Source organism: Dromaius novaehollandiae, chromosome 1 (genome assembly GCF_036370855.1).
Source record: "Dromaius novaehollandiae isolate bDroNov1 chromosome 1, bDroNov1.hap1, whole genome shotgun sequence".
NCBI classification, from domain to species: Eukaryota; Metazoa; Chordata; class Aves; order Casuariiformes; family Dromaiidae; genus Dromaius; species Dromaius novaehollandiae.
In genome coordinates this window covers 25,952,966-26,097,144 of record NC_088098.1, presented here as the reverse complement: position 1 = coordinate 26,097,144, position 144,179 = coordinate 25,952,966, and the positions used below count along the sequence as shown (strand labels likewise).

General features: G+C 38.5%; 2 long non-coding RNA genes across 3 annotated transcripts; both read right to left on the bottom strand.

Annotated features, from left to right (window-relative positions):
• Nucleotides 1–35,578: 35,578 nt before the first annotated feature.
• Nucleotides 35,579–37,441, bottom strand: LOC135328429 (uncharacterized). Of its 2 annotated transcripts, XR_010389274.1 has the most exons (3): nt 37,392–37,441; nt 36,139–36,241; nt 35,579–35,662 (listed from the first exon to the last, which is right to left on the bottom strand). It is a non-coding gene; the product is annotated as an uncharacterized LOC135328429 (long non-coding RNA). The 2 variants fall into 2 exon arrangements; XR_010389270.1 differs by lacking the exon at nt 36,139–36,241.
• Nucleotides 37,442–38,379: 938 nt separating this feature from the next.
• LOC135328420 (uncharacterized) lies at nt 38,380–87,599 on the bottom strand. The gene is made up of 4 exons (XR_010389258.1): nt 87,320–87,599; nt 40,306–40,455; nt 39,354–39,429; nt 38,380–38,431 (listed from the first exon to the last, which is right to left on the bottom strand). It is a non-coding gene; the product is annotated as an uncharacterized LOC135328420 (long non-coding RNA).
• Between the last annotated feature and the right edge of the window lie 56,580 nt (nt 87,600–144,179).

Below are 144,179 nucleotides of genomic sequence, written 5' to 3'. Positions count from 1 at the left end.
TGAGCATGGTAGTCTTTATGTTTGGGCAACAAACCTACACATGCACCACACTAACGGAAACAAAAGGAAATGTATCCACATTTCTAGTTGGCTAGAACCTACATTTTCTACCTCTGGTTGCTACAAATGTCACTAACATAGAGCTACACCTAATTTTAAGGTAAGATTTAACTTAGCTAGTTTGGGCTGCACAAAATGGACTGAACTCTCAGAGAGCTGGTTGGCACTTTTGAATGGATTTCAGTGCTTTGAGATAGTCACTTAAAAACTGAGCCACTTGAGTACACTTCTCTGAATATAAGTCTAGATTAATGAGGGAGAAAGAGTGCCTTTTTCATAGCTTGATTCAGGTAAGTGCAAATACTCTGAGGACACAGGCACAGGAGACCTATGTGCACATTTATGGGGATTGTAAGATCTTCCATAATTTAACAAAGTTATCAGCAAGACTGCTGCAGAAAAAAAGGTTATTTTTATGGAAAAATTTTTTTTTGCTGTTTCAGCACTCTGTTGTTGATCCATGAACATTTTTAAACAGGAAAAGATAGTGTTATAATTGATCCTTATGCTGATAGCTCAGGGCTGAAACATGAAAATAATAAGATATAACGAGGCAGCCCTGAGTGAAAATATTCAAACAAACAAATGCAATGTTAAACAGCTCTCCATTAACTCCAGATTTCCATGGAACCAGCATGCAAACACCTAATAGCTTCTGAGCCATAAACATCCTCACAGCAACCAAAAGTCAAAAGAACTTTCTCATTGTATTGTAACTTTTTTCTGCTGAATTTTTTTTCAGCAGCTCAATTTGTTTCCCAGAAAATAAAAAACATGTGAACCAGATTTTATTTCAGTTTAAATGAAAAGAGCTCTTTGCCATCCTTTCTGACTAAATTTATGTGTTTCCATGTGAACTACTCGTTTAGACTCTAGCTGAAGTGAATGAAGATCTAGGATGGATTTGTGATATTTGCAACATCCTTAGGTACCTGAGACATCTGTACAAGGCTGGCAAATACAGCACAGTGCCAATGGAAGATCTGTTTGTCTCTGGAGTGGTGGACAGAGGCCAGGAGAGACATTCCAGTCCGCTTCTGTTGGCACAGGACACACCGGCTGGACATCTGAATGTAGTCTGTGGTGTCAGCTCTGGGTAAACACGTGTTCTAGGCTCTGGTGACAAAGCCCCCCAAATGGCATTGCCTCAACAAAGGTGTCTAGCTTTGTCTGAGACATCCTAGGGTATCCCACCTACTTCCAGATGCCACTACAGAAAGTGCAGGTCTGCTGTAGGTCTTTGGGTCTTATTTGCCCAACCCGTGTGGATGTGCGCCTCATATGGCATTAATGACTTGTGTTCAGGCACATTGATATGGCTCTTGATCCTCTTGACCATACCGCTATGGGAACCTACATATCTTGCTATCTCACATATAGACACTAATATAGAGATATGTATCCTCGTATGTCTTAACCACAAATTGAACCCCATTCCTTGGGCTTGATTCATTTGTCTGCAAATGCGAGTTCCGGAGACACCCAAGAGTCTCCCACCCAGCTCCCAGAAGCTGTTCCAAAAGGGCATGAGTCTCTCTTAAGTCTTTTGTCCTATCTGCCATTCTTGTGTGTGTAATAAAGTATCTCAGATATCAGCAAATGCCTAGGTATGGGCAACTGAATTGAGCCATGTTAGTCTGGGCTGCACATGAGTCAGAAAGTCTTGTAGGCTTTTTGCAGTGCTCTTTTCAAAATGATTGAGACTATATCTACACATGTACTCTTTACCTCAACAAATTACCAGAGATTCCTGAGTGACATTGCAACAAGTAGTTGAGAAAATCTGTTTTTCTTTGAGCCAGACACACCATGCTTTATCTCAGAAAATTTATAGCCAAGTCTCAAGGTAATTGTAATGAAGAGAGAAGACAACATCCAACATAAGGGCACCTGAGTATCCAGCTAGACCAGCCCAGACACATTTTGTATTAGAGCAGCAGCAGTAATCTTTACCCTAGCTGTTGCTATGTATTTAGGGTAGTACACACAACTTGAGTTATTTATTACACTGTATCTAGCAACTTCACATTCTTCTTTGTGTTAATACACAAAGCCTATCTGAAGCAGTGGAATTTTGCTTCCTCACTTATTAGAAAGGAAGTCCTTCTTTGAAGAGCATGCTCCGGATCAGGGAATTTAATCCAGAACCTGGATTAGTGCCATGGATATTACATGTGCTTCCTCTCTCCTTTCCTTAGTATAGGGAGTCAAGTCTCTTGCGTTTTAAGTAGATTGGAAAAAGCACAATCACAATATCTCTTCACCTCCTCAAATTCCTCTCCTCCCCTCCCCTCCCCTCCCCTCCCCTCCCCTCTCCTCTCCTCTCCTCTCCTCTCCTCTCCTCTCCTCTCCTCTCCTCATAATAGAAGTTTCAGGGCAATGTGATTCCCTCAACTGTTCTTCGACTAAGTATCACAGTAGTCTATATCTTGGTGTGTAATTAAGTGGTTAGATATATTAATACCAAATGCTTGTTAAAAGCTGTACAGTAAGTGCACACTATTGAATTGTTCTATAGTTAAAGTTACACAGTATTACTGATTAGAAGGGAAATTACAGGATTAAGTCCCTTAGTACTTTTTAACAGCTTAGTGATTTATACTACTTAGAGGTCCAAAAAAAATAAAAATAATAATAAAAAAAAAAAGAAGTCTTCACCCGGTGAACAAGGGGTAGGGGAAGACCTATTATGAACCGTGCTTGAAACAAAAGTATGGCATTCAACTGCCAGACTTCATAATGAACAATAAAAAATTCTCCTGTTTTGTCCTGTTATTGCAAAGATGCCCACTACTTTTCTGCACTTAAATTTATATAATGGTTAAATTGGGATTTTTCCCTCTGCTTCCTGGGGCAGAGCATCATATATATACATGTACACTACATATATACACAATTCTGAAGTGCTAAGGAGTCCCTAAGGAGTCCCTGCTACTGACCATGACCCTGCTATTCAGCTCCAAATAGGGGATTCTGCTCCAAGAAATAGGAATCTCTCTTAATATAAGACAAGGGATGATAGGTGGATAAAGGGAGACAGATAGAAAGACGTGCTTTGTTATTTCAGCAATTGACTGTGGACCACAGAATAGGAGAAGAACAGGTGAAAAGAGGTGGATCTTCACTGGAATACTCTGGATTCCTTTGCTTGTGTAGAGGACAGGTCCATTCAACTATGAGACCCAGAAAAAGAAGCAAAAAGAGCATGACAGTCTTAAGTCATGCTTAGTAAGTTTTTCTGGTGCCATCTGAGGAAGATTATGGTTGATTATTCCCACAAGTCATACCTGCACACCCTCTAAAAGCTTTTCTAGTCAGGGTGCAGAAAGAAAGGTTATAAAAAAAAAGAGAGACTTGAACAGTGAAGGACCTAAATGAATTTGCTGCAAATTCTATTCTCCACCTTCACCACTTTGAATACTTATGATGGCTTCATATCTGTGCTTTGAGTGAGTTTTGATCTACCATAGCATTTTTTATGGACCCAGACAGAGTGCAGAGTGCAGAGTCAACTCTCTAGACTACATATTACACTTTGCTTTTCACTGCTTTTAAGCAGAGATTCTGCCTCTATCAAAAAGGGAATGGAGGCAGAGGCACACGAGGTGATGGTATGTTTGTACGGATATCTGTAATTTATTTGCTTGGATTTATCAGAAAAGGAAGCTGTTTAGTAGCCATAGGAACATACACATAGGCAACTGAAATGAGCCCTTCTAGAGTGAAAACCTGACAAAGAAACAGGGAAGAAAACTTGTACTTGCTGAGTCCAGTAGCTGCTCTATTTCTGTTTTAACTGTTCGCTGAAGGGCCATCTGTGATTAACCTACAAGCCAGAACACAGATGCACAGGAGTGCATTGACAGGACTGGGATGCTGCCTGTCTTCTCAGCTCTGGCACCCAGGTGACAAACACAGTGTATGAGGGACATCCTAGAGTGACTAAGAAATCACCTTTAAGAGACTCACAGAGATATGTTTGTATGGGCATTAAATTATTTTAGTGTTAATGCAAAATAAATGCTATGCATTTATTACATATTGCATATTTATTGGATATTGCAGCTGAAATCCTATTAATAGAGGTAGCAGAAGAGGCTATATATGTGCAGTATCCCTATTAGCTAATGCCATCCTTTTTTAGGTATGCAAAGCATTCCAGATAATATTTTAAACATTTTATGCATTTTATTAATATTTTCTCTGTGCATTTGATGTTTGCTTTTCTAAGATGCCTTTCTCTCTGAATACCGGCTGGCAATCATCAGTATCTGTTTATTGGTATTTTAGTTAAATTTCTCAGAAGTTCAATGTCATGTAATGCTTTCGAGCATTGGCTCATATGCCAGTGGAGAGTTAAGCTGAAAGGCAGGAAAAGGAGAGTTACACAGAAGATTGCTCATCAGCCCCCTTCTGCATCACAGGAGCCCAAGGAAACAGTCAGACAACACTAGCCAGCACAGTCAGCAGCTGACCCAGCATGCCATCTGTCTGACTGCTGTCAGGCTTTCTGTGACAGGAGAGGAGGGGTGTTCTCCTTTCATTGCCTTAGCATTGTTGAAAAGCAACCTTCACAATAAGGTGACTGTCCCTCAAAATGTATTTCAACCTCCCCACGTCTAATATTTTGCAAGTGCAGTCTTCAGTTAGGGATGAGATTGATTTGCCACAAAACAGTGGCAAAGGGCAGAGATGAACCCAGACTTATGTTCTGGATTCAGATCAAATTTTTTTTATTCCTCTGAGGAACTCATATTAAAAACTGGCTCCAAATGTTCTTGAATTTAAGGATGTGGGTGTTGAATTTTGAATCTAAATTCTTTCTTCACTTTGGGGCATTCATATTCAGCACATTAGAGCAAAAAAGGCTTGAGCTGTCAGTTCTCATCCTTCTTTGAATATTGCGCCAAGCTCATAGGCACATCTGCAGCGCTCACTGAGAGATACTCTCTCCCTTCTTGTTTCAACTGATTGAGGAGGTACAGAAAAACTGCAACTCACTCAGGAAAAAGGCCACATGTCTGACCAAGTTAAACTTGTTTAAGAATATTAGGTGTGACTGTGATTTTTAACGTTCGGATCACACAGGGGCAGTGGAAGAACTGGCATCCCAGGAGGCATTCCAGTCTGCTTAGTCTGAACTCTCCCTTCATCTGCATGGCACAGTGGCAGCTCCTTCTGCTCTTAAATGAGTATAACATGTGGTCTCGTCGGTGTATAGTGCAAACTCATTCCTGGGGGCCAGAAACACTGCACAACCCTTCCTGCATCTATCGTGAAACAAGCATTGCAGTAGGCACTAACTTATAACAGGGCTAAAGTGCATGTTTCTTACTTATCCAGCAAGGCTTTGCTGCTGCTTCGATTTGGCTACTCAGTGAGAAGATCTTTTAAACAAGGGATAAGGACAACTGCAACACAGTAAAATGATAGTGACTTGTTCTGAAAGGTATACATAAAATATATACGTGATAGCACAGCTTTAATCTAACTATCAGGATTTCCTTTCTCTTCTGGCCAGTGTACAGTGTAAACTAGACATCCAGCAAGGTTGTAATGCAAGCACTGAAAAGTTACAAAATGCCTGAATCAAGCTTTCTGTATAATTATCTGCATTTCTGTCTGTACAGCCTTCAGCTCTCTCCTTATTGTATAAGAATTATGGCAGTTTATCTAAGGATCACATGCTGCTTTTCTGAAAGACTTTGTCTCATTCAGTGCCCTGGGTGGACAGCACTCAGTGATCGAGTAGCTCCTCAATATTTTGTTTTACCCTCATATTTCAGTGCATGGCTCCTGGACATGTTTACTTCATGCTGTTCAAACTGTTCCATATGATAAAATCAGGAATGTCCTTGGGGGGTTTTCTATGATGTCACTCATAATAGTATTTACACAATACTTTTGGGGTTTAAGGGGTGATATTACCTTCATTTTATACATGGAAAAAGGCAGACATAATAAGATTAAAATTATCCTTTAATTTGGGTGGCTAGTTTGAGGCACCTAAGACCATATTCAAGATCATATATTTTTGGAGTATTTAGTGCTATGAATAATCTAGCATTAGGCAGGAATTTTCTGGCAGGAACAGGGATAGGACTGAGTTTTTCAGGGCATTGTTAAACTATATTAATCTCAGGACCGTTCTTTCTCTTATGGAAATCCCTGGTCTCCAGCACAAGCCTTTCAGCCTCTGTAATAGGTGCAATGAAGGAGCTTACATCAGAAACCTGAGTCATCCCAGGACATGGTCCACCTCATGCAACTTTTATTCTGGCATTTATGGTTTCAGTGTGTTTGATTCCTATGTTTGAGCTAACAGAGAAACTAGGGTGTGATAGCAGGTTGGCATCTTCCTTTTGCTTCACACAGTGGTCCAAGTAAAACACGAGCATTACACACAACTCAATACCGAAAAGTTCAACCTTTGGTCAGTGTTGGAAGTTCATCTTAAATTTGCATGGTTTTTAAAGTATCATTTGATAAACCCATAGCAATGTGGGCTCCAGCAAACAAAGTGGCACAGACAACAGCTGGAAGGAAGCAGACGGCATCAGGTGTCCGGTATATAGTCTTGATATGATCAGGAGTAAAAGTAATGAACAGTTATTGTCACTCACCCACACTCCTACATTTTCCTACATCCTCTTGGCTTTTCTTAGAAAAAATGTAGATGCCTCATGGCAGCTGTCACATTAGCCCTTCAACAGACAAGGAAATGGGAAACTAACTGCTGTGGCTTTAACTGGTTGAAGGGTTACATTTCTCCTGGCAACTTTTAACCTAAAAGCAGAGAGCTGCTTTAGATCTTGTCAATATATGTTCCCTTTAAAATAAAGATAATTAAAGTTTATATCAAGTTAACAGTTTTATTTAATCTTTCTTCCTGTGGCTTTGTGCCCTCCAAATATCATGTTCCTCATCACATACCTAAATCCTCCGACTCCTCACACAGCCTTCACAATGCCGGTGCTCACTGTCAAACCTCTTGTTCCCGATGGACCCTGTGTTGCAGCTTCCTCACTATCCCCCTACCGCACAGGGCTCTGTTGTGCTCAGAGCCTGGCTCCTTGCCCCAGTCTCTCTACCTCAGTGCTGTCTCCTTAGTGGGCCTCTCACAGTCACCCTTCTGCTGGGCCCTTCCCTGTCTCCATCCAAGGACCTCATTCAGCTCCTGTGTCTCTCCTCTATGAGCAGCCATGTAGCTGCCAGTCTCTCCTTTCCCATACTTCCCCAGGCCTCTCTGCTGTGCACTGGCTGCGTGCTGAGACCCCTTATTGTTCATCCCACTTGATTTTCCTCTTCCTTATCTCCATTCATGTCCACTTTAATTCTCCAGTATGCGTTGTGTCAGTGCTGTCCCTGTGTGGGTGGGAGAGACAGCCAACCTGCTTGAGATCCTGTGCTGCACAGCTTAGGACAGCAATTATGGGGACAGTCCTTCTCAGTCCTCCAGCCAAAGTCCATCAAAGTTATGAAAAACTGTAGACAGGGGCTTATCATGCAAAGTCACAGATGAATTTAACTTAGCGTCACTACTTTGCCAATGACAGTGCAGTCTGTATAAGTCAACAGAGAGCAGAAGACAGCTGATGTATGTCACTTGCATTACCTATCCTTACACAATGGAACCATTTGCTAAAAAAATATTTTTATCCATCCAAGAACTGGCTAAATTAGACAGTTCCTTCTGCTCATCTCTGTGTCTCTGACATACAGCTCATAGGAGCTAATCATCTGGTATAGACAGAAATAGTGGACAGTCTCTTGAATAAATGTTCAAATAAGGTGTAAAATACCCTTGTCTCCACCAACTAATCTGCAGTTCTTCACCAACATAGTTAAGAAAATTAAGGGTGTTGATGAACAGATATATCAAAATTCAAGTAGCCAACTGCCTACCTGGAGTTGTCCATCAGTCTATTCATCTGACAGCTTCACGAAATATCTAATCTTCAAAGCATTCACACCGCAAGGGGGCTTTTTGGTTTCTCGTGAACAGATATTGTAGTGATGTAGGATTGTGTGTGAAGATTTTGTTTTATTTTGTTATCAACTTAAAAACAATCATGTAGGCAAATAGAATTGCTGAATGAGCTGAGGCTTTGCCAAACATTCAGCTAAATGGGAACATCATGTGTAGGTAAAAAGATGTGAAGCTTGCCTGCAAGCAGTAGATTCTTTGACCCTATCCTTGCATTTTTTAGAAAATGGTCTGTGCCTTTCAAAAAACAAGATGCCTGTGGGGGAGTGATTCCAAACTAGCAAATATATAAAGGGAATGAACTAGCTGGCTATAGTAGTCTATATTCTAATAACTTATAACTTTGATGTATTTAAATTATGATTCTTGCACACTTCAGAAAGCTTGGAAAACTTTGAAGTACACAGTTGCAACATATAAACAAGAGGTTTGAAGCTCAAAGACAATAACCCAGCTAGTGCCACCCCCGTATCCTAGCCCAGGCCTGATTCTTCGGAGGAACATGCTCAGATTGTCAATTGTCATTGGTAATTACAGAGTCATCGGGGAATTTTTTTCCATATCTCCTTGTAGTTTGTAGGCGATTTATACATGTTACCCTTCTGTACCTGCTTATCCCTTTCAATATCCTGATAAGCTCTTAGATCCAGTGATAAACAGTGTGAATGTAAGCATGATATATTAAAAATAAACAAGAATTAAGATCTTCTTAAAATTTCCATTATCAGTTTTAAAAAGTTGCCTTTACATTTCACTGAATAGGCTAACTAAATTTAGCTCCTTATTGTTCATTCCATACATAAAGCCCAAGAAAATAACTTGCAAAAAAAAAAAAAAAAAAAAAAAAAAAAAAAAAAAAAAGGGGGGGGGGGGGAAGAAAGACTTTTCTTAAAATTTGAGGCCAGAAATGTTCATTATGCTCTATTCTGGTCATTTACGCAGTGCAAGCCAGATAATCTGAACCAATGGAGCTGTACTGGAGTAGGACTTGCCAATAGTGTGAGATGTGAATTTGATTCAAAGACTAACAGTTATTAGGATCTCCCCATAATCAGGTCTCCTAGTGGTTAATTACTGTCACTGTTAAATATCGGCACATTGCTTACAATCCGAATATTTTTAGTTTAAATTTCCAGCCATTCAGTATTGGCTTTACCTTTTTCTTCCAGGTTAAAGATTTCATAAACATTTTGATAAAGTGATTTTAAGTTTTCATTTCACTATTTAATGGAAAACAATTTTGGATACTTTCAATAATTCTTCCTTATTCTGGCAGCTGTTCTAAAGTTGAATAATACAAAAGATCATTCTACTGAAGGCTTAATAGATATTAGACAAAATCCTTTAAAAAGAAATCCAGGATTCTAGGACAACCAATGATGAACTGAGATAGAAACTGTCTGCCTGGAGCAATGCCACAGGATGCATACACAAGAATCTGTTTCTCAGTGGACACCAGGGTGCAAAGTATTCTGAATAAAAAGAAATGCAAACACAACTGACAACATCCAGGAGGACAAAACAGCCTGAAGAGCCTAAGCATGAGATCTGCCACGAATCTTCAGTACTACTGCAGAGCACTTCCCCAAAGGGACAGATGGTAGGAAATTCTGCAGTCATATCTGATTAACTTGAATCTATTTATAAAATCAGTGTTACATGTCCTTTTAGACTGGCTATCACCTTAATCTTTTAGAGACTGTGCTCAGATAAATTGGTAAATCAGATCTATACTACCTTTATCTGATGCTTTCCCAGATAAAGGGGCTGTTTAAAATGTCCACATAATCCCACTCTACAGACAGAATTTATTGTTTTCAGTACTGGAAGATGTAAATGAGCGAGAGGAAGATTACTTTTTCAGAATATACATTTTAAATCTTATTGTAAAATAGTTTTATTTTGAAAGGTGTTTTCTTCATTAGCAAGTTTAACTTGAATTTTGCATGATTTAAAAGGGATAAACCCCAAGCATTGTTAAAGGCAAGACATTTAGTTGTGTGTCTATAATAGTTGGAGGAAACACAAATGCTTCCACCTCCCAGGATTTAAAGAAGAATTCCCTTTGGCCAGGCTCGTAGCCCTCCTCTGGTCTCTGTTTGAGGGTGGTGAGTCTCACTGCCCTGGAAACTGCAGATCAGTTATTTTAACATCACATACAACACCACTCCTCATTTTTTAGTAGACAATGAGATTTTACTTGCTTCAGCAGAAGAGCAGCTTTCCAGACAATCACGTGAATTAGGTGCAGGTCATCTGCAGCATGACCCTGCTGTAGATTAGCAGCATTTTATATCATGCTAAGGTTTTTAGGAACGAGGACTCAATTGTGCAGTCCAGAAAAGACAAGCATTACCTGCTTATGATACCTGCACTACTACTATCTGAGCAATTTCCTCTCCCTAGTGAGGCATAGTCGTGTAAGCAGAAAACTGAGTCAATACTGTGACCTTAGTCACTAGTCACAGATACTACATGGATCTAACTTGGTTTATCTCAGGTTCACAGGGCAGAGTATTTAAAAAAAACAAACTGAAATAAAATGTGATTCACATATTGAACTGAATTCACATTCAGTTAAAATAATACTGATCCCAGGACCTGTAGTTCTCTAGCAGAAGGGTGATCCAGTTCATTACATCAGTCACTTTGCTCAGTTCTAGATCTGCAGAAGGACTCAGATGTCTCAGCAGTGACAACTGCAATACTTCAGGATTTCCAACACAAACAGAAAAGCACGAACCTCTCAGCTCTGTGAGCACTCCTTCAGGAAGGGACAACCAGGGTTTAGTCCTTGCTCAAACACTGTTTCTTTCTACTGAGCAGTCTTAATATGATATTCTTGTAAAACACCACTGGAAGCAGAAATTAGAAGTCTGATTCTTGCTCTCTGATTTCACGTTAAAGTCCTAATCCTTCCATTATTCACACCTTCCTTGGCCATCTGAGTACTTGATGGCCCTGCTTATGGAGAAAACCTGGTGACTAGAAATGTTTCCTAGGACAGCGGAAATGCGGGTTCCCGTGGCGTGCAAGGCACAGGATGCCAGCCCTGCCCTTTATGGGTCAGTACTCCAGCTGAGCAGAGCTGTTTGATAAAAGGGCACCAGCTGCCTTCCCTTCCCACATCTGCACCCATAGGTAGCCTGCTCCCCTGTGCTCTAAAAATACCATCTGGGCTGGGTCCTGCAGGCAGGATGGACAGAAGGACGCTTCATCTGCAGGCTCCAGGGAGTGTATGTCACTGTCTAGTAAGAACTGAGGAAGCTTATTCATTAAAAAAATTGGGTGCCTGCAGATATCAGGTATCACATACCGACAGAGTCAGGCACCATATAAGTCTTTGCCTTTTCTTCAGCAGGATAGTTAATGGGACTGGGAATTATGCAAAGCACAGACGCCAGATTTGTTTAATGCTGTGGCTTCAGTCATCTGACTTTCACATTACACTGGGAAGAGAATCCAGGTGCTCTGAGCTCTACCGAATTTTTCTTCTCATGCCATCCGTTCCTTGATACCACCCGCAAAGCTTTTCTCTCTTTCTACTTCCCCCCAGCCGACCGACACTTTAAGTATACAAGTACAGCTGAAACTTTCATTTAGATTCTTGACAACTTGCACCACAGTTGTTATATCCACAGACTGACAGTTCCTGCTGATTGGTGCCACTCAATTCAGAAAGCAATATCACTTTGATATATCAACCTGGCAACTGCCGGCAGGAAGCTATTCTAGTCCTTCTCTGAATTTCAGTCGAAGAAATATACTCCTTTCAACAGGACTTTTAAGGGAAAGACAGACAGAACATTTAAGAGAAGGGATGGGAAGCTCAGTATGCCGCCCATAGCCTTGAACAAGAGCATCTTTTTTCTTATTGAGGAGGTAGTAACTCTACAGGAGACAAAGACCTTAGCAAGAGCCTTTACTCCAGGTTTTCTTACACTTGAAAAATCCAGGTCTTATTCATGGAAAAGGGAAAGGGGTTTTAAAAATTTACCTCTGACCTATACATCCTTCATGAAGAATTCGACACGTTGGTGTTTTAAGACTTATGTTGCTTGATGTTTCAATGCAGGCTTTGTTGTGCAGCTTGAGGGTCAAATAATCAAAATGTTATGGAGCAAAAATAGTTGGGAGAGTTCTGCTCAGCAGCACTTCAGCTGGGAGGATTAGGAGAGAATTGCTTGGGATACTTACAGAACTCAGCCGCCAAGTCAGGGGACATTTCACTTGCTTGTGCAGGAATCTGTCTGTCAGATTCCTGAGTCAGGAAATGAATCAAAAGTCAAGAAAAAAGCATGATTTCTTAAGATGTTATTTCAAGAATGTGAGCTAACACAAGTGAGATGTAAGATACAAGTGAATAATTCTTATTTAAACGGACCAAAAGGAAAGAAATAGGAAATCAAGGAGTCTAGAACCAGAGTAAAATTAGATCAAAGTCACTGGATTATCCAGCATATATTCCCACTAATGACCTAGCACAAGGTTAATGATATTTTATTGCTTGTGAGTACCTTAGCGATTTCTATGTTCTCTGAAAGATCGCTCTACTCATGACCAGGCTCTTCCTACTCTGAATTCAAACAGTGGTCTCAGGACTGGAATTTTCCCTCTGTCCCATGCCAAAATCTAAAGGGACTTGAGTTCCTTACACAAACAGCTGGACTGACATACCAGGCTACACTGACAGACTTACTCACTCCAGACATAGGGATCTATTCCTCAGCTCTCCTGGGGTTCCTCCGCCTAGTTTTTCTAATAACTTTCTGGGGAAAAATTGTGTGGCTTCTATTTATTTCTAACAGTCTTTCCCAATTCTAAGTAACTGCTTTCCATGGACATAAGGTTTTCTCACAACAGCAATCCAAACCAGAATCTCTGGTACAATCTGAGAGCTTTGGGAACAGACCAGGGTGTCTCCCGTGAAGTGTTTTTGCTAGAATTGCCCATAGCAAGAGCCCAAGGACTTACAAGAAGTGCAGGTGGCTGTTTATGATTTCTTCATCTTCTCTGAATGTGATTGCATTCCCTTTAGCTATTGTGTGTATCATCTTTCCATTTAGAGTTATTTTCTCAAGTGTATCTGGAGGGCAGTGGAAGGCCTTTAGTGAAGCTATATTGCATGCTTCAGTAGGACTGTATGAGAATATTCATTCAATGGTTTATTTAAGAAGGAAGCAGATGTTTTTGACATGTCAGAAATGTAAGAACACTTTATCTTGGAGAACTGCTTCTATCAGTTCCAACAGATATTATTCACCTGTGCATCTCTCCAAAGAAAGAAAGACAGAGCATTTACAAAAAAAGCAGAGAACTCCAGAATTCTGCAAATGCTGCTGCAGCAGGGGTCAGAATATCTTTCTGCACTTTGTTATTAATACAGTTGTAGGTGGAGCAGGTGGCAACATCTATGATACTAAATCCAATTAATTGAATGCCTGGTTAAAAATATCGATTTTTTTAGGTTGCTGTATAGCTACGAGCTATGGTGATTTAAAGGTCAGTAATTCAGCATATTTTCCCAAAGAATTGTAATGATTCCCTTGCAACAACAAAACCACATTTTCTTCACGCTCTTCCTGTTTTCAACTATTGGCCCCTTTGTTAGTGTGTAGCATTTTAAACTTTACCTGTCTCTCTGCACACAGCTGGTGAAGTAATTAGCTCTCCTTTTTCAGGACACCTCTAATGGAGATGGCAAAAGTATCCTTGAAACACTAGTTCTGATCTGCAAGAATGAGGAAAATGGCCATAATGTGAAACAGGCTTTTATTTAGTATCCTCCAAACCTAATGTCCCCTACATGAAGCTGTATTTCTGCATGACTGTATTGCTAAAGAGAAATCAGAATATGATGTAATTGACAGATCTCTGCACATCTTCACATCCTCATTTACATGCATGAAAATGAGTGAGAAAGAAAAAAATATTATATCCCCAGGTGACTGTTTAAGCAGCTGAGTATAATATTAAAAATCTAGATTTCTAGTGTTTATGCTGGAGCTGGAAGAACATACAAGATGTTTCTGTCCAGTTGGCAGATAAGTTGATTAATGGATGACTAAGTGGAGCACCAAAGAATCAATGGGTTGTGGTCAGGCCACTTGGCTACGTAGTGCAGTATGTCACATTTGCTAGGCTATGCACATACACTGCATCTGAAAAGAACAGCACTAGCTGCCTTTCCTTGTACTCATCCTAAGCTCACTATGAGACAGCTTGTCTGGCACAGTTAAATGCATCTTACCCTCCACACTGTGAACCATTTCATAGATGTATTAAAGGAATATTGCAATGAACCTTCTGCCTCCTTTCTGAGCATTCAATTAAATGAAATTTACATTTTAAAAATTTTGCTCATTCAGCAATGTATAGAAAATCCCCTCTTGGACCATCTTTTTGCATGGTATCAAAAATGGCGTGATGGTGGTGGGGGGAGAAAAAATTTGGGACTATTCTTGTAGTTGGATTCTCTTTCTTTCCTAGACAAGACAAAAAATGCATCCACGGAAAATAAAAGAATGACAGAGGAAAATGCAGTCTGCTTCTGATGCTGATTCCTTTTTACACCCTATCTATTTCATAAATGCAGAAATGCAGAAATGTATCCTGGTCAGATGGGCTGCTTGTATAGATGGCTTCCTGGTGTCTGGCTGTTGAAGACACAGATTTATCTAGCCATATCAGTCATGGCTCATGACAGTTGCAAGACTTGCAAACTGCAGGCTTTTATCAGACTGACAAGGGAAGAGAGAGATTTTAAAAATAAGAGGAATAAATAAGTCAGATGTGGAAATGACCCCCTGAGAATGATGGTAGGAACTGCGTGCTTCTCTCCTAAGCATTCCTGGATATTTCATAGAAACAGACAGAGATGCTGAGGGTGCTAGTTTCTCGTTCTCCAGCTGGATGTCCTCAAGGTGTCTTCCAAGCATGAATGAGCTCCAGTAGTTTTAGATGCTGGGGGATGGTGATAATGGCAGCCATGAAGGTTCAGGTTGCTTCTGGTGCACCTCTGCATTCCTGATTGGTGACCTCTCCACTAGAAAGGGCTGGCAACCTTGTTTGAAAATTTAACCAATAAAAACATATGCTGATAAAACAGTGTCCATTTCTTCAACTTCTCTTTTTCAGCCTATTCTGACAGAAATCTCTGGCTTAAACTAGAACCTTTATGGGTTCCCATATGGGATATGGGCTTTAGCCCACATATCACAATTCATTTAATTTCAACCATCCAGTTTGTAGCATTACCTTCATTTTTAAACTTTCTTTTACTTCCATAAACAATTTATTCTAGTGTTTTTTCTTATTCTTTACTGTCTTCTTCTTCCTGACTTTCTTTTTTTTTCTTTTTTTATCTCTAGCTACTTTGCATTCAGACCTCAGCACAAGAAGAGTCATTCCTGGAACAGGACAACCTCGAAGATCTCAGTTAGCAACAAGTGATTGATTTTGTTGTTGCCATTACACAATTTGTGTCTACAGCAGTTTCATCATCCTTTTTGGCAGCTGTAATACAGTATCTATGAATTACTTGAAATGTGTCAAAGTTTATAGAACCTACCTAGGGCTGGCAGACTGAGGGATGTGGAGCTTTGAGTTTGTGATACACAGAGCATGCTATGAAGCAACCAAGTACCTAGAAGGGAGAGAGGTGGTCATGTTCTCAGAGTCACACCTGGAAGATCCAGTTAATATTTCGCCCTATGTGAGATAGTCTTAATATGTTCAGCTAAGCAGTGAGCATTTCTTTCAGTTTTCTGTAGGAGGAAAGAAGAAGGCTAAGACATCCCAAGGAATTCTCAAAACATCCAAAATACTTAGGTGAGCTAACAATCTGATTTATAGTGTGTATAATATTACCATGTTTCGGTGTGTAAGAGACAGAAATGCCATTGCAGAGGTGAGTGAAAGGAAGAGAGCAATGAATGGAAAGGAAAAGGACAAAAAAAAAAAGGCATTATTCCACTGATTTCACATAACTGATAATCTTCTGCAGAGAGTGACAAAATGGATATAAGGTTTTGACATGCTGGTTCCGTGCAACCTGGAATTCAGTCATGTCATACGCAAAATGTCTTCTCCACTGACTTGGAGGGACTAGTACCACAAGACCTAGTGTGTAAATACTCCAGTTATGTTTCTCCCACAGCAAAAAAGAAAGGTGACAGTATCATTAACACTGAATTCTCTATAAGTGCTTTGAGGAAAGAATAGCAAATTTATAAATTCTCAGCATTTTCCAGCTAATGATCTTCTAGCAAGAGTACCTTTATAGGCTCTACTCACAGCTATTTGCAAACTTAATTGCTAATGAGAAATATTATATCAGTTTTGTTGGATGCATTTGCAGAAGAGCTAAGTTTGCTGTTGTTTTCCTAGAGCTAATCTGCACATTTTTAAATGAAGTATTTCTTCGTAATAAGATATGTCAAACTCCATTTTGCAGTAAATCAAAGCGATTCTGCATCGAAGTGCCTAGGGAGAACTTTAGAAACTGAAGTGTGCCTAGAATTAAAACTTGAGGTTAGGCAGTTTGTCCTAAAACTCAGAGATTCCCAGCACATGATAAAGGATATCAGAAGATATTCCAGGATGATTAATGACATTTGATTACTTTCTTGTTTTGCCACATATCTCTATTCCAACATGGTAAAGTTCCACTGACACACTGGTCATGTGCATATATTTACTTCAGAATATATAATTCTGGAACCCATCAGAGGCACTACCTCAGGCTGATACCTGGTCTTGTTTCCTCCAGGCTCAAGGCTTGATATTATTGCTTAGAAGGATTCAAAAAAATTCAAATTCTAGAGGCAATGATGTTAGTGATTCAGAAGGTGGCAGTCTGCCTCTGGATCATAAGTGAAAGAATGCTGCAGAGTAGAGGGAGTCATCGAGGCAGCAGACGGTTCATAAATTTCAATATTGCCAAGTACTAAACATTCTGGTACTGCTCCAGTAAAGCACTTAAACATGTGACCCTTCCTGAAAATGGACCCATGCAAACACACTGGGCTGGATTGAGCCAAAGTCTTCTTGCTTTGCAGAGCTGAGCTCATGCCTCTTCCTGTGCTACAGGACACATAGCTGTGGTGTTTTGGTCAATTCTCGTAATAGTCTGCATAACTAAGTTTTCCCATAGTTGGGTTGGGTTACCCTTCTTTGTTTACCTGTTTCCAGAAACACACATTATATGGTGGACACTGCTCATCTCTAAGAGAAAACGTGGGCTGACTGAGAGGCTTGCACTATGAGAAAGACCAATAAAAGATGGCTAGAAAGAAAATGCAAGAAAACAAGTAAAGCATCCAGCCTTGATGAACTATGGACTTTTATTTGCAAAATAATCAGGTTTATGCAATGGCTTAGATTTTGTGTACCCAGATGAAGACCTGAGATTTTCAGTGATCAACATTTGCTTTATGAAAATCATCCCTCATCAGATACTTCAAGTTGTGTACTGATAAATGAAGACACTCAAAATCAACAGTTGCTTTGAACAATATAATTGCCCTAAGTACACAACAATCTTTGTGTGTACACATCTGCTGTACATAAATATATATGAACATATGTATATATTTTTACATATATATATATACATACACACATACACACACACACACACACACACACTGATTTCATGTCCATAAAAGAGGAACTTTATATACTATATGGATCATCTTGAGTGGATATTCAGCACCAATCCATTCTATTGAAATTACAAATGGATATTAAGAGAAAAAAAATACTCTAAGCACACTTTGAAAAGTATGCCATAGCTGTAAAAATAATTACATCCCAGGAAAAGGAAATCCGTGTCCTGAATTCTGCAGTCAGTTAGAGAGGAAGGATAAATGTACATAATGGCTTGCTATTATATAAACATTAACAAAAAGGGAGATCCTATCTAGTTTGCTTTATGAAATAATACTCAAAATGTGTTTAGAATGTCATTTCTATGATCATGATTATCCATTCATAGCTTCAATGCCTGTTTACTTTTTGCTTTGAACTTTTACTTTTTCTGTCTCTCTTGTGCACTAGAATCCATCACTTTCAGGATGTTCTCCTTGTCTCACAAAATAGCAGACAGGAAAAACTACCTAGTTCCACCTGAGACAGAGTGAGCTCCCCATCTCTGTTCTTTTTACAGCAAGACACTTCCTTCTTGATATATTTATAGAAACCATGTCTTTGCAACGGAGATTTCCCTCACCTCAGCTTTTCTTCTGTGTTGGATCTCAGGCCAGGCAGCATTCACTGTATTTCTGTCCATAGCATATGTTACTTCTTGGTGTCTTTAAAATAAGATAGATTTTGCAGCTAATTATTGTTTCAGTTCTGTTACATAGTTTCATAAAACTTTTATTTTTTATTAATATTAGAAATAATAAAATATATTAGAAACATTTAATTTTTTAAGGTGGGGAAAAAAACTATAAGAATGTAAGTTTTCTTTGGACAGCATTACCACATTAAAGTGCCATTGCATAAATAAAACAGCATCATATAAACCTTAGTCTTGTAGTGCAATAAAAATGATCAAATGCCCTAACAAAATGGAATTATCAGCACCTGACCACATCTGTGAAAAATTTCAAATATAGGGGAGGTATGTGATGTGCTTGTTTTGTTAACCTTAGAGCACAGAATAAAAAGCATTCACTTATGCATTTTCCTGATTGCATTTTTTATTTCTTTACAAAGGGAGCATCAGTGCATATGAACAAAACAGTTCCACTCAGTAGGGCACATAGCTCAGAGCATTCTGTCCCATTTTCAGTGACCTGGAAAGCACAAAGACTGCTGTGCTGAAAAAAAAAGAAAAAAGAAAGGAAAAGAGAGGAAAAAAGGGAGAAAAATGGTTTACCAAGATATCTGTAGACAAATAGTACCTTCATTATCAACATAAATTTGAAACCTATCAGTTTCCTTGGAGGAAGTGATTATCAGCAAAATGAAAGCATGGTGCTCAATCTCACCATCATTTCATTTGAGAAATGTTGAGAAAAAACACTGATAATGAATTTGAAAAGCAACATCTGTGTTAGTGTCATGACAAAATAGTAATAAATGAAAGACAAAAAAGCCAGACACTGAAGAAAATCATGGGACAATGCCTCTTACAGTAGAACTCTTATCATGTAAGACACCACTGCCTAAAGCACTATTTTATTGCACAGGCTTTCTTTGTGCAGTATTATACAACATAATGAGACATTATTCTGGTTTTATAAATCAATTGGAATAAAATTCAGAATTATCACACAGTCATTACAGCTGAACGCAGCCACATTGAAATAATGGAGACAATAGGGCTTCTTTCCACTGCTACATACATGACCTTTTCTTTAGTCATCTTTTAGCTGAGGGATGCAACTCACCTGTCAAGCATTTAGCCTTCAGGGCAAGATCTGGGCAAAAAAGGGGATAGGTGCAGTGGGTGTTAGTGGTATAAAGGGGAAGGAAATTTTTGGAGTTCTCACATTGGGTACAGCACCAGCGCATGGCTGGGACTACAGGACATGCGAGTGTGGTTAATCAAATAGAGGAGGAAAAGCCGGTTCTTTAGTAAAAGGTCCCTCTGCTTTAGGGCCATGATCATTATTTGTTGCTATCTGTTTTTAACTAGACATATTGCTGGTGATCAACAGAGAATTCTCATCACGTGCTGGCAGGACAAGCTTGACTCAGGACACTTTGTAGTGGGGGAAATGCAAATGAAGAAGTACATTTCCAAAAGGGTGAAGCTCACTTTTGAGGATATAGTTTGTCTGTAAAATTTCCATCTGTAGTTCCGTTATTGGTATATTGGTATAAATGTGAATAGTTGCACTTCTAGCTACCAGATGGCTAAAAGTTTAAATTATTTACCTGGAAATACAGATATGCAAACTGAACACACATTTCAAAACAGAAAGCATATTTTCCCAGCAAACTGGGAAAGGTGGCCTTGATCATGCTAAAAATGTCCATCAGAATGACTACTAGCTTCACTGTAAGTTATTATTCTTAATATGCTAAATCCAAATTTCTATAGAAATCCTTATCTATTTCTCCTTATATTATAGTCAATCTTTAGGTATTATGGTGCAGAAAAAAAATATTTTTGACACTGACATCCTGCATCTTCCATCTTTGTTCTAATCATACTATTAGTTGCTGGTCACTCCTGCAAAAATTACTGGCTTTAGAAATATGTGAATTACAATGGTACAAGCAAAGCATAAGAAGTAATAGAATCCAATGGAGATGAGAAGGATTACAGTATTTTATTATGTATAAACCTGCAATTAACCATGTTGTTTTAAAACTGATGAAATATATAATAGCATGATGAATGTCTACTTTAAAATTCCTTTTATGAAGACTATTCATAAATAGATTCCAATTTACATTTAAAATTATTAGCAACCATTCTTGCTTTCTAAATGGAGAATAAGTGGCAAATCTTTAATATAAAATTCAGAAAGAAGGTTAGTTTTAAATCCAAAAGACCTCAAAAATAAACAATGAAAAAATAAATGACTTCCACAGATAAAAGAGATGATTGTTTCAGTTAGAGCATTCCTACGAAAAATCTAAGACGCAATCACATCTCCACATACAAAAGTAGTCTTAAATAACACACATTTCTGTGATATTTAAGACTGTAATAATGAAATGTATCATGAGGCAAATTTTGAAAAACAAATATGTATTTAGCATCAAATTTGCCAAGATTCCTGATTGATTTTACTCGATATATCAGTTACTGATAAGGTATTAATTTTGTCAATTTGATCTGATTCAAGTCACACTAATACAGTACAACTTGTGTTGTCTTTGTCATGAATTCCCAAAGCAGTTCATAAGAGATGGTGCCTCACACTCTGCAAACAGCTCAACTCTGCAAAACTATTGCATGTCAGTTTATTTGCACATGGGAATCAGTCAATGAGTTAGCAGAAACAATAAGAAAGAAGGCCATTAAAAAAATAATGTCAGAAAAGAAACATCCTGGCAGATTCAAAAGATCAAGCATTAGTCGATATTACAATACTCCAACATAAATGTCCATCACACTCTCCAGATTGTGGGTTCTTCTCCACACTTCAGAAGAAGCTGTTCTGAGAACAAAAATTGCACTGCGGAAAACAATGAATCAGTCTAGATATATGTCATTGTGCAGGGACAGGACCTTTTATCTGAAAAAAACTTCGTCTTTCCTCTCCACTTTTCTGCCATTCTCTTCTCCTCCCTTCTCTTATTTTTTTAAATTCACATTAAATTATTTAGTGAGCTTTTCTTTCTGTTTCTTCTGTCCTACTGTTTATCCTCTTCCTTTGCCCTTTCTTTTCCCTTCTACAATTTTCCTTTTCTGAGTTTTTTCACTATTTCTTCATTTTTTCCTAATTAGTCTCTGCTTCTGGAGGGGGCAATGATATTCTCAACTCTCATTAGTTTTATACCATCAAGTCTTCTGCTGTAGCTTTGGAGAAATGGCAAGGTCTGCTGGAAAATGCATTGACTGAAGAGTACAGACTTCAGTTCTGTGCTCAGATCTGTTACTGATCAGCTATGTGATTCCACATTCATTGCTGAGCTTCATTCTGTTCCTACTCTTCATTTGCCTGGTGTCACAAACCTTTTTGCACACACATGTAATAAAGACACTAATTACATACAAGCTCAGCTAGTGGAAGGTAAGTCTTTCAGGGTTTTTTTGAAAAATCAGGTTGACTGATCAGGTATAGATAGGAAGCATATGATGTTCATGGGTGAAGCATATTGTAGCTGGCCAGGGTTGTCTCAGGTTCATAAGCGGTTGATTGGTTGTTGGACTGAATAGGAGCAGCTGAAGCCCTTGGGGCTCCCACTCCTATGGAAAGTGCTGGCTCTTGTTTTAGCTACACGCACCTACTTGGTAGTGAGAGTCATACATGGCATTTTCCAGTGCTAGCGGGTACCCCGATGGTGCCCTGGGTGCTGTTGCAGGAGGTTGGGTGCAGTAGCATCAGGGTGCTGAAATGAGTTTTGAGGGCAGCCTTTCACTATGTTACGGCATGACCAGGGTTTGCTCTTGGAGGGGTCCCTCGTGTGAGCTGCCCAGGCGGTTGGTGTTGGCAGAGGGAGAGACACACCGGAGGCAGTTATAAAGATCAATGTCCTTCAAAGTATTTTTCCCTGTCGTGCCAACCGGGCAGCTCAACATAGCCTGGAGTCACCTCATGAACAAGGCTGAATGAATGATGAGTTTGGCCTCAAGGATTCTGCCAAGGATGATCTAGAAAAGCATGGAATATTGTGAAGTTTGCTGTGAATGAGTAAATAGGTCCTTAAAATGTAAGTGTTGTTAACACTATGTGAACAATTACAGAAGGCAGTGCTGGGATTGCCTTAAGTCAGCTAAACATCTCATGGCACTTCACTAAGGTCATTCTTGTGTAAGCTGATCCGAACTATTTTTTATGGTCACTGCAATAGCTATGTGAATTTTTAACTGGACAAGTATGTTGACATTTGTCATGAAAAGGGCAACATGAATATCATCTCTGTTCCCATTTCTTTTTCTAGACCCTGCTCTCCTTAACTGTCATCTTTTCACCCTCCTTTTTCTATTTTCTCATACCCTTTTTGCTGTTTTTCTCTTCTTCCTCTCTCTCCATCTGTTCCTTTCAAGATGCCGAAACAACTCTTAATATGTGCTAATGAGTATTCCTTAGTACATTTAAAATTTACGTAAGGAGGAGCAAAAAGAGAAAAAGTGAGCTGAGGAGAAGAAAGAGCATAGCTCAGTGTTGCTTCCAGGTTTTAGCTCATTTCCATATTCAGCTGTGGAAAGTCCTGGAGCATTTGTTGCAGCAGGAAGGATAGAAGGCAGACAAACTTTATTTAAAATTTTTTCGCAAAGTAATTTTGAAATTCCATGGAAGATCTTTCAGGCTCTCAGCAAAACTGATTAGTCATTGTGATATTTTCCAAAACATAATCATTATCTGTACCTGAAGATTCATTTCCAGATTAGGGAAAAAACAACAGCGCTGTTTTCCATGACTCTAGCTGAGAGCAGAGCGATAGCAGTGATGTTCATTACGTGCAGCTCTAGTATTTTGACTCTCCTAAAATTCACAGCATGGTGTAAGTGTCTCAGTCCCTCAGCCAAGGGATAAATCTTCACTGTGCTCTGCTTCAGGTGGTGCTGGAAGAAGTGAGAGCCAGCTGTAGCGGAGGAATTCCCCGTCGTAGAAATGTCTGTGAACAGCATGGGAGCAAGAAAAGCCTGATGTGTAACAGCATGTTATAGTGCTTGTGCGTGTCGTGTGGCTTATAGATTTTGTACCTGTCTGGTATAGATTGACTGGCACAGTAGAAGGAGCCATCCTTAGGGCAGGGTGTACCGTGGGCCTCCAACAGAAAGGCTCCTGCAGGGCCCAGTGGCTGAGGGAGAGAGAAGGAGGGAGGGCTACTGCTCTGCTACCAAGGAAGGGGAAGAGCGACATCAGTGCCATGAAAACTGCTATTTTTCTATTTTGCGCTTCATCCTTTAATCTGTTAAATGAAGATAACACGTCTCAAGAGGGCTGTGAAGAGATGAAGAGAAATCCTTCAGTGATTAAGAGCTGCTCAGACACTCTAATAATAAAGGTCATATAAGTAAATATAGCTCCACCTCCTAGGTGAGAGGGAGACACAGTCCTGATGTGAATGAAGGAGACTGCCTGACTTCCCCTCTCCCCCACTATTATTTTTTTCTTCTTGCATGAGGACTTCCCTGGAAGGTCTTTGTTTCCTTCTTTTTCCTCTCACTGTGTAAGCATGTCTCTTTTTCCTTCTAATCTCCTGAACCCCAAGATGCCAGCTATTTTCCAGTGGAGGGGCAGAAGAAGCCCAATTTTTAAAGCTCAGATCAAACTATAAATGATCTGGCAGGTTACTTCTCTGGCTGAAATGATTTTGATACCTTCTGTACTGAAATGAAACCTCTGAGATTTATCGAATCAAAGCTCATCAGACCCAAATTCTATGCTTTATCTCCTTGGTCTCATGATAGTTTGACTGGCAGACTTCATGCAAACAGAGTCCAGGCATGTACGTGGGGCAGCTCCACCATATAGGCAACAGTTCTTGGCTCCCTGTTGAGGAGACAGGAATTAAATGTGGCAAAAGTTGAATTTCCCTCCAATTTTGTCTTCCAGCTGCATCAAAAGAGCCTCCAGCTTGAGTGAGCCCTAGCCCTCCTCTCAGGGGGATATCCTCAAACCACAGCACCTGGTGACCAGGACTCCCAGCAAGCTGGTGGGAATTCATGCTAGTTTTGAATAGAGTGTGCCTGATGGACTAAGTTCCTTGACTGACTGTGTTTTGGCTGAAATATACTGAATTAGAATCCTCCTCACAAAACATTTCCATTTCAAAAAATCAGCATTTTGATGAAAAAGCAGTTTTAGTCACAGAGGTGTCTGTCACTGAAATCCACAATCAGAAATATTCTGCTCTGTGGGCAGGAAGGGATCCGTATTGGTGTTTTATAGCACCTGTGCCCACAGACCATCCTTCTAAGAAGATCCAGAGACAGGCTGTGCCAAAATGTGAGAAGAGATTTAACCTCTTCTCACTCTTATACACTGGGATTGCTTCTACACCTGGATGGGTATAAGGATCTGGATCTGCATCTATATTTACTTATTTGGATTATTGTCACTGTATAGTGTCTGAGCTCTTAATAATCAATGGATCTTTCCTCACAGCTCTCCTGAGACTGCTATCTGTTTCACAAAAACCTGAAGCACAAAGTTGAGTTCCTTAAAAGTGAATAGGTGCTGAACAGAACACAAACCTCAGTGCACCGCCTGTTATTGAACCATCACCTTCATATTCCTGTTTTCATAGCTTCTACCAGCATATTTTCTACTTACAGTCTGTTTCCTACCCTGAGAGATCAAATGAAGAATTGCCAAGAGTGGAGGCTTGTGAAGATTTCCTTCCCCAAAGCTGTTTCCACTTATTTTACCATGAAATGGAAGGAAAAGACAGGGTCAATCCAATACATGTCTTGAATTTTGGAAGGACTGAGTACCACTACATGTGCACTGAAGTATCATTTTAACTATAGCTTTGATACATTGTCAGACAATACATTAAGGATTGCATCTCAAGGGGAGGTTCCAGTTATTCACCTGCTTCATGCACAGAGGAAGAATCTCACATGTAGCTTGTTCTTAATTATGAAGTTCATGAAAGTTTCCATATTAGTTCATAGCATAGTTGCCAAATTAGTCATTTCCAGATTTCTCCCATCTTTACATTTACACTCCAGAAATGTAGCAAACTGAATCTGGGCAGAGGCAGCTTCTCCTTTCCCTTTGATTTATCCTAGGCATGGAGACATATACAGAAATCTTGTACAGCTACCATTTGGAACACATATCTGTGTCCAAATCACAGTAGCTAGATTTTTTGTCAGAGAAGAAAGAATGAAACTACTAAGCAAGCTGAAATTGAAAACAAGCATCTTGGCAACAGATGCCCTCTGCTCATCCACACTTAGCCAGGAACCACACTGGTTCTTCTTGGCTTCTCTTTAATGAATAGGAGCAGTTTGCCTTTTATAGCAAAATCTTCCATCAAGTCAGACAACTTCTAACTTCTAATGACCCATTAAGTTAGCCAAAACTTCTATCTAGTTAGCCAGATTCTTGGCTAACTCTTTAAGTGTTTCCTTTTTCACCAGCATCTTTAGTCTTGCCCAGTTTTTTTCCGTCAACTTATTTCTGAAGACATTTTTATGTTCAGGAAGGATAGTGGTTGCAGTTGTTGAGAATGGGATAAGTCAGGTATCTGACTGTCAGGAGCAAATGGTTGGCAGCTGAGTCAAGCATATGTTACTTTCTCTTTCAATGGATTCATGTAGATATTGAAGAGCACTACAAATAGGAGCCTTTGGGGCCTTGGAACAGTTACACATCACCACTCTTCTTGTTTTTCCACTAGCTCACCCATTTTTGTTGAACCAAACACCGGCATCTTGTCTTTGCTTTTTAGATTTGTTTCAGCTTATCTCCCCTGCTAACTCTTCCTGAGAATTCACTCTTAAAAGTCAAATCTTATCTCAAACTGGTAATTATGACAAAATCCACCTTAAAGTTTTTAAGCAAGAAATACTGTTGCTCATGCTGCCCCCTAAGGCACTCCCAGTAATCATCTCAAAGCAACTCTGTTAATTCCCTCATAATCACCCCCAAAACTCATTTGCCAAGACACCCACAATAAACTCGACATCTGTTCGGCAGGAATATGTTCATTCCTATATAGTCTATCTCGAATTGCTTTGTAAAAAGCCTAATGCAGCGGAGTCACGGTCGGTGAGTATCCATGGTATTGTGGGTACCCGGATAGCTATACTACAAAGATAGATGTATAAAACTCAGTGCAGTTGCTTAAATAATCTAGTGATATCTGTAATGCTGAGGAATACCTGAGGTGTAAACATAGGGCTGCCATTATGACATAACCACAGGAGATCTGCACCTTTCTAGTGTTGGAGACCAGACAGTAAAACCAAAGGCATCTCAAGCAGCAAATCTGGCAACTGAGCTGAGCCCACAGTGTAAATAGTCTAGTACTGCTTCTCCCACCTCCTTTTACATCCTGATTGCTCTCCATGTGTCCAGGGTTCTCTCCACACCTTCTAACTGATGGTGCTACTATATTACTGGCTAGTGCAGCTTATTAAGAGTGCAAATCTTTTCAAAAGAGCTGATAGCTCAATCTGTGTAATATTCATTTTGGGTTCCTGCTGCAAGAAGGAATTTTCTATTTGCTTAATATGCAGTGCTCAGATATTCAGTCTAGCAACATAGCTAGCTGGCAGGCTACGTATTAATTTATGCAGTTCAGATAAGTGTGATATTTTGAGAGTTTTATTTAATTAGAACTAGAGGATTAGAGAATAATGTAGGTTGGAAGGGACCTCCAGAGCCCAGTGCAGCTCAAGCAGGTTGTCTTCTCCAGCTGAGTTTTGGCTATCTCCAAGGATAGAGATTCCACAGCTTTCTGGGTGACCTGTCCCAGTGTTTGACCACCTTTACAGCAAAAACTTTTTTCCAGCTTGTTTCTCACCTTGTCACTTGTGTGTTGCCTCTTATCCTTCCACTGTACACCGCTGAAGAGAGTTTACCTAATTCTTCTCTGCACCCTCACATTAAGTAGATTTAGATAAGATCCCCTCAAAACTTCTCCTCTCAAGGCTGAACAAACCTGGTTCTCCTGGCCTCCCCTACACATCATGTAGCCCCCTGACCATCTGGGCAAGCTTTCCCTGGACTTGCTCCAGTACACCCATGTCTTTCTTGTCATGAGGGGCCCAAAACTGGACATAGTACTCTAGATGTGGTCTCACAAGTGCTATATAGTGAGAGGTTAAGAATCACTTCCCTTGATCTGTGGCCACTCTCATGTTAGCACAGTCCAGGCCTGTTTTGTTATGGAGGCACAGTGCTGGCTCATGTTCAATTTGCTGTTGACTGGGTCCCCCAGTTATTTTTCCTCAAAGCTGCTTTCTAGCCAGCACTACTGCACTACTGTATGGGGATATTCCATCCCCAATTGCATTTGCTGCAGGACCTCAGATTTTATCTGTCAACCCTTTTTTCCTAATTTGGGACTACATTACCTCATGTGAATACAAAGTCCCTTACTGCCCCTTCAGTCTAAAAATGCAAATACCTGATTAAAGCAGTAGATGTACACCAAACTACAATAGTGCAAGCTTTGTAAAATATCAGCTGCTTACCTCAAATAACCGCTAAATATATTTTTGAGCTTGTAAGCACATTACCTCAAAATAAATATTTTCATTGGTTAACCAATTGGAAGAAATGCTTTTATGGAGGCCTAGGGACTGTGTTCTGTGCCTCCTTCCACCTTCATTTACCTTACTCTCTTATAAGTTTTTAGCTGAAAACTAAAACAGCCAGGAAAGAGAAGCTGATCATAGCAAACATTTTTTATAAAAACATACACATGCAGAAAGAAGAAAGAACAGAAACTTCAAAGTTCCATTGCAGGCATGTGTACATAGAACCTGATACAAATCTGATAATAGATGCTGCCAGATTTAATTGCATACAACATGGTAAATCCTATTCTTTTCTCTGCAGTTATGAGGCATTTGATCACAGCCAAGACACATGTATGTGCACTTCCAGTAGGAGAAAACTATAGTGTCTTTAGGGTGCAAACTAGTGGATCTGCCATAGAAAACAATCAGCGAGCACAACAAGTTTGTATGCCCTGTGTCCACCTTCCCTATTACTCATATCAAGGAACAGAAGACTTTCCAAGGTGCCTCTACAAAGACACAATCCAAATTTTGCTGAAGTCAAGAAGCATTTTGCTCTGATATCTGTAGGAGCTCTGGTGGAGCACTGATTCTAGGGAAAAATGACATCATTTAAAAACTAACACAGAAAAATAGACAGTAAGATTTTGACAGTCTGTTTAAACTTTTATCTATTTGGGGAGTGATGATAAATGGAAAAGAGGTGAAGGGGAGGAGGAGGAAGGGAAGACAAACAGAGATTTGACAGTTTGTCTTTAAGTAGTCAGAATTTTAAAGCACTTAGAACTAAGTTACTGCTACTTTAAAAATCAGAACTTCTTTTCAGCACTTAACTCTTGGATTAGAGAAAACTTACTCAGACACAGTATTTCCCTGATGCAGCAAACTGAAAATTATTGCAACCGCCCAAGCTCCAGGGAAAGGAAAGCAATGCAGAACCTAAGTGCTTCAGACCTGGCACTTTCAAACAATTCAGGTCTAATCGAATCTGAAACTGAACTCCGAGTCTGGGAGAGCTGGAGTGAGAGCCATTTGGGCGCTAGCTACAGTTTCCTGATTTTGTGGAAGAGTTTAAGCTGACCCTGCAAGTCACAAATTACTGTACCTTTGTCCCAACTTGCAGCAGCAGCAGATGAAATCTGTAAGCTCCCTGTCAGGTCGAACAATGATGCAGTGGGTGTCTACTTTGCTTAGATTAATGTTCTTCCAGCAGCAAGCACTCCACCACAGGAAATGAGAGAGCAGCTGCACTGAAAGGGCTCTACTCTTTTGATTTCCTAAGTTCACGGTCAAGGAACTGCAACTCTGTTCCTATGCCTCCTTTTTCTTTTGAGCAGTCTCTGCAGGATGATGCAGCAGTTCCAAACACATGAACGTATCTGACATGTCATCCAGCAGAAAACGTGCTATACGTGCATGCTAACTACTCACACTGCCTCAGGCACCTAACTGATTCAGAGTGGCCAAGAGGATGAATAGAGTTCCTAAACTGGGCTGAAGAGGGGCGTGTGTCTAAAACACTGTTATTCCCTCTTAGATATACTTATTGTCTGTGCAGCTCTCAAACAGGTACTTCTGCAGAGCTTGAAACCACTTCAAGCACACCGGCACCTGTTAATACTTTGGGTAGAAACAAAGAACTTTGGGTAGAAACAAAGAGGAAAAATAGACAGAAGAGGTGATATTATCCTCTCTCACTTGTGACTCACTGTCAAGGAATAAGGAATATGGTTTTGGGGATGATTTTAGGCCACAGAATAATCAGCAGAGGTAGCTGTTTTGAAGCCAGAGAATGAAATCAGAGGATCCACTTGATGCTTTGGTCACTACCTATACTACACTCTTTTTTTTTTATCAGTATAAGCTAGAGCATCCCCACGATTTTCTCAAACTAAGCCTGCAAATCAAGTCCCTGGGGCTGCAGTGCACATAGCTGAGCTGTAGGCCATCACTTACTGATTGGTCATGACATCTGGCAAAATTTCAGAATCTGTCCCAAACAGATCTGAAAACAAAAGTAATAAACTTGATGCAGTAGCCATTTCCACAACAAACTGCTGGCTTCCTGCTGATGAAGAGTTTCAGTTAATGTTCACACACGCATTTCACTGTAGCATTGTTCTGATGATTGACCTGTCTTAATGGACTGTAATTAGATTCATGAAACAGACTGAAACAGGGCTATAAGTGGCACCTGTGTGTAACAATAGCAAAAAGTCTGGCCACTTCAATGGGAGCAAACCTTCCCTAGGTGACACAGAAGATGGAGATAAAGAAAGACAGCAGTGCCACACTAAGGATAGGATTCAGCTCCAGATTAAGATTCAAATTTAGGAGCTCAGTTAGTGTCCTAAACTTAGTTTCCATCCAGTGCCATTTCAGCTAGCAGACATAATACAAGACCTAAAGGTTACCTATGTACCCCTGGACTACCAGCTGGAGGACAGGGAAGATATCCTATGTCATCTCAGATGTCACAAATGTCTACACTTAGCAACTGAGTGTCTGCAACTAGATGTCTTTATGTGAAGCTGGTGTCTCCACTTCTGTTATAGTCATTGGAAACCTAGTCAACATAGTCAGTGGAGCCTGGAGAGCGATTCAGGCTGCCCTGTAATAGAGATCTAATGATGCCACTGGTCAGCTGAGTAATTCCCTGGACTTCTTTGGCTGTACAGTCTCAGCGTGCAATTCTGTTGACTAAATATAGATGTTTAATACCATTTTACCCTATTGTAATTCAGTTACCTATTGAGGGCCAAAAGATATGGCAGAGGACCTTCAGGAGATACATACGCTTCTGGAGTGGAAGCTGGATAACGTGAAGGATGCCCACAGGGTCTCTAATGCCATCAGATGCCTATGTTTCAGATGAAACATACACTAATACATTTAAAACTAGGTGTCTAGATGTATATGTCTATGTGTGACCAGGGGCAAGGCTTGATAGCTAACTAGATAAGTTATATATTTTCATACCAGACGATGACAATGAACTGCGTCATTAGACACTTAAAGATGGGCTGATTAAATTTTACAGCCATTAACAATTCTATTAAAGATACTGTGGGAAATGAATATAGTATCAGAAGACCAGAAAAAGGAAAATCTTCCTTTAAAAAAGATAAAAAGGAAGAGCCAAGTACTACAGGCTATCTGGGTTAACTTCAGTTCTCCATCTACAGTTGGACAAATCATCATACTAACTCTTCATAAGCACCTGCAAGACAACAAGGAAAGGAGCATCAGCCAACATGGATTTGCCAATAATAAATCACGTCTAGGTAATCTAATTTCCTTCCACAGCAGGACAGCAGGGCTTATGGACAGAGAGGAAGCAATAGATGCCATATATCCTTCCTTTATAAAGACTTTTGGACATTTTGTCTCATGAAATTCTCATAAGCTAGTGAAAAAATGTCTAAATGATAATCATATAGGATAGAAAATGCACACAGATTGTAATTATTAATAGTTCACTGTTAGGACAGATGGAAGAATAGAGGAAATTTTACAGGAGTCCATTCTATTGTCTGATTACATATTTTCATTAAAGAGCTGGATGACAGAGCAGTGAGTTTACTTATTGCGTTTGCTGATGATACCATACTGGGAGGGACTCCCACTATGTTGGATAATAGAAACTGCATACAAAACAGTCCTAATAAATTTGATAAATGGCATAGGAAGAAAAAAGAATGAAATTCAGAGCAAACATATGTGAAGTGGTCCAGTTGGGCAGGAATATTCAAATGCATAAATAACAAACAGAGTAGAAACGGCTGAGGAGCACAAACTGAACCAGAGAGCTATGTCATGCTATTGTGAAATGGTGAGCACCATGAATAAATGCAGAAATGGCAGCATAACCTGTGACATAGGCGAAATAATCTACCTGCTTAGCTATGTATTGGAAAGATCTCAGCTGAAGTATTATGTTCAGTTTGGGACATCACCTTCAAGAGAAATATGAACCGGTTGGTTAGCCTGGAGGAAAAGAATGACAATTAGCAGACAACTAGTAAATATCCCCCACGAAGAATCAAAAGAAGTGTAGTTGGTTAATTTAGAGAAGAGAAGGTGGAGGGAGCACGTGTTAACATGAGTTCCTGGAACATGTATCAGGCTGCCTGCTGCAAGGAGAAAGTGAACAACCTGTTTTCCAAGTGGGGCAACCAAGGGGCTTAAACTGAAGGTTTGAATTGAAGGTTGGGAGGATTAGGAAAGCTTTCTAATGGTCAAATGTGAAACATAGCAACAGACTGCCTGGGAAAGCTAGAGAGTTTCCAGTATAAGCACTCTTTAATAACACTTCTCAAGAACCTCCTAGGTAGGTTTGATCCTGCTTTAGAGTCTCGTCAGGTCCCTTCTAGCGACTGAGGTTCTACAGAAAAAAGATTCCAATAGTTTCAAAATAATAAGATAGGCTTTATCTTTTTATCACTTCTCCATGAATATATAAGAAATAGCTTAAATAAAATGCATAAAAGAAAAAATCCTATGCCTATTTTTAACTGAAAATTCTTTTTCTATTCATTAGGAAGGAGGAAAAAAAACCCCAGGTGACATGCTAATGATGTATTATTATTCCTTACTCAATTAATATTCAACTTTTTAAGTTTAAGAGTTTATTCATGTCCTTAATAATTACTTACTGTGTTTACTTCATGTAAGAGTTTCTATTTCAAATGTATTTTAATACTATTGAGATGATTATGGACGAAGATGTTGAACAGATCCAAAAAAGCATCTTTCAGCACTCATGCAGGATTCAAGTATGCTTCAGTATTGCATGCCAATATTTCTTAGTTACTATGCTTGGCCTAAAGGACAAATGGCTTCAGGTCTCTACCTGAACTGAGGGAATCATAGATTTTCTTTAAAATGAAAGAATTTGAACACTATTGTTTAGACTGTCCATTCAATGTAGTTAAAAAATATAGCTACTTCATAGCTGATTATTTCAAATATTTTCTACAGTAAGTAAAGATGGCTTGGATTTCTTTTGTAAAGGCTTGATCCACAGCTCACCGAGCAGATGGAAGCATTTCCTACTAGCTGAAGTCTAGAGTTACTTTTCTGTGTATTATTATTATTTGTCACATTATAATAACAAACAGAGCTTCAGACTGGAATAGAATTAAGTGTGAAAATATCTACTATGCAAATAAAAAGAAGAAAAGAAAAAAGACATGATTCCTACACAGAGCTTTTTTTTTTTTAATCACAATACCAGTTATCTGTTTTATGCAAATTCATAACCAATAGCATTCCGAGCTAATTGACTGTTTGTAGATCAAAGATGATCAAAGCACATAGTATTGTAGGTAAAAAAAATTATCAAAAAATCCTTGAAATGCTAAAAACTCTCAAAGGTTGAAGTCTTTGAAACCAAATCAGTTCTTTTCCCACACTTCTAATGCATAGCTTAAGCTGTACTGAACATGATCCATACAAACTGTTCATTGCATACAGTTAGTCACAAGACCGAAGATTAGTAAATTAAATCACAATAAAATAATATCAAGAAGCAGCAGCGGCAGCAGCAAATAAGCCCATCTCCGCAGCAGGATACTGCGAATGTTTCAGAGAATAAAGAACATTTCAATTATAGGCCATATGCGTAATATTATCATGCTGTGCTAGCCACGTTGAAATTAGCCTCCCATTTTTCATTTCCTTCCTCAAAACCTACACAAACCACCCAATCCACTAGGATTTCTACAGGCAACTGCTCATTCAGAAAAGTTTGGATTTAAATCAGAAGGATAATTTATACAGTGGAATCTTCCTTCTCTGTTTGAAGAGTAGATATATTATGGCCAGAAATGAGTTTTGGGCAGTGATTCACACTCTCCATTGATGTTTCTGGTGGATAAAGCAAAATACCTTTTTATAAGCAGAAATTTCTCATAATTTGTGCTGGGTCTTTTATTCCTTTTTTTTTTTTTTTTTTTTTTTTTTTTTTTTTAATGTTTACTAAAGGTTGAGGAGGCAAGGTTAGGACCCTGGTTTCTCATGGAAGTTCTGTTTTGATGCAACCTGCAGCAGAACCTTACAGTCCGACTCTCTCCAAGATTGGTTCAAAGAATATAGTCAGCTTTCCTTGGGCTTTCTTATTGCATCCAAGGAATGGTTACATAGGGCTGAGAATACAGACAGTGATGTTTTGAAAGAACATACCTTGCTTTTATTATTATTTTTATTTATATACACATATACATATGCAAATATATAAACATGTACATGTACATGTACATATACATACATACTTATACCTATACATAGTTTGTTTGTTAAAAAATTTTTGTTTGGTTCCGCATATTCCAATGTCCTTGTGTGCAACCTGCAAGTTTTCTTTGATTGTTGTGTTTGCTGAGGAAAATAAATAAATACTCCTTAAGATTGCTGGAGGAAGAATATAAGAAGAAACTGGATCATGTTTTGGGCAGGAGCAATACAGAGAAAGGCGAGAGAGAGCATCTCCTTGATTATTTGTAGTTTCTCATTTACAGTTTGCGGAAAGCAGCTTTTGTGTTCTTTCTCCTTGTCTCATTGTTGAGTTGCATTGTCTTAGCTTGTAGAAATTACTGGGGGAGAAAACTGGCAAACTCTCATTATATTTATAAGTACTTCCCTTATAGTCAGTTTTTTTGCTGGCTAGCATGAGATGCCTACCTTGTGTATGCTTACTAATTTTGAAGACATACTTTTCTTTCATACCGTGGTTACCTGAGAGAGATAGCGATCCGTTTTGAAAATTTGGAGTGGGATCAGTTGAATAGGGAATGAAAACTGTACCATTAAATGAACTCTAAGCAAACAAGCTATTTTGAATTCTGAAATATTCTGAAGTATCCCTTGAATCACTTCACTGAAATTTTCATCATTAATGTAAGGAATTTCATATAGTTTTTTGATGTCAAAAAATTTCCTGCTAAAGGCATTTTGCAGAAACACTGTTTTAGCACTTAAACCTACACAATTTAGTACTAGCTTACTATCCTATTGAAATTAATTTTTACCTGTAATATCACTGGCTAAAATGTACAGATAGTTCAAATTTATAAGTGCCAATTAATAGCAGGTATTTTTTTGCTACTGTTATACTTGCTGCAAGTGATTTCCTGGCATTGCTATGCAGCACATATGCTTCTTCTAAGAATAACTAAGAAACAATCTGCCTAGAAATTATCTACCCTGGCTCTGTAAAGCACTGTACGTCTACACTATTAAAAATGACAGCTGGTTCTAGCCTATTTACCAAAAAAAAAAAAAAAAAAAAAAAAGAAAGAAAAAGAAAAACACCCGAGCACACTATTTGCATTACTGTTGCTGTCATCATGCAGACACTTAGAAGAATGCAAATATTATCAAAGAACTGGCTTAGCATAACCATTTCTGTAATGAAATGTTATAATCTTTTATAATTTTATGTAAACTATATGATGAAACTGCATAACAAAACCAGTACTTACGCCCATTGCTGACTTTATAAACAAGTACCTTGTACTTATCTCTTGCGTGCACACTTTACAACAAAAAAGCCACCTGCCATTTACCATAAAATACTGTCACGTATTTTTGGATCCATAATGATACCCAAGTACCCACCTGCCACTAAATTGGCTTCCACATTTTAGGCAAGATACTTGTTACAGATTTTCTACCTTATCTAAATCACTTAATTTTCCACCAGTTAAGTTCTTCTATAAGTAAAGTTCTGACTCTGTAGCTGCATACGCACCAATCATATCTTCACCGTACCAGCATGTTTCCTGTCAACAAGTCACAAAAAGTGCAGTTAGATCAGGCATGACATAAGCTGTGGACTCCAGTTTCTTGTCTGGCTGATCTTAAAAAAAAATTGAATTCCAGTTTTCTACTTTAAAAGGAATCTGCCCTAAAGAGGATGAGATACACGTCTATTAATTTCTGTTTTCAGCTCAGATAAATAGGCATTCATTAGACCATAAGGACAAATCAGGAATTTGACTCAATGGAGTATCCATGTCAGATTTAGGTATCTAATATTTGAGTTCTTACTCCAGTAAATAATTACTTATACAAAAAGAAACTACTTCTACAGTATATATACTTCACTGCTCAGGAAAATTTCCAAAGAGGCAGATTCTAGTCTTTTCTCCAAAGCAGACAAAGGAGAATATGAGCATGTGATTCTGCCATCTGCCTTTGTAAACCTATAGATGAGCAGACAACTGAGTAAAAGGCAAAAGAAGAGAGAAAATAATACCTTCTGACTGTGCTTGGCATGAAAAGGCTTAGGGGTTGTGTATGGTGTGGGTCAGATCACTTTGCTGAAGTGCCATGTTCGGAGGCTTGGTTCCCTTGGCTGCCTAGTGTCAAAGCAAAGACTTGGCTACTCAAGAAGGCAATTCAGGCACCTTAGTGAAGCACCTACTCTAAATTGCCCCCTTTTCTCTTGCTGTATAAACATGAATTAGGCATGTAAAGTATGTGCCTTGATAGGGCACTGTTAGGTAGTATGATCACCTTGGCTGACAAAGCAGCAAATCCAGAGGCAATGTTCAAAGAGAATAATCCCACCCATGGCGTCATCTTTTTTTGCTCAATCTAAAAATAGATGCCGCAACAGTCTAATGAACGACCATATTTAGCTTCTCCTCCCCTCAAATTAGTCTCTGCTATGGTATGTCTCACTTTGAAAAGCCACCTGAGGAAATTACTTTTGCGTAGATTCTTTTTATATAAATTATCTTGGAACTAACAAAATGAAGGCAAATATAAAGCAGAAGAGGATCTGTTTCTTTGTGTGTATGAAGAACTGTGTGGATTATTAGTAGGAAGAATTTTAGCACAAAAGGTGGGACTCAATTTAAATATCTAAAAGCTGGATATTTGCGTTTAACTGAACAACCTAGGCTCCCTTTATACCTAGCAGAATGGAACAAAGCCCTCCAGAGAGCGACTCCTGCAGTGATGCTCAGGAACAGACTTGGTTGTCATAACATAGGTGTCAAGGCTCACCTTAGGCACTGCAGGCTAGCAGGTTGCATGCCATAGGGGCATAGGTCAATCCTCCATCACATCTGCCACGCCCATGCAGATATTTGGATCTCGAGAGGCCCTAGATATCTATTTTTAGTTAACTGAATACTTCTTTTCACTGACAATGAGATGAACTGCCTGGTGAAGACACCTATTTCTCTCCATTGAGTATAAAGGAAACCTGTGGGTAGTCTGTTTTGAACTGGATGCCCAACTTTCAGATGGCTGAGGGAGGGCAGGTTCACGAATCTTTGGCAGGGAATAATGAAGTTGAGCACAAAGAAATGGCGCACGGTGTTTTTATAAACTTTACTAAAATAAATTATTCTGAATAATAACGTGGCTCTCCATTTCATTTAGTATGTGTCTATTTCATCTTGAAAGGGCATAATCACACCTTCTTCCAATACCTTCTACAGCTGTTTTCAGAACCCTAGTATGGTGTTATATAATGCATTTTGACATGACCTGGCATACCTGGTGGTGGATGTGAGTGAAGGTTTTCTTCTTTTTTTCCTTTTTTTTCCTAATTAAAATAGAGAAGACAGCGGTACTGTTATATCTTTTTCTATCTGAAAGTGACAGGATAACATGATAATTGATTCAACACCAATTGCAATCAACAACCTTAGATTTATGGATTTTTTCCATTTATTTCACTAGGTGGCAAAAATACTTTTCTACGTTAACTTAGCTTTTTTCATTTTCAAGGTTACACCTTTCTTAACCTTGGATTGTATCTCAACAGTATTGACTGCTTTAGTAAATATTTAATTGCCACTTGCATAGGTATTTTGTTCATTATAGCATACTCTCACACTATTGGCAGGTCAAAGAGACATATTATGTATGCACAGATACTGAAAAATGAAGTTGTCAGCATCATTCAGTATGTCACATAAATATTTCTCTTAAGAATTATCTTCTGCTTGGTGGAGTTTTGTATTTGTATTCACAAGTATGTCTTTCTTCTGATAAAAACGAGATTATACACATTCTTTTTTTTTCTCCCCCAGTGCCTGCAAAACATTCTAATACCATGGTGCTCTCTGCAGTTGCTCTATCATGCACTACCATTTCTGTTTTCTGACTCTCACCAATGTTTATTCCCTATTTTAAATTACTTTTTACCACTCTGATGCACAAACCTAGGCTTGCTGAATTTTTTCTGTAGTCTGATTCTGGTCTTTTAATCTCTGCAGAATTGCAACTTTAATTAAAATGAGATGCAAAAAAGTCAGTATTCACAAAAATGGTCTAGGTTATGGATAGGTTGATTTTAAGATTGATAGCATATTAATTATGTTAGAGGAAGCTAACGCTTTAGTGTACATACGAGGATATCTTTCCAGTCACCATAATCTCACTGGTGGTAATCTCACTCAATCAGTCTTCCTAAAAACACCTTAAAGAATCCTGTTCTCTGTTTAGATGGCCAAATGGACAGGATTTGGGATTTCCTTACCTGGTACAAATAATGCTGCTCCTGGTAGCATTCTGTGGTCTCCTCTGTTATGCTGGAAGAATGAGGACAATTTAGACTGATTTATTAAAACATTCCTGTATTTTTATCCTATTCAAAAAGCTATGGTAAGGCAAAACCAATTGGACAACCCCCTGCCACCAGCTCATAAAAAGAAAAGCACCCAAAAAGTAAAGCAAACAAGTTTATGTACAAGGTAGCAGCTATCTGCTCATGGATCCATTATTCTCGGCAATCTTTAATATATTTTTCACCCCACGTATTTTTTTAATTTGTAAATTAGGATGCTTAGTAAATGAGCCATGTCCTAACTACAGCCTCAGATAGCATGTTTGGATTTGCTAAAGTTTTGGTCCAGATGAACTCAGTGTGGCCCACATCATTCAGATCAGGAAATGTGAATCTATAACAACAATCTCTTTTGCTCTCCCTCTATTTTCTAGAGAATAAATGTTTCAAGAACAACTTTCTGCCCACATTAATCACAAACACCTCATGTTCAGATGGTAGGTATTTTGAATAGGGAAAGGGAATCACAAATCAAGTGTAAATTTTCTGGTGTAAATGCTTTTCTTTTCACACCAGTGAATTTTTTGGCCATTTCAGAACAAATAGGTAAATTTATTAGTAAAAATAAAGATATTTTCCCATTCTTTCTGTATGCCTCTTTTCTTGCTTGCTTGCTTGCTTGCTTTCTTCTACAATGGGAAGAAAGAATTACTTCTCACCAGTCTTTTAGGAATTTGATTGGACAAAAATTTTACGCAGCTGAGACAGCCTGTGAATGCAACGCTTCCATTCCTTGCTGATTTTTCAGCCTGCCATTTCAGGGAAGACTGATTTCTGCAGACGGCTGTGTCATGTGGTTCATGCATACTCTTTAGAAATGGAAAAAGAGGCAGATGGTTCCTGCATCAGGAATATTAATATAAAACTGAAGTTAAAACCCTACTCACATTGCTGCAGCCACAGGACTTTCTCCTGTGAGGGCTAAGCAGTTCCTGAGCCGTCCTGTGGTAGGATAAAACCTGTCTGTGAATTAGAACAGTTTAAAAAGACATACTCCATGGCTCAAATAAAGAAACAAAAACAAAAAAGCCTGACTGAGAAAAGATGTCAGGCAGGCTCTGGGAAGCTGTGCCTCATTGGCAGTGTCTACCCCACTCCAAGTGGACACACTGCCCCGTTGTGCATATGAAGAGGAATTCCTTAACTTCCATAAAACAGACTCCTAATTTGAAATAACTTTCTATTGATATCTGTGAAATATAGTGAGATTATGGTGACCAAAGTGATGTCCACAAAAGCTTACTCTACAGACTGTTTCAGAGTACTCTCATCAGACGAGATTGCATTGTTAAGGATATGCAGGTGGCACAGCTGAACATCTACCAGCTGTTGACTGAATGTTAATTATCATTACTTAGCAAATGACTGCTAGGTAATCTAGGTGGCATAACAGGCAATACTGGAACAATTTCTGTGTTGGAGGTGGATTTATTTTCATTCAGCTAATAATCACAGTAGTGTTTTCTTTGACTGGTGCTTGCTTAGAGGTATATGTTCCCTCTGAGAACCATGAGTTATGCTTCCACTAGGTAAATTTGGCAGCGTGATTTTTAGACCCTCAGAGTGAAATACTAAACTGTGTGCTGAGGCACTCAGCTTCCATTACAGAAGGGAATCAGACACTTCAAGAAAGGGTGCAAACATCCTTTGCTTCAGTTTGAGAGCCCCCAAAGCATGAATGATATTTGTAGTAGTGTGCTTGAAAAAACATTTCTCTCCTGAGCCTAAATTCTCTGGAGAGAAGCAAGGTCAAGGGAAGTTGGATTTGGGATCTAGAAGACAAAAAATATCATATTTCTTAATAGCACATTCATATCAATATTATTTCAGAAAACCTACCTGAGCAGGCTGCCTCTTTTGTTGAAGGACCGTACATATGATAACCTTGTGGTTGGACCCAGGAAAGCTGGGCTTGATTCTCCCCTTAAGCCTGATGTCATTTAAACACACTCCTTTCTTCTGAAATATTGCCATAGTCACCAGGGGTTCCTAGATATGTTCCAAAACAAGAGACAGGCATTTCTAGCATTAGAAATGTTAATGAATAAATGATTCCATGTGCATTGCTCTAGTAACCAAGCACTGCTTGGAGTCCAAGAAATCTCTGTGGTTGCAAGTATCTGACTTCATCTAGGACCAGGTAATCTGAACTCACTGACTTGAAAATTGTGATAATTCTTAATTTTATGGTGTGGCCTTTATTTTAGGAAGTAAAAATAGACCAAAAAATCTTAGGTTTACCGTACTAACCCACATCACATTAAAAAATCATGGGGCAGAAAAAGCTGTTTGTTTAACCCCTTGGCTCAGTCATACATGTGCTGTACTTCCTCCCACTCTTTGTCTATTTTGATGATAATTTTTATAAGTGGAGATCTTTTCTTTATTTTTTAAGTGTGAGGCAGCTAGCATGATGCTGGTGTCATAAGATAAATGATTAATAATCATCATCATGAGAGAGAGCAAAAGGGCAAACAATGGCCCCAGAGCAGTACTGAATCCTATTTTTGGCTGAAACAGCAAGGCTCAAGTCTGACAGGCTTGATAGACTTAGTATTGGTATTTACTAAATTATTTTTTTCAAGTTTGTTTCAGCTTGATACAAAAGGACATATATTTTCTCCAAAAAATGCAGTGATAGCCAAGAGAACTCGGTGCTAGGAGGCAGTATGCGAGTCTAGAGGTCTAGAAGGACTCAAAGCAGGATTAGACATTAAAATTGATAGTGACAGCAGGCAATATTGTACTACAAAAAGGTGGACCATAAGCCTCTATGTTCTGCAGCAGTTTTGAAGCATGTGTATTCAGCAAGAGCAGCCAACAAGAAGGTGTAGTTCTCAGAAATTTGTATTTTCCTTCTGCCTGAAGGCAGGATCATCATAGGCAGGATCATTCTCAGCCCTTGCCCTTTTGCTGGCTGCTCTTGCCATGCATTTTTTACTGATAATTTAGTCTCACAAAACCATGGTCTCTGAGCACTGTATCTCGTTAGTTGTAATACTGTTACACCTGGAAGCTCAGACTGCAAGCTGCTGTACAAAGAACAGGAGAAAGAAATAGTCCCTGCCTCAGAGGGAAAAGGCTGAATAGACAAAAGCTGAAAAAGATGCTGGGCACATCTTGGTTACTCGGCACCAAAGAATCACCCCAGCCCGAGTGCCCACAGTGGAATGCCTCACTAAAGTGACTCTACAGACCTGGAGGACTTATCCAGGGTGCTCCTCTTGAGTCTCCACAGTGTATCAACACATGTTGCACTGGTTAAATTTTAATTGCTATACCTGCCAGGACTGAAGGAACACATTCTTTGAAGACTTAGGATTTAATTGACAGCCTAGCTAACATCAATGAGCAAACAGTTGTGTGCAACTTTTCACACCCAACTGCTACTTTAAACAAGCTAACTCTACTCAGGACATTACATTAATCTTTACTGCAATAGTATAGAGTAGCAATATAGAGTTCAAGATACGTGATTACATGTTTATTGCCAATAGTGTCTGTCCAAACTTCTGGATTATGAGAAAATAAAAAAACAAAAATTAGAAAAGTGGTTGGCAATCAATAAACAATTGAAAAAACATTAACTGTTCTAATCAATCCTTTTTGTTCTGACATAATCTTCATTACTGAATATCAATAAGGACTTGGAGAAAAGGACCCAATGTGCTTCTTAGTTATAAATAAAGATTTACTTTTTATTAAAAGCCCCATAGATAGCTAGAATGTTCTTAAGCCAATTCTAAGAGTACTCTAATCATGAAAATTCATGCTGAGACACCCATTTTTTTAACCTAAATTGCTCACCTTCAATCACATGATCATTTAAATTACAATATATGGCAGCATAGCCACCTACATGGTTATATGTACATCTGTAAATGAATCCTCAGCTTGTACAAAATCAACAGAGCATCTCCTGTTATATCTCTAGCTGTGAGGCTGATGAAGAAGAGAGCAGTCAGAAGAAAAGACCATGGCTCAGGAAGTCCGGGATCCAGGAATCTTCAGAAGAGCATGAGGGGTCAAGCGGTGGGCCAAATTTAGAGCAGCCCTCATACTGCTTTGTATAATATTTTACTCCTTTTGGTCTAATGAGAGAAGCTTTTACTGATTACAGAGTCTTGTGGCTTTTTTAGTCTTGTCTCTTCTGGAATAATGTACACTTATGTAAGTCTCAGAATGATGGTGAATATATTCCCTTCTGTTATCAGAATTGGCTGACAAAAAGCATGTCTGATTAGCCTGCTGGGTTGGACAATGAAATCTCTGCTAGGGTCATTAGTGGTCAGGTGAGTGGAGACTTTTTTCTGAACAGTCTGTCAAGCAAAGAGAGTAAGCATTTTACCCTTCCAGATTGGAGCCTTTTTCATTAGAACTGATAAAACCAACAGTTTGGTTATTTTTTTCAAACACAACCTCTAAAGTAGAATGTGCTCTGCAGCTGCACTTTTAATGTATGGCATAGTTCAGAGCTGGATTGGAATCAAAGCAAAGGCCAGACTGTAGCTGGTCTCATATGGGTGAACAAAGGGAAGAGGAAGCCTCTGGGATTTGTCTGCCTTCATATCATAAATAGCACTCCGTAATATGGCTTGTCTTTGCTATAATTAACATGGTCTGCAGAATTCAACCAGCCAGAACGTTCCCTGGGACTCTTGCTGGAACTCAGCCCTTTCTTCACATTCTTGCCTCAGAGCAGTTTTGTGATTTTGAGGGACAATCTCAGCTTGTCCCTAGTGCCCACATGCATTTCTCTTGGCACAACGTGGAGAATCAAGGACTTGGAAACAACAAACCAAAGAGGAGCGCTAAAAAATTTGAATGCTACACTCTTCACACCATTTTGCTGTCTAGGAGATCCCAATACAAATTAGCAGTAGAAATGCCCCCCTCCAAAGTATGTTTTTACACCTCTAACATTTGAAGAAGTTCAGCAGGTGCTGCTAGCTGATAATAGTTTATAGAAACCTTACTAAAGGCAATACCTTATACCAACAAAATCCAGTTTAGATTAGCATAGCACAGATATAGGAAGAAAATATTACCATAAGAAGAATATGTGGGCTGACCAAGATATGATCATTATTTCTGACCTCTCCATTTCTCATCAGTCTCATAGAGGAAAAGATTATTGTATAATGACTGTTCAACAATTTGCGATAGCAATGAGAATCCTAAATTTACTTCTGAACATATATTTGTGTGTGATTGATTGATATATGTCGTTCTTACATCAAGCATGTGAACACTGATGATTAAATATGTTTAGTCCAAAGGGCTCATTGACACCTGAAGTTTGTGTTTCATGGTACACATATTAAAAATATGTTACTCCAGTGGTAATTTTGAAGCCATCATCATTTATCACTTCAACTGCTTGTGGTACAAGTGATAATGTTTTAGTGAATATCTAGCAACCCAGTTGCATCAATAATTCACATAGTAGCCAGCTGAAAACGTAGGCTTTGTGACTGCACTAACCATGTGTATAAAACTATTGGCTTTGGATCGATGATCAGTTCCACCATGTGTATTTTTTTTAGAGTGTCATCCTGGACTCTGTTTTCATTTGCTTCATTTTGTCTTTAGTTACATAGTCTGCTACAAGCTTGTATTCTGACATTCCCCTTGAAGCATTCCCCATGCTGCAAAAATATTTCCTTTAGAGAGGCTTTACACAGAACCAATCAGTTCTCTGTCACATGAAAACCTGGATTCCCTGGTGTGATGCTGGAACTAGACTGAAGCTAGGTCATGTTTTAATAGCTGAGTGAGTGCATGTGTGACTGGATGTGTGGGTGGGTAGGCCATTCCCTGCCTACATCACTGAAGGTCATTTCTCACTGCATAAAGAAAGGCAAATCTTGATATTAACCATTGTACAGGGGCAGTTTTTCATCTAGACAGCTAAAATCAATAGAGCTATGCCAATTTACTCCAACTAAGTATAATATCTTGTGAAATTAGGATTATTTTCTCCTTTTTTTTTTGTTTTGAGATTTTCAGGTTGGAAATAAGAAATAGAAAGAATTGCTTTTTTACTCAAATGCCCAGTGGTGATGCAGACAAAATAATAAAGGGAATACTTCCCAGAATTAGCATTTGATTTGTTAATTTTCCAATCTATTTGTTATGAAGCGTGCATGTATTTCAAGCATTTAAGACTCTTGTCTTAATATTACTTACTTCAATCAACATGAAGTTTTATCTATTACAAAAACCTGAGGAGGTGAAGCAGCAACTTAGATATATCTTCAAAGACGCTCTTTCTTGTAGCATAGATGCTGGGAAGATCTATTTTTGTATTCCACAGTAAAGAGGATTTCTGATTCTGATTCTTTTGGGGAAAAGTCTTCTTTTAACCACAAACATCAAAAGAATATTTTCGTTCGTGCACAGAGCCAAAGCAACTACCAGATGTGAGAAAAGTGACAATATTGCAGTGATGAGACTGAAGTTAGTGCAAAGAACAACACAATACTGCAAAATTACTGTCAGGAAGGAAAAAAATAGTATTTCCTAAGAACAGGAAGGAGCTATTTCCTCACCCTGTTTTGACCCATTCACCTCCTGTTTGTTCAAGTAATGTATAGTCTTATTCATCCTATTGGATTTAGGTCTGTTCATAGATACTCTCTTAACCAATAGGATTTATGTCTGAATAAAGACTTCTTGATGAACATGTCTTTTACTGTGTGGCATCTAATATATTTGGACTGTTTCTGTGACATTATAGAAAGTGCAATATATTACTGCACCCTGAAAACAGAGAGATGATTGTATTCTCTCTTTGCACTTCTTATCTCACTTTTAACATAGGTTTATCATCCAGATGATATCCACTGCGAAACCTTTCCCTCACATGCTCTTCACGTGCTCTCACGCTCTCTTTCTTTTGTAGTATTGATTTTTTTTCCTCTCCTGGAAGCACAGCTCGACAGGTCATTCTTCCAAATCCTGGTGCTGCAGCATTCAGGCTATTTTTTATCAATGGTCAGGGAACATAAGTTAGACAGAGCTCTGTTAAAGGTTATTTTGAAATACTGTACCATGCTCTTAAAATACACTAGATCCTGTACATTGATTTCTGAACAAACGCTTGCAACAAATTAATCATGAATGCCTTAGCCAGTACAGAGGTTTTCAGGTTAAAATTCTTACATCTGGGAGTGAGGTTTGAACACCCGTTTTACATGTTACCATCTACTTAACAATTTTTGCTTGCTTTTCAGATAGATTTGCCACTTGTGGCTTACCATGGTTTCAGTGACAGATCAATAGTCCTGAAAATCAGCCCTTTTATTTATCCACCTTCAAATATAATAAAGAGCCTACAGATGATCCATTCCTAATTGTTAATTGTTAGATTCTGAAGTTTAAAAGGCACTGAGATGGTGTGGGTCTGCTTGCTTTGCTACTTTTGGAGATTCTTGAGTTTTAATTTTCAAACAGAGAGGATCTTGGAATTGTCATCACCCTCCATGTAAACCACCTCCTGGAGGTCTTTCTGCTTCCGTAGTCCTTTAATAATTTAGTAAAACAAAAGGCCTCCCCATTTGTTTTTGAAGGACCCCCTACCAACAGCAGTGATCTTCTTCCCCAGAAGCTATGCTAAAATCTATGTACCTTCTATGGTTTTCACTTTCCAGAGAAATGGCATCTGAAGTGCGAAGTACTCCATCATGTACTGCTGAACTTGGGCAGGAGAGCAGGAACATGCCACCTTCCATTCCACCCTGTTCCCAGCCTGCCCAGAAGTCAGCTTATTATTTGCTGATTCTGTGTGCTTGACTGAAAATCGGTTTCTATAGCTTTCATGGGCTTGTGAAGACCCCAGCATTACACAAAAGGTTGAAGAATAATATATGAATGAAAGCTAAGAGAAAAAGCTCCAGAGCTGAGTAATGAGGATGCAGAACAGCAAACTTTATTAATCTCAAACTTGTCAGCAAATTTAGCTGCACATAGCAATAAATGATATGGTCTTGTTAAGCAGTGTGATTCATTGGATTATGAAGATCAGAGATTCAGAAAGAAATCAGTCCATTTTATAGCCATCAAACCAACTACAGACGCAACTGCAGTGTTTTAAAGGGCGTAAAGCTTGATTTATTTTGCCATTTTTGTACCTCAAATGGGATTGCTTGTATAGTCACATGCAATGCTGCTGAAAGTGTATACTTCACGACTGAAAGGAAACACTGTGTTTTCCACGTAGTTGTTCAAGCCTGCTGGAGTTATTAAAATGACAGTATTCCTTAGTGCGAGACTGCCAGCAGATTATTTTACCACTTCTTTCAATTTTGAACCAGGTAATTACTTTTCCTTAAGAAGAGAGAAAAGTTTATTTCTGGTCTTTAGAGCCATGATATACTCCTTAGTGGAATTCTGAGCTTAAAAGATTTGAACATACTCGTAGTTATATTTGATTCTTTTGTTAATTTGTGAAAAAGGTGATCTTGAAGTAGATTTCTGAATTGTCTTTAAGGCTTTGAAAGTATATCTTTGAGATAGCATATACAAGAGCTCAAAGAACTTAATATAAACAAATTATTGGCAAGACCTTACATAACAGAAGCTCGGTATGTAAATCCATTGAAGGATGAAATGGAACTAGTTAGATGGAAGTCAAAGCACTTTGATAAATCACAGCCAATTAGACTCAAATAAAAATAGGTTCTGAATTTTTAAACAAGATTCAGTTGATTAGATTGGGATCTTTCTATATTACTCAGGAGGAACATTTTTTTGCTGTATGGGCAAACAGCAGGAGCACTCATTGTGCTTTTGTCTTTTAAAAGTTTACTTGTGCATGGGTTGAAATTTGCATTTTTTCTTATTATTGCTGAATGAAAATGGTATAATATTACAAAGGGAAAACACTGATTTGATGCTTCAGAGACACATTAAAATAGATTTTAAATATAGTGTTGAAAATAAAAATGAAGACTTTTTATTAAATATCAGGCTGGAAGCAGCCATTAAGTACATGGAAAAGGACTGCAGAACAGAGTTTAGCCATTATTGACTTATGACTGGGTTATCACTAAGTTCCATCATGACTCCTTGCTAATCCATCATTTGATATCCCTCTTTTAGTGGAAGAAAAAAGCAGGAACAATTTGCTATATATAAGTTAGCCTCATTTTTGGACAACTTTTCCATCATGTGGCTTTGGACACTGTTCATAGAAGGAGCAATGGCGGCACTCTCCAGGACGTAAAAAGGTTCATTCTATGCCTATTAATTCTCTGCCAAGGATAGACAGTTTCAATTTTAATAGAGAACTGGCTGTACATTCTTTGGGATTAAAGTTAGTTCTTACTGTGTTTGTCTCACACCAGCACACCATTAGAAGCCAGTGATTTACATTAGTCTGTGAGTATGTGGACCTTGCAATTAATAGAACTTAATAAACCATCTCACTATCCAGCTGAAACAAAGTTTATGTGTTTCAAAGTATGTATGAAACCATTTGTAATTACTTTAGAATTCCAGTTGATTCTGTGTTATTCATAAAATAAAAATGTTGGACAATAAATGCCAAAAATAACAGTGGGGAGCAAGACCTATTCCTAGGAGACTTTGCAGTCAGATGGTGAATCAGACCTGCGTTCTTTTCCTACTTCCATTATTTCTGCAACTCATTCTACTTCATATATACTCACCTGTTAGACTCCTGTTTGGGCACGTGTCTTTTTTTTTTTCCTCATCCAAACTAAGATGTCAGAGGTGGCTGGCTCTAAGGCATGCCCTGATTTCATCCTGCTATGGAATTAGGGTGTGACTAGGGAGTGCTCTTGGACTTACGATGTCAGAGGTAATCCTAGATGCCATGGGATGCACACGTTGTTTTAGATAAGACAAACCCAGATATAAGAGTTGCAATATGGTTCATCCCTTAGAAATCAGGACCTAAAAGATGCATCACAATTGAAAGTGGAAAAGTTCTCTTCTTCAGTGAGGTGGCTTTTGAATAACTGTAATTAGTGCCTATGATGTGCTCAGCTACCACTGGGACAGATATTATAGAAATGCTTAGAACTATATATTTTGAAGCTTGCTAATGTGAGGCAAGAATACCATAGGTTATCCAGAGTCTCCAAGCTCGGTTTATAAAGCCGAGAGCAAGACTGGCCTTGGTACTTTGGCCTGACCGCTTAGGTCAGGCAAGTCAACTGTCAGCAGCAAAGAAAAGGCACTGGAGGTTCCTGGGACCACTGAATATTTCACACACCAACTTTAAATGTAATAGTAAAAACCTAGCCACTATGGAGGTGTCAATACTACGCAAGACACGATAGCTTTTTTCACCTTCCTACAGTCACTTACCTGCTTATCCAAAATTACCACTCAGAGGGTATCTAGATTACCTAGTACCTTCTGTAGTCCAAACAGTTGACAAATATCTTTGGTATGGGAAGTGTTCTATTATTATGCATTCATATGCCATTTATTGTAATGTACTGACACAAGGAATTCATTCTGTTTTCATGCAGCTGTCTTGTACTGCCATGGGTATTATGTTCTAATTTAGTTCTAGTCAAATGACATAATAAAGGTGTTACTCATCAAACCTTCAGCATGCTTTATTTGTGTATCCTATATTGCATCTAAAGCACAAGGTAAATGTAAGTAGCTTCACACTGGTTTTAATATGGTATAATTTCATGGCATCTTTAATGTTCATGCATCATGAAGATAAACTAGTAGAACACGATAATTAATTAAATTGCATTTTATTTTTAATAGAAACTGAAATTGGTATTACACTTTCACCTAAATTGAATCCACCTGATTATTATTATATGGGAAGCTGGAATTAAAACTCCTCTAAGAGGAAGCAATTTCATTTCTTCAGTTTCCTTATCTTCTAATCCTTAGGAATTGCAGTGTATTGCATCCTGCCATCTTTTCAAACACTGGTGCATACAAACAAAGCATGTTTAGCTCTTCTTTAATAAAATAGATAGACAATAAAAATGTAATAATAAAAGCTATGCTACACAAACTTCAGAGTTCTGTATTGTACTTCCACCACAAAAGATGGTCTTTGTGACATGGCAAAAAAAAAAAAAAAAAAAAAAAAAAAAAAAAAAAAAAACAGAAGTCAGGTAATCCCTGAAACATGCTGCCAGTGTTCTTAACCACTGGTTCAACTGTACCACCTGGTTGTGACTGATCATGAGCAGATGGCAAAAAAGTTATTCAAGAGCTGACAGTCTCTATGTGACTTGTAAGGTGGTATGGTGGTAAACTCATGAAACTGGGTTTCCAACACAGGCTGAATTCATGGTTAACACTGACTCATCAGCTCTAAAATGAATATTAAATAACATTCAGCATGGTTTATGCCTATTACGTTGTATTCTGTATGAACTCAATGGAGTTGGTTGTCATTAAAAGCAAATCCCAACATAAAACATCTATGGATCGTTAGTCTGAGATGTGGCTTGGCTCATGACAAAGAAAAGGTTGGACATTACTGGCATAAGAAAATGAAGTACCTCACATAAATTATTTTTGTTTGTTAATTTTGATGGAATAAATCCCTGAGGGAAAGGCATTAATGCAGTTATGCCACTGTGCAGCATTAAATATTTAAACATAGTTTGTATACAGACTGTATACCCAGCTAGTCCATAGGAAATATTTCCTAGCTCAGCCCAAAAGCAAAATACACCAGAAAATTAATACAAAAGTTCAGAAATGATTTGTTTAGACAGGACAAAAACGAATGAAAACAAAGCATAAAGTATTTTGAAGTGAAACTAAGTATTTATAAAAGCTTAATCAAATCCTAGCAACACCTTTGCTAAAGAAAGCATTCAGATAAAGACTTAAATTGTGTAAACCCCACCAAAGCTGGGTGGAGTTTAGGTTTCTACATCCATGAGACCAACCCAAAAAGCCTGTTCTCCAGAACTGTAACATACTGCACCAAACAATAAAGTACCCACAAAGTACCTATTGAAACTTATTAAGTACCTCCTTGAAAAACATGAAGGTTTCCTAGAGACCTCTGCCAGGAACCCATGTCAAAAGTGTCATTTCTGGGCAGCTACCTGTCCCATCGCAGGCCGGCATGCAGCCCACATGCATGGAAAAAAGCTTGTGCAGGGTGCTCAGAGCCGCCTAACGTACTGAGAACAGCACAAAGCACAGGAGTTAGGGCCTCTTTCACTAAAAGCCTAGCTGAAGATCAAGGTCTAGGCTTTTCAGTTCATGAATCAGAGCTAATAAATCAGAGCTAGAAGCTAAAGAGCTGGGTTTTATTTCCATTGCCTGCAGGTATGGTAAGAGGGGAGCACTTTCTAAACCAGGTCACAGATAAGTGCTTGAGCAACAAGGCTGCTGGCTAATCTATGTGGTGAGTACTTGCCTCTTGAAGCTGTGCTATTATAGAGCTAAAAATACAAGTATCATTGAGCCAAATGAAAGTAAGGAAATAGTAGTACAATGCTGTAACCTAACAGTTATTGAACTTGTGTGGGAGCATGACCATGTTCTTGTCATAGTTTGCCTGTGTAGAGCTCATGAAACCATAATTAGAAAAAATGTGGGAAAAAAATGAAAGAGGCTTCCCCCCCCAGCTATGGAGTCAGATTTATCTGCACTCTTTTTGGTGCTACATCTTTTTCCTTCATGACTACAGAGTGGCCCAGGCTCACAAAAGAGGTGAACAGTTACCCCTACTTCCCATCTTCCAGCAGTGAACTCCGGCACTTACACCAGCACAAGGGATGCCAATAGCAAACGGCAGCTACGGAGCAGAGCAGATTCCCTGCAAAGAATCTTCCTCATCTTCCTTTCTCCCATTGTGGTCACACAGAGGGAATTCCTACCCTCTAATTTGGTTTGCTCCTTGCTCTGCCCTGGGATGTGATGTCCTGATTACATGCATACATGTTAATTTTCTCTCAGACTGGAATGAATCAAATAGTTCCTTCTGAGAAGAAATGGCTGAAGAAGTTTGATCCCAATGAATTCCAGTCTCTGGAAACACTGTGGATGTGGACCATGCCAGGCATCATCTATTCAACCCTGGGCAAACCTTCAGGACCCTTCTACCAGATCTCCCTTGGACACATTGTCCATGTGCAGCGCCTTTGCACACACACAATATGTGTGTGTTGCATATTATCAGAACAAAATCTAGTGCAAAGTAACCTTCTCATTGTCTCCTCTTCAACTTGCTTTTCTGGTCCTGTTCTTTTTTTCTTTTTTTTCTTTTTTAAAAGTAATGTCAAGGCACAGAGAGCATCACTGGCCTTACTGAGACCAGGCTCCTCTAGGTATATGAAATTCTGAACCCTCTCCTGAGAAAAATGACGATATGTCAAACTTTTAACTTCAGACACTTCTAAACTTCTTTTCTGAAAGCGGTTATTTACAGTGATCTCTGAGATTGCAAAGAGACAGCTTCAGATAGTGCAGTCTGAAAGCAAAACAGACCAGTGCCCTCTGACCAGTGAAGATGGGAAAAAGCCAACCTAATTAATGTTGTCACTTGTTTGTCTAAAAGCAGCTGGGAATTTAATTAGTTCTGTAACTTGTTAGTTTTGATGGATATCTGCCCTCCGCCACACAGCAGCTGTTATTGCACCTCCAGCTGCTCCTTGCAGATCAGCAACTGGGTGCTTCACCTCTGCAGCCTCCCCATTACCCTGGCCCCAAACCCAACTGCTGCTGTCCTTGCCCTGCTCCATACCTCTGCCAGGGCTATGCTCATGTCCTCGGCTGGCTGTTCCTCCTTCCCTCTCCTCTCATATTTAGATGACATTTACACGGCGACTGTGCTACTAAGCCCAGCAGAGCTTATGAGACTGGGGTCAATTCTGTCACCATCCCTCACTGATCAGCAGCCCTAAACCTGTTGCTTCAAGAATGGACAGGGCTGAGCTAGAAAACTGGGTATTATGAGCTCAGGTGAAGTGATTTCCCCTTACGAAAGGAATTTAAAAATTGTGTATTTTTATGCATGTAAACTAAAATAATTTGAGAGACTGAATTTCTGCCCAATCTGAAATGGAAAATGTTAGCTTTATCTCACTGAAATGGAAATGAAAGGAAAAAAAGTTTCTATTAAGCGCTTAATTCAGTCCAAAGCAAAGTTTTCATTTCATTTTGCTGTATAATCCTTTTAAATGTACTTAGCTAAATTCAAAGCAAAATTAATTTAAACTGTCCTGTTTTTGTATTTTCAAAAGTTTTTGATCTTTCTTTTTTGGAGCTATCAAAGCTGTTCATATTCTAATTATTCTGATACTCTCTAAAGCACAGTTTTCAGAAAATGAACTCTAACAACTTTCACAACATTCGTGATAACAACTTTGCCCAAATCCATCATTAACCATTTTGTGTCCTTTTTCTTCCTTTGATGGACCTGTAAAACAAATGGTGTTCCAGACAAATGTTATAGTGTTAGAACTGAATGTCATGCTGAACTGGAGTGTTGCTTGAATTTTGGATAAGAAATGTCTTTTCTTTGTTTATGTCTGCATAACAAAGGGAAACAAACTATAACAAAAGGCTGTACTAGTTTTATATTTATATTTTGATAAAATTAAAAAAAAAGTGAGAGGTTTAACCTATTGTCAAACAAACCCGTACCTTCATCTAACTATTCAGAAAGAATATAAACCATTTGTCTCTGGTACAAAATTTAATGCTACTTAGGTCAATGTATTTCTATGAATCTGGCTACATATCTAATATTCAGTATTTCCCTACAACACTGTTGGGCATTGCAAAACTTTCTTACAAATAAAAGAGAACTTTGTCTTAGGACTATTTCTAATATGATCACAGCACTCTCTTTTTGCTCAACTGTTTTTCTTTTTTTCTTGATTTTTTTTTTAAAGATCAAGATTTGCCCTTGTCATTCCCTGCACAGAAGAAAGCATTTTAAGATGTTTTACTGGAGTGACTCTGTGCTCACAAAGTCATTTTTCACAGAGTATATCAGACCACATACTAATAACATATGCATACTCACTACCAGCTTGTCTGGGACAAATGATAATTTTGACACTCTCTAATGCATCACTTTCACTGTGTTTAAGAATTTATTATCCCGGAAATGTTCATGGGCACTGTAGGGGAATCAGATCCTACTGCCTTTTTGTAATTTTCTGAAATCTCTTCTTTAATCAACATTTCTGTTCTTTAGCTGTTAGAGGAGTTCTCAAAGTTAAATATAAAGCAGTACAAACTAGTTACATCTGGGAGTTTTGCTTATGTTTTTGCTGAATCTCTTTTTAGGCTTGAGTATACTTTCATATCTCGCTTTCCATAAGTAATTCTGTGAGGATCCAAATGTTGGTAATATTGGCACCTGTAATCCAAATATAGGACTTTTTTTGGCTGATGAGATGCCTGAATTTGGGTGGCAAAGATGTCGCTATCAGCCATCTGAACATTTTCCAGTTAACTTGAGCAAATTTTTACAGTGCCCCCACTACTTGCTACTCACACTAATTTATTAGTCTTACTAAGTCTGATGCTGAAGAAATGTAAAAGATGTTCTATCACATTGTTCCAAACTACATAAGTAGAAATACAACAGTAATTTTTCCCTATATTATAGGTGCTTTCATTAAAATGTATGATTTAATGTTAGAGTCTGTATCAAACCTCTCTGAAAATGGTAGGTAGCACATTTCTATACAAAACAAAGCTCTTCAGTGCTCTTGTCAAAATAGCTGTGTGTGGGTACCTTTTGGGAAGGGCAGTGCATACAGTGCAATCAGAGGTGATTAAAAGTGTTAAGACAGTATACAGAAACTAAGGGTTATGTCTACAAAGCCCAATGCAACGTCACGTAAAGACACCACAGCTATTCATTTCCAGAAAAGTTGTTGTGCCAAACTGCTTTTGGTATCTAGATGTCTTGTTTAAGAAGCAGTTTTTTAGTGCTTTACCTGGCATTGAATTATGCCTTGATGACCTACTATGAAAGAACAGGAAATCTCAACATAGTCTGGCCACACGCTAACATATGACTCAGAGGGAAATCTAGGCAGAGGGCCCTCAGCCTGAGTGCTGGTTGAAAATGTGGGTTGTAAATAGAGCAATTGCCTTTGTTTGTTTGATTACCCAGAAGTTCAAGAACATAGAAACATAGATTTTTCCCCCTCATTCTCATAAATGAATAGAATTGTGTCAGAGGTACCTGAATGAGTCTTTTTCTTCTTCTTTTTTTAATTTGAAAACCCATTGAAATAACCTTCAGAGCCCTAAATTTTAACTTTTCACTAGCCTGAAATGGGCCAGGAATATATTTTCCTACATCTATCAAAATAAGATTTCATCACTTAAAAAATGGTCTGAACACTGAAAACAGGGCTTGGATCTGAAATTTGTACTCAAATAAAATGTCCAGCTTAGTCAAGGATCAGAAATTTCTCTTTAAATGTCACAGACTACAAAAGCTTCTGAACATGCTTAACCTTTTTCACAGAAATAGTCACACAGGAGTCAAGCTTTGCAAGTGTCAGAATCTTATGATTAATTTTATGTGTATACTAGGAGTTAAAAAAAATTCCTGTGAAATCTGACATAAGCCAGTGCAACAACGTAGGAAAGCAGTTACATACATGTGTCAAGGTTTCAAAAGACCCTGAAATGAACCAGCCTAAAACATTTCCGGCATTATTCCACAGTGTCTGCAATATACCTTTTCTCACTGTCAGCTAGTTCTATCTGTCTCTTCTAGTATTCAGTCCTGATTTCAAATGTAAGCCGCAATAAAAGGGAAGTAACTTTCTGCTTATAGGCAAAGTGAAAAAACCTGTGATGGCATTTTTACTTGTCCCATTTAAAGAGAAACCTTTGGGACATCTTTCACACTCTCCACACATCAATGCAAAATGACAGCAAAGAATCAGAAAACTCTTTAACAGTAATTGAAAACTGAAGTTCTCCCAGCTTTAAATTCCTTTAGGCATTTCATGGCTACCTCTACTGCATTAAACCATCTCATAATTTTATGTATTAAATATTTTTCTTTTACCTTCTGGACTCAAAATGTAACACAAGGCTCAGATACTTTTATAATTTAGAAAATTAAAAAGGTTACTAATGGGATTTTTTTGCAGTCAGATTCTTTCCACATTTCTACTGTAAATATGTTTAAAAACATTAAAAAAAATGTAGACTCATCATTGACAAAAATTGGTTCCAGGTAACAAAGTGAATATTTCATTTATAATAAAAATCAATCCTTTCAAACAACTGCTATCTGAAAAAAGAATAAGAGAAAAAAAATTCTGCAAAGGAGAATAAATCTTGATCTCAACACACCGATATTTTTTCAGAATGTATCTATATGCACATGTGCTCATATATGTTTTGTTTGTATTGTTTGTTCACTCATCCAATGCTTCTAATTAAAGAAACCTCATGCAAATTCACAGAAGTGGCTTGTTACTCTAACTAAAATTCTATTGAAATGTTGTAGCTTCTTTTGTTTATCTTTTTCTGTCATTGTTGACTTACTGAAATGGTCCTGATTCAAGAATACCTCTAGAAGAGAAGCATGAGCTCAGATGCTCTTCTGCTGCATTACAAATGGAGACATGCATATGCCATAAGAAGTCCACATTGTGCAGGCTACAGGCTGCTTTTGGCTTGTTAGAGGTTTCCATCCAGCTAGTCACCTTCTGTTGAGAAAAACTGGTCAAGCAGCAAAATTAGTCTGAACAGGTAAATGCCTTTTTGTACAGTCGTTTACAGCTCAATATGTAGAGCTCAATACAAAACTTTAGCCCAAGAGTTGATAAGAGATCTTTCTCAGCAACTGTTGTGCTTCCCCTTCTTTTCTTGAGCACAACCTGATCTCCTTTTCCCTGACTCCATCCATTCGTATTTGGCAGAAGTCGTAGTTTCCGCCTAACACAGGAGTTTGGGGAAAATAGAGGTCATGGAGGGTTTTCAAAATTGTATTTGGCCTTTGCAGTTATTAAAGTTGAATCATGGAGAATTACTAGGGCATGTATATGATACTGGTATAGTGGTGTAGTGATCTTAGAGAGTTTGATTAGTTTCTCAAAGAAACCTAGAAAATAGCATACCTGAAAAACTACAATGCAGAAATTCAGGAGAGATTTAGCCAATTATCACTCCTCATCTATTATCCTTTCACTGACCAAATACAACAATAAACAACCAAATACAACAACAATACAACAACTATCAAAAGAAAAAATCATATACAGCCAGCCCTGAAAAACAGAGAAAAGTTTCTAATGGAATTTAAGCAATGTCTATGGACAATAAGTTCATCTTTTCTTGGCATATGAGGATGGACTACATGACTCTTACTTTTTCTCCTCACTGTATTATCTATTATTCTCTTCTTAGCTTGCTGTAACTTGTACATCCTAGAATCTGTCTATATGTTAATCTCATTAATGTTCTTTTAAGCATAGCTGGATTTTTGTAACAGGACCTCTTGCATATTGTAATACTAAAATTGTGTGTGTGTGTGTGTGTGTGTATCTACCATAAAACTAGATAACCTAAAACATTTGATGATACTGAATTCAAGTGATTTTATAAAAATAAATATATTTATTTGAAAAGACATTTAGTCTCTCTATTCTGAGATATCAAATGTTACAGTTTATTTATAATAATCCGATTAGAGAATGAGCCCAGTGGCAGACAGAACTAAGAGTGTCTTTCATGCTTTAATGTTAACACATTTCCTACATTAATCTATCTAGGTATATGAGTAATCTCAGAGTTTCCTTAGTTTGCAAGGTTTCATTCACTGAAAGATGATAACGTCTTTGAAATGCTTCATACCTTTCCAATTTTAATGGGTGCTTCAAATATACACTACCAAACCCCCTCCAATTTAACGTAATATAATATTTATTTGAGGATTTAGGAAGATTGATGGTGGATATCTATTACATTTTCTCAGTTACTTTGTAGGTGAACTTCAAAACAATGTCCCTCTTTCCCATTAACAGCAGGAGACTTATTTCACCCTAAAAAACTTCCTTTTGTTTCCAGTGTATAGGAAAGGACATATAATAACCTAGTTTAACCTTAACAAGAATTATGACCTCATACATTAATAAAAAAAGCATGGCATACATTTAAGATGTGTATGCCAACACTTAATCTGTGCTGATGATGAAATCGTAATTACAGGTGCAATTTCTTGTGTTATACAGAAGCAGTTTTGAAAGCTGAGAAGTACAATAGTAAAGACTTTAAAACAAAATACTCACCTTCTTAAATAGAGAACATGGTCATCTTAACTGATGGCAAAACTTCAGTGAAATGACAGCAACTTCCCTGTAGGTAGCCTTCAGTTTCATTGGAAAGACTAGAAATTTATTACCATTTTTATTTGGACATATCATCAATTTCTTTCATATACTCAAGATAAGTAGTATTTCAATATTTACATGCTAGCCTCTCCGCTACAAAGTGCTGCAGTGTTTTGCTTTTTGTCTAGGGACAGTTTCTATAAGAGACTAGAAATACCTACCAGTGAGAACAACCTCTACTTGAAAAAGGTTGGACACAATGATCAGCAAAACGCTCCCAAAATCATCGTTCTGTGAAATTAGAAGCATTCTTTTTTTTTCCCTACATTAGTGTGTTAGCCTCAAATAAATTAGACAGAGACAGTTAGGTAATAGAAGGGGCTTCAAAGCCCCTAGGAGAAGAGCAATCAATTAGTGTCTGTCTAAGATTTGGAATACCTGGCTTATATTAAAGCCGGGAGAGAGAGTGTGAGAATCTCTCTCACTTTTTCCATTACCTTCTCTGCTCCCTAATCCTAACACAGACTCCTTCATGTCTGGCTGCAAATAAAGATGGCATGCCCATTACTTTCATTACAGTGGGACAGGAAGCCTTTCTTCTTTTCTTCTCTTTAATCAATGAGGTGGACCAAGGAATGCCTATTGTTAAACTGATTGTATCATGAATGTGTCTTTTTTGACATATGTATGCTGACTTTGTGCTCCAAATTTAAGGTAAGGAATGAAGTGAAAGGCAAACATTTAACAGCAGTCTCACCTAGTATTGTCTCATGATTCTGTGTTAGTTTTGAATTTTCATTTGTGACAATCACAACTAGGATTTAAAAGGCCACATGGATTTGACAGGATCCTTTTGACTGTAAAATATAAGCTATAACCCACTTCTGCCATGGTAATTTAAAAGACATTATATACATTGTAATCTGAGTTCTATGTTATTTAACATGTCAAAGAGCTAATAGAAGAATGTCAAGTTTGACATTGAAATGTGTACTTTTCCTGACGTAACAAATATTATCACTGTAAAGACAGAAACTGATTCATAATCAAATTTCAGAGAACTAGCTAATTTACTAGACTGGGCCTTCATGGAACTTTAACTTTGAAAGGAACTAAGTGAAGAAGATAAAACCTTTCACTGAAATGAAATGCACAGGAAAAGAATACATTTGTTAATTCCTTTACATATCAAGTATTCTAATACCTGATATTAATAACACTTGTGAGAGCTATAAAACATGAAAAGTTTAGATTTAGATTTGGCATTTATATTCAAGTTGCAAGAGATATTTATTGAATTTAATGGCATGTTTGACAGTCGGCATTTGTCAGTATTTGACAGTAAAATTCATACTATGCAAGACCGTAACGTGGTGTTAGTTCATACAGAATGAATACTGACTGCTCTGTAATAGTTAACAGGGAAAAGAAGACCATAACATGTTAGTATCAAAAAATATGATGTTAGAAAGTAGGAGACACTATTCTGATTATGAAAGTCATCCTGACAAAAAAATAGCTGGAAGGTATACAAAAAACATTAGACATTGTCGCATGTTATTGGGGCAAATTTAGACCTACTGTAATTCTATAGAAATACAGAGACTTGCCTGCTATTACAATACGATATTAATGCCCACTGACTTATACAATTTTTAATTATAATTTCTAAATTACTGCCAAAGTTTTCAGTTTTCTACACAACACAGAAAAGAAAAAGGAGGTATTACTACCACCTAACCTTAGGACAATGCTGAGGTTATAGTCCGAAGCAAGAGCCAGGCTCCTCCTAGGTTGGGATTCTGTCCTGAACTGATATCTACAAGAGCATTGCTCTCTGCATGGAGTATAGAAAGAGTCTATGAAGCTAAGCTTTTGGTTTAGGTACCTTAAACATCTAGCAAAAGGTATGCATTAATTATATCCTCTGCTTAGGATGTTACTTGATGTTACTGCAGTCTAAATGACAGAAAAATATTAATCAAATGTAGCCGTGCTCAGAAGCTGGAAATTAAACTCCATCCAGGAAGCAGTGAAGCACAGTAGCTTACCACAGTGATTTATATAGTATAACGGGTGCAACAAAGCAGTGTCATACAGGTTGTCTTACAGCAATGGATGCAATTCATATTGTCACAAAGGTGTGAGAGGAGATACAGGAGAGGGAAAGACTGTCTTGGCTGGTGCACACTCCATGTGCTTATATTTTATCTGTTTGAAGGATTAACCCAGTGCTTTCTGTTGACAAATGGTTCTGAAGGAAGATCATTAGCATAAAATCTAGAGGAATTTTTGCACTGACCAGTAGCTACAGATGGCCCAAGTAAGGCTAAGGCTAGTGCTAATAATTTACAGCATTTCCAGTTGTCTGGCTTTGCTACTCAAAGCTTCCTGTGATACCACTAGAGCTCACCATGCTCAGATCTGACACTATCCAACGTAGCTGTGACAAGCATCACTCCTAACAGGAAGACTGAGTGAATTTAAGAATGACTCCTGACGAGAAAGAACTGATGTCAAGTTTTAAAACAATGGAAATCCAGCCAATTGATTTTCTGAACCTTTAAAATTGTTTTCTGGCCAGCATCACCCAGATGTGGACATTTGAAAGAGAGCAATCCTCTTCATCAAACAAAACTGCAGAATTTATTTTAAATGGTTTCACTGTGATGACTAGAACTAGAATTTGGCAAGTATCAACATATTTGTTCTCCTTCAATCTAGTTATATTTAAATCTACTTTTGCCAGCTAAAGAAAACAAACCTAAACATTTATGTTAGTCTAAGGTATATCAATGCCCTTGCAGCCTTCTGAAGATTTTCAGTATTCTAGTTACAGTATATCACAGAAATGATCTTATTTTCATTGCTATATAAACAACAAGGAGAATCATTTCCGTATCAGGTCTCTCTCTTGTCTTTTAGTGGAGATTATCATTGCCTTCTACCAGTCCATCTCCCTAATTCTCATTGCCTGCTGTGCAATGTGCTGTCTCTTAACACTGAATTTTGCTGCACACTTGAGAAGCCAAGACTCTGGGATGGAGAGACACCCAATTTAGGCGGCGATCACTGTCTGGAAGTCTTTAGAAGTGACTACTTTTCTCTCAATTTTTTTCTAAGTAACTGAGGTCAATGCCTTCACAAGTACCGGACACCACCACAGTGTTGGATGCCCATAATATTGGTGATGCAGTGATTAACTTTGGTGCACTAGTTTGATTCAGTGATCCTTTCTCCATATCCTCAAAGGTAGGAAGCTGCCCAACTCACATGTAGAAAATAAATTCCCAGTCAGTTTGGTGTTGGTGTGTCAGCCCACCACTGAGCATGGGTGGGGCTGCTGGCTGCATTTCTTGTCAGCAGACTGTGCTTTCCAGACAGCAGCCTGCATCTTGCCTTCTGTCAAATAAATGTAGGAACAAACAGAAAAGGACAGGAGCAGATGCTCTTTTCCAGCTCATCCTGTAAAAAATCTAACCTTTCTTTCAAAAAAAAATCTCTCCAGTGTTTGGCAGCCTGTATGGAAAATCAAATACCATTTTAAACAGTGCTTACTGGTATGAAGAAAAGAATTTTAATACATATAAATCAAACGCTCTTCATCTTTAAATGAAAGGCGTTTAAAAGTAGGCGATGAATTTGACCTACTGCGGTCCACAGTATGTGATGGAATACACCCACACTCCTTTCTTATTTATTCCAGACTCTAATACAAGCCACTTCTGCAAAAGGAAATTGTTCAGTAATCTCAAGGACTAAGCTAAAAGGACTTTTTAAACTAAAGTATTAATAGTTTACATATATACCATTTAAGAAATTGTATTATGATATGAATTTTGAGCTGCTATGCTTCTTTTGGCTGTCACCTTTCTTTTAAGTCTTTCCTTTAATCAACAAGGTATTCAAAAAAGAAGAAAAAAATGATCTTTTTCTTTAAATCATACAATCACAGTGGGAGTTCTTAAGTGAATTGTAATAGTTCCTCTTAATATTTAAGATGACTTAGCAAGCATGTATGTTAATTCAGAATACACATATTACACAATTTTAACTCCAGAAAGTCCTTTATATAAAAACATTTTGTAACTGAAGATATTGACACAATGAAGTTGTCAGCAAAAAGCTGACGTGAATATCAGGTGTTTTTGTGGTGGCTCTCTCAACAGTGTGAAGAATTGAATATTAGGCCATCTAGAAAGACTAGGAAACTTTCACTGCAATGGAGTTCAAAATTTTTTCTGCACAGTAGTGTGCCCAAGATAGAGAGATAAGAACATGGTAAAAAAATTATTTTATTGAGTATACAACATAGGCATACATATGAAAAAATTTTGAAATGTCTACATTTATGTTTCTCCTTTGTTCTTTTATTAACTTGTCCTCTAAACATCTTTTTAAAGGATAAGTCCTACACTGCTGGAGATACCTATAGCTGTATTAAGTATTCTGGAGCTACACTTTTTTACCCAGATTAACCTCTGGGCTTATATACTGAGAAATATTATGCCCATTCTATGATAGCCAAAAGTGATACTTTATCTATGTTTTTGTGAAAACATCGTTAAAGTATTTATATGTATAACTTGAAGTGTTTGTTGTGTAAAGCTCTAGTTTTCAACTTACATGTAAAGTTCCAAATAATATAATTGGAGCTTTAATTAGGTATCTTCAATTCTTCAATAGAAAATTCAATAGAAACAAGGACAAAATGCATCCACCATGTATATATAAATTCATGTTTTAAAAAGTATGTACAAATAATACCTTTCAGGAAGGTGTCCTGGTCCAAGAAAAATAGGAGAATCATTTGAAATGACAAAAGAAGATAGGTTCAGTGATGAGCTAAAAAAATCAGAAATAAATATGCACAGGTTAAATATGACCAATAGTAAGCTCGCTGGCAGTTTGGGAACTTCTTACCTTGGTTAAATTTGAATCTCATAGCTACGCTTTCTGTGAGGAATGCAAAATAGAGCATCATGCAATGGCCTGAATAGTCAGTTAGGCGGATCCAATCCATCCTTTCAAGACTGAGGTCCTTCAGGTAGTTTTGTTATGCAAATATGAGACCAACAGGGATGAACATATTTCCCTGAGTAATTTAAAAATTCACAATGCAGCAGGTCATAAAAGTGGGTAAAGCATGGTATCAGCTGCCTGAGAATTGAGAAAAATAGAGAGTATCCACTTGAGTGTTTCATCCCTTCATCCATGTGAGGCCTATGTCCAGCAGTTCCAGCAGCGAGAGTAGATTAGTCTCCTGAAATCAATGGCAACTCTAATACTTTTTAGCTCGTTGGAATCTCAAGAGAAAATTCTGTAACATGGGTCTGTGTGGGGGCACACAGGGACACACGCATAATACAACAGTGTTTAAGGGACCAATATTATGCAAAATATGAAAAGTGTAGATTATGCATTATATCAAAATAATATTGACAAGATGAGAGTATTTAGCTGTTATATGTTGAAAAACAGAAAATAGCCATTACTTTTAAAGGACCTTGTAACTTTCTTCTGTGCCCCCACTTTGCCCCTAGCTTGAGTTCCCCTGTGCCCATCTCTGCAAGCTTGGGGATAGCCCGGGGAATCTCCAAGGGTGGCTACTGTGCAGGAGCGCAGATGTATGCATACTGTGTAACATGTACCAGCAGTAACAACCAAAAAAAAAAAAAAAAAAAAAAAAAGCCTATAGAAACTTGCTGAAAGTTGTAACAAGTGTCCTGAGACTGGAAACGTCTCCTTGCAAGACACCTGCCTGGAACAACTCTACTGGTCTTTCTGCCACCTGGACAGCAAGGTGTCTCCTCAGTCTACCTCTCCAAGGGTGCAACAGACCCACAGAGTTTCTCCTTGCATCCTCTTGCATTCTCCAGAATACATTTCTTAACAATAAAAATAACATCATCAAAGTTGCTTAAAAGATGCCACAGTCTAAATTCCTTTTCAGAAGTAATTCTCTTCAAGCCCCCAATAAAATACCATAAACTGATGAAAGTAAAGAATGCAGGACATTTTGACAAAGGTGACACCCTCTGACTTTGTCTTTTCAGCCTCTTGCCTTTTTCTTATGTTAAACTTGATCTATATCTTATCTACCTGTGTAAGCTTCTATCTTATTTGTAGAAATATATCAACTATGAACCATAATCATATCCATAGGCTTAATTTATGGGAAATGATCAAATTATGATTAATACCATTATTACTACCTGGCAAACCTGAGCAGTGTGATTAGTTCTGAATAAAATATCAAGAAAATTTTAGTATTACTTCGTGTACTCTGCCATCTTACTAGATCAAAATTTTTTCCCCCCAAATGTAAGAAGCTACCACAATAAAGTTTACTTGTTTTGCCTTAGCTTAAGCTATTGACCCTCTAATCTTCTACATCACATTATATTTCCTATATTTTCAAGGCAACTACTAAACTACTATTTGACAGTAAGCAGAATTGCACTTCTGCAAACTGCAAAATGTGTCTACAGAACAAATTCTTTAAACTTTAACAGAATTATTTTACAGGGAGTTACTTGAATTCACCCAAGAATTAGTTTGAGTCTGAAATCCTTGCAACATTTCTTGCTGCTGTTGAAAGAAAAAAAAATCCAATGATTTTAATGGTTCTCACTATTTTAATAGCTAAGAAACTTTCTACTTTCTAAAAACACACATTCTTGTGGCAACACTGTCCATTAGCTGTCTTGAATAAGCTAAGGGAAAAGAGAGGCTCATCTCTGTACTTATAGTTGTTTGTGAGGTATTTATACAAAACAATAATTTACCCTCTTAGCTTTCTTATACTTAGCTGTTGTTTAAAAAAAGAGTTAAAATTCTGTTTGGTACATGGTAACAACATTAGCTAAAATGGCATCTCTCACTTAAAGTTGCATTCCCTTTTCAACTCTGACTAGATAAATTTATCATACATATCCTATCCCTTGACCTAAACTATAAACAACTGGATGGAAGGAGCCTTAAATTGATCAAACTGTGGAAAAAAATATATTGGCATTTTACTGTTATTGATTGTGCTGCTGAGTTTAGAATTGTTGAATTCAGAATTTAAGCCTTCATTTATCAGGCAAAAAACTAGTAAGATGGAAAGGAACTAAGTAATTACCTCAGCAACTCATCTGTCAAACCTTTCACAATTCCTGAATTAGGGTTTCCTGAATGGAGATTCCAATGCACAGCAAAGAGTAATTGCAACATGAAAAAGTGAGGCTCATTTTGGTGGATCTGCATTTAACATGACTCTGTTTTTAAGCTGTTGTTCCATATTTAGTTTTCTCCTTTATCCTGTATTGTCCTAAAAGATCTAATCAAGACAGACTTAAGTACTGCATGAATTAGAAGTCATTATAAATCCAGTGAGATTTCACCAGTAACCAATGCTGCAATATAATGACAGCTTAACCAATTATTTTTTGATATGCCATTCTTTTAAGTAATTTGAAACTCTAACTGGAAAGGCAAAATCAAAAGAACCTGGACTAGTAGATATCTTAAAAAAACCCCTTCAAAGCAGTCTCAAATTTAACTAAGATGTTTTTTAAAATATTTAATATTTGGTTAAAAGGAATCAGAATTCATACCAATCACAAATTTACTTCTGAACTAACAAGATCGCTTGAGTAGAAGATCTTGAAAAGTTTATTTTACAGATTACAGGCTAAAGATTCAGTAAGAAACTTGGTCACTCAGAAGAGAAGTCAGAGGGAATCTGGCTGTAATCATAAATCCATCTGCTGCAATTAAAATTAATTCTACTTTACTTGCACCTCCCTCTTTAGCCCCCAGCCCTAGAATTCTTAATGGAGTTATTGTAACATTACTAGAAGATGCTCATGACACACTGCTGAGATCAGGCTTCTTATAAAGCAGGTATCTGGTTACTTTCTTTTTTAAAAGACTTCAATGCTGTTCTAAGCAAGATGGTAATGCATCCTACTCTCATAGAAATAGAAAATCCTTTCAAAAAATGGATAGTGACCCCTTCTTCAGAAAGGGATGCTCAAGGACCCCAGAGGAAGGACAGTTATAGGCATTCCCATAGTGCTTTGTCTCTTGCTGAAGAGATCCGAGACACATGAAGGTTTTGGATTGGGTCCCAAGGCTGCTTCTTTTCAGTGTGCACTTTACAGGAGGGAGCCTAGCACAGGTTTCTACTCCAGGTATCAGAGGTCTAATCAGCAGACATTGAAACTTTTAACTCATTGGCTTCAAAGTCCTTTACTGGATTTAGCTACAAATAGCTAAACATTAACATATAATTATTTTGATATTAGCATAAAATGATTAAAATTAAAGCAACAGAGATGTGTTATATGTTCTGGCCTTTTGAACCTGGCATCATCTTATTTACCACTATAAAAAATTCTCCTCAATGACACCCTAATTTGAAGCAACATTTAAACGGGAAGTAACCGTGCATAAACGCTTTGTCATTCTCCTGAATTAATATGAAGTGGGTCAAAGCATATGCCAGCAACCATATTCAAACAGTGGAATTTTTTAAACCAAAAAAAAAAAGATTCAAATACAGAAACTCACAATATCCTGAAGCAATGCCATGCTTTGAAGACAGAGGGTACAAATTTGGACAGAATTGTTTTCTGCCAATCTACAATTGAAGTTTAGCTCACTATCTGAAGTATTGGACACTTCTTCAAACTAGCATGTCTCATCAGTATGCAGTGCATCACCTGTTGGCCATTACTTACTATCAGCTAACTTTTCAACTAGGGGAAATAAAAGAGATTTTTAATATCCACCTTTACAATGATACCTGAACAATCCGGGGCACTTTGAAGTCTTTTTTTATATAAAGCAATGAAAGTGAAAGATGTAGTGCCCCCAGCAGATGGCCTGGATCTTGACTATACAGCTGTAGATCAGAAGAGCATTTAAGCTCTTGCAATTTCCAACATTTTTATTTTAACATTTCATAGAGGTCAGGCTTCGGGGATACTGATGTGTTTGTCTCTGAGGTCTCAGACAGGTTGCCTTTTGAAAATCAGACTTACCCTTCCTTCTTCTGCTGATTCCCAAACCATATGCTGACTACTGTCATACCACTCTCCATAATGTGAGCAGCAAAAAGCTACTGCTTGAGTTTACTTCTCTGTAGCCAATAAAGGCATAGATTGCATGACCTCCTTGTAGACCAAATAAAGTGCCAGAAGGTGAATTCTGGTTAAACTGGAACAAAGTAACAAAGTTTGAGGGGTTTTTTTTCCCTCTCTCTCTCCTTTCCCTGCCCTGTAACAGAGATGTATTTCACAGGGCTTTCTCTGTAATGTTAGAGGGCTGCATTGACTATTTGGCACAGCAGAGAAATACCTGTTAATGGTTTTGGACATTTAAGCCATGCATCTAGACAACTTAAAATATTTAATCTATATGTGCAGTAAGTCTGAAGACACCAAGTGTATATTAATTGTTCTGAAAAAAAGACTGAACCCCCACAATTGAGAGCCAAAGAAATTGCTCTCTTGAGCTTTGAATTACTTCAGATCAGTACCGTGAATTAAAAATGTCAATTCAGCTCATAGTTTCATATTTGTAATAGATACTATTTGTTAATTTTGTTTTAGCCATAAAACTGCTGCATGCTAGTTGCATAAAGCATATCCTTTAATTTTATGATAGAGACAGTTCCAGAGTCTTCATCATGGGTCAAAGATCTATTCTTGGACTTAGTTTTTCCTCTAAGCATTTTTTCCTAGTAATCTGACATTTTTGAACATAATCTAAAAGATTTTTTGAACATAATCTAAAAGAACATTTTTTTCTCCATTTTTGTGTTGATACAATATCAGTAACATGGGAAGTAAATTGTGTTCATGCTGCTGTTATCTATTATGGTAAGCAGTTTTTGTTTGATCTGAAAATACACTCTCAAAGCTAATAATGATATTTTCTGGGGAAAAAAAGGAGTATATTGTATAAAACTTTTCCTCTAGATACATGACTGTTAATGGTTTCTTCAGCTAATAATCAGAGTTAACATGCTATCTTCTTTGGGAGGCTCCAGTTCATCACTTCTTTAGATACAAGGAAAAGTCTATTCTTTTTCATTATTCCCATTAACACATTGAGAGTCTACTAGCATATTTTGGTAGAATAGGCTAGTTATTTGTATGTCTGATAACATAAAATCAGAGTGTAAGTGTAAAGCAACACATCTCTTATGAACTCTGTAGGAAGTGGTTGGTCTATGTTATGCAACCTGTCTCCATAAGATGAATCTAAGCCTTCCAGTGTTACTAGTTTCAAACAGAACAAAAGAAAAAAAGGATGCGCTGTGCTGAGGTCATTCTTGAAATATGCAGTTTTTTAATACGTAATCTGGAGTCAGATTTGCGAGCAGAGAAGCCAGAACTTTCTTAGTGACACGAACGTGTAGCTCATGCTCCTGGAAACAGAGTTCTCCGGGCAGCTCCTCAGCAGTGTCTGACCCTGCAAGTCTGTGGGAGTCTGCCTATGTCATCCCCACTCCTGCTTAATTCCAGACTGACAGTACACTGCCCCTTCTAGTAGTTTTATTTATGTATGTGATGTAAAGGCATGCAGATTTCTGCAGCAGAGCTTTATGCTCTCCTACATTAGCAATAAACTAGTAATTCCAGCAGTTCTCTGCCCAGTGAAAGGGTTTTTTACAATAGTCTTTTATCATTCCTGGCTCTAATGGGCTGTGAGCTCATCACATTTACTCCATGAAAACTCTTCTGCAGTAAGAGTAGTTATTTGTGTCTCTTCCACTGTCCATTGAGGCTTTTTTAAAAATGTTTCCCCATGAATATTACTAAGATTTAATAAACTAATTATAAGAACCAGAACTCTAATGTAGGAGCATTATTTGCAATATACTTGGCCCATCAAGGCTCTAGTAAGGCAGAGATAAAACAAATTGCAAAGAGTCCTTTTCCATCACGGAAAAGAAAAGGGGATTTCCATATGTTCAAGGATTGACAATCCTTCTGGAAGCTCTTTTGGAGAAAAAAAAGTAATTAAGAAAAGCATTTGCATACTGTACTTTATATAAAGTACTCATATCAAGAGTTTTCTTTGAAAATGGAAAAGATTAATCCTCAAGGAAATTTAATTCTATTACAGAGAAAATGTTTTCTTTAGCTCTTAATTTTGGAAATAATGATAGAGGTAATTAAGGTAACAATTCCATGCAATTTATTTCTAAGTAAAATTAAGATGTTTACTTTCCAAGCTAATTTTTCTTTGAAGGAAACAGAGTTGAGTGCTTTTTCCTATAGCACAACAGCCTAATAGGAGGTGGATCTAATAGAACATGGAGCTTCCAAGATTTAAATGATCGCAAAGATAATTATTTCTGTATTGGAATGCAAGAATCCTGATTCAGAGCCCTAGTTCACATGTACCCTGTGATAAGATCCACAGACACAGTACTTACCACCAGATTTACCTACTGGGCTGAATCCAACAGGTGTTTTCCAAGTACTTCAAAACCTGTATACAGTGGAAGGATTTTAGGACCAGTGGCCCATGATAGCAAATATTATCCACGATACTTCAGTTGGCATATAGGAGACCTAAATTCAAGACTTATGCTCGACTTGAGCATAAGAAAACATCTCTTCACTCTGAGGGTGTTTGAACATTGGAATGGATTGCCCAGAGAGGTTGTGGAGTCTCCATCATTGGAGATATTCAAAACCCAACTGGACATGGTTCTGGGCAACCTGCTCTGGCTGACCCTGCTTGAGCAGGGGGGTTGGTACAGATGATCTCCAGAGGTGCCATCCAACCCCAACTATTCTGTGATTCTGTGAAGATCTTGCTCCAAATCCAAATATGCTCCTGAAAGCAATTTCCCTATGGTCCAGCTGACCGCCCACATAGGCTACTGGGTATTATGAACATATCCGGTTTGCTTTTTCCTCAGGAAGGACCTGACCTTCATTAGGTAGTTAATTCCTCTCTCCTTACTTGTCTTTTTCTATTAGCTAGTGCTATAGCAGCCTTTATGCTCAGTATCACTTTTATAAAACCATTCAATAGGCACCTAAGTTGCTCCTTGCACTTTGTGCGGAACTTGGGTCCCTCACTTGGGCAGGAAGTTGGCCCAGGAAAGAGGAATATGTACACTAGTCTCTTTAAGGAAACAGCCTTATGCTTCTACTCGGCTAATTTTTGCACTCACAAAAAATTGAATGGTTTTCTATTTTTAAAAATGTTTACTTGCTTCCATAGAACAATTTGTCTCTACGTTTTTTCAGTTGTACATGAGTAGCAAGGGGCTAGCAGAAGTTTGAGAAAATGTGAATTGTGATAAATTGCTCCTTTTGCTCCCAAGACCTAGAGCAAGCAACTTATAATTGAAACTGATGGAGTTACTGAAGTTTAGAGCTGGTGTAATTAAGAGCAGAACATGGGTCATCATATCTAAGCAAGCTTCACATTTTTTCCTGAAGCATCTACAGCAAAACAGAAAGACCAGTTCTCTGCAGACTGAATTGAAATGTGAGGAATAAACTGCTACAGCTTTGTCCATGTCATTCTTTTGTCTAGTTAGGCTGGGCTTTCTCCCATGTTATAGGTTATTCCTTGGACTTCATTATAAGATGAATGGCAGACAGACCTTTTTATATCAACTATCTACCATATATTATGATTTCTTGGATTCATGGAAAGACAGATGGTCATTTTTACAATATTACATTTTAGTTAATAGACATCAGTGAATCATAAAGCATATATATATATAGTATTATTTAGACAAATACTTTATATTTAAAAATAATTACTGCCAGATAATTATTGTTGAGGGACAATTTGTTGGCCACAGATGGTCACTGAGTGCAACGTGTGCTCAGCTGGGACCAAATAATCCTTTTTAGCAATGAATGTAATTTTTCATAGAGGTTAGAACCCTCTATATGATTCTTCCCTTTAAATCCAGCTCTTGTCCTATCATCTTTGACTTTCTCCCAGCTTAGAACCCTCTATATGATTCTTCCCTTTAAATCCAGCTCTTGTCCTATCATCTTTGACTTTCTCCCAGCTTTTGGGGGATCTTTTATCTACAGAGCCCATGATTTCAATGAAAAGCAATGTTTCCTGAGTTGGAGCAAGACTTTGGAGAAATAGCAAGTGAAAAAATGACAGGAGAGGATTGTTGCAGCAAGAGGCAGAGCATCCCTTGCACACATAAGGAAGTGGAGTTTTACTTGCCCTGTTAGACCTATTTTGTGACATGAGCCTTCAGGGAGCTGATCAAACTTACCCCACTTGGGTCAGATAAATCACCCAGTAATTGATTCCGCTGTAGTTTAGTAGGTTAACAGAATGTGAGAGGTCAGCAAGCTAGATGGGAATCCTGAGGCTGAATCCTCCAAGCTGTGGAGACATTTGTTTCCAAATAAACATAAACTCCTACAAACTAGCTAATGAAAGTACATGCTTGTATGAGTAATTTGTTTGCAAGAAAGCAGGTGAGAGCTGAAGATAATTTTTGTATAGCATGTTAAGCCAGGGACCTAAGGATGAATTAGCCTAGCATGTTGGCACATGGTGGACAAAAGTGGAGTCCATTGTGTCTCCACTGCCTCCTTCCAATACTCCGTGGCCGTGTGTGGGTGAAAGGGAGTCTGTCTGCAGAGACAGGGGTAGGCTGGAACCTGGGGTGCCAGAAGGAAAGATGGGCTTCAGCTGGAGGAGCAGCATCAAGCTCAGGGAAAATAGTGTAGCTCTCCCTCATTGGGTCACTTCTGTAGGCCACTTTTTGCTTTGTACAGAGACTTTTTAAAGAGGATGTAGCCAACAATTTGTGCAAAGCAATTATTTTATTGGCTAATACACACAACATCTAGGACTAATGAGTTATTAAAGGAGGCATTAATATTTTCACCACCCTTAATAAGACGTTTGATCAGTCTTTACTGGCTGGGCATTGTCAGGTGAGGAAGGGCTAGTCTCTATTGGTCCTGGGAATGGACTGATTCTCAGTGTTGCTGAGTTTTCATCTTCATTCCTTTTCTGCTTTATTCTTAGGCTTTTATACATTGCAAGGCAGTGTTTTTCCCATCGAATCCTTCTGCTGCTAACTCACTGTAGCAAAAACTTTATTTTTGTCTGTGTTTTTCCTTACTTATCTTGCACAGTTTTAGCTCACACCTTCACAACAATTTTCTCAGTAAAAATAAGTCAAGGTCACAGAGCTCTGCTGCACCACACTAGGCCTTGTGACTCAGACAGCTGAATCCCTGAGCCAAGGGCTGCAAAGGAGTGGGAAGAGGCTAGGGAACCTTCTCCCACACACAGCTTCTCCAAATCTTCCCCTGAAATTCTGTCGAGCCTACAGAAAACGACTGTCCCAGCACTGACCCCCACCAGTCTCCTGACCCTCTTGGGACTGCTACTGTGGCAGAACTCAGCTCTGCCTAAATTGCTGAGGAGACGAGAGCTGGCTCTGAAACACTATAGATGCCTTTTTGGATGTCCCTAGGCACTGAACAGAAGCTTTTGGACAGCTATCCATGATAACTCAAAGATCTCTCTTCTGAGAAGCGATATTTAATTTAAAGCATGTCTGTGTAGTCAGGTCTCTTCAACAGGGGTTTAAAGCTTTTCATTTATAAATACTGAAATTTATCTGCAGTTTTGTCTCCCAGTCACTAAATGTGGTGAAGCTTTCTGCAACTCTATGTAGTCACTTGCAGTTCTGAAAATAGCAGCTGGTGTTTTCCCCCAGTTATAATCTCTTTCTCTTCTCCATTCATGAAGAGGCTGAACACCAGACTTTCATTTATGAAATGAAAGTTTTTTATGAAAGTTATTTATGAAGGGGCTGATCCCAGCCCGAATCTTTGCCTGGGACATAGATAGCAAGTTCCTTTGACTGTGATCCTACCTTTTTTCCTACCCTTACTAAGTTATTCCTACCCTTTTTTCCCCATATTTTTACTTGTTATTATGCCTAGTGGACTACCGGACTTTGCTTCTGCTATACCCAGGTCCCGTTGACTCAAAAACAAAATTAATTTGTTTTGGGGGGAGGAAAGGGAGGAGGAAGAGAACAGTGTTTTTGAAAGGCCACAGATGGTGAGGTTTCTCTTTGGTTTGCACAATTTGTGGAGTTTTCTTCCAAGGACCCAGCGAATGAATCTGTTTCCCTATAAATGACTGGTATCAGCATATTCCAAATTAGGCCAAGCAGCAGAATCGCTCACTCAAGTGACCTGGATAACTTTGCCCTACTTCAGCATGAGCAGAGCTGTTTCTATCCAAAGTGATTTTATTTTATTTTATTTTATTTTTTGCCTAATTGAAAGAGGATTCTGCTTCCCTTACAGTCCTCACCTGCCCTTTCAGGAGCAACTTGGGTCAGTCAGCCCCTGTCAAGGTTACTCAGCCATTTTCTCAGAGAAACAAGAAAGCAACTTGAACAAAAAGTGCTGCAGCATAGAAGAAAGTGGGTAAAGAAAGGCAAGGTGATCTTTTGTATTCATATTCCATCACTTTGCATTCAACCATCCAACAAAACATCAATTTTATAAATGACACAAATACTCCCTTTGAGAAGTAAATCAACTCTGTCACCTCAGCAAAATGTTAATCTGCCTTAAAACATTTTCACTTAGGGCTACACTTATTCCCTGACTTCTTCAAGAAAATTCAGTCTCATTTAAACCCCCTAAATAAGGCTTCAGTGCTACTTAGATCTAAATAAACATAGAAAATTAATGTTTTGTATTTTGTTAGTTTTTCACTCATTAATTCCCCTCTTTCTCTCTCTCATACGCAGTAGGGGTGGTTGTATTTCACTTCTGATGTAATCTTGGTTTTCTTTTCTGGGCTGACAAGTTTTTGATGACATAAAAGGATATGACGAAGCATTAGTCTTTTTAGTTCCCAACTCACTATCCATTCACTAAAAAACACCCCAATATTGAAAATTGCCTTTTGCCTCAAGTACAATTTTAACATTGATCAATTTAAAGAGTCAAAAATATCCCTTCCCCAGATCTCACATAGCAGCTTTATTTGAAGCACCTGCAGCATTTATGCTCATAAAGAAGTAATTTTATAAGTCTTCAATTAATCTGTAGATTTCCATGAGTGCTTAAAGGAAGTTTTTTGCAATATACATATGGATGGAAAAAAAGAATAAAAAAGGTGGAAGCCTCAAAATTTAAAATATGTATTTTCCAATAAATTTTGAATAGATTATTAAGGAAATACAATCTTTTTTCCAATGACTTCTGCAAGGATATCTTCTTTAATATAAAGCTGTAATACTTTGAGTTATTCTCTTGAACATTGAGTTATTGTTCTTGAACATACAACTTCCAATAATATCAAGGCATCTACAGAAATTGGACTTTGTTTAATCTTAAAAAGATGTTATGATAATTCAAGATCTGTCAGTATATAGTTTTTGAGTGCCAGTTTGAACTGAAGTGCTGTTTCCTTAAGTCACATAACTCTCTTTTACTGTTTTCTGCCTCATTCATCTTGCACTAAGAAGGCAGGGCAGTGCTATCACAGTCTGTTATTAAAAACTACCAACAGCAGAAAAGATCTTACTGTAGGCTGAGCATCTTACCTCCATGATAAAGCCTATTTTCACCCTGCAAGGAGCTGAAGGTTAGAAGAGAATGGGTGTTTTAGAAAATGCAGGGTCTGAAATATACAGTAAGGCTGCCTAACTTTGGACAGCAGCTCACACAGATATATGCAAGCTGATGACTGATAGAAACAGAGCTATGTGGAAAACAGCTCCGCCTGGGCTAGCCACCTGCAAATTTACCCAGTTCCTTGAGCTATCTTGATATTATGCCTACATGGATACTAGCATTCAAGCTAAAATTGCATCATGTGTGTCTCTGTGAGTTGAAGTCATACAAGGAAAGACAGATCAGACAAAAGAAACCTACAGACTTTTGTAGCACCAGGTTATTTTAAACTGTAGGAACAGTGGCAAACATAACCTAAGATAACATAAGAACATCCATACTGGGTCAGATCAAAAGTATGTCTAATCCAAAATCCTGTCTCCTACAGCTGCCAAAGCAGTTGCTTAGAGAAATGCATCAGAAGATGGCAACCCCAGGATGATGAATACTTTCCCAGCATATTCCCTCAGACTTAAAAATATGTGGCTTGGGGACTTCCTGAAGAAAGAAGCAAACTGAAAGTACAGAAGAGAGAAACACATAACAGAGGGGAGTCCGTATCTAAAAATGAGGGAGATCCTGGACTTTTGTGGAGAGAACAACTCTCGGGAGAGGGTTTGGGCGAGAAGAGTGGCATGTGGAGAGAAAATGATCCTTTGCTATTCCTTAGCAACGACCCAGTCATGCACTTGTAGTGTGGCTGGGCCAGGCCCACTATAGCAAGGCCAATCACTCTCCAAACTAGACATTCATTGCCCCATAAGCAATGGTTTGCAGCCAAAGTTAAGCCAGTTTGACTTTGTGACATCAGGATTTTTAGTAAGAGGGCCCAGACATTGCCTGTCGCACACACACATTGAATTGTATGATCTTTTTATGGGTTCCCACAGCTGAACCCAAAACATCCTGGAGGTGTCAGGATGGGCCACTGCGCATGCTGAGCTTTAGATATTGCCACAGACATCAGCTACAGCCTGGAAGACCACCAAAGAAAAAGGAACAATTACTTGCCAGTTTATACCACAAGAGGCAGGCAGCCCCCTATCATCTGCTGTCACTTGTAGGGTTCTTCTGTCAGAAAAATCTTATTTTCAGTTTCCTCCTCTGCCTTGAGGGATTCCAGATTCATATCTCCATGGAATGACTCTTACCCACCCCTTGAAATTGTTCCACAATGCAGAAAAACAGAACAAGTTCCCAAAGGCCAGCAAGAAGTAGCCTCGTGGGCCAGTCTAGCAGTTAAGATGCTTTGGAAATGATGCCTGATGTCCTGTCTTCTCTTCAAGGATTAAGTATTTTGCCCAGTCCTTGGAACGGGGAATCAAAGAGTTTAAAAACCAAAGAGTTTATAAGCCACTAGGCAAAAGAATTTTATTTTCTTTTTCTGGCTTAATGAATCCTGAATTCTTTTCTGCCTGCTAGCAAGGTCTCATTTGGAAGAGCGAAACTTATCTTCCCCTCTCCCTCAAAAAAATAATCTGGCAGCTGGCGCACGCTCCAGAGAGCTGGGAGTCAAATCTCTTCAGTAAGAGAAGAAACTGCACAACACTCATATTTGATGGGAGCTGCTGCTGTTTTAGGAAAAGGAAGGACTCGTCCAGCTCCAGCTGTGTAATAAAAAAATCTGCTGTTGCTGCTGTAATTCCTGATTTGATAGAGCTCCAGCATCCACTGAATGCATCCACCTGGACACTGAAACATATCTAACTTCAAAGACAGGTGTGAACCTGGCACTGAATTGCTCTATGCTGTGGAAATGGAGATGAAGTTTCTTATCAGATCCAGTTTATACTGGTGACAGATGAGGGAGAAACTGGGAGCTGTATTAGGGCTTACAAAATCACAAGGCAGTAGTCTCTCTGGAGCACTGCAATTTTTGGATGGTACCATACAGCATTGCTACTTGAAACGAGGTAAAGTAGCTGGTCTAGAAAAATAGTTTGTTAGATAAATGAAGAAGGTAAAGCATTGGATCGTCAGAAATCTGACAGTAATTTTGAAAATTTGTAATAATATACTGGTTTTGCATCCAAAACCATGATTTATCTTGGTGACTTACATTCTGTATTTACCACATAGGCAATATAGTATATGTTCCCAAATAATCAGCTATTCAAATATTCACTCTGATTTCAGTACTCATAGTATACTATGAATATATGCTTATGTGTACATGTGCAAATTTCCCTCTTACCTTCTGCCACCCATGTAATATGTTTCACAATTTCTGAAGCTACATAGAACAAAGAAACTTAAAAATGTACACATCCAATTAACATTATTTTCATGAAACTTTATGGCTTCCCATCTTACTAAAAACAAACCTTTTCCATGCCCAGATTTTTATCACAAGAATTTGCACCTAAATTTCCTATGAATCAGCATTACATCACCCTTTTTAAGACAGATCTATTTGCAAGCACCATGGCAGTTACCGAACGGTTTGAATTCCAAATGATGCTTGATATGCCAGCTTTGCACACAGAAGTGTAGTCGTTAAATCTAGTTTCCAGTTACAGCTCGACAGCAGTAGATTTTGAAAAAATGAATCAGCCGTAAAGTTAAAAAGCTATTTAACAGTAGAGTATAGCCAGAGAAAAGTGATAGTTGTTGGGAGGAACAAAGCAGTGCTGTACCTATAGCAGTATGCTCGATGCTCTCACTTAAACACAGATTCTGCGCATTTGATTAATGGTGGTCTAAACTGCAGATGCAATCTTTCAAACTGTTATTCTAAAAAATATGGTGACACCAGAAAACTCTTGTTCTAAAAGTTACTGTGCTATTTTGCAATGACTAAGCCAACCGATTTTTTACACACAGGTTTGTGTTAGTGCATAAAATGTAAGCATGGGGAAAGTCCTATGGGGAGTAAGGAAAACGGACTATTTCGAGAACGCACTGGAACTCCAGCGGACAAAGAGAGGGAAGACTCTGCACCAGCTGAGTTACAACGTACGAGGCATCTTACACTCTTATTTTCTATCATTCTGTAATATTATGTGCTCATTTGATAAAAAGAAGAAAGATATTTTAATTGTCTAAGTATTTTGGTCATGTACAAAGGGGAAACTCCAAAAAGACTTACAAGAATAAATGTTATATAAAAATCATTTGGGTATTCTACAGATGTATGACAGATAGGCTTTGCCTGTATTGCCTGTGTATGTGTATATGCTACAAGTGTACATGTAAAAATGCTACAAACCCACCCTCACAATATGCTTAGAATTACTAAGATTTTTTTAATCTCTGTTTGCCAAGTTACAAAATGATGTATGAGCTTCCAGATGGTATGTACCAACATCCTTCAACAATGTGCATCATTTTGCCGGGTGCAAGTTGTTGACTTGTTAATAGCTGTCCAGTACATTTCAATGGAGGGGCATCTGAATAAGGGGAGAGAGATTTTTATATCGTCTCCATGCATAGACAGTAAGACTCTGATATGGTGGCTAGAATTTTAATGTAGCGATTTAGCATCACTCAGCTGGTTGCCATTCCATGCTGAGTGCTATAATAAACACAGACTGCCAAAGAGTGGGATGGAAAGCTAATTTTCCTGTGATGCCTTTTTCACAAAATGATTTATTTGAATGCTTATATTTGTTGTCAGCATAGGCCTTAGAAGCCTGTTGATGCCCAAACCCCTATGAGCTCAGTCATTCGAGATCTGAAGATAATTTTCTAGGATGCCAAGCTTATGTTTCCTCCAGAGGTGATTTCATTAGTGATGTCATGACATGAAGCATTTAACACTGTTGCAGCGAGTTAAACGTGCCATTGGTGGATGTTCTGAGTCAAACACAGAGACTGACCCAAAACAGCAGAGCTCACACATACATCTTCTACAGACATCTGTTAGATTTGTAGCCACCAGATAGGAAGAGAGAAAGCTCTGTCATTTATTGAATAAAAAGGATAATGTAATTTTCACTAAATGTCAGACATAGCTGAGGAAACAATCCTCTTCTACAGTCTATCTTTTTTTTTGGTATATTTATTCACCTTTCCAGTTACTAATCTGATTTGTTTTTTCATTAGCTCTTCTCAATGTAACCTTGTTGACTGATATTAGAACTGATTTAAGGAATTAGAAAGTGAAAGCAAATATAAGAAATTAAAAACAAATAGGAAAACTGTACCACATTTCATAATTTTTTAATTTGAGACAAATGGAGCATTCACTCATTTAGAAAAAATAATTTGATTTTTTAATATGAAAGATAGTTTTATTCATCCAGCATGATTCTTCATAACAAAACAGAAAATGACCAGAAAGAGCAGTTTATAAAACTATGAATCTTAGTAACATAAGACTTCATTGTAACAAAAGATCTCATTTTGCTGGTATTTCTATTGAGACCAATTTCTAATCTCAGGTGTACTGAAATAACTAATACAAAAAGACCCTACTTTGCCAGCATAAATAATTCTGATTCACCTTCATGAAGACAAAACCACAATTTGGCCTTTTTTGTTTAAAATGCAATCACAGTACACAGAAAAACAGAAAAATTCAAGTAAGGTGGATCCATTTCAGGTGCTACTTTACTACTTGCTTTCTGTAGAACCCCAAATTTCCCTCCACGTATATTTTAATTCTTTTTTTGCCTCCTATTGAAAGAAGCTTGAGCAGCTGGGTGACTTTTCATACCTGTTGACAGCTCCTCAGTGACATTTGAGAGTAAGTAGTGACACTGAAACCCCAGAGCTTGTCCTGAGTTTAAATGCAGCTGACTCTAGATTCTTTATCTGAAACCAGCTTTTGAAACCATCTAGTGACACTTAATAATGAGAAGGTCTCTTGCTGTTCACTAATGACCACTGTAAATTTTTTTAAAATTCAGTTTAAGTCCAATTATTTTGATTATTTTTTCTTCAGTAAGAAAACTAAAGAATATTTGAAATATTACCAGGTGTTATACTTTTAATCATGTCTAATTTTCAATTTTTTTCCTAGCTGTCTTTATTGCCATGTTATGTTACCAATTATTTTCTCTCTCACAAATATCGCCATAGCAAATGACTTGTCAGCTTTTCACATTAAATCAGAAAGTTCCTTCTAGTGTCCCTTGCTTTGCACATAGCATTATGAGAGTGAAACACAGTCTGAATATTTTGTGGCCATTCTTAACATGGGAATTACCACCACAAACCCAAATCCAATGGCTGCATTCCCAAAGAGAACTTAGTCTCTTAATATGCCTTTTTTGGTGCTTTAATTCATTAGATATGTTTCTACTTGTTTTCAGAATTATTCCCCTCCATCATTCAGAAAGGCAAGTTTCCAGCCGTTTGGCTGCTTTTAATAGACTGTTCCGTTACATGGTACTGGCAGGATGACTTGGGCTGGTTGGTAGAGGCTGAGTTGGTAGAGGCTACCATTACGCTGCAATAAATAGAGGCCCTGTGGGTCGAGATCAAAGGTTAAATGGCTTTCTGCTGCCATCTCTTGATAAACCAGAGGAAAAGGCAGCAAAAGCTGAGACACTGCTTGGGCAACACCCAGTGGGCTGGAGCAGACACTTAGTGTGTGCTGATGGGAATGAATTTACCTTCTGGGTGGACAGCGCACTGGCAAGTTGTCATGAATGTTTGACTGATGAGCATCTGAATGGCGCTGAGAGGGAGGTTCATTATAAATAAATCTCGTTGCCGTTCCAGTGAGTCATGGAGCTCCAGGCTGCTTGAGGCTGAATGGGAAAACAGGTTTCTGCCTTTTAGGGAATGAGCAATTTCCTAATGGCACACAGTCTGAAAGTCCTATGTACTATTGAGATCCTTTTCTACAGTAAAAATAGACTTGAAATACAAGTTTTGTTATCATAAGAGGTGATAGGTGCTCTCTGTTAACGCTGGTCAAGAAGATATTGTTCAGCTGGAAGAGCTGAAAGAGGTTCAGGAAGGATTTCCCAGTGCCCTCCCAGCGAAAGCCACCTTCACCAAGGAAGCCTTGGTGACCAAACTGGAGGAGGTATTACAACCAGAAGTGGTGTGAAGACAGCACAAAGATGTCAAGAGTTCAACAAAAAAAAGAATGGAGGAGCGCTGACAAGCTATCTCTTTGCATAAGCCAGGTAGCATTTTTTCTTAAGAGCTGACATCATAGTTGCCCATGTGTAATTTTGGTTTAGGGACTTGGTAGCTCCAGACAAACTCTAAGGTGGGTATACCAGTGGTAAAAGGGTAGAACATGAGGATTCAAAGGGATATTTATCCACTAAAAGTTCACATCAGCAAACAGGAGAATGAAACAAGTGACAATAATTAAAGTTGGGAGGACCTATTTTTCTCTTCATGAGTTTGCCAACTTTAATCCTAATTGAAGTTGGTTTAAAGCACTCCCATGCAAAATATAGAGACGTATAGACAAGGACAGTGCATTTGAGAATTTATATAAATCCATGCAATTTCCTAAGATGCACAAAGTAGAACCTAGAATCATTCCAGGAACAAAGGCTACAGAACTCCCAAGAGAGTTTGAGTCCCTACCAAATCTCACTGATCTGCCAATTTCTGTGGCTAATCGATTCAATCAGCTCCCAACAATTTCATGTGTTTCCTAACTTCTCTCTGCTATGTACACCATGCAGATTTTGTTGTCTATCTAAAACTTTGGTGTTCACACATATAAACCACCCACAATAGTAAATACCCACTGCTGAAGATCAAGCAAGTCTGTAGACTGAGCCTTAAAGCAACCAAAAATAAATAAGCACTCTGCTTTGCTTTTTCGTCTTGAAAATTATTGTAAAAAATTACAAATTAAGGTTTTAAAGCTAAAACTTAGGTTTATGTCTGATTAAAGAGTCCTGAAAATTTGAATCTATGAATACAGTTTTCATGAGCTCTGAAGGCTAGCATAATTTCTGCTTAGCTCATATACAGGATGGGGAAAGAATGACAGCCATGTAAATTCAAGTCAACAGAGGACTTGTAGAGGAATTCCTTAAACAGTCATTGCATAATATGCAGCTATGGTCCCTGAGCATAGACCAGGACCCCTACTCAGAGCCCTGAGATAGAGACACATTCCTTCTTCCTCTCTTCTGCTCCTGTGTCACCATCCAAATTAAGACATTGTCCAATGGTTTGGATACTCTTGTAGGCAAAGTGGGATTGGGGAGGCAACTGAATCCTCATTACTTAGTGGGTGCTGTAATCATGTAAGTACTCCATAAAATATACATGAATAGAAAAGACTTTATAGAAAGATGGAAAAGCACTGCCACTACTGACATTATTATTGTCCTGTCTTAAAAGAAGTATCCACCTTGCATTCCCTAAGGTCCTGAAGGGACTGAGTTAATGTTCTCAGAAAACACCCACAGGACTAGGACCTTCTGTGAAGTTAGGTCAAAGGATGTGTGAGCTGACTCTAGGTTGCTTTTAGTATGCAAATGTACAAATTTTCCTAGAAAGTTTTACAGTGAGACTTTGGGTGATATGATGTGCCTACATCATTAGGCAGCAGCAGAGCAAAGGGGGATTTTAGATTGAAGTCTGGTCTTACCTACCTTCATCCTACCTAAATCCTTCTTTAGAGATGCATGTTTTTTTATTGGATCTGAGCCTGAGAGAGAAGGAAAGTGAAGTGGCAGAAGAGATTAGAAATAAGTTAACCAGAGAACACCAAAGGGATTAAGCTTGTGATAAGCTTAAATTAGTAAAAATGAACAGAAGAATTGCTGCACTGCTTTTTTTTTTTTCTTTCAATTATTTGTTCTTAGCTTTTTTCTGGAAATGGTTTCCTATTATGGAAGATGCACTGGAAAGTTTAAAATATTTTTGTCACTATTACCGAGGTAGCTGTAATAAGCAGAATTAAAACTAAATTATAACAGTAAGAACTAATATTCTCAGAATTTTTAAGGTCCAAAGTACCTATGAGTAGACCACTAACATACATACTTTTTAACATCATAAACATACGTCAAACAGCAAAAATGTATTTTTCATTTAGGCTCTGGTTTATTTACAGTATTTGGCATTATCTTGGGAAATGAAACAGCAGTGTAGCACTGTTGTGGCTCATGCAAAGCCATCAACATAAGGAAATACAGCCATTATTTGAAAAATGAGGAGCAAAATACTATAGTATCTGTTACAGTGTTGCTAGTGGCATAGGCATATTCCTAACTGCTAATCAAACAGCCTTTACAATTAAACGTGGAAATCACCTTGTTAAGCCTATGGATGTCCTTGAGAATTTCCCTTCTAATAGAACTTTGTGCCCTATCCAGGATAATAATAGCATTTCAGGGGATAGGAGAAAATTTCAGTCTCCTTCTTTTCAAAAATGCCTGGTGCAAATAGAGTGAGAGTAGTACACTTCTATTACAAGAGAAATTGCTGGGAAAGCCTAGCAATTCCTCTACCTTCCCTTAGTGCATCACACATTTTATATGAAGTAAGTCAGTTTTAATTGTGTTATAAAAATCAACTCTTTTCCCCCATTTTAAATTTCATATGTCATGTCCATCATTTTCCAATGTCAGGCACTTGACCGTACTGACTTTGAATTGCCCTACACCATCTAGTAAGGCAGCTGGTTGTACAGGGCAGAGTTAGACCCATGTGGCTTTCTAGTAGGAATTGCTTAATCCCTTCCAGGATGCTAGGAGAAAAGAATCCTTTTGAACAAGAGCATGATTTTAGTACCTGTATTTAGGACCCCTCTCTGATGCCCTGCTGTATCCTCTAGGAAATTCTAATTGTGCTTAGCTGTCATCTTAAGTTCTTATGTGAATTAATGATATGGGATAAGAAGATTATTGTGATAGGATATTAAGGGGAAATATCAATCTGATTTAATCCCATGTTTCTACATCAGCATCCTCAAATGACCTGTGCTGCTGATCCACTGTACTTCCTAACAAGAACTAAGCTTTCTGTCATTGCTCCTATAAAACTTCCAACTTGAAACACCAGTCCAAGAACTGTATTTCAGCTTGCTCAGCTGTGGTCTGAGACAGACAGGCAGATAAACACATGTATGCAAAAGAGCTCTAGTTAAGAAAGAGGCAAAAATCACACTAAGGCATTTAAGATAAAAATGCATTTTGACAGTGCACTGCCCAACTGTCCAACTGCATGACCAACAAGTAATCATAACTGAAGTTTTCATATTGATGACCAGGAAGTACATGCTCTCTTAGGTGTAAATTATGTTGTCTCCACATTGCCTCGCATATTAAGAAATGTTACTAAATTGATATTTAGCTGCTCCCTGTTTTTTTTCAACAGCCAGCCAGAAAGTAACAATCTTGCTGAACCTTGGGCAGTTATACAAAGCTAAAAGAGGACTAATAGTGGAAGAATAGACTAGAACTCCTGCATTCTGCTCCTGGTGCTCTGGATGGCCTCAGGTAAATTACTTAGACCAATATATTCATGTGTAAAAACTAAAACTCTCCTTTTCTTGACTGTTGTTCATGTTATACTGTTAGATGACCCAATATAATTTCACAGCTTTATAAGCACACGTGTACTGGATCAGATGAATGTACAGCCCAGTGTCGTGTCTCTGACGGTAGATCTCCCTCCCTCCCTCCCTCCCCATTCTCAGTCCCCCAAAACAGCTACAGTTTGGGAAAGACTGTGAAAAGAGGGCAGTGTACTACCAGATTTCTGCAGATCTATGGGTTAGAAAGTTCTTTCCTACCAATTCATGATGCAACTAGACATGAAGATAAAACTAACAGTCTATGAGGCCACATTGATTAAGAATTTAAGGTCAATATCTGAACTGGTAGTGGGTTTAGATACAAATTCAAGCATGTCCTTGTCCATTTTTAGCTCTTACATGCTTCATTTTTCATGTTGTCATAATGTATGACCATATGTTACAGCACAAAACGGACATCCAACTTTTCAAAACCTAATTGTGTGATGATTTAAACTTGAAGGAAATGAGTGGAGGTTTTTTTAGACTAGATAACTTGACTGTCCAAGTACAGCGTAACAATCTAAACCTCACTGAACTTGTGTAAATGGAAATATAGTTTTTTTGTTTCAGTGCTTTGAGATTTACAGTTCCCTGTTTTCTCTTCAAATAGCAGATTAACTTTAAGCATAAAAAAGGAAGAGATATTCATGAATCTTGTAAAAATGTAGGTGAGGAGGAGAGATGGACTTCCCTTCTGGGAAGCCGTATGTCATAGCCTGGGTTTTCTGCAACAGTAATGCCCAGACCACAAGGAGCTACTATGAGGACTTTTAGATTAGCCTACTGATAAACTCACATTTAAGAGAAGGCTAACATTATATCAGCATTTATTTAATCTCACATGTTAGAGAAAGCTAATATAGCCATTACTTTGACATAGTGAAAGTATTTAAAACATAGGATATTATTCAAAAGGTTTTCCTCTGTTGAGTCAGGTCCTTTGCCTAGTAGGAGACTAGGCGATCAGAGTATGAACTGTGAAGTCACTGAGAGATGAGGAAGCTTCTCCTGTATGTGATTGCTGATCAGAAGCTTAGAAAACTCAATGAGACATGGGCTAACCTTTACTGGATCCACAATTTAGGAAAATTAGGAGTTTGTAGCCTTGATCTCTTTAACTCCGGGTAAATACAATAAGGATTCTTTCAAAAAAAATAAATATTCAATTTTTTTCTGTATCTGAAACAAACTGATATAACAAACAAATAAAAAGAATATCTGATATTCCATGAAAGTTTAAATCTGTTGGACAGAAGTTGACAGAGAACACAATCAAAAGTTTTGCCAATATATGCCTTAGCAGAAGAGACAATTACATGACCATGAATAATGACTGCAATTATTCTACTACCCTAAAAAATCTCAGTGTGAAGGAGTGGTGATATAGTTCCTCAAACAGCATCTCCAGAATAGTGGAACTCTGTAGTCAGAAAACAATTCTTCCTTCCTAATTTTGCTGCTTATAACAATTTTTCACCAAATCAACATTAATAATATAACTATCAATGTATCCCATTAAAGATATATGATATATGAGCCACCTAAATCTTAGTATCACCTCTTGATATATGTTGACATGCCTTCTTTACTGTTCTATGGTTTATCTCTTTCTTGTCTAGATTCTCTATTTATTTAGTGAATGTAAGTCCAACAGAAATCCTCTATGAATTTCAGTGAAACATTTTCAGCCAGTCTCAGAACTGATCCCAGTATAACACAAGAGCCAAAACAAAGAAACCTGCACATGGGTTTGCATGTTGAATGCATTAAAAACAACATATGACCCGCTACTAAGATTTGATTCAGTGCAATATTAAATTGGTATCTTAATGTGACTGCACAGAAAATTCAAAAAAATTTATCCTTTAAATTAAAAAATGAATCAGAAGTTTGTAAATTAATGCCTACAGATGCAAGGCAATGCACAATTAAGTAATGTGATCTAACATATGTCCTACATACTTAGGTACAGTGGGGGGAAGCAGTAGTATTAGAGCATCAATCTATGTATTGTAGACCATATGTCAGATTTGTAGACCACTTGGAAGCTGCAGCTGGTGCAAAATGAAGTTCCTATTTGCTTAGCAGATCTGGCAGTAGGAGAATACCTTATGCTAGTGTTGTTTTTGCTATATGTTCCCACAGTACAAATTCACACTACTGATGCTGATCATTTAATTTGTGTGTATTTTTGATCCTTGTTACCTGAAAAGCTCCTTTTTTCCTGGCAAATCTCTTGCAATTGCTCTTATGTCTGCAGTGTTGTCTCGATTTTTGTTTAGGTCTTTTCTCTCCTAATTTTAGGACAACTACAGTGCTAAAATCTTTCCTCACCATATTGCTATTCATTTTCATTCTTAGTAGCAGTTTTTTTAATCTCCCTTCTCATCCCACCATGTTTTTAATTAAAAAAAAAAAAAAAAAACACTATATTTTTTCAGGAAATGTTTGTCTAACAGCTATTTTTAAATGATATTTATTACTGGGAAATTAGGAAATGCTGTTGATATATAGTTATAATAATAGTAATTATATATTATATAGTTATAATAATAGTTATTAAGACCTAAGACCCCAAAAGGGTTTAGGTACCAACCAACACATCTTATTTAAACAAATAGCTAGGTACCTATACCACTCTGTAGAGCCAAGGAAAAAAAATGTCTTATTTTAGCTTTTGATCCTCTCTGTAATTCAATTTACTTGTCTATGTATAAATTCTTTTTGTCCTGTGGGACTGTTTTTTTCATTTTCCACTAGGTGATGTGTGACAGAATTCTCCATTATATCCCGAACACAATACACCAGAACTTCCTAATATGTTCCAGTCTGTAATTAATTTCTTCTTCCAGGCTCCATCTGAGTATCCCCTGTGATCGATCAATCTTATTATGGTACAGTAGCAGACCTACACAGGCTTGATTAATTACCCAGTTTTTCCAGGGTGTCATTTGCTACTAGAAAGGAAAAAATGTTTCCTCCCCCAGCAAATTCTTCTAGCATACACAAAGCATCTCTTTATTTCAATTTTATATGAAAAATGATGGGCTAGGGAGGTGACCATGGTGCAACTGACAGTACTTGTCCATCTTTCCTGAAGATGCTAAGCTCCAGCCTTTGCTTGCGTAACTCCTCTGACTTTAGTTTATATCCATTGATCTGCATCAAATGAATGCCTGGTTCATTCTCCAGCTTTCCTTCCCTGATTCTGATGTACATCTTTTAAAACAGAGTGATTCTTTTTCTTGTTTTAGAAAAATGGGATGACATTGAAGAACTATGAGTACTATATCTAACAACAATTTTATATAGAAAATTAATTTCAGAAAGCTGCCAATTTTTAACACTATGTCTCTAATAACCAACCTGCATAATCATATCATGACCAAGAACAACATTATAACATTTTAAAGATACTTTTTGACTCTCAAAAATGAAATAGGGGATCTCACCTTCTCTTGATGTCTTGCATTCTCATCTTCAAAATAATCCTTTTAACATTTTGAATAAGTAAGAATAAATTCTATCATTCTTCACAAGAGCACCTACAGAACGTGCATTTATGCAAGCATTCAGCAGTATTCCTATCAGATCTCTTCTGCAAAGTACCAGGCTCAGTTGCTAATACTCATATCTCAGGACCAAAGCCCTCTTGGCAAGATGGAGGTGCGAACCCTGGGGTGACACCTTTGTGAATCTGTAGTCTCAAACGCAGCAAAGCCCTTACAGACATATTTAAGTATTTGCCTAAATCCCTCCTGGTTCTGGAAAGCATTTAAGCTTTCACTTTAACACTTTGCTGGATCAGACTGCTGGTTAGCTGCCTGTTTTTGGCTGAGATGTTAAATTGAAATCCCTTCTGCCTGGCTTCTTTGACCACCAACTGGGAAAGAAGAACAGTCCATCACGTCATTTTTTAAAAATGAATAGCATCTGAAAGGGATATGCTGGCCTCCTTTTTCTCTGTTTTTTTTTTTTTTTTTTTTTTTTTTTTTGATAGTAGTTCTAATATGCAAGTATGTTAATGGGTCTTTGCTGAGTGCATACAGCTACTGTTCTGCCCATGCCTTTACAAAAAGTAATTAGTTTTGAAGGTTTTCAGAGGCTTAAAGTAGAAGAATCACATTGTAAAATCAAACGATGTTCTATTACATCCTCTTACAAGTGTATCGCTCTTTTGTTTCCTTTAACATGTGGCTTTCAACTTGCAAAAAAGAATTCCCAGTGATTGACACCACAATTGTATGTCTGCCTTTTTAGCTGAAGAAAGACTCAGCTGTGTGCTGGATGACTTTCACTACCCATTTAACACATTCTTCTACTTTTTAAAGGGTGGAAAGCAGTCGGGAAGGCCACATTTTAGTCGCCTGCGAAATTTCACCCTAGGTGTTCACAGCTGCTGTTATCTCAGACCCCTTAGGTTACATCACTATATCAGTTTAGTGCTGTATTATGTAAACTGTGCATGAGAGCTTCCTAAGTTCCCTGAATTATGCTAGAGCTGGGAGCAGGCCCAGCAGAGCAGGTTTGCGCCTGCTTCTCCCTCTGAGTCTGTGTTCCACTGCCCTCTGCAGGGAGCAGCGCCGAGTAGCACCAAGAGCATCTGCAGAAAACAGGCGTCCGAAAGCCTGCTACTGCGCTGGAAGTACCTAGAAAATTCGTACTAATTCAACCTGATTTCACCGGGAGGTATGGAATGTAAGCGTGCTAGGATTTAGCAACGGTTGGGCAAGTGGCTTTCATGGATTGATTAAAAAAAAAGATGACTTTATAGGATGCTCCAAAAGTTTTAGAAGTGTGCTTTCCCAAGCTTTCATAGAATAAAGGGTCATAAATGCTTATAGTAACTCAATTTTTTAAAATTTTCCCCCTAATTTACATCTCTTTCTGTTGACAGAAGGCATTTCTTCGTTACTGGGCAGGAAAAGCTGTATCTCTGCTTTTCCTTACAGAGAATTTAGCACTGAATCCTACATAAAGTACAATATAATTTATGAGGAATAGATCACATGCACATCATATGTCTCTAAAGCTGTGGAGAGTTACTTAGGTTGCAACTATGTGTTGCAGAACAGGCTTTTTCTCTATTATTGAGGCAATACAGAGTTACTATGGTATTACTACATTTCTAAATGCCAGTGATATCAACAATACAAATTAAAGGTGCCAATAGCACTACCATATCTGCAACACTCTGTGTGGGCTGCTGGGGCCCTCTTCACCTAACTCTCTTATGCTTCTGCATCTTTTCCTGCTCCCTATTCCTCTTCTCAGAGTGAGCTTGTGCTATCCGGAAGGTATCTCTAATACTGGGAAGAGTTAGGTTCCCTTAGTAAATGCTGGATCAGAACTAAGTAGTCCAGGGATGTGGGGTGAAGGGACATCTTGGAGTCCCACAAGGGAGTGAATGAGGCAAGGGGTTGTGCCAAGACTGAAGATCTTCCATGAGGAGATTGTGTTGTGAGGAGTTCATATGGGGAAAGACACCTCCATATTAGTGCCCTGAAACCCCTTTGACTCCCATCTAAATGTATAACTTCACTGGAGTATGTAATCTTATGGAGTCAGTAGTGGTAGTGGTGTTAAGTGAATGTATTAGCCGACGCGAGCTGGTATGACTGCTGGCACGAGCAGGCCTAGCCCGTGGTTAAAGCCAATGGGCACTATGGTGACATCAGGTGAGCTTCTTGCTGTGACTCCTCTCTATGTACTTCATCTGTCTGTACTCACAACTGCTTATCTGGCTACTGATAGCCTGCATTCACGATTCTGGCTCCTCCCCAGTTGATGTAGAGAAAGACATTAACCCAGGACTCAGTACATAATGCAGACCACCAGAAAAGAAAAGCTGAATTCAGACTGCTCTGTGAGCACTAAAGGAACTGCCTCCCAATACACAGCAAACTCCTACGTGCTTAGAGACATATCAAGCAGACACACAAGACAAAAGCCTGTTTTGTTGTGATGCTTTGCCTTAGAGGAATATTAGATTGTCAACATCCACCGTGTGTTAGGACAGTTGTGTTTATCGAATTCATTTGAACTGCACCGGTTTGCTCTGGCACATTCAATGTGTAATGCTTGAGCAGACAAGAGAGAAGACTTTGGGGGTGGGAGAGAGAAACTAAAGACGTCAAGGCAGCAGACTGACCTTCTTATATGCTCATTTCTTCTGCTTTCCTGTGTTCCACTGACAGCCAGTCCCACACGATGCATGGTGATTGCTGAAACCTGCTACCTGCTGTGTGAGGCTGATACTTTCCAAAGGCTGATTGTAGCTCAGAAATGGATGACCCTTGCTCTCACTCATCCACACACAATAGGAATATCTCTTGGGCAGGAACAAGATGGGACTTTTTTTCTTCTTCTTCACTCCACATGGAGAAGGCACTGCCTATTATTGACTAACCTCAGTTATGGACTCTGGGCTACGCTGATATAGCATGTAGCATTTTGTGGTCTGTCACATCTGCTATTATGCTGCTTGTTTTTCCCACGGTGTAGTCGCCTGACATGGAAATGCTGCAAACAGTTCTTTGCGCATAGCAGCATCCCAAGTGGTGCTTTTATTGGCTTAGTTTTTACCCCCTGCAATATAATTTATTTTGTTGGCAGTTGAAATGGTCCCCGCTGTGAAGCTCATGTGCTCTTTCCTCCACTGCTCATGTTCGCTTTTTGTTATATGCCCTCAACAGACGTGAGAAAGAATAAGGAGGCTTGTGATGCTAACGTCTTACAGAGGGCATGAACTCACATGTTTCACGGGCTGCCCAGGTAAAATATGAACTGTCATTCTGTGTTACTAATCATGTTGTGGGGCATGGTATTTAATAACTTATGAATGACATAGGTTTATGAACTGCAAACAGATTAGCAACAATGAATGAGAGTCTACTCTTTTGGTAAGGAAGGACTTAAAATTGTTTTTGTCAGTTATCTATGACCATGCTACAATCCTTTCAGCAACAGATCTGATTTAATAGTTTCCCCCTCACCTTTGAGGAGCTCATCCCTCATCTCCTTCAAGAGATCATGCTCCCTCAGTTGTGCCACTTCAACTGTTTGTGTGACTGCACGATTCACCAGATCTGTGCATTCATCTATCTCAAAAAATAATAAGATGAACTTTTTTGAAAAACATATAATTTCCCAGATCGCACAAGCAGTGTAATTGGCACAAATGAGATGTGCATGATAACCTCTTGGAGAAGAACCAGAAATAATTGTCAGTGGGTGGGCAGTGGGGAAAGAGAGATCTTAAATCAGATCTGCTGCAACCAGAATAGCAATATGGAAACATATTTTTATATTGTGGCAGTGTTTAAAACAAATTGTGTGCTAACAGTGCATAACTGTGTAAGAGAAATGCATAACCCCAATTCAGAGTGCACAGTCTAAGGAGACAAAAGGTGGTGGGAAAAAAGGTGCTATTTGCAACTGGTTAAGCCATTGATGAGAACTTATGGTTTATTAGATGCAAAATGATTTCAATGCTATCTTAAGTATATTTTAATAATACATTATGTATCATCTTCTCCTCTACCCTCTCTTTTTCAGTGCCCTTCACAGAAATTCCTAACTGATATTCCAAATACTAAAAAGATCCGTGGTTGTCCTTTTGGACCAAAAGTATCTAAGATGATTAGGGGAATGTTATAGCATTATTGACACAGAAGTGTGAAGATTGTGAAATTATATAATTGCTCCATATTCCTTAGTTCCTAACAAGTTTAAGTTAGACAGTTTGATGGAGAAGAATGCTATTGAAAAGTTGTGTAAGTTTAAAATCTGGGTTTTATTAATTATTATTTTGAAGCAAGTCCACTTTTGGTTTTATGTAATGATGAACATTTCAACATAGGAAGCATATATTTGCATAAAGCAAATAGTATATGCCATAAAATGTGACTCGTAATGTTTCAAAACACACATACAAGGAGTAAAACATGTCTAGCTGATCTTGGCATTAGCCATGGTGATTTCACAAATCATAAAGCAAGAAGTTACGCTTGCCTTGCAGAAAGAGAAGAAGCCATCTAATTCAGGCCACAGGAGGCCCCCACAGAGCAGGCAAAAGGCACACTTCCACAGCCTCCCTGGATTTCATATTAATACATCTGCAGGATGTCTGCTCTGTGGTCTTTGCATGCAAAAAAGACTCACAAGTGACAAGATGAATAGAGCACTAGCAGTTCTGTCAAGGAACAGACACAGATTCTGTACTTAGGATGCTGATAAACAACAAAGCTCAGTAAAACAGAGATAGTCACTTTAGATTTGTTATTAGAACACTAAGTACAGTACCTTTCACACTTTGAAATAATTTCTATAGTAATAAAACTCGCTGTGACAATATAGTTCCATTGCTGCAAATTTCATCTATTCCTCTCTTGTTTATAAGCTCCACTGTAATAATAACTTTGCCCATCAGAATTCATTGAAATGCATTTCATTATCCCAATCAGCCCCCTGAGTCACTGCTTTATTGTATTACATTTCCTTCCTACTGTATTTGAACCTTCTTCTAATACTAAAGCTGATTCCAAGCCCATTACAACCAGTTGCAAATTAGCTTTTATTCTAGTCTGACTGCTGAAGTATGTTTTAATAAATTCATGCCAATAATTTTATAACCTAATATTCATGCACTTTATCTTTTAATTACTGTACCCTAAATTAATCTAGTTATACTTCTGATTTATCTCATGCTTTTTCTTGGTCCCAGGGTGGGCTAGCATCTTTCTTGTTGGCATGGACAGTGGCAATACTATGTTCTCCCTTGTTTCAGGACCAGAAATTAGCATGATGTACCAATGCTTTCTGAGGAAAAAGGAATATACTGTATTTTATGGACACATTTTCTCAGAAACACACTTTTGGAAATGAGCTGAAAAACCTTTACAAGTTAAGTTTGATATAGATAAGTAGAAAACATACACATGAATAAATTGTTGAGAACGGCAAAGCTCCCCAATTAGCATCAGTAATGTGGCTCTTGAACAATTTAGCCACACAGTCCTCCTTCCTCAACATTCAGCTCTTCCGGTGAACAGCAGCATACGAGCATTCACTGAATCGCCGTGGCTCAGAACTATGTTTTCTGTGTCCACACACATACCACAGATTGCTTTGAAATACACTCATAAGAAAATAGTACCTTTAAACCACTGAGTGGCAGGGCCAAAGAATATTAGAAAAACTGCTTCAACAATTCAGTTAGAATAGTTTAAATTCTACTGTATCCAGTGGTGTTAGAATTCATTCATGTTGATATTCTTTGCTCATTTTAGCCTTGTTTTAGATCAGAAGCCTAAGAAATGTAACACTAAGTTATTCTATTCTACAAATATCTGTTTTAAGCTGGTGTATGAAGACATATAAATATGTCTTCATCTAGCCAGAGAAAAAATCTGCTATGAGAGAAACAAGGGGAGGGTAGTTAGGAAGCTCTGTCTTTCAGTTGCCTGACACTTTCCGCTGTGAAACATTTTGGAGAATATTTTCTTCAAGAAGCTCCCACACTTCCAAGATTGTCTGTGATGTTGAGACTTACTTGATAGGAATATGCTATTAGACTGGGGAATGCCCGTTCTTTATCCATATATGTTTGCTGAGACAGAAATTGCTAACAATGCCTTTTTCCTTTCTTTGTCTACATCTTCTCCAGCTTAACATTTTTAGTGTGTCAAAAGTAGTGATACACAGCCATTAGACTGATCTTGCTATCAAAGCTGTAGGAGCAACATGTATCATAGTGAATACACAGGGACACTAAAGGTAGGAATAGAGTCAGGCATCATGTCTGCTTTCCTGAAGCTTATCTCTGTTTTTTCGCTGCCTGAGTCATTCAAATGGTTTGAGATTGCTACACAGAGGGGAGAACATATGCATCATTTATGGCTCTGATTCTACTACATTCACAAATATAACCTCAAATTTGTCTGTGCCAATAACATTTACCTGAGACAAAGTCATGCAGGGGCATAAAGAAAGTGCTGTATTTGGCTTTACTTCAATCTGATACACTGGTACCTTGTCTGATATTTCATTTGTGGAGGCTGGGGGGGGGGGGGGGGGTCTTAGTTAATCCTGCTTTAAGCAGCAACAAATTGCTTCTTGCCTAGTTGCAGAGCAAAAGAGATTTTTTCTGGAGGTAAAACTTTCCTTCCATTTTGTGACATTCACAAAGAGCACTGTTGCCATGTCCCAGGTCCGTGCAGAGGACTTGCTTGACTTTCTGTCCTTACCAGTGTCCCAGGTGTTTTCAGCACAGTATGAATTGCTGCTGCTACTTAGATGGGGAGAGAAAGTTGATTCTGAATAGTGTGACTGAAGACAATTTCTGTAGGAATTACTACTGAGATGATAGAGTTAAGATAGTCCTGCAGTCTCAGTCTTATTCTAAATTATAAGAAAGTGAGAATAAGATAGGGGGAATGGGGAAGAACAGCTCTAAGGAACTACAACAGAGGGGAAAGGCTCTGACAAAAGGAGGGAGATTATGGAGAAGGATTTTGCAGCAAAGAAAGAAAATAAATCTCTAGGGCAGACTAGTTGGAGAGGGCAAACAAAATGGAAGAAGGAAGAAAAAATGCAAAAAAGCCTATGATTTTTTTAAGGCATGAAATAAATGTTAGTGTAGTTCACTATATTTATATTTCACTGTTTCCGTTATATTTGCATTTTAGACAATAGAAAAGTAGAAGTTGTTTCTAAGAATTGCTTTTACTTCTTTTAAGATTATCCAAAGTTTGAGCTTCACACATACTCTTCTGTTCTACTTTTATCTTAGCAGCCTTGTCCTTCTCTAGATTACCTCTATGGAATCAGGAGTGATCACTAATGTTGGTATAACAAGTTCTGCAATCCTTCAGATCAATTTTGCTGTATATGCAGTTAAAGATTCAAAGATGTTTATTTATAGTGGCACTCCTCTTTCTATTAGTTCCAAATTATTAAATATTGCCCCATCTCCATCGACATATCACATACCTGGACTGGGAACATGCTGCTCTTCAGATAAAAAAAACTGCTTTCTTCCTCAATATTTTTTTCTTTTTATTTTCCCCTATAAACTATCCTAGTTCATGTTCAGACAGTATCCTTGAACATTGACCTTTTCCACTAGATGGCACATAGTGCCACATGAGTGGCAGGAGACAGAGGGATTGCTGGACCATGATTTAAAATGTATGCAATACCTAAATAAGAAACATTTAATTTAAGAGCAATATAACCCTAAACTAACTGGAAAAACTCCACTAGCTTCACTGGTATATGCTGATTTATAATAGCCAAAACTTAAGGTGTTTAAGTAAATGCACTGCATGTAAATTTGATTTCTAAGCTGTGTTATTTACCACCTTGGGAATGGAGAACTCCTGTGTTTAATATGAAGTGTCCCATATACTATATCATAATACCTCATTCATCATAACTCCTTAGAGACATCTGGTAAAAAGATTTGAGCATCAGATAGTATTGCACTTGGTTACCATACCAAAATGCTAGTAAATCTGCAGGCACAGTGAAATGGATAAAAAGAGCATTTTTTGGTGAAAAGGGATAAAAATGAAACGTATCACTGATTCCTTGGAGATCTGATATCTCTTTAAAATTGGTCTGAATTATGTTTTTTGCCTTTTGTTCCTCCAGTCTCTTCAGTGTTAAATACCCACCAGCCTATACTTTATCAGAATCTGTTAGCCAGAATTCGTATACTCTTCTTTGTTGCTACTGGACTGCTGGTTTCCCAACAATTGACTGCGAATTTACTTTTGGAATATGCAGTTATCCAAGTCTAATTGTTAGCCCAATTTAAAAACCTTGCCCACCCTGGATGGCCAGAACATCAGAGCTAGAACTTCTGAATGAATCTCAAGTCCATCATATGACTGGGGGCCACAGAAGTCACACCTGAAAGAACCCCCTGTTGCTCCAATGTCTCGGCTTAAATTTGGCTCAGACCAAATATAGCAACTTCTGCCTTTCCTTTCTGTTCTCAGGCCCCAGTGGAATTGCTGATAGCTGGGAAGCTGTCCAACTCACCAAATGAAGTCCATGACTGCATTCCACAGGGCCTGTGACACTTACCCAGGTTCTCCCGACTGACATTTTCCCCACATGGAAAGTCTTTAAAGAGATTTACACTTAGGGAGGTTTATGCAACTGGTGTAATCACATAACATTTGTTGCCATTGGAGTCATTTCCAGCTCTTTTGTCCTAAAGTGAACTCTAAGCTGTCTCTAAAAATAGCCTTTCAATTTCATGTTTTATTATTGTACTGACCATTACGCTGTTTATGTCTCCTGCAGTAATCAAGACTCTAGAATAACTGTTATCAAAAACTGGCACAAACCAAGCTGCCCCAATGATATCTTTCTTTCTTCTTTGGCTGTCTGCCCAGTGTAAGGGAAACCTAGAGTTAATGAGCATGATTTTTATCTGAGCTACAAGTCTGAACTACAGACATGACAATTCCCAAGGCAAGACTTTCTATGACTTCCTATAGACTTTCTATGAGAAATGTCCAGTTATTTTTCCCCCAAAAGAAAAGAGCTGACAGAAGTTGTCAACAAGATATTTGACTTCAAATACTTGCAGAAGCAAAGATGCATGGCACAGAAAATGTAGGCTAGTTGGGTCTCACAAATGGTCTCTAGAATTCATCTGGAGAAGCCCACCTTTGTGACATGAAGGCAAAGTCCCTAGTTCTGCCCTAGGAACACTGCATGAAACACAGTACAGAAACACACATGAACTCAGTACGTTTGTCTCCTGAGGACACTGAATAATTAGTACCTAAGGAAGCTCTCCAGATCCCACCCTACCACCAGTGCCTACTGTGCCTCCTCTGACCCTCAAGCATGTGTTCCTACAGTCAGCCACATCAGCCATTGTTCAACTTTTCATGCCTAAAGACTCCACGGCGCAATTGGATGGTCCTGGAGAACATCAACACAGGTAACGCTCCTCTTCATCCTGGAGAAAAAGTCCACTTGGAAGCAGCATGAATGTGAGTGAAAGCATCTGCAGGGTAGCAAAGGTGAAACACCCTTGGGTGTAGTTGCCTATGTACTACCAACCAGTTTTGTGCAGCACACCTGTGTGACCTTGGCTTACCTGTTCTGAAAAAAAAAGTTGAACTGTGAGACAGTACATAAGCCAAAGCCATGAAAGATAAGAAAAGCACTGCCAGAAATGAAATTGTTGAGATGGTAGTAGTTAGTAACTCAAGGATTCTAGAGCAAAACACCATCATGATCTAAAGCATGATCTGATATAAAATATCAGAAAAAAACCCCAAAGACCTCGGGAAGATCAAGGAGCAGCGTATTCCAGCTTCTCTCACCTGAGTGATGACTGCCTAGCCAGCAGAGACTTCTTGGGTGTCTGCATTAGGCTGGTGAGCATGTTAATACTTACCTAGTAGCATGCGAGTCCCATCTATCTATATCTCCTCTGTGTATTAGCCAGTAAATAATTGCTGTCTATTTTTGAATTTTGTATATCCCACTTGCATGGTAAAAGACGTCCAAGCAAAAGGGATCCAGAATATATAGCATTACAAGGTGGAGCAGAAAAGACTAGAAGTGGATTTAGGGACCATAAGTACTTATTTTTGTGATCCATGGTTTCTTACTAAAAGGACATTTTAAGGAGATTATGGGCCAACAGCACTCTCTCAAAATCAGTATTCAGATTTTAGGGGACAGAGGACACTTATATGCATTAGGTCCATATCATAATAATACCTCAGAGGTATTCTTGTTTTCATCCACAGGACCAGCTTAGAGGTAGACTAACAAAAAGTACTGTGAAGTTTCAGGTCCTTAGTACCAACTGCTGTGCTCAACACACCTGCTCCTATTGGGCAGTACCACTTGCTCGTGTCCTGACAGCTTTACTCTCTGTGCTTTGACCTAGTACCAGAGATGCCTTTATTTGAATTACTGGCCCCTGACAGTGCATCCTATTCTGTCACCATTGCCTTCAATTACTGGACAGGTGCTCCACACAGTTTTCTGTCTAAGTGTTTAAATATTCTGCCCAGACCCAAGCCAGAAGATATGCAGTACACAGAGTTCCTTGTCTAGTCATCAGACCCTTACAGATGGACAAATATGGAGTTCAGTTATATCTGAACTATCAGTCTTTGCCAATGGTCTTTATATGTTCACAAAAACAAGTTTTGCACTTGCAAACACATCTTGTTACTTCTTGATTGAATGGATTCTGGAAAGGAATTTCTGGCTTTGCAATCCTCAGCTCTTAATAAAAAAGGGATGCAAGCAGGATCTTTCGTGATTGATGAAATTTCTGTCCATTTTTGGCAGACTTTTAACTTCTTTCTCATGAGTCAGATGTCTGGAAAATGATGGCGGGAAAACACAGTGTGGTTTAGTGAATTCTGACTTCGGAAGAGTGAAACCTGTGAAGGGCACTTTGCAGACTGGTATTCAGGCAGGCCAAGGCCACGAGACAGTTTCTTACTTTGCCATTTGCTTGGTACCTTTGCATGTGCTTTCTGTACCCTCTGAGAAGAGGCACAAGGCAGAGACTCCAGAGAAACAGGACGTGGCTCAAGGCAGAGCAAGGGCAAAATACTAGGAGCTGAGGGAAGGAGCAAAGAGGGTTTTATTCTGGTGAGAGAGGAGAGGCCAGAGCAAACACTATTCCAGCTGAGCCAAGACACAAGTGTCTCTCACAAAGGGAGCTGTTATCATCCAAACAGTAAAGCTTTTCAGCTCAGCTAACCCTCTAGTCCATGCTATTACAGGGTATTATGGAAACAAAGACCTGAGCTTTCTCTGCTCAAAAGGTGTCTGTGTGAAAAGGCAAGTCTGGAGGAGGTTATCTGAAAATGAGAGCAGGACTAATCAAACCCAGAGTCTCCCTGTTTTTAAACACACACCAGTTACTTCCCAGCCTGGTGGAAGCAAGACTTGACCCCACCTTCTACAGCTCTGCGTGTCAACTCCTGCACCACTAGCGGGTGGTTTACTCAGAGCTGGAGGTGGCAATAGTCATATGCCACAGGAGAGATATACCTCATAATTACGGCTAAAATGGACACTCGAATGCTAATCTGATAAATATGATTATATATAGCTGGTTTGGTCAGCAGTTCATAATGTTTCTGAAGTTTCCTTGTGGGCCAATATGTTGAGAAGAAGACAATAACAAAATGTAACCTTGAAGAACCTGACAGGATATTCCTTGAACTGGATGAGCAATGGTATATGACCATGTATTTGGTTCACCCAGCAAGAATTAAATAAGTCCCTAAAAAGCAATTCCTGACACTGCTGCTAGACCCTGCAAATGAATAAGCTGCAGTTTATAATCATCTGCATTAATGATTGCCAAAAGAACTAATGAAACTGGCATGAGCACCTGATCACAGTCCAGCAGCAGAAGTATATCAACAAAATAAATACACTTGGTCCCCACACTGGGTATGGTAGAACAGTTTTTTAAAAATGATCCTGGAAATCAGATAAAATCATATATTACTGGAGCTGGAACAGTTCTTCCCCTTTTTCGCCACAGGCTAAAAGAAAACCAAAACTTGAGAGGCACACTGATAACTTACAAATATTAATCTCGACCTGAACTGCACCTTCTAACATTAAATTCATAGGCATAATAATTATCAGTGGTAGTTCATAAAAATAAGATGTAAGATCCATTGTAAGTCATCAAGCACTGTTTACTCAGCATGTCCTGAATCTCCATCTGCAAACATGAATGAAACTTGACCAGAGAAGTCAGGGTTTTTTTATCCCTGACTGCTCAGTCACTGTTTCAGTGGAGTAAAAATAACTGGATAAAAGCAATTTTGCAGGAAGAAAAAAATCCTGAATGTACGAACAAGGTCTCTTCAGACCTATGACACCTCAAAGTGGTAGTAGAAGTGTATGTATTTTGGTAAGCCTATTCTGAAATACAGGCAGGATTTCCATCAAAAACCTGCTTTGTTGCCTAGAAGTTTGTCTTATAGGTCGCTGAGGACTAGAGAGAGCTGAAGTGTCTTTTGTCCTAAGGACACCAAGAGTGAGACGCTTACATGTCAGTTCCCATCTTTACAGCTGCAGCCTGGAGCTTGTTGAGTCCTTAGGGTGCAGCCGAGAGCCTGACAGCCCAGGACGACCCAGCAGCAGCTCAAATTCTCAGAAATTCTAGGGTGTCCTTTCATCACCGGTTTCTTTCTCTGGCTGTTTCCAGTTACGCATCCTGATAAATCCTTAGCAGTCGTGGCAGCCAGCTTGTCTATTTTCTTTGGGGGGGGGGGGGGGGGGGGGCAGGGGCAGGCGGAAACAGTGTCGCTAAAGACATAAAGTTTACTATTTTATTCTTTTTTGAGTAGGACACCTACAGGTCAGATCTGGCATGAAAGCTTTCAGAATTTTGAAATTCCCTTCAAACAAGGTATGAAATGTCTATCACCAGAAATACAAAATTCTGTCAGAATTTTATTCCTTTTGAAGCAGATGGAAACTCTCTCCTGCTAAGAAAGGCCATGTATGTTATTTTTTAATGGAATAAGAATGGATCTTTAGGCCGTTAAAGTGTAATAGCATCATTCTACAGCTTAAAGTTCCTTGGTTATACGAGCTATTCATAGGCCTATTATAAATATTGAAAGTGCATTATGAAGTGTTATAAAGGTCCGTTACATGACCATGAAGTCCTATATATACCTGGGTTAAGGAAGTTCTCATCTATAAACTTTTCTTGTTGGTAGAGAGCCTGCCAGTGCATATTTGCCTGTATTTCCTCTCAATCTGAGCAGTGCTGATGGAGTCCTGAGAGGTTCTTTCGGAAATATTGTCCTCAGATACTTAGGGTGTGGACTCTCCCTTCAGTTTTACCTGTCAGTGATGGCATGTGAATTTATGGTCCTTGTTTGCTCCAAGAACATTATATTACATTATATGTACTTATTTTAGTAAGTACAGCCAACTGAAAACAGAGAATGTTAATAGCAGCAGAGCAAATACAAAGCCACATTCTCCTAGCTGGCTTCTTATAAATATGAGGGGTGCTCTGCTTGCTTGCTGGTTAGGTTACCTGAATATTTTTTCATGTTGTTGACCTTGAGACTTTTCAAGGACTTTATTTGAGAATTTTTGTCACTATTAATGTGATTTCCATTTCTCTTTCTTCCTCTCCCCCTCCATGTTTCTTTTATTCACTTAATTAGGCATGAATCATTAAAGTATAACTGCAATGGAGAACAAAATTTTTATGCATTTTAGTAGGAATTTCATCTCAAACTAAGTACTGAGTGAGCACTGTAACACAGAGGACCTCCACACATGGCCCAACCAAACTAGTCTCCCTGAGTTCCCTGCACAGTAACTGGAAAGAGGTAACTCTTCCAGAAAGTGATTTAGAGTAGGAATCTAGTTTAACTACCCTCAGTTGCCTGCTGAAAGGAACTATTTCTCTTCACCGACCAGAAAAGGAGTTAAAGATTTGTGAATGCCCTTCTCTTACCCTACCTTTTGCGACGTCAGGATGCTTGCACCCACACAGCCCAGAGGGTATGATGGAGTACCCTCCAGCTGCTCCGAACAGCACCCACTTCCAAAGAAGTGAGCAACACTGCTGCCCATACAAGCATACAGGCAGTATAGTAGGAATTCCCAGCTGCCCACATCTGACACTTTCTAAGCTCCTTTGCACAGGCAGACCAGGCTGGCAGGCTCAGAGCATACCAGAAAAGAAGGGCCATTCTTTTACCCTTTCCTATATTTTCCATGGCTCCTGAAATTTCACAACATAGGATTTGGAGTTCCTAATGATGTTTCCAGAGTTCATTTCAAAGAAAATATTCAACCTTCTGAGGGCAAGTATTGTTAGGGTAAATTGGCTTTGTAGTGCTATAAATTGTTCACATTTTTAAATACATTTCCCTTTATTTTAAAACATACTGCTGTACCATAGAAGTGTTCAGTAGCCCTGAAGAACAGCTCATTGTATGGGTTTCAAAAACATAACTTGAAAGCAGTGCAGAAACATTTCCAGATACACTTTCACTTTGTTTAACGAGGAGTTGCTTATGGTTTTAGAAAACTTCCACCATGGTAGCAGAGGTACCAGAACAAATGATGGATGGCTTCATCTGAAGCAGAAGCCACTGTATGGTAATACCAATATGTATGGCAATAGCAATATACTATAATATTAGACTGCAGACATTTTACTGCATATGTGCAATAGTGTTAGTAAACCAATAGTCAGCAGGCTGTACATATACATATGTATATATAGCGATATGCAGATGATGTAGTTTTTCTTACATGGCCAGTAACAAAGTGCCTGGAGATAAAATTCCCACAAAAGTCAGCAAAGTTATGCTACTGTCAGAACTGTAGATCCGATAACTCCAAGACATGGCAATTCATATTCGCATCTTCAGGGAGAAGACCATAACTGTCTCTACTCCCAAATCATTTACTTAAATCTCTACAAATTCCCAGGAGACAATTAAACTTGCAAATAACTCCACAATGTTGTTGCATTCATGCAAATAACAGCAAGTGAAATTATAGCGTCCTGATACTAAAAGAATATGGAGAATTAACAATCAAAATATACATATCATATAGAATGGCAATGCAATTGGAATATTTTCCAGGTTTATTTTTAGTGCCCTCTCTCTCTCCCCCCATATATATATAAATGTCATCCTCTCTGTATTTTTTAAATATATTATGTACATATGTATATGTATTATCAGCTAGAATTTGTGGTGAATTCCGCACTGGACTAAGAAGAGGGAGACACAGAAGGGAAGGAACTGATGAGTCACCATTTTGAGGCACATCTTCTATTAGCTAATATAATCCTACAGAACAGTCAGCTCTCAAATCTGAGGTGAAATTCTTAGTAGATGTCAATTCTAGATTTAGAACAAGGGCAGTTGCTGTAGGCCCCTGAGGATCCCCAGTGGGTTTGTACACTGGCTAAAGGGGTAAATCATCCAATGTATTTATCGTGCCATTGGTGGAGAGTGTGTCCTGGCTACTAATTTCAACCTACATCTTCGAGAAGTCTAGTACTTTAGACTTCTTGCTTAGCTTTGCCACAGAGATCCTGTCACTTCCTTTGTCATATAAATCTAACTGAGGTCTCCAGTGTTTACCTACTACTAAGCAAGCAAAGAAATCTGAACATACATCCTCAAACAATCTGATAATATGAAATCAGTTGTATTACTGAAAATAGTACTTGTGAAAGACACAGGAAGATTTCTCTGGAAAAAAAAGAAAGACAAGAACAGTGAGTGATATCTTTGTCAATAGCTACTGGGCACATAAATTAAGTGAGTCTGCTTGCAGTTTAAGATCAGCTCTAAGAATTTAAATGAGTTTTGCTCATGTAATGTGAGCCAACCTGAAAATTTTTCCAGCTTTTAAGTTCACAGATCAAAAATCTGCACTGAACACGGTGCTTGTCTGCTCTAGAGATACAGTAATCTGGGTGTCTCCGCGCGTTCCATGCGCGGGCTTCCAAGGTATGGGATATAGTTACAACTCCCTTAGGAAAATGGGAAGGGCAGAGTGTTTATGATCCTCTCTCATGCCTCTTTTCAAAAGCACATGTTGCATATCCAGTTGTCATCTAATCAACCCTCTCTTGAAATGAAAAACTGGAGGGATCAGCAAGTTCAAGGAGAACCCAAGGAGAGAGGAGAGCAAAAGCTAAGCGCTGAGCTAGAGCATAACGGCAAATGCTGCTGCAAAAATTCTGCATTCAGCTACATACCGGGGGATGGCTGCAGCCGAGTTACCTGCTCACCACTGCCACAAGGGAGGTCCCAAGCCTGTCTTCTATACCCCTGCTCTCCCCCCACCACACACACACTCCCTGTATGCCTCTACAGCTTCTCTCCAACCAACCCAGACCAATGCTCGCTCATCTGATGGCAAAATAAGCCACTTGAATTCATTAAAAGAGCACAAAACAAATCTAGCCTCCCCAAAAGGAGCATTTTCTGCCAGGTTGGTAGATTGACCCAGCTTACCGTGTGATCAGATGAGTATCAGGGTGACACAAAGGAGGAAAAGATCAAGCAGCTGGGAGCAGACACAAGGGGAGGAAGGAACTGAGCAGGCGGGAGAGGGACTGTCAGCTCCTGCTTTTACTGGGAGCAAGCCATTAATTCAGTTAAGCTGTAACATGAAACCATACCCTTGGTATATACACCCTGACTAAGTGTCGCTGCTATATAAGGACAGAGTTCAAGGCACCTCTTGAAGTGAATGAACAATATACATCTCCTGAGTTCAGTTTTGCAGGCCCTCTGCTGATCCAAACAGGTATCACTGCACCAAACTCTTTTAACAGATAATTTATAGATCCATGTTTCCAAAGTCATAGCAGCACCATAAGAACTGGAAATGGCTTATTTTAAAGAAAGGAACAGAAGGAAAAGATTACTGTGATTCTCTGCAAACCTGGGCAGGAGTCACAGCTGCTTCTCTGAGAAACCCTGTTCTAGAAGATAAAAGGTATATCTCAGGAAAAATGCTGATAATTATACTGTGGGAAGCCCTTGCAGTACATCGTACACCAGTTCGGTAGAAATTGGCAAAATCTGAAAATACACTGTGCTTAAGATTGGCTATGTCAGATCATGATGATTCTTTGTGTTACTCCCTTTCAGATCAGTAGACAGAGTAAAGGTTGGAATCTGCAAACTGTGAAGTCAATGTGAGTTCTGTACCTGCCAGGCTCACAGGATCAACCCCCATGTCTCACATGAGGGGAAACTGTAACATCACGATGATGCCACAGGTAACAGACCTGAAGTGTACATCCAGTAGTGTAGACTGGATTTAACATCACCCACAGGAGCATTGTCGTCGATGATGTTAAATGTATTTCTTCTTTAAAACATGTTTGAAAACAACTGTTTCTTTCGGAAGAGGAAGGAAGAACATAGGCAGATGAGGGAATATGACTGTCATATGCTCCCTAAATGTGAAAACATTTGTGTGTTTTAAAGTAGCTCTATGATCCATATAGGTAAATGGTTATTCCAGTGAATTCTACTTACACAACTTATTCATTAAAAAGTGTAAATACACCAAATAGTCCTGAATGTAAAAACAGTAAGGCCTTTGTTTTTAGGTCCATACATAACTTGACAAACCCTTGACTGGCTGAAAATTTGGATACTTGTGGCAATAAAATAAATCTCTGATTTGACCATTTCTTTATACAATATGCAGACATTTGGGGTTAAATCCATAAAAGGACAAAGGGTTCACAGCACTGAGTGTTGCAAAGCACAGCTTATATGTGCCCTGCCTCAGAGGTTCCAGGTTCATATGGCATATGGGAGAGCTAAGCTGTTAAAAATGGGATAACCAGCAGTCAGCCAGCATGCTAGGGAGCTATATAAACCATCCAGTAGCAAATGCTGATTTTAATCAATATTCATTGGCCCGTAGGAAATGACAATGACTTGATAATACAGTATCTGGTCACTTTTTTTGAGATCTGTGTGCTAATTCTCAATCCAGTTAATAATTATTTTACATGAACATTTATAACACCGGTGAATGCTGAAGTTATCCTGCTCCAGGATGCTGAATAGCCTGGAGCCCTGACAAGTGAGTGCAGTGCAGTATGCTCTGTCGCTGGGAGGTGGCGGAGGGCAATCTGCCAAGGATCCTCAAGCAAATGACTTCATATCTTGTACTGTTAAACCACTGGTTCATTTAATTTTTTGTTTACGTTAGTCCAGTTAGTTCCGTATTGAAGCATTTCCAAAAGCATCAAGCATTTCCGAAAGCCACCTTTCATGACTCTCTCTGTGTTAACATCAGACCAGCCATTTCCTTGTCTGCTTTACTGCTTTGATGTTAATCCCCACCTTCTGTATCTAATCTATCAATTTCTACATGGCACAGTGCTTAACTGACGACCTCTTAGATAAGATCCATCACATTTCCTTTGTTTATAAAATCAATTATCTGAACAAAGGAAGATACCAGGCTTTTCTAGCATGATCATCCTGGAAAATCCATATCGCATCATATTACATTTTCCATTTACTCCCAAATCTTTAATTATTAATATCTGTCCATTTATTCTAGTAGCTTTATGTAATCTTAGGATCAGGCTAAGATTTCTTCAGGTGTTCAAGTCAGTATTTTCATTTTTCTTCAATACTATACGTGCTGTTCTCCAACCATGCAGTAACCACATGCTATTATACCTCCTGTTTCATTTATCAGTGCTTCAGAATTATGAGATATAAATTATTAGATCCATTCATCAAAAGAATGTTAACTATTTGAATAAGCATTTCCATCTTGGTTTGGACAATATGTGCTCTCCAAATCCTCATTGTCATTGTGAGTCTTGTCTCTATTGAAATGTAGTGGCTGACATACTGTGACACACCTAAGCCCTGTCTTTATTAGCAGCAATATTTTCTCCATTCAATACCTAGGAATTCTAGAGTGCCCCATAGTGATACAATTCTGGTAGTATCTCTCTCTCTGATATGCTGAACACCTCTACCCATATTCAGGCTCAACTCTGGAGATTTATAGCAGAATTTGACTCAGGAGAAGGATAATTTTCCTCTTCGTCTTTTCCTCAGTTTCCCCCCAAAATATTTATACCTAATTAAATTCTATTTTATACATGCTACTGCTCTTGTCTCTTTACAAGCATTTACACCATGACTTTAATCAGAAAATCAGCATTATATTAAAAAATCAAGACAAACCAGAACTACATAATGCATTTACCAACCTTGACTGAAATGATTGCATAAATGGTGTACCAGTTTTTCTCTGATGTCTCCATGACAGTTAAAGTCACAGGAATCTGTGGGTCCTCTCCTTCTTTTAAAATCAGGCTTCAAATTTCCTTGTTGAATGGCAACACCTTCTGTTCTGGTAACACCTTGTTTCAAGCCAAAATTCAGTCAGTGGCATCATAAACTCTTATTGATTCATAAATTAACGGGTAAATTGGGCTCTTTCACTGAATAGTTGCCATCATTTAGCCTTACCTTTTTCTCCAAACTAAAAAATGATAGTTCATACAAAGTGGCTTAGAGACCAGGACTGTTCTACATTATGAATGCGAGTGGAGAAGTCTAGCAGAACCCTCAGCTTTGGAATCTATTTGCTATTTCTGGGAGAAAAAATTAGCAACAAATCTAGATTGGTTTTCTTAACCATTCATTCAGTGTTAAAGCCATACTCCTGTCTGTGCCTAAATGTCAGAGACAGAAACTAACACATGAATTAATTACAAAATCTCACACTTTCTCTTATGCTGTCCCACTGTACCACTTTGAATTAGAAACAGATTTTAAAACATTAACCCATTTCATTTTGTAAAGATAGTTCTCTAACACATACAAAACATAAAGGAGATATTTCTTAAATTTTTAAAACTAATTTCCAAGCTAGTATGAAAGTTATTACTTGAAGCTTAATATTATCATATGCACCTGTAAAGGTTGGTCAATTACAAGTTACCCATAAACCCTTTTTTGTTATTTTAACATCATAAATAGTAATCTGGCATTAAATATTTGTGATCTGGGCCAGTAACCTTTTTCAGTCTCACAGGACTTTTTTTAATTAAACTATATCTTTGTCCCATGTCTATAATCCTCTCTTTGACATTTTATATACAAGACACCTTGCTGCAAAAAGGTCAAGCAGTACAGTTATAAATGGAAAAGAGATTAAAAGTATTCTCAAGCCACAGTGATCTAAAAGAGAGTTAAATATGGAGTGTTCTTCACAGGCTTCCTTAGATGAGTTAAGAGGAAACCCTGTTGGCAGATTTTTATTATAAGAGCAGCAAAGCAAATGAAAATTATTTGACAAAAAATGAATAATGCACAATTTGAATTTGCATATTGGAATAATTATCTGCAAAAGAACCCTGTAGGGTTTTGTCTCCATAAAACTTTCATGTAGACCATTGCCAAATGTGGCTTATGTGTTTATATAATTTTTCCTTCTAACACAGTTTCATTATAAAAATAAAACCCCAAAACAACTACAGTAACATCTTGCTGCAGTTAATTACTTCTCTTTTTTTCTTCAAAAAAACCATGATGGAAATAAAGCATGCCTTTCTGAAAAGTCTGCAAGAAATTTAAGAATGAGAAATGGCAAGAGATATTAAGAAGCCAGTGTAAGTCAGAGAAGGGTGGTTATAAAGTACTGTAGGTAAACATATCCGCAGTACAAGTGACTGGCTTCTTTATTTTCATCAGAACATTAAGCAGAAATTGAAGGAACATTTTTTCCTAATATTCTCCAGCTGGCATATTATGACCTCAACTTGCTGAATCTATGCCACACTGGAATAACTTTAATGGTGTACATGGGTACAACTAAACAATACATTACTCGTAATGTCTTAAGTAACCTAGCAAAGCATGGTACCCAATTGCTGAAATGCTGTTGCGTATCTTTCAGAGTCTACTTTGTTATCCCCAAGAGGCCAAACCTTGGTCTGAAAACTCTTTACTGCTAATTTCTTTCTATCAATTTTATATAGTCCAGTGAAAGGAGGATATTTCTTCTAATTCTATGTCATCAGAATGTCTGTTGTTTAGATGCAAATGCTGGAGACAGCATGGATTACAAATGACCCCTGATTCTCTGCTTCACTTTCTGATGATCTGTTAGTATGTGTGTTTTCGAACGGTCCACTGACTTAGATACAAAAGAGAGTTTTCACACTATCTACTTTAGTCTACTTGAGGCATCTAACTGGGGTGTGATGTTGAGCATCTAAGCTTAGGAGCTCAGTTCCCTATAGCCTGTGTGAAGAGAGAGAGAGATGCCTCCAGACAGCAATTCTGGATGCCTAAATTAGTGTGAGTTGGTGGCGATATCCAAAAGATCCCTCTGTAGCTGCACTATTTGCAGGGACAGCAAACCAGTCAATATTACAGACCTAAATTTACATCAGTGTCCTAAAATTCAAAATCCTATACGTGCTGTGAGCTTGAATCATGTTGTTTCTCTCTTCCTTTCTGCCACTTCGATCTTTGTCTGTCCTGAATAGAAGGTTACTTACTGTTTCCAATTTCTTTCAGCTGTTAGGAGATTGCGTAGAGCAACTGAACCGCTGGTATCCAACAAATCCAGCTCCTGTCCAAAGAAACTAGACACCCTGTTTGTAGAATGTCATATCTGACAGGCCTAGATTAGGAGCCCTGAGCCTGTTGACTCAGTTCTTATAAGATCTGTGTGCTAATGAAACAAACATTCAAAAGAGAATCCATAGCAATTTAAAAGGCAAAAGCCTACCACCGGTGCAAAAGCAAATGAAACAAGTATATGAAGCTCAGCTATACAATACTGTGAAGAATTTGCATGAAAAATTGGACCCCTCTCCAGCTTCATGATGTATGTGAAGACCTATGAGCTTATTTGCTTATAGTTTTCTGTTGTCTTTTCAGCTGTTCAGAATAAAAGTAAGCTTGTGACAGTCACATTCCCCCTATCTCTAACATAGCTCCAGCTAGAGAAGGGAGCTCCATCACAAAGGGAGCCCGGCAAAGCTGTGCTTTGGGCTTTGCAGGCTGTGAGAATCCCCATCCAGCCTCTCCAGCGCTTACATGCTGTGGCACTCCTATAACTCAGGAGTTTCTGCAGCTTCCATAAAGCACGATACACTAAACCTCTGCAAGAGGAAAAAAGAAAACTGTTTATTATTACTGTATTAGTCAAAGCACGTTTGCAGTGGAAAGACAATGCTAATTATATTATAAACATATTGTGGCCACTGCAGTGGTCCAGAATGGCTTTAAAACCAACAGATTCGTCCACCTGAGATTAGGGTTACACATTATGCTTGAATCAACCTAACAATTGGCTGCCACAAAAAGTGTCTCATTTTGACCATTCTTCCAGTTGTTTGCCTTTGTGCTGGCCCTGGCACTTGTCCAACCCCAGAGTGAACTTATTCAGCCCACTAAACTGGCAGAAAAATGTTTGGTTATTTAGTTATCATTATTCATCTCTTTGCAAGTGTCAGTTTTCTGCTGACTTAGCTTCCAGGATATGGTCTCCATGGGATTAGATAAGTGCCAGAGACAGTGCCAGAGAGGCAGCAGAAGCATGTGAGACCATGGAGACCAGGGAGGAGGGGGAAATAGCCTGCTAGTAGACTGGCTCCACAGCGACACACAACTTTTCCCTCTGGCTCCTTTCTGCTCATGGTGATTCTCCTGTGATGTGTGGTTTTCCTTGGCACTTCTAGATTAAGCAGTATCTTGAGAAAAGATTTCCATTTTCTGGTTCCCAGAGAGTACAAATTGAGCATAAATTGACAACTCCTGCCTGGCACTGAAACACAGGAACAAGGAAACTTGTACTTTAAGTAATCAAGACCACCAAAAAAACAGGAACAGTAGAGTGTTTATATCTGCTTCTCAAGTTATTAATTACAGAACCACACAGAGATCACTGTGGAGTTCACAATGCTCCCATAATTTTTGCTACTGAAATTATGTGAGTCCTTCCCTTAATATCATTTTCCCCTACCTTTTGTCTGGGAATATAAACATCACGGACATATAATGTGACAGAACAGTGACATCTGCACCATAGCTGAAAACACTTTTTCAGGATGACCATCCTCAGAAGTTTCTTCACACCTACTAATTTTCTAGTTCAAGGCTGTCTTTAAGAACTTTTTCCCAGCATGTCTTTCTGCAACTTGCCTTCTAAATTTGCACCCTTAAAGCAGGCATTTTGCAACCAGCTGTAACTTTCTGTTTTCCAACTGGCAGATATTCTATTTCTTCTCATGTTTTCCCTCAGTTTCCAGCTGGTAGGTATTCTAACACCTCTAATGTTTTCCCTCAGTTTTCAGCTTCCTATTGCCAAACAGATGGCATTTTCTCACATTTACACAACAAATCCTAATGTTCTTTCAGTTATACTGTTATACAATAACAGCGACACTTCTGAATCTAAGAGAGTTCGGACTGTGTAAAACAGGTATTTGCAAAGGAAAAATGAGGCCGAAATAATGCTCACATATATAAATAGTATGTCTATACAAAGTATACGGAATTTAATTTGACTAAAATAAATCAAGTGTTTCAGAAATAAATGTATACCCATCATAAAATAGTATCTTCTTTCTCTAGGCTTTCTGACACACCTTACTGCATTTTATAGCATTACTTTCACACTTTCTATTTTCCTTCTGTTCTAACAGATTTTCCAATACAGAAGCATTTACTCTGAAAATCTAGTGACACTGGAATGGAACCATTTATTTCTCTGGTGCAAAAGAGTGCCCAAGCTCCATGTGTGCAACGAATTTGGATTTTCAGGGGGAACAGCACAGCCAGACCAAAAGCAACAGAAGCCCTTAACCTGTGGAATTTTAGCTGGAGTCAACAGAGCCATTCCATGTAGTAACCTTGCCTTCCTGGGCTGAAAGCCTATGATACTAACATAAAAAGCAACAATAAATGAGAATGTGAACCAAAAAAAATTCATGTACATCTCATGGAAGAGGGTTCTTTTTCTAGTGGTAAGTCCCCTTAACAATGCTTAACTAATAGGCATGAAATATAACATTTGGGCTCTAAAATAAACAGGATGAGAAATAAAGCATAGATATCACTGTAACTATGAACTCTCACAAACTCAAGTGCCTGAGAATTCAGCATGAAAACAGAAAAAATAGAGGTTCAAATTAATTCCTTCATCTGTCTTTCAATAATAATTGTTTTATTATAATCAATAGTAATCTACAGTACTTGTATTTATTCAATTGACCTCTTCAGGTCTTTGGTATGTTCTCAAAGTATTTATTGGTTAGAATGCTTCTGATAACCACTGATTCATCACCTGAAGCCTTATTTCCCCTTTCCAGTCATGAAGAAAATAGACTACATATAAAAAACATTGATCAGAGCAGATAGCAATTCCCATACTTTTCCTTACCCTCCCTGCAGGAACAAAATCAGTTTTTATTGTATTCAGCAGTTCTCTAGAATAACACATGAACCACATCCTTTAACAGTTTCACTATTAAATAAAGTGTTGAAGACAGCCCTCATTTAGTTTCTGAGATCATTGTTCCTTCTTAAGTACTAACTACACTTTAAAGATTTTGAACCTACAAAAAAGTCATGTTTGGTTAACTTGAAACAATTTTTTATTAACTATTAATAGTTTGTAATCAATACTTCTCAATTTCCATTGTCATTCTAACATTTTCAACACAGAGTGATCAAATTTAAGAATTTGGTTTATAAATAAGATCAGTTCTATTCTGAGGATCAGGCTGCTAAGGGAAGAGGGTGTTCTATGACTGTACAATCTGGCACATTTAAACTCAAATTCATTCTGTGACAGCTTACCTCCATTCCTGAACATCTTGTTTCATAATACTAAAGGACTGAGTACCGATAACTTACATTGTGATTTTTTTTTTCTGACAGTATATACAGCTCCCTTTAAATGACTACGAAGTGGTTGTTTTAAGGTGCATCCTAAATGAAGACCTGTGATTTATCCTGACTGGACCATACAATCTATTTTTTTGCTGAAATTTGACATTTTTTTGCTAAGAATGGAGACTTGTCAGCTATTTATAAAGGGAATTTATATGCATTTTGGAGCATGGCTTTTGATATCTGAACTAAATGCATTCTTTTTCACTGATATGATCACACCCTCCATCCAGTGTTCTCACAAGTGAGTCTAACTGCAGACAGAACTATTACAATAGGAAGAGATGAACTAGTATGAGAATTTGCATACTATATTTTCTTAAAAATCTTACTCTGTGACATGTTTTGTCCATGCTGTCTAGCACTATCCTAGGACATGAGCTTGGTTGGAGGATAAGATGGACCAATTGCAAAAGCTCCATGTTTAATATGCCCCCACAGAAATGGTGAAGGAAGATGGGGACGATGCTTCAGACTATGTGTTCATCATACGCTTAACTCTGTGGATGGAAGATGCCATTTCCATCCAAGATTCACTTTCCTGGACATTATTCTAGGAATTTAAGCCCTTACAAATTGAGATAAGTCTCTCTTCCAAAACTCTGTGGAAAACAGTAGTGACAAAAGCCTTTTTTTTTTTAATCCAGACATTTGTAATTCAAATTCACATCATGTCTTAAGGAAACACATATTCATCAAGCTATGACAGAGGGCAGTGGAACATTTTGATTCTGTCTGTATAGACTAGTTATATATTCTTGGAGCCAGAGATAGTATGACTTCATGTATGTATGACTTAGTGGTTAGGACACTCAGTGCCCAAGGACATTAGAGGCTGACATTAAGGATGGAGGAGACTGTTCTGATGAATATTTCAGCTAAAGATATCTGACAACCCAGTGGTTATGAAAGTGTCTTGGGAAATGTAGGTTCACATCCTTCTAGGCAAAACTGAGTGCATGTTTCCCACATGGCAAATGACTGCTGAAACCACTGAGCTTTTGGGAGGACCACTTCAAGGAGGATTTTCTTCAGAGTCTGATTCATTAGACTTGATCTAACAGTGTCTAATAGACCATGCTCTGAAGACGAGGTGAATGAAGAATCATTCATGAATCAGGCATGAAAGAGATGTCAGACTGTGCAGTCCTGAGCTGTAGCTCATCATGGTCAGAAGCAGAACAGCAAACATTCAGGAAATTCTGCTGGAGAAAATGCTGATGCTTATGATTTTGATACCTCCCAGGTTAACAAGCAGGCTAGAGAATAAAGAGATACATTACCTGCATCTTCATTTTGTGATCTGGACATTAAAGAAGTGAAAAGTATGTAGTAACACTGGTGAGTGAGTAACTTGATTAGAAAATAAACACACTGAAATATTTTCCAGGAAAATCTTCACTCTTGCATGAGCAGCTGAGGCAGCCACAGAAGTAATCAGCAAGAGCTGCTCAGTAGGCTAATTGGCAAAGAAGTGTTTCAAAGAGTTTATTCTGATTCAGAAACATGTCACATTTAATTCTGACTCACAAAGGCCACAAGTTAGTTCCTTTTATAATAGAATACCAGCACCAAGAACAGGCTAGGACATTGCTGCCAATGACCTGCTGATGACTTACTATCTCTTCCGCCAGTTTCCCAGCTGCTCGAAACCTTTCACTCTTACATGCCTAGAAGTCCCCTCCACTTTACTGTAGTGAAATCACTCTTGTACATTCCAGTTTGCTCAATGTGTGTGTGCAGTAGTTCTCAGGATTTCAAGTACTTTTTGTATGCAGATGAGGTTCAAATTTCTATCCCAGTTTTCTCTGAGGACACTGTACTTCAGAGCCATTTCCTGCTCTTTACATGAAATATCCATTGGAATGCCTGAGAAATATGCTAAGATAAATAGAAATTATATTTTTAGGTTCAGATGCTGCTCTGAGGACTTTTGCCTTAGAGGTGAATTCCTAATTTATTTCCTCTATTTTCCCTACCAACAGTGTACACAACATCACAACATACCCATCCAAGTTCACTGTTATGTGAACTAGTTCATCTGCCTTTGCAACAGTAATCATACAGTCGATTTGAGATAGAGAGGGTAGCCAGAGACGTGCCTTCCTGTAAGGATCCAACATCACATAACACAGCGCAGTTAGGACCTAAGATTAGTAACCTAAATTTGGACTGTCTGTGTAACACTGTGGACATGTGCAGGTATGGGAGCCAGGTCATGGACCATACTGAATTTGGCCCACTTCCTGAGCTAACTTCATCAGATACAGTGTAGACTTAGCCTAAGCATCCTGCTTGCATCCTATGCGAGAAAACCATGCGGCATTTTTCACTTCAGAGTTATAGCACTCCTCAAATGGGTTTTCTTTACATTATTGCTCATGCTCTGTTGTCTTATTTGAAAATCCACAAGTGGCCAATGAGATTGCAGCCCTTTTGGGCACCAGTCCAAAGCAATATCAAGCCTCCTGTTAGCTTCCCAGCTGGGAATGCCACAGTAATTAAAATTAGTCACGCATACAAGATGAGTGGATAAGAGAGAGAGAATAGCAAAAGAAAATGAATTAATGGGAAGTGTAAAAGCATAGCTAGATAGTGAAAATTAAATACAGAGAAAAACAATCTTCCTTATGAAGCCTGGCAGCAGGATAGTGACCAGAAAACACATGAATTATGCAAGTGGCATTCAAGCACTACAATTAGAGGCCAGCAGTGTTAGTGATGAACTGGATGTACTTGACCAGCTGGTTCCAAGGACCTCTGGACACCAGACAGATGACATTTTGAGGGCTACGTAAATTGAGAGAAGGATGAAGAAGCGTGCTTGAAAATACATTCTCAAATACCCATCCCCATGCCTTAATACCTGCATGCTGAAACCCAAAGTAAGATGGTGGTTGCTTAGGACAGGAATCTTCTACTACTGATTACCTAGATTAGATCTAATAGCTTTCCTTCACCATGGTGGAATATATGATCATAGTTTACTACTGACTTTATCAGTTGCAACTTTTCTTAACAATTCATGAAGGGGGCATGTATAGGAGACTAGTAGACAGCAGGGAACATTTATTCTTGGCATTTCAGTAGAAAACTGATTGAAGTTTTGCAAGTAGGGTCCTCACAGGCAGGGAAAGAAGTCAGTGACTTAACAGCGCTCAGATGCGTTGATGATGAGAACTAGATAACTTAAGATAACTGTCTTCAAAAAAAGTAATGACCTCTTCCCAAGGGAAGGCTGGATTTCAGCTGAAACAGCCTACTTCCTTTGCTGTCTATTTTTGTAATTGTTCTTATTTGGTCACTGTTCAACCTGTGTTTTGCTTTTGGCCTCTTAATATGCTCTAACTTTCTATCTTCTTCTTATTGAATAACCCTTGCTGAAGGCTAAATTAGAAGATTTCCCAGGTATTTCCAGTGTGCCATTTCTATATGTTATACTGCAAATATCGTCTTGATCCCGCGTAACTGTAGAAAGGGAAGGAGCTGACTGTTTGTTTTTTTCTTGTTCATGAAAAGCCATTGAACTGCTTCCACCGCATAGTGAACTTACCCAAAATCTCAGATGGACAGCGGTTCCACAGAAGGAACAGCTGTCTTCCACTGCCCAATGGTGTGTAGAAGAATATGCATCTACAAAGGGAATATTAGTATTATACTAATAAATTTTCTACTTCCCACACTATTTTGTTAAGCCTGACCCAAACCACACAAAGGCTTTGAATTAGTTGGTTGATGGGACTGAACTTCATGACAGCTTATTCACAGTAACAATATGTTTATGGGCACTTCAGACATTAGAAAATGGGGTACATTAACCTGCCTAGTACATGACAGTTATATAAGTTAAGTCTTAATAACTTCATGCTCACTAGTGATACCCCTTTTTTCCCCCCAAAATTTTGATGGTGCTGCCCTCATTTTCCTGGAGATAAACCCTGGCAAAAACAGTAAAGACTATGGAGAGCAGCCCAGAGAATATTGCAGCAATAAGGAAAGCAGAGCAACAAAACAATTCTTCTGAAGCAGGAACATGTAAGTCCCTCTCTCTGAGAAAGAAAAGTAGCAGGAACCTTAACAAAAGTCATCTCCAGCTTGAAGTTTTCATCACTCAACAGTGGAAACAGGCAATTCTTTTAGCATTCCTATTTCAAGTTAGCTTCCTAGGTAATTACTGTATTACATATTATACTTTGAGCCTAGATTTATACTGTCTTTGAGCATGCACAGAAGCTTATTAAAATTAATTTTTTCCCTAAGGACTTCTTCATTCCGCTTTTTCTCACACACTCTTCACAAGAGAAATGGCTCTTCAGAACTCATGCGTTTTGTCATAATAATTGCTTTACACCTCTTGGCAACTTTTCACACCATGTATAAAGTACTGTTTCATTAAGGTTCATTAAGAGACAATATTTTCATTACAGTAAAAATCACAAAAGCATCTACATATTGTTTTTAATGTTAATCATGTTACTTCATTTATAGAGAAGAGGCATAAATGTATATGCAAACATACACAGACAGAGACAACTTTTGCAAAGCACTTTTGGAACTTCAGTGATAGGATAACAATTATTAAATGAAATATTTAGTTCTGACTGACAATAGGATATTAAAAATTACTTAAGTAGTACAATTGGAAAAGAAAATGAGTTTTAAGGAAAACTTGATTGCTATGATGTGACTGACCAATAACCCCTATAATGGGAGAAGGCTCAGAGGGTGAGGTGGCCCATGAAGTAAGTTCAGGAATAGTGTAGGATGTGGCTAATTAATCACAGCTGTTGCACAGAGAACTGACTTCATCTCGACACAAAGGGGGCCAGAGGATGACCTTGGTTTTACATATGCAGCTGTCCCTGTTCAGTGGATCAACTGGTGTAAATGTTTCTTCCTGAGTTTATCAAAAGAGTGTGAATGTCTCCCTGAGAGTAGCCAGACCAGCATAGGGTAGAAAAACTGAATAACTAACAATTTTGAAAAGAGCAATGGCTCAATACTTGAGCTGGCTTCAACCCACGTATTCCTTCTGGGTGACGGGGGACACCCAGTGTTGTGATGGTGAGCAAATTATAGAGGCTGGTAATGGGAATCACACTGGTATTGTGATTGAACTGTATACTGCAATTGCTATATTTTGTATACACTTGTATTGTGATTTCAGCATGTTGCTGTATCACTCTGCTAAATCCAAAATCCCATGTAACATTAAATACCTTGAAAGTAAACTTTTATATTAAACATTACATTCTTCGTATGTGGAATATCTAAAAGAACCTGGTCAGCAGGTACTGGACTCTGACATATGAGAATTTCTTAGTAAAGTGGAATAAAATTGTATGTTATAATTTATTAGACCTGTACATTGCTTCATTGTTTCTGCGATATAATATTTTATTTCCTCTTTTATGGGAAAAGGGAATTCAAGAGTTAAATTACAAACGTAAAGCTGTGGTATTGACCAAATGGGATATACTTACAGAGTACTAAATAGCACAATCACAGAAAGATCTGCTGACCAGTTTCTTTTTTCAGGACAGGTAGCTTGTTCTCGGGTCAGGTGTCATCTAAGGATTGAGAAACTTCTAGAGCTTTCCCTCCAGAACAGTCTGCTCACCAGCTTACCTTCAAAATTTTTCATTTCATTCCAATTGAGAAAATGTTTTTCATAATTCTCACCCATGTATATAAATTACAAGAGTGCTCGGCAAAGGAGATGTTATACATGGTTGTCTATATCACAGTTAAGAGATGATGTGCCAAATAACGATGCTCAAAAATAGGCAGTATTGTTCATCAGTAAAAGTTGTGAGCTGCAAATGGCTTCCCATATGCAGCTTTTATATGTAACTGTTATCACTAAGAGCTGTTACCTAGGAAACAAAATGTGCTTACATACCATGTATGAGTTTCTTCAAAGTTACCTTTGGCAATAATACTCCACAATATTTTAACACTTTGATCCAATACTTATAACATATCCCTGTCTGAAAGCCACCAAAAATGCAAAAAATCATGAACTCGTAAAATGTCTGGATTGGCTACTGTGACCTCATTCAGGCAGGAAAGTTTTACTTATTGTTAAGGCAAACCACTTTTTTTTTGTTTTGTTTTGTTTTTTTAACTTGAAAGGGCAAATGTGCTGCTGTTATACTGTTGGGAAGTAGTTAACAATAAAAAGATAAAGCAGAAAGGATTTTAAAAAAAGATATTGTGTAACTAAATAGGTGTCTTAAACTCAACATTCTTTTGCCAAATATTGATGCCAGAACATTTGAAACTTGAGTTGAAATTTTTCACAAAAAAGAGAATATTGAATCAGGCAACTGTTTTTCTTATTCTAAACTTAAGATCACGGTCTGTTTGGACACATATCCTAAAATTTTAGCTAGCATGCAAATCTTCTGGTATTTGCACAGATACACTTTTCAGCTGCAGTTTGATGTGGAGGCAATGGTTCTTAGGTGCCATTTTCCCCTTGCATATTACATATGGGTGGCAAAGATGACACTGAATTTTCAAAACTTTTCACTCTGTAAAGGTAAATACTGAGGACCACATTTATATGTAAAGTTTGCAAGAACGAATCCTTGCAATTTGAGACGGGTGATCAGTCTGTACTTTGGGATATGCAGATACAAAACTGTATGCAAATATATAAAACCATATATTAAATCAGGTTGATAAAAGGTGCTGAATCTCATAGGCAACATGAGAAATAGATTAATGTTGAGAAGCTGTACATCTGGACTTCTATAAACCTATTGCTAGTACGACAGTACACGGACTGTTCTTTAACGGTAGATAATTTCTGAGATGCAAGGAAGATATTAATGATCTATCTGCTATAGCAAAAGAACAGAGCATGTTCTAAAACAAAAACACAAAATGAGTCTGAGAGTGTATGCTAATGATGAATGCACATGTCAACATCCTAAGGCTTGGAAAATCTCACAAGGACTCTTCTTATCGAAAATAGGAAGCAAGTCAGAAAATGAAGCTCTAAATTACCATCACAGTGATGCCCAGAAAGAGACATTCTGTCTACTTTAGCAATCCTTGACAAAGTTTTATATTATTAGCTATAACAAGCAGTTCTTTACAGTATATTTGTTGTGCAAATCGGCATATTTTTCTCTGTAGTCTTTTCATACAAGAAAAAAAACATTTTTCCCAACTCTTCTTTAGTCAATTAAGGACACTTTTTCTCCTTTCATGATTAATGAACCAATTCTGTAACAAAGCATTATAATTCCATATATAATTAACCACCCAGTTGTCTATAATGAAGTTTCATATACACAAATCTTCAAGCTAGACTGGTAAGTCATTTCAGTTACATGAAAAGAGGCTAGCCGACTTGCTAGGAAGACACAACATCTATTATCTATTATCCATGTATAGGGAGATATTGTAAAAGCAATGTTCTGCAGTGTACAATTTGCGGGCAAAGAGAGGAGACCAAAGATATAAAGGCAGCAGTGTTAGAAAGCAGATAACATAAGCTGTCAAGTAGATGATCAGAGGCTTGCAATTAACATATTGATTGAAATGTTTGGGCTTTTTACTGTTTAGAAATTTTGCTAACTGTAGTGATTTTGTAAGAAATCTTCAGCTATTAACTTACTGACTTTAACTTTCCGTTTTCCACACTTAGACAAAGATTTTTGTTGGGAAACAATGGACAGAAATTGATCTAGTGCCTTCCAAAGCATTTAACTACTCCAAACTCTTGAGATATGATCCCTGGAGCAGAAGGAAGCTTTTGTTTTGCTTTGTTTTATTTTAACTGCTCACCTCTGGCAGAACCAGAAGTATTTATTTTCTCTCTCCACACTGAGTTCAGCAGGAGCTTAATTATCAGCCACTACATTGTGATTGGCTGAGGAGTATCGTAAATGAGCAAATATATCGTATTTGCACCACAACTCAGAAGTAACAGCTACAGTCACTCACCAGCCTAAACTGTCAGCTCCATCTTCCTCCTGCATAAAAATAAACATTTTCCCCACAATAAAGTCTTTTTATAAAAGCAATAAAACAACTCAAGGGAGCATTGTTATCATGAGCTAATCACCCCCTTAGGGAATTAGAGGCACTTAGCTGCATCTAGAGCTTCAACACCTGAGGGGCTGTGATTATTTCATGATAACCAACAAGGCATGACAGACTGGAAGGTTAATTAGATAATATTCAAACTTGGTAATATTGAGTTTGAAGATTTCTTTTGAAGTTGTACAAGCAAAGCTCTGCTTATAAAACAGCAGTGGGATATCAGCATAGAAAGGATAATTAACATTTCCTACAAACGAACCAAGGTTTTGAATAGCTAAAGGAAAAAATAATAAAGTCAAAGTACTAAACCCTGAGGCAGTCCTTTAACAATGAGTAATTCTGATGAGTTCGCTCCATGGATTCTTTGGGAGAAATTGACTCAAATTATATAATGCCGTTTAGTTGCTAACTCATAAGTGGTTGAGGCACTTCAGTCAGTCTCATACTACCTAACCATCCATTGTTTTAAAGAATTTAGCGGGATAGTAAATGCAGTATTAATAATAAATAATCACCCCAGTTGCAATCATAGCCATTAGTTCAAGAAAATGTAAAAACCTGTGCTACTACACTGCAACAGATTGAAGTCCAAGGACACTACAAACATTTAATATTACATAGACAGTCATTTCTCCAGAAGAGCATTTTTGTGGACAGTGACAGTGAAATTTCATGTTTTCACTGCTGTTTGTATGTAGGTATGGAGTCACACCACAGGTATGTGTTAGTGACTAGCTGCTGCTGAAATGACCTGTCCTACTCCATGTGTTATTGCCATTTCCCTAATCACTGATTTAGGAATTGGGCAATTGCAGAGTGAACCAGTCCAGCTGGCTGATCTGGCAAAAATTACACTATCAAAACAAACAAACAAGCTACTTTCCTTTGGATCAGCCAACTGATCTGATTTATGCTGTAGCCACATCACCTACGTATCCCACTCAAGGGATGTTGAGGACCTGCTGCTACCAAGAAAAAGTAGGATTTTCCCTTTTGGTGGACAGCTGGCTGTAATATTAGTTTATAGCTCAGAGCTGTAATGCAGCTTTTAGACATATCCTTTAACTTTTAAAGGTTATCATTTCTATTGACCGTAAATTCAGAAAAATCCTGCTATCTCTGACTTGTTTATTTATAAAATAGAAGATGAGGATAACTGTTAATGTCCCAAATAATTCCTGAGTTGGGTAGCTTTCTCTTTAAACTAACCTTTGTTGAGTTACCAGACCTAGCATTAAATTAAAGAATGTAGTCAAGTACTTCTAGTCTGAACTGCATATATTCTGCATCCATCTCACTTGACTCCAGAAAGTGAATCGGAGTGGGATGAGCCAGCTTCTGAAGATGCCTGCTCCAGTGACTGCAAAAGAGAGTCCGATGTCTAGCTTGTACTAGATTTCTAATAATATACACCTCAGGCTGGCTGAGAGGAATTCCATGCAAAGAACAGAATAATGGAAATGGAGAGCAAAGGATAAAAGCTACATGAAAATATTTAAATCACATTTTCCTGAGTGATATGCACACTAATTATTACCTCAAGAGCAGACTGCTCTTTTCATAGTGCTCTTCCTTATATCACTTGCCTCCTTCACCAGCATTCTCTTTAAGTGCTTTCTTTTACATTTACTTAGTTACTTATTCCTTTCTGTGTTTGTATGTTTTTATCACTAAGACATGTGATATTTAAGTCACTATGGACACATTCTACTCTTAGACTACTTCAAATCATTTGTACTTTATCTCATACTTAGGAAATGTGCAGTGACACTTGTGGAATAAAGCACATGAATGTTTCATTAAATGAATACACTTGAAATGCCAGTGCAATTGCATTTTAGAAAAAATGTGAAAATTATTCCCACTGGATACAGTCCAGTGCCGCCTGAAATCAGAGGAAAGAGCCATTGGAGTGTTTCAGTTATTTTTCAGAAAATGTACCTTGAAGACTGAAGCTCTGGAAAAAGATGCACTAGGGTGCTGTGTGGGTTCATTAGCGGTCCCTGTTGCTGTTGATCAATTTGGTCTTTGCTGTTGCTGTTGTCCTTATCAGATGTGTCTTTGAGATCAATACGTGGGTGTCAAGGTCTCAAAAATCTCAGCACTAGTAGGGACACAGGGCAGAGCTCTTAGCATCAGACTTGTCTGAAAGAGTGATCACAGACAGTTCTGTGGTGAAGGTTTGGTCAGGCTTACTGCACACAAATACAGCCCTAACACCGTTTGACTGATAATGATCAGAGCAAGAATTAAAGCACAACTACCTGTGGCAAGGTGAATGGCTTCAACACCAGAAGGTTTCTCTGGGACTACATGCTCATCTGCATGCTTCCACTTGCCTTTATGCCTTGATCAAAACAACTTCCATATTTGCATCAAAGAACTTCTGTATTTGTATTCAATCTGAGTCTTTGTTTTATGGCCATCTGTCCTAGATGTTTTCATTTCAACATTATCTCCTTCATCCCAAACCTTGTACAACTTTTTCTTCCTCCATCCTGATAAGATTGCACGTTTTGAACCATTGAGCATCCTCATGTTAGATGCAATTTTGCAACTTCTTGTTAGGTAACGAGTTTACGTATCAGTCAGGCTTACCTGCTAGGCCTTCTTTGGTAAATGCCCTATCAAGGCATTTCATGAGTGATACACATTGCCCCAGACTGCAGGGAGGCTTCCACAGAGTGCGCAGGGGGGTGCATGGGCTGGCTGGTGCAAATTCCTGCTGTCTGCAGGTGCTCTGGCACCACTTAGAACTTAACAGTGACAGAACATATGGTGTTAAGCTCACTCGGTGTTCAGTATAGCCATGACAGTGTTAAGATTGTAGTAGTATAAATATTTAGGTACACAAAACCAGTTTTTCTTAATATTGACTTCTGTGAGGTTGCTGGAAGGGAAAACAAATATATAGTAGTCTATGGAATAACTTTTTTTACTCTTGCCTATAGCTTTCAATGCCATCTCTACCCTATGCACAATCTTTCTTGTTAGAAGAGTGATCAGGATCGTTTCATGACCACAGATATCCATATACATTGCATATTACCAGCTTGTTGACATGTAGCTAAATTCTACTATTTTCACTCACAATAAGTAGCAATTTATTTCAGAGAGAATTACACAAGGAGTCAGAGCTGTGTGGATCCTCTCCTCTGCTCCATTCTGTGATTGCACTATATCTCCCTGGAAATCTCACTTTTTGCTTTTAGTCAAAAATTTTAGAAAAGGAAACAATTTATTTTAAATACTTCATTTGGCACCTTTTTTCTGCCAGCTGAATATTTTGGGGAAAAAAAATCAGTCACTAAATATGCAATTAAAAATAATTAAAAAAAAAGATTCAGTCATATGCAATTAAAAATAATTAAAATAAAGATTCAGTCATCAACCCCTCAGCCACAAACGAATGCTTAACTCTGGTTCTGATCTTTGTGAAACACCTGCTGTGGAAGGTAAAGCCATCAGAAATATTGTATAAACACTGAGCATATATGGGAAAGACATGAGGAAAAATACATAACTGAGAGTCCTCTCACAGAAGTCAAGGACTTCATGTGAGAAAAGTTACTCACAAATACAAGTGTTTGCAGTCAGCCTCTTACGCTGTAATTCAATCTAACTTCAGAGAAAAGATTAAAACTTCTTTTTTTCTTTGTTCAGGGATGCTTTGTGTAAAACCGTTTCCTTATTCACTGTTTGTTTCTACAATAATTACAGCACATATCAAACACTAGGTGAGAAGTTTTCTAGCTCTTTCATAGGGAAGACCACAGCTTAACAGTTGCAGCCTTGCAAGCTGCTTTTCTTCCTACTTGACATTTTGTGGCCAAGCTCCCTTCCCATTCCTGATTGAGTAACATCCCTGTGGCAATTACAGCAATGGCTCACATGGAAAAGTAATATGAGGAAAATATTTAATGTATGTGCAGCTGTCTGTAGTGTCACTTTAGCTGGTAGAAACAAGTTGAAGAGATCAACCAGTTATTTGGGAAACACCACCAGTTGATAGGCCACAGCTAGCTGCTGGCTATATGTTTAGGTGGCTTACAAAGAATTTAACTGTCAAAGAGAAATTCCCTCAGAGGGTCTTGCCAGCTCCCAAATGTACACCCTCACCCACAAATATCTCATAAATAAAATATTTTGATTCAAGGATAAGTGCTTCTACCAACCTTTAGCCAAAATTCCTGTCAAATACCTGGGAGTTTTAGAACAGTTTGTTGATAGTTTGAGTATTTTACGAGATCTTGCCTTTCCTCTTTCCTATTAGCAAAGAAATTGGAAGTGCTGCCCTATATGGTTCATAAAAAGGCAGAAAAATCTATTATGAAGCTTCCAATGTAATTGATAAAACATTATAATACAAAGGAAAATGGGGAAAGGACAAATCAGAAGCTAAGGAATGCAGAGAGCTGAAGAGGGAAGTTAGCTGTACTAGCAAAAAATAAGATGTCCAATGTATTAAGAGCAATAATGAGGAATAACTGTTAGGAATAAAAGCTATAGTCTTACTAGCAAATCCTCATCGTATAGAATATTAAAGAATCATTAATACGTATTTATCCTCTGCTTTGAAAGAAGGAAGCTAATGAATTCATATTTTATTTCATTTTATATATCAAGCGTTTTAGTCCCTTAGTCACTGGAGAGGATGTTAAACAACACAGACTCTTTATATCTTCAGGGCTAACAGTTGTACTCAGGAACGTTAAAAGACATGGCTTTAGAAAGAAGTGTAAACCTAAGTCTTCTTGCACAATGCCGTGAGTTACTGGGGTGCTCAAGTTAGCTGAGGTAACAAAATCCTCCATACCTTCAGTCCAGTCAACAGCCTTCTGGTGGACATATTAACTCATCTGAAAAACAGGGTGCATTGCTGCTGAATATTCAGACATTCGACATCACATTGCACAGAGGAACCCGCCCCCCCCCCCCCCAAAAACTGAAAACATTGATGGCACACAGATACTTTAGAAATAACTGGATGATCCAAGCTGCTATACAGTTAATACAAGTAAGATCATGGAAAGAGTCTGGATGCAACTAGGTATTACTTAAGGACAGTGGCAAAATCATTACAAGGGGAAAATCAGACATATTTAGAACTTTTTTCTATGAGATTACCCATCTGATTGATAAAGATGGCTATAAAATCCTTCAAGCACATCTATACTAGACTACTATACTGTCCCCAAGTTTCTTCTACCCAGCTAAGCACAAACAGCCCTAATCTGGAAGCTGTGTAGTTATGTTAGCACACACTGAGCCTGAGCTCTTAGGACAGCTAGGAGGACTGTGTTTGTGTACACACGTCTGTGTGTACACACACACATCAGGACTTCTGTAAAACATTTTATTTCAGGTGAGAGCCAAAAGAAAAGCTGGGCACCCACAAATCAGTAGGCACCGCAACAACCCCTAAATGCTGTGCTCAATCTCCAGAACAGAACCAAAACTTCATATGTACATTGCTATGCTTCCCCTACAGTGTGGGGTAAGAAGTGGTGCAAAAGCACAGTCTCAAAAACCTGTGCAGGAAGCACCCTAGGACTAATCACAAAGTGACATTAAGCCAGGTGTCTCACTGAATGCTCACTCCTCTTTGAGTCATTAGCACTTGAATTATAGATGCAAGAGAGCCTTTCGCTGAAGTTGGGCTCCTATGCAGCAAAGAAGCCATGAGTAATGCAGCCAGGGGGAGAACTGAGGAAAGGGAGACTGATTTGATATCTTGGTGGTTAGGACATCTATGCTGGAAAGTGTGTCCTGAAGTTTGGAACCTGTGCTGAGATTCTTCCCCCCCCTCCCCACCCGAAGTCTCCACTCCCAACCTGACTGCTAGATAACGGATTCGGCTGTCTGTGTTCTCTATAGAAATCAACTTTATCATATTCTTCAGGGTATGAGACTCCATCTGGTGGGTGTGCATGTCTGGATCAGTGGATCATGTATGACAAGAATAAGGCTGCGGTAGATCATGTGTTGCAGGGGAGGAGAAGGGGACAAGCACTGTCTTGGAGCTGGATATCATCCCTTTATATGGGCTCCTCTGAGCATGCTGGTCCACCTAATGAAGTATATTCTTTGGCTTTTGCAGCACTTCATGGCTGGTTCTCTGCATCATAATCTCAACATTACATGAAATTTTTCAGCCCCTTGTTGATCTGTGGGCAGCTGTCTCTAAGGGAAGAGTATCTGCAGTAGGAGCTATGCCACAGAGGTGAACGAGCAAGGAGTGAATCTCAGGCAAGATGTACTGGCCACTGCAACCAAGTCAAGACCATGGAGATGAGACATGAACTCACCAAGATAGCTATTTCCCTACATTTTATTGAATTTTATTAAACCAAACTCTTCAGATGGTCTTAATTTAGTTATTAATGTACTTGTGGACCAGCTGAATGTTACCAGTCAAATGAGCCTGTTACAGGCTTAGGGAGACATCAGAGCCAGAACACAGGTATTTTTTACTATCAGAAACCTCAGCTTTGTCTGTGCACTTTTGACTGACAAAAAGTTATACAGAGTGGATTTTTAACCTTGAGAACATGTGCATGTATGCACACTCTGCCACAAAAGTGTGCTATATTTTTAGCCAGTAATTCTTGATAAGAACCTACAAACCCTTCTTCACAAAGGGGGAAAGACTACTTTTGGGAATAAGGTCCAGGTCCACTAAACTTCTTTTATAGGTTAATATTTACATCATGAAACAAAGCCAGTTTTTCTAGCCTTCAGTTCATAAGAAGGTACTCAGAATTTTGACCAAAGGTCAGCACAGGAATGTTTCTTGCCTCACAAAACAGATTCAGGCTCTACACTTTCTTGCCTGGTGGCTCTCACTCATGTAATCTCTCACATAAGTTGTAGGATCTTTCCTGCAACCAGCTATCTTCTGTAGTTAATGACATTACAGCAGAGCAAAGATAACCCAAGGCTGCAGAGAGACAGGAGATGCAGATGGGGATTTGGCTGAATTTCTGGGGCTGTGAAAAGACAGTTTCCTCGCACTTGCTCGCAGCTGACATCAGTCTATCATCTTCTCCATCTTAGGGCTAGAATCTAACAACTTCATAGATCATATTTTTAATAAGAAAGGCTCACAACTTCCCAAGAGACACTGTCAAAAAAATAGACTGCAAAGCAATTCCCAAATACCCTTGAACACTAATGACCAACTTGTGCAATTTGAGCCTGGTCACAGAAGTGCTGAGCTCACCTGCTGGCCTGTGCTGGTGGCACAAATAATCCTGCACACACTGAAAGGGTCCTGCAGTAAGTACCCAGGGCCCATGCTTGTCATCACACTGACAAGTGATGGCCTTTCAAGGGATCACAATGAAATGTAGTAAAGCTGAGCAAGGGGTTGCTACAGCAAGTGGTGAACAGCTGGGAAACTTCAAGGCAGCTGAAGCTGGGATGTGCCCCAAACTGATCACCAAAGGAGAACTGTAATTTGCTTGATAAAAGAGTTTGCAAAGCAAGTTTTTCTCTTGTCCCGGAGTACCCAGCTACAGTTTATATGTTAACCACTAGATGGCACCTGGTATTTGGCAACCATGTCCCTTTTTAGGATTTTTTTTTTCGAGTTGAAGCTGTTAAGCAGTGGGAAGCTCTAACAGAGTAAAAACAAAGCCGATCTCTCCACCGTGAGATTTCTACTGTCACTGGTTTATATTTATAATTATTTACAATATATTTTGCAAACTACCTTGCACATAATTTTTCTCCTGCCACAACTGTGCCTCAAGAGAAATGGCTGGGGTGTGGGGAGCTGCGCAGCCAGGGCCTGCCCTTGCATCCCATTGCCCTTGTCCAGAGCGCTGCTCCTGGGGTTCAGAGCTACAGTCTGGGGACTTTGTATTAAGAGTGTTATGGAGAGATATTATAATATTTTTGTGCGCCTACATTTGAGTGGAACCAAGCAAGGGAATAGCACTGCAATGCCTATGTCAGAGACTTGGATTTTTGACAAGCTCACTTCCTGGGAATTTCCCACAGGGTTTAATCTTGAGCATGTATGAGGGGTGTGTGGATGTTTGTAGGCATATTTGAGTATTTGAGGTATGTTATGATATGAGGTATTTGAGTACGTTATGATACTTGAATTCTCAAATTTCGGGGCTGTTGTGGACTCATTTTTTCTAATCTTAAAATTTACGCTCCAAATGTTGTTGTCACACTGCTCTAATTTCTATTCAGTGCTGTGTCATGGGCTAGAGTGGTGTTATCCTTGGGCATGACAACAGCCAGCATCCAGCTCTCATTTACGGTTGTGTCTGAGTTGTCTGTAACACTGAATTTATACCCATTTTTGTGGATGAGGCTTTGTGTTTATTTGAGAGCCTTTCCTTTATGTTCCATGTAGAGGCACTGGAATAAACTGCAGGTGTCTTGATTGCAAAGGGTCACAGTGTTGGAACTTACTTCTCTGCTTTTGGCAACAATAACCTCTGTGTAAATCTGATAATATGACTGGCAAACACATGTTAAGTTAGAATATGATACAACAGCTGCTGTGCTACTGGTAGTAATTTAGTCAAATAGAATCAGTAATGTCTAATATTTAGACATTTATAGTTGTAAATACAGTGGGTGTTTGGGGTTCAGGAAGCCCGGGATAGCAGCTCCCTGATTTTGGACACTAAGCATGATAAGGTTAATCATAATATCCCTTTTGGGAAGGAAATTCCCAGCCCTTCCTGTTACATTAGCACCTAGAAACTGCAAAACAATATTTAAGGCTAAAACTTATCAAAGCCTTTTTTTTTTTCCTTTGTTTTCCACCCTCCCTCCCCCGAAAACTGTTCTTTAGTATTTTTATTCCCACTTTGGCAGAGCAGTTTTCTCCTTTTAAACATCTGGGAGGTGTACAGCGGCTTCAGTGATGGGGAACGCTGAAGTAGCTACACAGATAATGTCAGGAGAGAAATTTACCGTGCTGGAATAAGCATGAAACATGAGTGCAGGGACACCTCTGTTGCAATGTGATTCTGATTTCTGCTCTGATTAAATCACTTAGTGTTGCTGCTGTTAATGTTTAGTACAGTAATGTCTATAAACCAAATATTCCAAGACCTCATTGTGTTGGGCACCATGAATGCAGAGAGCAGACAGTGTCCTCTCTGCTGTTTCCCCATCTGTCAAGTGAGGACAATGTGCTTGTTTTATACAAGTACATGAGCACTAATTAATTAATATTTGTAAAAGGGTATGTAAATGCTAAGTATTATTTATGAATTATATTATCAATGAAGATTAGTGGAGAAGCCATGGAGAGAACACACAGATGGCATTATGGGGACAGAGAAAACAGGGCAGGGTACAATGTTCAGCCTGGAAGCAGAAGGAAAGGAAAACAAAGTAAATGGTTAATAAAAGAAGAGATGTTTCTGCTTAACAAAAAGGAAGAGAAAAAGCAGGTGTTGTGAACAATAAATAGTCAAGCAAAAAAATAAGCAATGATCTGGAACTGGACAGAACACTTTGGAAATGAAAATGGTAATGAAGAAAAGGCAGTGAAGGAAATAAGCAAGATCTCTAGTATTACATATAGCACTGTGATTTATATATACTTTTTATTTTAAAGTAGTTCCTGTACCCTTAGATAGTTAAAGACTTGTTCAGCATAATAGAAAGTAGTTACTCCAGTAAAGTCATTAGATATGCTGCCTTGTCAAGTTGAGCGAGTGTGTAAGTGTTCATAAGATTGGGGTCTCGGTGTGGACCACAAAGCAAGTGATGAAATGTTTTGGACACATAATACTGTATGATACTATGTTAGATGAGCTATTCTGAACTTTGTGAAGGGTTGCTTGAGACACATTCAGGAAAAAAGGAAACTGGTCCTGGATAGAGCAACCACCTCTTCTTTCTATCACATCCAGTGTTCATGGAAATCCCTATGGTATTTTAGTTTTCTTGTATTTGCTGCAGGCCAAACGCTTGCTTAACCTTCCTAGTTAGAAAAGTGTGTTTTGGCAACATAGCAGAACACAGTGGCAGCATGCTTTTTTCCAACTGCTGGGAAAGAGTATTTACAAATATTCATATTCAAGTTCTGAAATAAATTTTCATTTGACTGCATTGTCACCAAACTTTTATTTTCTTTCCAGGAATGTTCAAGCACTCAGCTTTTACTATCATGAATATTCATGAAATGCAGGCTTTGGAGGTAAAATGCTCAGCTAATTCAGCAAAGTCAGCTTTGAAATGGCACTCTGAATTGTAATACTTGCAATTTTCTATTTGAGTTATACTGAAAGAAAATGAAACAGTACAATGTCACCTATACAGGAGACCAAAACAATGCACGTTGCTTATTGCAAGAATGTGCAGGAAGCTGTTTCTGAATGGCCTTACACAAAGACTTATTCAATGAAGAAATAACCAAATATTTGAAAGGAATGGACAAATACAAGAATTTTATGATCTGCTCAGGCAGATCATAAAAGCAGACTTAACAGGCAAAATTTTCCCAAGTGATTGTTTGTGGAGATTATTTGCTTCATTTCAGTTGTTAACAAGCACAAGCAGCTCAGCTCCACCTCCTCTGCAGCAGAGGAGTGACCTCCAAGATCTTTCCTGACAGCGTTACTAGAAAATGAATGAATTATATTTGGAGAGTTCTCCCTCAGTCATTTCACTGACCCTGAGATCCAGAAGCCTGCTTTGAGTAAATGTAGAGAGAAACCTGAAAAAATATATATCCTGGGTTGACTTTGATCTTTAAAAATGAGAAGGATTTTATTTTTGGTATATAACAATATCGCTAACCTCTGTTCACAAGGCAATCCTTCCGTTTCCCTGGGCTCTCAGTTTGACACATCTCCAGCATGCAATGGACTAAGATTGCCATGAAACTGAAAGCTGGGAGTGTGAAAACTGGGGAATGCATAGACAAATTCTTCTTCCTTTTTAAACATATGCCAGTGAATAGATCCTCATATTTTCTCATCAACTTTCTGTATTTCTTGGTAAATATTATTATAAACCTAAACTAGAAAGCCCAAAGCAAATTCCTTTGGAGGAATTCCATTAAAGCCACAAAATATCAGACACCAGAAACCACGGATATACTCAGTGCTGAAATGGTATGCTGGGCCTGACTGAAAATCACTGGAAAGATCAGGTCATATTTCTACCTGAGTTTTGCTAGACCAGAGAAAATAAGGCATCGCTGCAGAGTGCTAAACAGAGTCAGGAAGCGGCTGCCAAAGTATTGATTCTTATACAGCTGTTTGGCCTCCATGGGGTGGTTTCCAACAGAAGTGAACAGAGTTGTAAGGGACTCTTATTGATCCACAGGTAAGGGAAGGAACCAGGAACATCAGAAAGGACTGATGAAGTAGCAAAAATCTATATGGTAACATTTTGAATGACAATATGAATCAGGGCAAGAGGGAATGAGAGAAAAGTGTTAAGGAAGGAACACAAAGTGCACACAGAAATGAAGAACAGTGAAGGAGCAGGTGATGGAGTGAAGGAGGTTGGAAACATCAGGCAGACCAACAAAGCCCCTGAGAGAGGTGCTATTTGGTAACCAAAACATGAGTTTTACAGAATTGCAGTTGATCATGACCAAATCCAGTTGTGTACGATCCAGAAGTTCCCATCCTCAAATACAAGCCTGCAGTTTCTTGGAAGCCTGGGAATACTATATTCAAAATTGATGGGATATTTAAGCTGCTCAATTTAGACACTGAGCATGTCCGAAAGTCTGTTCTATTTAAGCTGTTTTGATTAGGGCACACAAAAATTAAAGCATCTTTAGTCATCCATCAGTTTAGATAGTTCCGGACACTGTGTCCAACCTACAGGTACATATCTCTTCAAAAGCTGTGGATAGGTCTATCCTGTATGGAAAAAAGATGACTTAGAAGGGGTATGGTAGCAGCATGCCTGTTGCAATACCAAAGGGAACTGTTGGATGAAGCAGATCCATCTCAACCCACAGAATGTGCTTGCCACTTCCAGTGTCCTTGTGGATACTACAAGCTTACAAGCTTACAAGAGTCCAAAGGGACACTGAACAAGCTCATGGAAGGGAACTCCATTAGGGATTACTCAATATATAGAAACAACCTTTGCAGCAGGAAGTTCTTGAGGAAGCGAGTCATTGGAAGTTTGGAGAGTATTCTAAGGAGTTACTGCTGTGTGCTCTCTCTGTTCTCATAATCTTCTCCAAGTGTCTGCTTTGGCCAATCTCAGAGACAGGATATTGGGCTAGATTCACCTTTTGTCTGAGCCACCACAAGTTGTCCTACAGTTTAACTTCTATTCAGAACTTGAACCTGACATGGAGCTGCAGAGCTGCTTCCCTGATTGTCCCTGACAAGCAGAACACAAAGAGCAGGTATGACCCATTAGTTTTGGTTGAGGCAGCATAAAAGTCTCTCTGTCACTTAGAGAGTGCTGGGTCACAGTGCAAATATAAAAGAACCAAGCTTGTGAAAACAAATTTAGTTTTGCATCATCACTGCTTAAATCACCACTGTAGTTTATCTCAGAAAGGAAGGGCATGTTAGATTATCGTTTTTAGTTGCATTATCTGGTCAGAGTAGGAAGAAAGCTCCCCCAGCTATTAAATGTTCTTCTGAAAATTAAATCTGCACGTTTAAAGCCCTTCAATTCACAATATTTCTGATGTGAATCAGGTCCCCAGCTACACAGTAAACCTCTATAGCACTGCTACCTGAGACATACAGGGACTACAGATGCCTTTCAGTAAGAGCCAATTGTTAAAACACTGGCAGAATATTCTTTGTGGTCTATACGGCATATCAATTGTACCAATTTGCTACGTGTGAAATCTGGAAAGAGCAACATTTAAGATGGATAAAAAGAATTTAGATGGTTGTGGAGAGGTAATCCTTCCTTAGCTGCACAAGCAATCCCAAGCAAGATGGTCAGGTTTTAACTGGAAGGTAAGGAGTATATAATGATCAGATTTCACAGGCATGTTGAAGGGAAGGGGATGCTTGTAGAGCTTCTGTGAGTCAATGGCTACGGGCTTGCTTTCTCACTTTAACTGCCAACTAGCCAATAAATATATCATACTAACCATAAACAGTTTTCAAGAATGGGCAATGCTGAACGGCACAGAACCTGTTCCTTTATCATGCAGGCAGGAACCTAAGTCTTGGCACATACAAATATATGCCAAGAATTTCAGGACTCCTGAGAAGATCTATGATAAATATACTTCAGTTCTATTTGTAAGTGATGGAAGTGATCCAGAAATCTTGGAGCCTAACCTGGTGAGAGAGTTTGTTTTAGAGTAAGAGTATTACAGCAAAATGGAAAGCAGCAACTGTTGCAGGTACTGTCCATATATGTGGACGAGGCTGTCAAAAACAGAATGATTGTTGAGGCCATCGTGTCTGTTTGCAGTCAAGGCCAGCTCTAGTGATTGCCAAACCAACAGCTAGACAGCCTACTACTGGTTGCCTTAATGGCAATGTTCAAAGTCCAAGGCTGTCCAACAGTCTTAAGAGTGTCTGAAAAAATTATCCGTAACTGGAGTTATTGGCATCTATGTATTTAAATCTTATTGATGGTGCTGGGAATAAAGTCTTTCAGTTTTGTTAGGTTTAATTGAAGGAGTTTGGAAATAAGTACATGTCACAGATTTCTTACAGGGATTTTTGTTACCAATGACAGAGAAATCTGTTGTTTAATGCAATTAGCTTAGTTACATTAACAAGAAAGGGGAAACTCAGACATTTCTCAAGGTAGTGATATGTTGTACAGAAAAACAAGTAGGAAGGGAATGCTTCAGTTCTTCTCCCTACACTATGCTTAACTTAAAGGAAAGTTAATCTACCAGACCATCCTCTAATGAAATCAATGAAATCATCTCTCACCGTAACTACACATTATCTAGTAATAAAATAGTTATGGAACATATATTTTCATGAAATACATATTTTCATTGGCTAGCATGTACATGTTATTTTTTTTTAAGTATTTCAAATATTTCATTTAGCTTATGCATTTGGAAATAAGTATGTAACAATCATGTCTGTGGTTCAGCTAAAACATTTTAACAAAGGACTAATATGTAGTAACTAAAGAATAAGTGCATTTGTATCTCACTGACATGCTGGGGACTGGTAGCTGTTCCCACACCTAACTTTCTATTTTTCTCTCCGTAACTCATTTACTTATCACAGAACCACAGAATGGTTGAGGTTGGAAGTCACCTCTGGAGATCATCTGGTCCAACCCCCCCTGCTCGAAGCGGTGTCAGCTAGAGCAGCTTGCCCAGGACCACGTCCAGTCAGGTTTTGAATATTTCCATTTCTTCAGTGTATCGAGGTCCCTCTGAATGGTAGCACAGTCATCTGTGTGATTGTGTATCACAGTCATCTGTGTATCAACCACTCTTCACAGTTTTGTGTCATGTGCAAGCTTACTGAGGGTGCCTTCTGTCCCATAATCCAGGTCATTAATGAAGATATTAAACAATACTGGACCCAGTATTAGTCACTGGGGAATGCCACTAGTGACTGGCCATCATCACTGTAATATTTCTGTTTTGATACTTTTCTTCACTTTGGACATTTGTGAAGACAATTCAAGGCAAGAAAAATATTTGCATATAAAATTCATAGAAAATTGTTATTCCATTTTGCAACTGAAAATGCTAAACCAACAGGTTTCACCATACTTTTCATTTTGCAATGTCTTTATATGACTTCAGTAGGAGAGAGATGACCACAAATTGGTACATCATCTGTGGCTATTGAAGTGAGTGTCCCTAGAAAGGGCTTTGATAATCTGATAGTCAGTATTTGCCTAAAAGGTAGGAAAATGAGTAATATGTATCTGATTTCCTTTAGGTAGAAAAAGGAATTGAGCCCAGCACTTCCTCATTTGACTATTACAGTAAAGAATGGGTCTATTCTTTCTGATCAAATGGATGGATACCACAAGTTTGGGGGCCTTTTTGACAAGTTCAGTTTTGTATGTGAGCTTTAGGGGTGCTCTGAGCACACTGAATTGGACTACTCCCAATAAGTGAGTAGGAAACAACGGTAGGAAATCATTGCCTCCCTGTATAAAAGCAAGTAGCTGAAACAATCATTGTTTCCAAATCCAAAATACAAGCTATATATGTATATCTGTCTCCACACAGAGGTGAAAAGATGCTGTTGATTATTGTTGTACATGAGAAACGGCTGAGCTGGAAACACCATGACAGTATCAAAACCCAAAGGAAAAAGGATGCCTCAGCAATCGAACCTTTGAGAACATTACAGGTAGAGCAGAAGGTGAGGGCGTTTGGTCAGATTTGGAGCTGAAAGCAGAGGCATGTCTATTGGTCACCTGGTTCTTCAAGCATTTAAGGAATTAGAGTTTAATATATTATTGTACACAAGCAACACTGCAACAAAGAAACCTGACTGTCACTGATTTCTCCTCACTGCTAAAATAACCCATAAGACCTTAAGCCTGAATCAATAAGTGACAAGTTTAGCAAGTAAACACAAAATTGGTCAGGACCGTTCTAATGAAAGTGTGGAAATCATTTGGTTTTGCCAGCCTGAGCACAGTCATGACTTTTGTCAAGAAGAACCTTGCCAGAGAAGTTTTAGGGTCCCATGCTCATGGCAAACCATAATGCAAGCAGTCAAGAACCCCAAGAATACTGCAGTTTCTAGTACCTTAGAATTACTCATCTGAATAATTCAAATTTTTATTCTAATGTTGAGAAGCTGGAGTCCACAGAATCCCAAGGAATAGTTCTCTCTTAAGGGCTCTCCAAATGTGGCTGAACTCTCCAGTTCTGGCTGGAGGACAAGGAAACTTGAACTTTTGAAAACTGGAGCCGGTGTTTGCAGACTTCCCACTTCACCTGCTGCAGAACTGCCCAGGAATCCTGGCTCCAGCCCTTGTTCAGCTTCTGTTCAGCACTCCCAAAGCCAAGGCTAAGCCAGAAGCTAAGGGCGATGGGAGCAAAGCACTTTTAATTTTCCCTGGAAATATCAAAACATCCACTATTTGTACATGGTTCAATATAGTTCACAGACATTTTTTCAGAATTCTAAACCTCTTGGGAACATGTCGATTCTGATTTCCGGTTACTCTGGTTCATGGTGAAATCCGTCTCCAAGATCTGATAACAATTTGAAATATGAGATAGATCTGAGCCCCCTGACCAAGTCCTTGAAGGATTTTGAAGAGCTCTCTGAGGCTCATTGTAGCTGAGTTGTGATAAACAAGCCGGGAGAGACTCCTGCTTTCAGTAACGTTATTCTAATTACACTTGGAATCAAAATCAGTTTCTACCAAGCACAGCGTTACTGGGGAGGCAGCGGCAGAGCCTTCACCTCTCCCTCCCCGCTGCGGCCCCAGGGCCAGAGCAAGGCTCACCCCTGGCAGTCTGCCCCATGGCGGGAATGGCACTAGCCCGCAGGGGGCATGGTCTGACCTGTCGCGGGACTGTGCAAATGGGGCTAAGGTGGGATAGCCGGAGTGTCACTGCCACTTTCTGCAACCCAGTGACTTTTATTTAATTAGGCCCATTTCTGTACCTTCCCCTACACACACACACCCCTACACGCAGACACACACACACACACACACACACACACACACCCTACAAACACACACACCCCTGCACACACATATATGCACAGAGTTGTTTTGGGCTTGCTCGTTTGTCTGTAGCACAAAAATAGCAGCCGGAAGAAATGCATGATCAAGCAGATTTGTGAAAGGGAAGGGCTGGGAAGGAAGCCACTGGGTGTCCGGGAGAAGCGGGAGGATTATTTACAGGGGTAAGGAGGATTTTTCTCTGCCTCTCAGTAGCTGGCCAGCAGTGGGAGACAGAGGAGCAGCTTAGCTATGCTCCCGCTCACTTTCTTTTCCTTCCTACATATCTGCTTCGTTTGATCTGGTATGGTTTTGATTTTCCACCTTCATTGCAGCTTTATAGCAACATATTTGTGGGAAAACAGGATGAGAAAAACATGTTAGAAGGATTCATAGGCACTGTCACACATAAGGAGAGGGATGCAAAGATTGCCACAGCTTACACCTGGAAGGCAGGTGAGCTGAGGCTGAAAGCACCAGCTCCTGCAACGAAGGGAGGCCTGGGGTTTCCCCCCGGCTACTGCAAGAGAAAGTGAGAAAGTGTCTTTACAGACCTACAGCCTACCTTGTAAATCTCCATCCGCTTTACATACGAGAAAATGGGGAGCTTTGCAAGAAATTCAATAGGAAAGAAGTATAACTTGACTTGTTAGTTATAAGGCTCTATTACTCTTCATTGAACCTGATTAAATGTCTAGCATATGAAGGACATGAATGAATAAGATTAAGTTAATAAAAGAGTACCTTGCTCCCTGTGACTGTCATTCATTCTTGATTGTCCTGGTCAAAATGAGTAAAGTTAAGTGCAAGAGACAGGCATATAATAACAAATAAGATAGAAAAGGCTAACCTCTTTTTATCTTGTCCTACCATGCAAATTAAATTAAAGGAAACCATCTGAAAAAAAGAAATAAAGTACTACTACCCTGTGTTTATAGCAATGAATATCTGAAGCTGAATGATGGAGGTGGAGAAAGCACCATTCTGGAAAGATACTAAAAAGATGACAGGTTTAAATATCTGAAGAGAATGGAAGTTCGGAAAACTCTCAGTGCTTGCTTTTCGAGGAAGGCTAGGTGCATTGGGGGATTTTCTCTTCTTCGGAAACAGGCAGACTAGTGTCAGAAACTGAAAGCTGCACTAACTGCAATAGTGAATTTGGTTTGGAAATGTTGTTGTTTTTTAATAACAAAATAATTATATTCCTATATTGAAGTGTCACAGCAAAAAGAAACTTGAAGCACAGATTTAAATATGATTAGCTTGTTAGTGGTGGTTTTTAGGAGTCTTATTTTTTTCCCTCAGCTCCCATCCTATTTTTTTTAAATTTCTCCAGGGCATGTCATATATAGTGAAAAATCTCAATGGAGGCCCACAGGTAGCACTGCTGTTTAGTCAGACTTCAAATTGGGCTCTAATGGTTTTAGATAGAAGAGCAGATGGAGAGGGTTTGTTCACTAGTCGGTGCCCTTGCCTCAGAGTTCACCTCAAGTTGTTTTCAGAAATTCTCACTTCATGCACATTACTTATTTATACCATCACCTTTTTTTCCCACTTCATAGATAATTGCTACTTAATTGATACTGCCTTTATACAAGCCCCTACAATAGCTAGCAACACGACACACTGCTAAATAGGGGAATCATTAATCTGTGTATATGTTCTGGATTTCCTTTAAAGATGGGCTGGAAATAAGCAAAGTCATTAGTAGTTTGTTTGCAGCAGTGTATTTATGAAAGCTCTATGGAGAATGTGTCAACAGTCAGTATGTAACAGAGCAATTAACACAGTACTTTTGTACTTTTGACTGTTAGCATGGGAGTAAACAGAAGCAGATGTGAAGTGTTTGTGCCCTTAGTATTCACAGACTGTTCTGACATATGCAAATACAGCTAATGCTTACAGAGCTTGCAACCCTTATTGTACCATGACCTTACTCACCAAGCCCTGGGACAGGACTGCTACATTTGCACAGTTTCCTAATAATTATTAACAATGCCCAGATACAACCTTTTTGTTCTTAAAGCATTATGGAGTGCACTGGCAAGGCTTGACAGATAAATGTATTGATAATATTATGCTTACATGGCTTCTTTTAGATAGTGGGGTTTCTTTTCAATATAAATAGCGAACAAATAATAAAAAAGTAATGAAAAATGTGTATAGCAAGATAAACTCTGAGCAGGAGGCACCTCTGAAATACTGATTCAGATCTAATTATAGGAGCCCAGTGAAGTTCTATCGTTAATACACGTACGTGATTCTGTGCATTTAAGGCACAGTTCAAAATGAGACCTTTCATAAACGCAGTCTTATATAACTTTCTACAGCATTGACAATCAGACTATTAAAACAGGATGCTAACACTGAAATTATTTTCTGCCCTAGGATGTAAAAATATATATATACGATATACTTGACCTAATAAAATCACCCACATTCTGGAAGAAAAGAAAAACAAGGAGGCTTCTTGTGTTCAGTTATTTTTCATGTGAACTATATATATTTGATACCTGGAGTTTCCGCAATGATTTTCATCTTCAGATACTCTCCTAGAAGTAGCTAAATTACACAAATGAAGGTAAGATGAGATTTTATCTTCAAATTTTCTATTATAGAATTTTGTTTTCAGAATAGGAATTAAACAAAGCTGAATAAAAGTACACAAATTACAGCAGTTTAGCGTTATTTACTAAGTGAAGAATGTTTTGCCTAGAAATAAAACAATTTGTAGAAATAGTGCCAGAAAAGAATATTGGAAATCCATCTCTTTTACCTCGTTTCCCTGTCTGAATGCAGAAACAATGCACAGCTAACCCTAACCTTATTGTCTGTTTGTTATCTTTAAAAACATAAAGGTTTATGAAATGAAAATCCTCTCTGCAAGTAAGTACTTGTTTATTTCCATTTTGTTTTCCTCATTGCAAATCAATTTTAACAAGTCTCACCACAAAATATGGGTGTCTAAAGGAGGTGTCTTGCAGTCAAACCTTATTCCGGCTCTAATCACAAAAAAATAGTGAAATGCTCATCGAGCAAAGCCCAGGCTCCCAGGGAGCGCCGCTGCCCTCCCTGAGGCAGGCACGGGAGGTGCCACGGCTTCAAGCTCTGAGCAGCAGCCCAAGTTCATCGACTCCAGGGGAGGCCGGATTGGCCTCTGGGAGGATGTGGCAGTGACGGGGCATCTCCACTGCCAATAGGTCCACACTATTCATTTTAAATAATCCGACTATGCTTCTGTATTCACATCTGTAGAGTAGCCTTTCTACTGTGCTACTAATAGAAATTTTTGCTTAAAGTTCTTCGTTTGTGTATTGAGGAGCATTTGCGATTTTTTCACTTGTCCTGAGCATGGGGCTGAGTTTTTTTGAAGGCTTGGAGATATTTGGATGTTTGGGGAATTTGGTGAGGCTGTTAAAAATGTTTAAGGGTCTTTTTTTTCTTACCAGGAATTTTAATTCAGTGTTATGCGAGTACTTTTTTTTTCTTAGTTTTTAAGTGGCTGATAATATTTGGCATACCTAGAAAGGTCAGATTTCAGGAGGCTGGAAGAGATTTAGATTTTGTTTGTGTCAAAGGGTTTTTTTTGAGGTTTTGAGGTTTTGACACCTAGAAAGCACAGGAGTTCCAGTTAATTGCAGAAATTTATTTTCTCATTCAGAAATTATGTGAAATAATCATTGTCATAGCTTTCCATTCTTGACTGCTTTTTCAGATAGTTTGAAAGAGATCATTTGCTAAGTCAACATCAAACTGTGAAGAAATGAAGGCCAGGAGTGTGATGGTTAGTAAAGTTGGTTAAAATTAATGCCATTCAATATCACTTTGCTATTACGCTGCCTTATCCCTAAATTTGGACAACTGTCTGAATCACAGAAACATTTTGAAGTAAAAATTTGTACTGCAAGTAGTCAAAGATATTGTGTACTGTTGTGGGCTAATGCCAAACAAATACAGTAGATGAGTTTATCTGGGCCCTTTATTCCAAATGTGCCGTGGGGGCTTGAGCAGAGCCACCAAGCACCAAGACTGAGAGCGACTTTCCTCCAAGTTTTTGGTTTATATCACCAGCTAGCTTGTGTATCTAAATAATCATTTGTCCACAGCTGCAGGCAATCAGCATTTTGTGCATACAGTATAGATTCCTGAGCCAAATTATGAGATAATGAAAATACATGTAATTACATGTTAGTGGGTTAGTCTAAATATAATTTACACTTGAAAGACAGCAAAGAAGAAAAGACAGTAACAGGTGAATAACAAAATAAAAAATGCATTTTAGAAAGCTTTCTTGATCTTATTTTCTAGCAAAACAGGTATAGTCATTTATGTTGTTTTTACTTAAATGGTATTTGTGAATTAATAAGTTCATTTCTTTTTGAGAAAGTACTCAACAGCCTATGATTTTTACAATGCTTAATTGATCATTTGGGAAGAAAAGTCAAATTGGAGCTTTGTGCTTGCTGATACATTTTCATTTCAATGTAAAATTCTAAAGACTTTGCTTTGAATTTTAATGTAAATAGCCACATAAAACTACTTTCTTAAACAATTATCTGCATCCTGCTATTTATTCCCTTGAAAAGGCTTGGATCCCTTTTGCTTTGCAGGTGTGAGACACCTGCCAAATTTTTGATAAATGTGTGATTTCCCATCTCTCAGAGAGCCAAGTCATGGTCAAATCACCATGAAAAATAGACCCGGGATTGCCGCATGTCCCTAACTGCACAGTGCTCTTACACTGTCTTAATACCAGAGCCTCAGAAGCCCTCACTTTTTATTGATGAGCAGTGTGTAATCCCATGCTTTCTTATCCTTCACCTTAGTTAGGAGTTAGGCCTATTCAAGTGTTGTCCAGGATAGACATGCCCAAATTCTTGTCTGAGAGAGTTAGTTAGCCTGGATACTGAAGGGGCTTGGACTGTGGATTCCTCACATCATACAGTCAATCAAGCATCGGTCATATGGCCATGGGGCAAGCATCGCGCGGCACATGAACAGTGTGTACCTGCCTCCTGCCCAGTGATCCTGCAGCTTGGGATTAAAAACAGGTTCACAGATACAGAGGGGCTGCCCTAGACCTGACTGTTATTCGGTATAAATTTTTTTTTGAGTTTCTCTTCTGCAGTTTTTAAACAAAATACTTTTTAAGCTTTCACTAATAATTTTATTGTCGATAAACAGATTGCATTGTCCAAAATAAGTATTTTAGCATGAAATGCACATTCATTCTCAGTACCTTGCTCTTGCAGCCCTTCTGTGATTAACTTCAAGTTATTCTCTTTTATAATTCCAGTTGTTAAAAACTGAAATGCAACATTCAGAGTGTTTGACCCTGAAAACGGATCTGTAAAGAATTATCAGTGAAACCTTTTCCCAAAAAAATCTTATTTTATGTCATAAGATAAATGACTTTGGGGACAAAATACATGCACACTGTTTTTAGGGGTTAACTTACACAGACTTGTATGCAGGACACACAATGAAATGTTATTGTTTGGGGTTTGGGAATTTTATACTCACTGAAGGTCTTCTCTTCTTGTATTGTATTTTCTTCCACAATATTTTTTTGACAAAGAAACTCAAGCTGTTAATTTTCAGTCATCTTTCCTATAGGAAATACATACATTTATGGTGCTCATTCTTTTCAGTTTATATATTTTCTCTTAATACTGCTTTTTGAGTCTTGTAATAACACACCATGAAATCAATTAAAATTTATTTTGTTATAATGTTAATTATTTGGCATATTCAAAGGGTTACTTGAAGAATTCAAATGTACTCAAGTCTAATTACTATTAAGTTTGCAATTATTTTTATATCTGAAATGGCAATTTTCTAAATTTTAGAGTAATGCATGGCATTCCTTGCTGCCTTTTGTATCTTCATTGTTAAATAAATGTTCAGTGGCTAATACAATAACATAAAACATCCTTCTCTCTGAATTAAAGGAACATCAAGCTCACTGTAATTCATTACTTTAAATTGTGTGAATACAGACTGAGGTTCTGTTCCTGCCTTTATTTACTACATAAGATATCTGGAGCACCATTAAAAGGCTCCATCATTCAGCATGTTGCCTTGGAGTACAGAGGCAGCCATAACACTGGCATCTGGAGGCATCTTTGCAAGGACGAAGGTGGGGAGATGAATGAGACCCAGAGAATACCATGGGGACAATGCTACAGGCTTCAAGACTTCCATAGGAGGTTCCTATTATGTAGATAGTCCCTATTTATTACCAGGGACCTTGAGAACATCAAGAATGGTGGTTTTATGAGTAGCCGCCTTTCCTCCAGTTCACTTTACAGTGAGTAAGAGCTTACCAAAGCTGTAGTAACATCTCCATCACTGCATATTCCTGAGTTAATTTCTGAAGCTCCACCGCACCTGCTGAATCTGCAAGAGGAATTAATCCCTCATTAATTAGTAGATGATCTTGTAGCATCTTCTGAGCACAGAGATAAGACAGGAAATCTGTTTCTTTGAGGAAACTCCTCAACTGTTCAGACACTGTTCAGTGCTGTCCTCAATCTGACTCTGAAAATGAGTCATTAAAATGCACAAAGAGATGTGCAAAAAATGAACAAGTATGAGCCCAATGGAGGAATTCTGGAGTGAGATAAGCTAAGCCTCGACTTTAGCTGCTCAGCCTGAGTAATCAGCATGGTCCCCTTTGGCCTCAAAGGCATTTTTTTTGAACTGGGACATAAATACAGGTTCAATATCTATCCAAAAAGTAGTGGCTACATGCACAGGTCCCATCAGATAGCACCACGAAGTAGCCCTGGCAGCACTGACCAGCCTTCACGCCTTGCACCTACTCTTTCCCCTCGAAAGCGGGTACTTCTTCTTGGTACCTTGCACCGGGCTGTGGAGGATTTCTCTGCTGCACAGATCCACTGGGGATGAAGCTAGCTGGTGACCAACTCTGATGGGCCCTAAGATATGAGCATCATCTGTACTGAATTTGTGTGCATGTGTTCCTCGGCCTGCTATGGCTGGGCTTCAACAGGGAGCTGCACATCCACCAAAGCTTGTTCCCTCATCCATCTGATGAGTTTTTAATTATTCCATACAAAGCATAACAATTCCTACTGTTGTGGGGAAATTAACACCAAATATTAGGACAACGCACCACACAGAAATACTCCTGTATCTTTTA